The 127,072-nt window shown below is 43.9% G+C and overlaps 3 protein-coding genes and 2 pseudogenes across 7 annotated transcripts in view; all 5 read left to right on the top strand.

The window, feature by feature from the left end:
• Positions 1 to 14,683: 14,683 nt before the first annotated feature.
• On the top strand, positions 14,684 to 29,122 carry LOC121540007 (tripartite motif-containing protein 16-like). The gene is made up of 6 exons (XM_041848656.2): positions 14,684 to 15,280; positions 15,702 to 15,797; positions 27,680 to 27,913; positions 28,030 to 28,189; positions 28,315 to 28,374; positions 28,611 to 29,122. The coding sequence occupies exons 1-6, from the start codon at positions 14,684 to 14,686 to the stop codon at positions 29,120 to 29,122; spliced, it is 1,659 nt and encodes a 552-aa protein (XP_041704590.1).
• A 15,035-nt stretch (positions 29,123 to 44,157) lies between these two features.
• On the top strand, positions 44,158 to 78,327 carry LOC121540784 (ubiquitin-conjugating enzyme E2 Q2). 4 transcript variants are annotated; one of them, XM_041849877.2, is made up of 14 exons: positions 44,158 to 44,378; positions 47,282 to 47,386; positions 59,040 to 59,162; positions 59,430 to 59,486; positions 63,076 to 63,162; positions 66,016 to 66,072; positions 66,398 to 66,482; positions 71,711 to 71,771; positions 71,869 to 71,959; positions 72,058 to 72,116; positions 73,404 to 73,452; positions 73,658 to 73,753; positions 73,933 to 73,999; positions 74,110 to 78,327. In XM_041849877.2, the coding sequence occupies exons 1-14, from the start codon at positions 44,220 to 44,222 to the stop codon at positions 74,139 to 74,141; spliced, it is 1,128 nt and encodes a 375-aa protein (XP_041705811.1). In that variant the 5' UTR covers positions 44,158 to 44,219; the 3' UTR covers positions 74,142 to 78,327. The 4 variants fall into 4 exon arrangements, with proteins under 4 accessions (XP_041705811.1, XP_041705812.1, XP_041705810.1 ...); XM_041849878.2 differs by having other exon boundaries at positions 44,159 to 44,378; positions 63,079 to 63,162; XM_041849876.2 differs by having other exon boundaries at positions 44,159 to 44,378; positions 63,079 to 63,162; positions 66,016 to 66,087.
• Positions 78,328 to 80,099: 1,772 nt separating this feature from the next.
• Positions 80,100 to 94,925, top strand: LOC121540008 (annotated as a pseudogene).
• An 8,329-nt stretch (positions 94,926 to 103,254) lies between these two features.
• Positions 103,255 to 105,616, top strand: LOC121540104 (annotated as a pseudogene).
• Positions 105,617 to 111,898: 6,282 nt separating this feature from the next.
• The window catches only part of LOC121540786 (neuroplastin), a 50,628-nt gene continuing 35,454 nt past the window's right edge, over positions 111,899 to 127,072 (top strand). For both annotated transcript variants that reach the window (XM_045207880.1, XM_045207879.1), the window contains exon 1: positions 111,899 to 112,270. In XM_045207880.1, coding sequence (XP_045063815.1) covers positions 112,180 to 112,270 — 91 coding nt within the window. In that variant the 5' untranslated portion in view covers positions 111,899 to 112,179. The remainder of the gene's footprint in view (positions 112,271 to 127,072) is intronic.

Below are 127,072 nucleotides of genomic sequence, written 5' to 3'. Positions count from 1 at the left end.
CCCCTGAGGTGGCTGCAAACCCAGACAGCTATGGCTCCATCTGCTGGTATGGTCGGGAACTCCACCCCTCTATGGCCAATCTTCCCACGCAGCTGAAACAAATGAGGAGCTGATGAGCTGAAGGTTTGGGAAGGGAAGAGACACAGTCTCCAACCTGGGCTCTCTGGAGGACAAGAGTGCTGCACGTCCACTTCCATGAGGAATCTAAGGATTTGGAGATACTTACCTTTGGGAAATACTCACCTTTGGATATATGCACCTGTGGAAATACGTGAGAGACATTTGGAAGGACTTTTTGCTGGGTTGGCCACTAGCTGCAACGTGGACTACAGTAAGGCTGGGGAAAAGTTATCTGAGCGAGTGAGAGTTATGACTTTGGATGTGGAAGAGACATCCCTGAACTGTTAACCCTTAAAGAGCCACAAGAGAACAGCATTTTGTTATATTTTCGTTAATTTCCCAAGACCTATAATAAAATCCTTGTTTTGTTTGAACCTTGTCTCCTTGCACTACTTGAGCAATCCCGCTGAAAGCTGTGTAGCCTCTCGTGACGTCACAACATATAAAAATGAACATAGAATATCCACACCCTGACTCAACATACAAGAGTCCCATGAGTCAGGGCGTGACACCCAGGCATGGCCTGGCACGGGCACCACCTCAACACCCACAGCCACTCCTCCACTGCAGCTTCCTCATGCCTCTGCCTCTCCACCTAGACCAGCACCCAGAGACCAGCACCACCTCACAGCCAGGACACTGGGGAAATAAGAACAGAAGACAACATGGTCAATACAACAATAACAACAACAGGCCACTACAGAGACGGACAGAGAAGAAGTCAAAGACCAGTTGTCCCTCCGTTTTTTCCAACACAGACAAACAGTAACACTGAACAAAACGCACAAACCAACACAAAACATAAAACACAAATCCTACTTCGAAGTTTCTTATCTTCACTTATTCTAATCTGCAGATTTATAGTTATTTTCTTATCCATTACAAATCATCTCTATACAATTATAACGTCCTCCCAGGGGGCTCATAGTTTTTAACATTTATGGAAACGTTCTCTCAAATAGAGACTCATAAGGTTTTAACCGTAAGTCCTCCCGAGGGGCTCATGTATTTTTAACAATGTTTTTAAAAACGTTCTCTCAAATAGAGACTCATAAGGTTTAACCTTAACTAACATATTTCCTTACAAAAACTAAAACCCCTGTTCTCAACCAAAACATATATATGTATATATCTCTAACATAAATGTTATCATAGCATGAGTCGACACACAGCTGGAACACAACAGAGACCTCTTTAATTTTGCGCACACACATAGGCTCTCTCTCTCACACACACAATTCAACAAGAATGCATCCGTTCATACAATGCTCTAAAGCATGCTTACGTCGCTCCTTTTTTCCTTTATATTCCTTCCTAAATTTCTGCTACCTTGAGTTGCAGATGTTCAATGAGAGGCTACATCGGACATATACCTCATCAACTATATTCCGAGAGGTAACATGCAATTGAATGTATATTCTATAATCTCACAGTTCCCAGAACTGACCCGAAATCAACCTAGTGAATTGACAGGATTTGTGGCCCATCTTAATGATCGCCTCTTTGAGGGCTTCCGTAGATCAGCGACGTCCTAACAGTATACTTTTTTCCTTATTTCCTCGTCTGATTCCTTCATTCTATTCCTGGACACTCCTTTAAATTTATTCAAGCCAATTATCCCTGTGCCCAGTGTTATCAATTCCTATAGACACTCCCCCCTGTTTGCGTTGTTTTCAACGCAAACAAAGGTAGAAATTTAGAACGGAAATCTATTACACAGCAAACAGCACGGCACACACAGGTCCGTCACGGTGCGTTCCCCCAACGCACACACACAGCCACACGAACTGACCAGCTGTCACGGTTTCGGCCGAGGCTGCCTCTCTCCCTTGTTCGGGCAGGCTTCGGCGTTCGTTGTCTCCGGAATACTAGCTGCCACCGTTGTATGTTTCATGTTCGTTTGCTTTTGTCTGATTGTTGTCACACCTGTTTTCATTTAGTGTCATTAGTGTCCTATTTAGTTCTCGTTGTGTTTGTCAGGTGTTGTGTGTTATTGATGTTTGTCAGACGTGTATTTCGCTTGGTTGAGCTTCTCTCCACTGCGCTGGAGTTATTACGCACCTCTTTTGTGCGCTGTTGTTTCATTTTCGCCTTCGTGCGTATTTCGCCTTCGGGCAAGTGTTGCCCGTTTGCCGTGTTTTGGCATTAATACAAGTCTGTTGGATTATCCGTCTGCGTCCTGCGTTTGATTCCACCACTGCACCTACAGCACGCGCTGACAGAATAACACACCACAATGGAATCAGCAGGAGCCGCAGCAGCCCAGGCGACTCTGGAGGACAGGGTCCGGGAACAAGGTGACCAGATCCTGCAGATGGGGACCGCACTGCAGGAGGTGATCACCACCATCCGAGGCTGGGGGACGCCTCCACCGCCACCCTCCGTGCCAGCACCATCGGCCAGTCAGCCTATTCCCGCACCAGAACCCCGAGGAGTCCGACTCTCGCTCCCGAGGGCTTACGATGGGACCGCGGCCGGGTGCCAGGGTTTCCTTCTCCAGGTGGAGCTGTACCTGGCCACCGTGCACCCGGCGCCCGGGACATGAGAGCGTGTCCGCCCTGATCTCCTGCCTGTCCGGGAAGGCGTTGGAATGGGCCAACGCGGAGTGGAGGAGGATCGACGCGGACACCATAACTTACAACGAGTTCTCCCGCCGCTTCAAGGCGGTGTTTGACCATCCCCCGGAGGGGAAAGCGGCGGGGGAGCGTCTGGTCTTCCTCCGGCAGGGGAAGAGGAGTGCTCAGGAGTTCGCCCTCGAATTCCATACTCTAGCGGCAGATGCAGGGTGGAATGATCGGGCCCTCGTCGATCACTACAGGTGTAGTCTACGAGAGGACGTCCGTCGGGAGCTGGCCTGTAGGGACACCAGCCTCACGTTCGACCAGTTGGTCGACATGTCCATCAGGCTGGATAACCTGCTAGCTACCCGCGGACGTTCCGAGGGGGGTCCGCCCATTTCACCCTCCAGCGCTTCCGAGCCGTGCCCCATGGAGCTGGCGCTAGAGAGAGGAGGGGTCGGCTTACTAGGGGGTCCATCCCCTGCACCAACTGTGGTCGGGGAGGACACACCGCGGCTAGGTGCTGGGGATGGCCTCCTAGGGGAGAGGACGACAGGTCCCGCACTGGGGATTCCCTCCAGGTGAGTAGGCGCCCCACTCACCCAGAGCTCTCTGTTGCACATTTTTGTATGCCTGTGCGTTTTCCACAGGTAGCACCTCATTCCCAGCATAAGGCGCTGGTAGATTCAGGCGCGGCTGGGAATTTTATTGATAAGAAGATTTGTTTAGCTTTAGGGATTCCCCTTCTTCCTGTTGATGTTCCTTTCCCGTTCATGCCCTAGATAGCCGTCCGTTGGGTGCGGGCTTGATCAGGGAGGTCACTGCGCCACTTAGGATGTGTGCGCAGGGGGGGTCATCAGGAGATGATTCAGCTATTTCTGATTGACTCTCCTGCGTATCCGGTGGTGCTGGGCATGCCCTGGTTGAGTACCCATAACCCATCCATTTCGTGGCAGGAGAGGGCTCTGATGGAGTGGTCTGCCCAGTGTGTGGGTAGATGTTTAGGCGTTTCCGTAGGGGCTACCTCGGTGGAGAGTCCAAACCAGGTGCCCGCATTGCACGTTCCCCCTGAGTATGGGGGATTTGGCTATTGCGTTTAGTAAGTCGAGGGCGACGCAGTTGCCGCCCATAGGCAGGGAGATTGTGCGATAGACCTCCAGGCAGGAGCTGCGCTCCCACGGAGCCATGTGTATCCTCTGTCTCAAGAGGAGAAGAAAGCTATGGAGACTTACATAGACGAATCTCTGAGACAAGGATACATACGGCCTTCCACTTCCCCTGCGTCCTCGAGTTTCTTTTTTGTGAAGAAAAAGGATGGTGGTTTGCGCCCGTGCATCGATTACCGTGGTCTCAATCAGATTACGGTGAAGTACAGTTATCCACTCCCGCTGATTGCGACCATGACTGAGTCGTTGCATGGGGCGCGTTTCTTCACTAAATTAGATCTCAGGAGCGCGTACAACTTGGTGCGCATCAGGGATGGCGATGAATGGAAGACAGCCTTTAGTACCACCTCGGGCCATTACGAGTATCTGGTCATGCCATACGGGTTGATGAACGCTCCGTCAGTTTTCCAATCATTCGTGGATGAGATCTTCAGGGACATGCAGGGGCAGGGGGTGGTTGTGTACATAGATGACATTCTCGTGTACTCGCCTACCCGTGTCGAGCATGTGGCCCTGGTGCGTAGAGTGTTGCGGAGGCTGGTGGAGCACGACCTGTATGTGAAGGCAGAGAAGTGTCTGTTTTTCCAGGAGTCGGTCTCCTTTTTTGGGGTATCAGTTGTCTGCGTCAGGGGTGAAGATGGAGGTAGACCGGGTGTCGGCCGTGCGTAATTGGCAAACACCAACCACTGTGAAGGAGGTGCAGCAGTTTTTGGGGTTTGCGAATTACTACCGGAGGTTTATCCGGGGTTTTGGACAGGTGGCAGCTCCCATCACGTCTCTTTTGAAGGGGGTCCGGTGCGTCTGCAGTGGTCGGCCGAGGCGGACAGGGCGTTTGGGAGGCTGAAGGACCTGTTTACCTCGGCCCCGGTGCTGGCGCATCCGGATCCCTCTTTGCCGCTCCAGGTAGAGGTGGACGCGTCAGAGGCCGGTCTAGGAGCCGTGCTTTCACAACGGTGTGGCGCGCCACCTAAACTCCGCCCCTGTGCCTTTTATTCTAAGAAGCTCAGTCCGGCGGAGCGGAACTATGACGTAGGGGACAGGGAGCTGTTAGCCGTGGTACAGGCCCTAAAGGTGTGGAGGCACTGGCTTGAGGGGGCTCAACACCCTTTCCTCATTTTGACGGACCACCGTAACCTGGAGTACATCCGGGCAGCGAGGAGGCTGAACCCTCGCCAGGCAAGATGGAATATGTTCTTGACCAGGTTTACTTTTAAGATCACGTACATCCCTGGGTCACAGAACGGTAAGGCAGATGCGCTGTCTCGGCGGTATGACACGGAGGAGAGGTCCGTGGAGCCCACTCCCATACTGCCGGAGTCGTGTCTGGTGGCACCGGTAGTGTGGGAGGTCGATGCTGAACTCGAGCGGGCGCATGCACCGACCCTAGTCCACCACAGTGCCCGGAGGGTCGGAAGTACGTTCCGCTCGAGGTTCGGGATCGATTGATCTATTGGGCTCACACGTCACCCTCCTCTGGACATCCGGGTATCGGCCGGACAGTGCACTGTCTTAGTGCCAAGTACTGGTGGCCCACGTTGGCAAGGGATGTGAGGGTTTATGTTTCCTCCTGCTCGGTGTGCGCCCAGTGTAAGGCGCCTAGACATCTGCCTAGGGGTAAGTTACTACCCCTGCCCGTGCCACAACGACTCATGGTCCCACCTCTCGGTGGATTTCCTTACTGACCTTCCTCCTTCACAGGGGAATACCACTATACTGGTCGTTGTGGACCGGTTTTCTAAGGCCTGTCGTTTTGCTCCCCATGCCGGGCCTTCCTACCGCCTCTGCAAACTGCCGAAGCCCTATTCACCCATGTGTTCCGGCACTACGGGGTACCCGAGGATATTGTGTCTGATCGGGGTCCCCAATTTACCTCCAGAGTCTGGAGGGCCTTTATGGAGCGGTTGGGGGTCTCGGTGAGCCTCACCTCGGGTTACCACCCGGAGAGTAATGGGCAGGTGGAACGTGTAAACCAGGATGTGGGCAGGTTTCTTAGAACATACTGCCAGGACCGGCCGGAGGAGTGGGCAAGATCGTTCCCTGGGCCGAAATGGCCCAGAATTCCCTACGCCATTCCTCCACTAACCTAACCCCTTTCCAATGTGTGTTAGGTTACCAGCCGGTTCTGGCACCCTGGCAGCAGAGCCAGATCGAGGCTCCTGCGGTGGATGAGTGGGCGAGGCGCTCGGAGGAGACATGGAACGCTGCACGCGTCCACCTGCAGCGGGCCCTCCGACGTCATAAGGCGAGCGCCGATCTCCACCGCAGTGAGGGACCGGTGTACGCACCTGGTGATCGAGTCTGGCTCTCTACCAGAAACCTGCCCCTCCGCCTGCCCTGTCGGAAACTGGGTCGGCGGTTTGTAGGGCCATTTAAAGTCCTGGGAAGGTTGAACGAGGTGTGTTATAAATTACAGCTACCTGTTGAATATAAAAGTATTAACCCCTCGTTCCATGTGTCCCTTCTCAGGCCGGGTGGTAGCTGGCCCACTCCAAGAAAGTGAGATCAGGGAGACTCCTCCGCCCCCATTGGACATCGAGGGGCACCGGCGTACTCCGTGAGGTCCATCTTGGATTCGAGACGTCGGATGGGGGTCTCCAGTATCTAGTGGAGTGGGAGGGGTACGGTCCGGAGGAGCGGTGCTGGGTGCCGAGGAGAGACATTTTGGACCCGTCTCTCCTGACGGAATTCCATCGTGGGCACCCGACGCACCCTGCTCCGCGTCCTCCGGGTCGTCCCCGAGGCCGGGAGTCGGCGCACGTCTGGAGCCGCGCGTCAAGGGGGGGTACTGTCACGGTTTCGGCCGAGGCTGCCTCTCTCCCTTGTTCGGGCAGGCTTCGCGTTCGTTGTCTCCGGAATACTAGCTGCCACCGTTGTATGTTTCATGTTCGTTTGCTTTTGTCTGATTGTTGTCACACCTGTTTTCATTTAGTGTCATTAGTGTCCTATTTAGTTCTCGTTGTGTTTGTCAGGTGTTGTGTGTTATTGATGTTTGTCAGACGTGTATTTCGCTCGGTTGAGCTTCTCTCCACTGCGCTGGAGTTATTACGCACCTGTTTTGTGCGCTGTTGTTTCATTTTCGCCTTCGTGCGTATTTCGCCTTCGGGCAAGTGTTGCCCGTTTGCCGTGTTTTGGCATTAATACAAGTCTGTTGGATTATCCGTCTGCGTCCTGCATTTGATTCCACCACTGCACCTACAGCACGCGCTGACACCAGCGCCCAAAGTTGTGAGAAAGCTCACCTTATCTGCCGGCGTCTTGAGCGGGAGTCACTTCGTAGCCCATGAATGGAACGCTGAAGAGACGCAACACGTCCCAAAAATCCTCGTCGCCATTTAATGTGGTGTCAAGACAACGATGCTGACATGCTGTGTTGACAAGAAATCCGCTGACACTGTCCTTGATTATAATGGTTTATTACATCAAAGATTACAGTATCAATTTACAGACTCCTGCAGAAATCCGGAGAACAACTGACCCAATCTCTAATATGTTATTCTCCCCGTCCTTTGTTCAAAACATGGTATTTATATCCTATGTAACATAATATGGCGTGATTTTAATAGACCAATCCCTGGCCTCTACATAGCAGACTCTCCTCTGTTTTAGGGGGCCCCTATAGTAATGTTTTCCAGATGTTTCCGCAAGCAGAGCCAAGTTCCTCTAACACACCATTTGCAAACGTCAGCAAAATCATAGACTTTCAGATACTACAACACATTGAAGATAGTAGTAGGGTTCATGTAATGAGTAGAGATGATATGATTAATTGCTAGACCTACTTGGCAGAGAGACACATAAGAGAATATCTAGACAATTAATTTATATCTGAACTTTCGACAATTGTTGTTCTCTACTGAACACAGCCTGGGCGCACACACACACACACACACACACACACACACACACACACACACACACACACACACACACACACACACACACACACACACACACACACACACACTTTACAATGACAGACAGGTGAGCAACTACACTACATAGAACAAGAGATAACCAAACCAGGTTATATCAATATTTTGGTGTGTGTGTGTGTGTGTGTGTGTGTTTGTGTGGATGTATGGACAGTGGAGGAGGTTTATATAAAATCATTTCTAACAACATTACCCCTGTTTAACACCTTCAATATGGGCCATTACCCACCTATCGAGCTATCTGTAGCTAGCTAAACATAGCTAACTAGTAGCTAGCTAACGTTAGCTAACCAAGCTAGCTAGCTAGCTGATCGTTTTGTGAACAGAACTCGTGAACATCGCATTCAGATTTGCTTTTTTATTTTATTTTATTTATAAAATATATTATTTGTTGCAAACTGACTAAGTTGATATCTATTCAGCTATCTATCTAAACCCATTTCTGATGATCCATTGATATCATCAATGATGTCTTGAGGGCTGTGTCACAAGCTAAATGCAAAAAACCTAAACAAATCGTTAGGACCAATGAGAGTAGAGCTACTGAGTTCGGATGTAACACACACATGTCCATATATGGCATTGCGTTGGCAGCCATATTGGGATTTTCTATCCGGTGATGTCCCTGGAACTGGGACCACATTATACCTCAAATTTATTTTTTATTGCAAACTTATTTTGAGAATGAATGCAACAACACTGTATTTATTCACACATCACATTACCTGCTTGCTAGTGTTGTTGCACTCATTCTCAAAATAACAAATAATTGAACTACAAAACTGATTATACAGGCACAAATCATACTTTACATGCTTGTACACTTATGACATTAATTTACCTTCATAGTCCTGGACTTCCTGACGGGCTGCCCCAAGGTGGTGAAGGTAGGCAACAACACCTCTGTGGCATTTTGTATCGGAGGCCACGTGACCACTTAGGGGACACGCAGCCCGCGCATAGGATTGGGAGAGCGGGAGATCCTGAATGTGCGATACTTGTACGGCTCCGGTTAACTTGAATAAAGAAGGACTTATGTTTTAAAGAACAGTTGTTTTCTTTAGTATTTCTTAGACAAGATTCAACATGGTACCAGGAGTGAAATAACTCGCCTTTGACTCATCCATCATCGAGTTTGGTCGAAAATGCTGAACGGCGCTAAGAGGCTTCACGTCAACTAGCAAACTTGACTAACGTTAGCTAACTAACCACTGGGCTAACGAGACTGAGGTAAAAATAACCACGCCAGAGCTAACGGAGCATGCAGTGCATGTAGCTAGTCGTTTTGCAGTGCTAGCTGGCTAACGACATGGAGCAGCTAAAGCCTCCAACAGAACTGAAACTGAACGTCAACGTTGAAGAGCAATGGAAGCGGTTCAAGCAGCGTTTCACCCTCTATCTGACGGCGATAGGAGCGGCTGGAAAAGACGACGCACAGAAGGTCACACTGTTTCTCACAGTCTAGGACACCATTGATGTCTACAACAGCTTTCAGCTAATGGATGAAGAGAAAGCAGATTATGAACTGGTCTTAGCCAAATTTCTGTCTTTTTGTACTCCCAGAAGAAACGAGGTATGTTTTCAACAGTAGATGGCAGAATGAAACAGATGAGGAATTTATTATGGACTTGAAATTTCGGTCAAATTGCAGACTTGTTGATAAGAGAGAATTGTCATGGGGTGAGAGACAATGGGCTGAGATAAAAGTTACTTGGTGTCAAACAAATGTGTCAAGCTAGAGAGGTGACTCAGAGTCGCATACGGCCAATGGACAGCGGTGTTCTTAGTGACACCGTATGCAAAGTGGAGTACGTTAGCGAAGGAAGAGCTACAGCTAAACGGCTAACTTCAAAGGACAGCATCACACTTCAGGGAACCAGCGCTCCTGCAGCAACTGTGGAGGAGAGCACAGACCTTGCCAGTGCCCAGCATATAGAAAAGAGTGTTATAACTATGGCATGAAGAACCCCTTCTCACTCAAATGCAGGCAGCGGAGACAACAAAATACAGTACACTGTGTCAACGAGGACCAGGACAACAGCGGTGACAATGAGTACAGTGAGGGGTCTTTGGGTGACCTCTTTGTGGGATTAGTCGCACTTGCAGGACCAGACGAGGACTGGACTGCTACCTACAAGACTAATGGAACTGATATTTTGTTCAAACTTGACACTGGAGCACAGGTCAACATCATTCCAGAGACTGAATTGTTACGGTTACAGGTAAAACCAGTGGTCTTCAGGGACATGCACATTGGTGCTGGAGGTAGGTGGCAGATCTACTGAGGATAGAGTCCTTAGATATCCTAGACAAAGTAGAAGAGCCTATTGAATGGGTCCACTAACTAGTAATAGTTGAGAAGGAAGACGGCTCGCTCAAACTGTGTATGGATCCAAAAGAGCTAAACAAGCATGTAAAAAGGGAACACTTTCAGCTGCCTACCAGAGGGGAGATATTCAGGGACATAGCAGGGGCTAAATACTTCTCAAAGCTAGACGCTTCTTCAGGGTTTTGGCAGATCAGTCTAGACAAGGAGAGTACAAGGCTTTATACTTTCAATCCTCCTTTTGGTAGGTAGTCATTTAAAAGGCTCCCGTTTGGTCTCACTTCAGCACCAGAAGTCTTTCACAGGACAGTCCAACAGATATCTGAGAGTGTGTCAGGCACCACAGTGTCCATTGATGATGTGCTAATATGGGCTCAGACTCTTGAAGAGCACAACACCAGGTTGAAAGCAGCACTTGATCTAGCCAGAGATAATGGGCTAAAGCTAAACGCAGACAAATGGGAATTCAGAAAGACAGAAATAACCTTCTTGGGTGAAAAACTAACATGTGAAGGTGTTCAGACAGACCAGAGCAAAGTGACCGCCATCAAGAACATGCCACTGCCTACAGATCAAGAGGACGTACAAAGGTTCTTAGGGATGGTTAACTATGTGGATATCTAAGGACTCTCCTGAGTGGCGCAGTGGTCTAAGGCACTGCATCGCAATGCTAACTGTGCCACTAGAGATCCTGGTTCGAATTCAGGCTCTGTCGCAGCCGGCCGAGACCGGGAGACTAATGGGCGGCGCACAATTGGCCAGGGTAGGGGAGGGAATGGCCGGCAGGGATGTAGCTCAGTTGATAGAGCATGGCGTTTGCAACGCCAGGGTTGTGGGTTCGATTCCCACGGGGGGCCAGTATAAAAATATATATGTATTCACTAACTATATGTCGCTCTGGATAAGAGCGTCTGCTAAATGGCTAAAATGTATGCGGGCTAATTTGTTTCTTATCTGGCAACTCACACTAGTCAGATGAGAAGTCTACTGTGTAAAACTACAGATTGGTGTTGGAACAGTAATCATCAGAAAGAGTTTTGAGGAGCTCAAGGCATTGATCATTGTGAGGACAACAATGACTAGATGATGTTCTAATACTGTTATTGCATCAAATGGTTGTTTTCTGCAGTAGAAAAGGGTTCTTAGAACTCTCATGTGTCTGTTAACACTGACAGTATATTAACGATGCCTTTGGTGATAAAACCTACAGAACGCATTCCATAGAATTAGTTGGTGTAATGAGGTACCAGGGAGAGATGGCTTGGCTATGGATAATGATGAGAGGAAGCTTGTTTTGGGGGCTAAACTCTGATTTCCATACAGTAAGAAGTCTTCATAGCAAATGCTTTCTGGCTGGGGGATACTCCTTTCTCATATATCAAGTCTCACCTTTTGACTCATTCCATACATCTGTTATTTGTCATGTAGACTAAGAGGGTGTATCTTTGCTATAAAAGATCTTTAGTATTCTTTGTGTCAAGACTGTTGGGTCGACCAGCCTCACTTATTAACTTATTGATAAGTTTTGAATAAAGTAATATCCTGATTGGTGATTGACCCTGTCTCTCCTCATTATTGATTAGAATGTCCACTACATCATGCATGCTCCACTACTGAGGTTCTATGATAAAAAGCTCAAAACCTCAATCTCAGCAGATGCCTCTAAAGCAGGTTTAGGTGCAGTGTTGTTACAGCAGTATGGCACTAGATGGCGCCCAGTTGCATATGCCTCCAGGGCTCTGACAACTTCTGAGTGTAACTATGCTCAGATTGAGAAAGAGGCATTGGCACTGTCATATGCATGTGAGAAATTCAGTGTGTTAATCTGTGGTAAAACAGTGTGGGCTGAAACAGATCATCAACCTTAAGTTACTATTGTAAAGAAGGGTCTAACACACACACCACCAAGGGAACAGAGACTGTTTCTAAAACTTCAGAAATATGACTTGCAACTCGAGTACAGGCCAGGGAAAGAATTGTTAGTGGCAGACACATTGTCCAGAGCTTTTGACAGCTCAGAACCAAACTAGATATAGGAGCAGGATGTAAACCTTATCAGAAAGAGTTGCCCAGTCTCAGATGAAATGTGGACAGTTATTTCACGTGCTGCTGCAGAAGATGAGTGTTTGCAAAAGGTGATTCAAGCCATAACATGCAGGTAGTCTGTATAAGCTACACCATACCCTTATGGTCAATACAGGGATGAGCTATCTGGACTTGATGGAATTCTGTTTAAGGGTTCAAGAATTGTGATACCAAGTGTGTGATACAGAAAAACATTCTGATCAAAATACACAAGGACCATCTAGGGATGGAAAAGTCAAAACGAGGTGCTAAAGCAGTGTTATTCTGGCCCAAGATGAATGCTGATATAGAGCAGACAGTCAGAGCCTGTATACAGTACCAGTCAAAAGTTTGGATACCTTCACTACTGGTCAAAAGTTTTATAACACCTACTCATTCAAGGGTTTTCCTTTATTTGACTATTTTCTACATTGTAGAATAATAGTGAAGACATCTAAACTATGAAATAACACATGGAATCATGTAGTATCCAAAAAAGTGTTCAATCAAATCAAAATATATTTTAGATTTTAGATTCTTCAAAGTAGCCACCCTTTGCCTTGACAGCTTTGCACACTCTTGGCATTCTCTCAAACCGCTTCATGAGGAATGTTTTTCCAACAGTCTTGAAGGAGTTCCCACATATGCTGAGCACTTGTTGGCTGCTTTTCCTTCACTCTGCGGTCCAACTCATCACAAACCATCTCAATTGGGTTGAGGTCGGGTGATTGTGGAGGCCAGGTCATCTGATGCAGCACTCAATCACTCTCCTTCTTGGTCAAATAGCCCTTACACAGCCTAGAGGTGTGTTGGGTCATTGTCCTGTTGAAAAACGAATGATAGTCCTACTAACCCAAACCAGATGGGATGGCATATCACTGCAGAATGCTGTGGTAGCCATGCTGGTTAAGTGTGCCTTGAATTCTAAAGAAATCACAGACAGTGTCATAAGTAAAATACCCTCACACCATCACACCATCTACTCCATGCTTCACGGTGGGAACCACACATGTGGAGATCATCCGTTCACCTACTCTGTGTCTCACAAAGACACTGCGGTTGGAACCCAAAATATCAAATTTGGACTCATCAGACCAAAGGACATATTTCCACCGGTCTAATGTCCATTGCTTGTGTTTCTTGGCCCAAGCAAGTCTCTTCTTCTTATTGGTGTCCGTTAGTAGTGGTTTCTTTGCAGCAATTTGACCATGAAGGCCTGATTCTCCACTGAACAGTTGATGTTGGGATGTGTCTGTTACTTGAACTCTGTGAAGCATTTATTTGGGCTGCAATCTGAGGTGCAGTTAACTCTAATGAACTTATCCTCTGCAGCAGAGGTAACTCTGGGTCTTCCTTTCCTGTGGCGGTCCTCATGAGAGCCAGTTTCATCATAGCGCTTGATGGTTTTTGCGACTGCACTTGAAGAAACTTTCAAAGTTCTTGAAATGTTCCATATTGACTGACCATGTCTTAAAGTAATGATGGACTGTCGTTGCTCTTTGCTTATTTGAGCTCTTCTTGCCATAATATGGACTTGGTCTTTTACCAAATAGGGCTATCTTCTGTATACCACCCCTCCCTTGTCACAACACAACTGATTGGCTCAAACGCATTAAGAAGGAAAGAAATTCCACAAATTAACTTTTAAGAAGGAACACCTGTTAATTGAAATGCATTCCAGGTGACTACCTCATGAAGCTGGTTGAGAGAATGCCAAGAGTGTGCAAATCTGTCATCAAGGCAAAGGGTGGCTATTTGAAGAATCTCAAATATAAAATATATTTTGATTTGTTTAACACTTTTTTGGTTACTACATGATTCCATATGTGTTATTTCATAGTTTTGATGGCTTCACTGTTATTCTACAATGTAGAAAATAGTACAAATAAAGAAAAATCCTTGAATGAGTAGGTGTTCTAAAACTGCCTTATTGCTATTAACGTACCAACGTAATTAACTGTTGGAGCCAGGAACACAAGCATTTCGCTACACCTGCAATAACATCTGCTAAATATGTGTATGCGACCAATAATTTGATTTGATTTTTGAAAGTGTTACATCATTCTCAATCCACGTTGCGTTGTGCCTAAGAACAGCCCTTAGCTGTGGTAGTGTATACTGGCCATATACCACACCTCCTCAGGCTTTATTGCTTAATTAGAACACATAAGTGTATTAAAAGGCAATATAAAGGTCATTCAAATAATTATACATATGTTCTTCATAGAAGCTGTTATCCTTTATATATTCTAACAACTCACATTTTAAGATTCTTTATTTCATTTGTTCCATGTTAAGGACTCTAACCTAGGAACCAAACTATTTGTCTCCCTCTTCCTGTTGCATGCAGTTCCTCTCTCTCTTCCTCCATTCCTCTAACCCCTCCCTCCCTCATTTTAACCCCACCCCTCTGGCAGAACCAGGCTGTCCCTCCCCTCCACAAACTCTCTTCTGAGGAAACAAAACTGATCTGAGTCTCTGTGTCGTCTGTCTGTGTGAGAGTGAACAACCATCCAAATGGCTCAGCAGGGAGTTCTGCTGGATCAGGACCAGTTCTGTTGTTCTGTCTGTCTGGATCTACTGAAGGAGCCGGTCACCATCCCCTGTGGACACAGTTACTGTAGGAGCTGTATTGAGGACTGCTGGGATCAGGATGTTCTGAAAGGGGTCTATAGCTGTCCTCAGTGCAGACAGACCTTCACTCCAAGGCCTAATCTGAGGATAAATAACATGTTGGCTGAAGTGGTGGAGAAACTGAAGAAGGCAGGACTCCAGGCTGCTCCCCCTCCTGCTCTGTGCTATGCTGGACCTGGAGATGTGGTGTGTGATGTCTGCACTGGGACCAGAAAGCGGAAAGCCCTCATGTCCTGTCTGACGTGTTTGGCTTCTTACTGTGAGACTCACCACCAATCTCACTATGAATCTCCTGCTTTGAAGAAGCACAAGCTGGTTAAAGCCACCGCACAACTACAGGAGAAGATCTGCTCTCATCATGACAAACTGCTGGAGGTTTACTGTCGTACCGATCAGCAGTGTATCTGTTATCAGTGTGTGATGGATGAACATAAAGGCCATGATACAGTGTCAGCTGCAGCAGAGAGGACTGAGAAACAGGTAAGACCAGAACTACTTGTTGATGACTGTCTGATAAACAAATAATAATTACAGTAGGAACTAAGGCTGTTTGAATATGAGATCATTTAAATGAAATCGATCCACGGCAGAACAAATATGAACACAAACCTTGAGTATATTGGGTTTGCTCCCAATGTATCACCATTTTCTGAACTCAAACACTATTATCATTCCGAATGCCCTTTTATGAGTCCAAAGTTCAGTCTCAACCCCTTGATACATGTACACCTACCATAAAAACTATAATCATTAACATAGCAACATAGAAAATGTCATATGGTAAAGGGACTTCCTCAAGATTTTAGACCTTCCTCTCTATTGGCCCTATGTCACATTACTATACTATTGATCTACTGGACAAATAAAGCTTGATATATCATTGAAGAGTGATTCTCCACAGAGGCAGCTGGGGATGAGTCAGCAGAAGGTCCAGCAGAGATTCCAGGAGAGAGAGAAGGAGCTGAAGGAGCTCCAACAGGCTGTGGAGTCTCTCAAGGTGAGTACTGTTGACCAGAGGAGACACACCATTTCACTTCTCTCTTCCAGTCAGAGAGAGAGAGGGAGAGGGGCCCCTCTCCAATCCCACTGACCTCACTGTTGGGAACATGCTGTCTGGACTCTGTTCAGAGAATAGACTGCTTAATGTAACCGACGGGATATGAACCAGGTCTACCGCGGGAGAAAGCAACAGCTTGACCGTTACACCAAGAGGACATCCCCTATTGTGCTGAGGGCCGACAATGATTTTGAAATCGCAGGCGGGGCTACTTCATCACATAACCATGAGTAACCATGACTGACTCATGTCCCCTATACATTAACATGGAGCCCTCTCTCTCTCTCTCTCTCTCTCTCAATTCAAATCAATTCAAAGGGCTTTATTGGCATGGGAAACATATGTTTACATTGCCAAAGCAAGTGAAATAGATAATAAACAAAAGTGAAATAAACAATCAGAAATGAACAGTAAACATTGCACTCACAAAATGTTCAAAGGAATAGAGACATTTCACATGTTATAATTCAATTGCAAACAGAGTGAGCCATTCGCCAGACTGAGTTCTGGAGGTGAAATGGAAATTAATGAGGGAAAGTTAAGTGAGGTAGAAGGTGTGGTGATGAGCTCAGAACCAGAGCCTGGCATCAATGGACATGATAAAGAAGAATCTGGTGCAGTAGGAGTTACATTGTTGTAGAAAGTGGATCCATACCTTTTGGCAGATCCATTTGTGGTTTTAGGGTGGGTGGGAAAGGAGTTGGGTGCAGTTTAATCAGTGAAGGTAACCTGTAGTGGACTTGTGATATTTGTTTGTGTTTCTTCTGACCAGAGGGAGTGGGCGCTCCGTGTCACACAACTTGGGTCAAGATCTGTTTCTTGCTTTGCTCTTAGGAACAGGGCACCATTGAAAGGAGTGATTTCTAGGGTAGCGTTAAGTGTAGAAGTGGAGCAATTAAGGTTGAAGACTGCTGCTGTTTGTGATGCCCGCCGTTTGGTGGGACGCAGACCCGGTGGTGAGCGTGGTGAAACAGAGGAGTCACTGTCAGTCCTTTTGAGTTTTGAGTTTTTACCCGATAAAGTCATGTTAGGATATATCAGTTATCCTGTTAGAACTTTGTGCCGAATCCACTGTGCTGTTTCAGGTGCAACGTTTATGGTCATGTTGCAGCAGTTTGTAGGAGGGAGATTCCAAGATGTGGGAAGTGTGCAGGAGGGCATGGGATAGAGGATTGTGTAGTTTCGGTGGATAAAGTTGTGTGTGTCAACTGATGGGATGCCCATGTTGCTGGGGATTGGAAGTGTCCGGTGCGAGAGAGGCAGGTTGAGGTGGCTAGAGTCAGAGTAGTGCAGAAGGTGTCGTATGCTGAGGCAGTGAAGAAAGTAGAGGAGGATGGGTCAAGGGTGAGAGATCCTGAGAGGATCCCTGTGAGTAGTAGATCTGTGCCAGCACAGAGGGATAGGCCAACGAGTGATATATGCTTTAGTAAAGTTAGCTTCTTAGCGTTCATAGCAATGGTTATCAACTGTACCGCACAAATGGAACGTAAATCACAGAAAATAGATGTTGTGGTGGCAGCTGCAGAGAAGTATTTGGGCATACAAGATTAGACTTCAGAAGAGTTACAGGGTGCGTTGAGTGGTGGTGTCCCGTCCTCCCAGGCCGTTGGCATGGTGCAGGAGCAGATAGGGTCAAAGTAGTGGAATGAGGTAGTGGGTATTTAATGAGTGTAGGGTTAGTTGGAATGGTGTTTTTTTGTATTATTATAATTTCCCCTTTTCCCATTTTGTATCACAAAGTATAATGGATTTATATTATAGTCCAGTTGGGGGCGGTAATGCAACATATTGGATGCCAACCGCCGTTAAACTCCAAAGAAGAAGAACCGTTATATTATGGCTATGTACAGTGTTGTAACGATGTCTCTGTCTCTCTCATTCATTAACTTTTGCGGTAGTTGGTTGTATGGGTCTCTGGTTATGAATAGGGTGCTGACAGACAATTGTTGATCGCTATTTATAGAGCTCTGATCAGGACGGCAATTGATTACTGGTGTACAGTTTATGGAACAGAGGTAAAGACTTGGCTTCAGAAGCTGGACAGAGTCCAGTATATAGCTTTAAGGATATGTATTGGTGCATTTAAATCAACATCTGTTTGTGCCTTACTGGTGGAGGCAGGTGAGATGCCTTTGTATGTACGGCGTAAAAAATGGTCATTATCTTATTGGGTTAGGTTGAAAGGCTGTGAGGTTGAGCATCCCACTGCTACTGTTCTAGATGACTGTTGGGAATATACTAGTAGACAAGGCAGTGGTTTTGGTTGGACAGTTGGAAAGCTTGCTGATGAGAGTGGTTTGAGGGAGTTGGAGGTTGGCCCTTCTGTGGTCATAGGGGATGTTCCTCCATGGTTACTCCCAGACCCTATTGTTGATCTAACCTTGGTAGAGAAAAGGAAAGATTGGTCAGAAGTCAGTGATATAGTGAAACTGGTTGACAATTACATTGGTAGAAGTTTTTATGCCCTTTTACCGCTTTTCACAGATGGATCCAAGGACCCAGATAGTGGGCTCACAGGAGCAGGCGTTTACGTTCCTGAATTTGATGTGCAGATATGTAGAAGACTAACAGATGGACTATCAGTATACTCAGTTGAACTGTTGGCGATAATAGTTGCCCTCCAGTGGGTGGAGGACGTACAACCTGTTAGAATTATAGTATACTCAGATTCTCTGTCTGTATTGAATAGTTTATCATCTGGTAAATCTAATAGGAGTGACCTGCTATTGGAGGTATTAATGTTATTATGGAGAATTGAGAGAATGGGTGTAGTAGTGAGATTCTGCTGGGTCCCAGCACATTCGGGTGTGGAAGGGATTGAAATTGTAGACCAGTTAGCTAAAAGAGCTTTGAAACGTGATATAATTTATATTAATGTTCCACTGGGTAGAGGTGAGGCCAAATGTAAGATCAGAGCCATTTTGATAGATGTGTGGCAGAAGAGATGGTACGCTGAGCACAAGGGCCAGCATTTATATGCCCTCCAAATAAATTTAGTTGGACCAAGATTCAAAGGTCATATTAGGAAGGAAGAGGTGGTGTTTACTCGATTGCGCTTAGGACATTGTACATTGAACTCGTCATTACATCTGGTTGGCAAGCATGTGAATGATTTGTGTCTGGAGGGTACGGTCGATGAAACGGTGGAGCATGTGTTGTTATATTGTTGTAAGTATGTTGAAGAGAGGGAAAGATTGAAGTGTAGGGTCATTGAGGTTGCAAGGGGTTGGGGGGGTTTGGAAGGGATTTTGGGGATGGGGGAGGGTCTATTAGAAGTTAGTAGGGCTCTTCTATATTTTCTCAGAAGTACTGAGTTAGGTAGGAGGATTTAGAAATGTTGGAAACCGTGATTGACCACACACTCCAGCACAGTAGGTGGCGGCATGCACCTTTAACGTTGGTTTGTGGACCGCCATTATATCATAGAAGAAGAAGTTGCTTGTGTGAGAGTTTTGTGGTTCGTGAGGAGGGCTACTATTCTTTTGGTTCTTGCGTATTTTTGAATTTATTTTCTCATGGTGGAGGGTTTGTTTATTGGTTTCCACTGTTTATCGTTTAGAGTTGAGGGGGGAGTAGGGGTAGTTTGTTAGGGCGGCGTGATGGCCTCAACCGAGTGGAGAAGAAACGCTGTCGCTTCGGGTACTTTCCGGAGAAAGGTGTGGAGGAAGTTTTGCTCATGGTCGGCGAACAGGTTGGAGCGGAAAATCTGCACTCTGCATCCAGAATGAACAAGATGGTGGTTGTGTTAATGAAAAAGGTTTGTCTTGTTGTGAGTGGGATTTTTGTGAGGGGTGTGTTGGTGCAGATTTCGCCTCTTTCGATAAGAGTTGTGGTGGCTTATCTGCCTCCGTTTATTACTCACGAACAGACCGCAAGTAGTTGGTTAGTTTTGGTAAATTTGCAAGTGGTTTTCGTGTGCTCTCGGCTGGGTGCCAAGTGGAATCCGTTAAACATGTTGTCTCTTTTCGTAGACAAGTGTTTGTTTCTTAACAAACTTCAAGGTTACACAGGGGAGGGGTTTGCTAGCACAGATAGTTTTGGGTGTTTCTAGTGTGGGGATGTAGGACATAATGCTAGTGCAGACAAGCGCGACCAGCCGGCAGCGGGGGCTAGGAATAGGCTGGACACAATACATTTTTAACGCCTTTTTCTGATAAACTACTTAATTACATCCGCCATGGAGCCCAGTTTCATAATATTACCATATGTCCCAGATGCTTGCCGTAGTTTAGAAATAATAGGGCATGTTTCACCCTGCCAGCTCCTATTAGTTGTTTTGAGGTCTGTGGCACCAACTCGCCTAATGAAAGTTATATTCCCAGCCCATTGTTTCTGATTCACAATGCCAGCATCACCATTGTTGGTAATGAGACCAGCCCGTATTAACGTTGTAGCTTTACCTCAGGTAACTTATTATTAACAAGGTTATGACTACTTGGTGAGCAAACTCACTGTTCACCTGGGTACACGTTGTGGTGACCCACAGTGCTACGTATGGTTGACGCATAGCAATCAAACATTAAACATTTTCTGGTCACAGTTAATCATATTTTTTTTCACAAAAAGGTGTATAACCTAAACAAAACGCATGTCCATCCTCTTTTTCAAGATGTGGCCGATTTAAACAGCCAGAATAATTTTTTTCAATTCAGAAATAACCTTTTTTTTTTTCAATTTATTGTTTCTATATTACTGCTGGGTAATTTGATATGCGTCGAAATCTGTAAGTTTGTAGGCATTGAATTTAGCGAATGCTGCGCAGGTTCACTGAGTTGTAAACTAAATGGATAGGTGTAGCTCATTGATTTATAGATCTGACACAGTTGCTACGTCAGATAATGAGCCTAGCAAGTGTCGTGAATGAGGTATGTAGTACCCACAGAAGGCCACAGGGAGGAGCAAGAGAGCTATAAACCTATTCATTTTGTTTTGCTTTAAATACCCTTAACCTAACAATCAATCAATCAAATGTGTTTATAAAGTCCTTTTTACATCAGCAGATGTCACAAAGTGCTATACAGAAACTCTAACCCTACTTATAACCTATTTTAGCCTTAACTCTAACCCCTAACCCTAATTCTAGGGGAGGGTAGACTAGAACACGTTTAGAAACTATTTTAGTAATAATTTTATGTTAGTAAATACCATTATAGTAGTAAAAAGCATTTATTGTTATTTTTTAAATAAAACCTATGTAACCTTTATTAGTCATTTTATTATATGTATTATTGCAAGGCAGAACACTTGATAAACAACACATTTGTTTTATTTTTTAAATGTGGTTTGAACTGGGTGTGACCTAGTAACCTCTATGTGAAAGTCCAGCAATTGGCATGTCATAGGTGGGGCAGGTTTGAGACTGATCTCCAGAATTAATAAGAAAAATACACTTTATTTCTCAGCTGCCTCACCAATGTCTTTACGTGAATTAATAACTTTTAATTGCTAAATATTTCCAATAGATGGCTGCATAAAACCACAAAGCATCAGTTATAAGCTACAAGCATAAAATAGCATGCAACCAAAGACTATGTCCTATGATTTACTAAAAAGGTCACTCATTACTTTACAGTTAGCTATATACAGTGGGGAAAAAAAGTATTTAGTCAGCCACCAATTGTGCAAGTTCTCCCACTTAAAAAGATAAGAAAGGCCTGTAATTTTCATCATAGGTGCACGTCAACTATGACAGACAAATTGAGATTTTTTTTCTCCAGAAAATCACATTGTAGGATTTTTAATGAATTTTTTTGCAAATTATGGTGGAAAATAAGTATTTGGTCACCTACAAACAAGCAAGATTTCTGGCTCTCACAGACCTGTAACTTCTTCTTTAAGAGGCTCCTCTGTCCTCCACTCGTTACCTGTATTAATGGCACCTGTTTGAACTTGTTATCAGTATAAAAGACACCTGTCCACAACCTCAAACAGTCACACTCCAAACTCCACTATGGCCAAGACCAAAGAGCTGTCAAAGGACACCAGAAACAACATTGTAGACCTGCACCAGGCTGGGAAGACTGAATCTGCAATAGGTAAGCAGCTTGGTTTGAAGAAATCAACTGTGGGAGCAATTATTAGGAAATGGAAGACATACAAGACCACTGATAATCTCCCCTCGATCTGGGGCTCCACGCAAGATCTCACCCCATGGGGTCAAAATGATCACAAGAACGGTGAGCAAAAATCCCAGAACCACACGGGGGGACCTAGTGAATGACCTGCAGAGAGCTGGGACCAAAGTAACAAAGCCTACCATCAGTGACACACTACGCCGCCAGGGACTCAAATCCTGCAGTGCCAGACGTATCCCCCTGCTTAAGCCAGTACATGTCCAGGCCCGTCTGAAGTTTGCTAGAGTGCATTTGGATGATCCAGAAGAGGATTGGGAGAATGTCATATGGTCAGATGAAACCAAAATATAAATTTTTGGTAAAAACTCAACTCGTCGTGTTTGGAGGACAAAGAATGCTGAGTTGCATCCAAAGAACACCATACCTACTGTGAAGCATGGGGGTGGAAACATCATGCTTTGGGGCTGTTTTTCTGCAAAGGGACCAGGACTACTGATCCGTGTAAAGGAAAGAATGAATGGGGCCATGTATCGTGAGATTTTGAGTGAAAACCTCCTTCCATCAGCAAGGGCATTGAAGATGAAATGTGGCTGGGTCTTTCACCATGACAATGATCCCAAACACACCGCCCGGGCAACGAAGGAGTGGCTTCGTAAGAAGCATTTCAAGGTCCTGGAGTGGCCTAGCCAGTCTCCAGATCTCAACCCCATAGAAAATCTTTGGAGGGAGTTGAAAGTCTGTGTTGCCCAGTGACAGCCCCAAAACATCACTGCTCTAGAGGAGATCTGCATGGAGGAATGGGCCAAAATACCAGCAACAGTGTGTGAAAACCTGGTGAAGACTTACAGAAAACGTTTGACCTGTGTCATTGCCAACAAAGGGTATATAACAAAGTATTCAGGAACTTTTGTTATTGACCAAATACTTATTTTCCTCCATAATTTGCAAATAAATTCATTACAAATCCTACAATGTGATTTTCTGGATTTTTTTCCCTCATTTTGTCTGTCATAGTTGACATGTACCTATGATGAAAATTACAGGCCTCTCTCATCTTTTTAAGTGGGAGAACTTGCACAATTGGTGGCTGACTAAATACTTTTTTTCCCCACTGTACCTCGTATTAGGCCTGTGTTGCTTTTGGGAGAGCAACAAAATATTAACTCTAGCAGGTATTGAACACAGGCCAAATAATCACTAGTCAGATGCGCTAACCTCAACCCTAGTAAACATGCATTATATAAAAACGTTCTTAATATCTGATATTGGGAGTAAACAGTCTCGGAATAGAAAAGACAAAACACTGCATCTTCCAGCCAATCAATTACGTCATGCAACCCTCGTGGTTAGCAAATCTACCTCAATATACCGCTCGAAAGCAGAAGGCTTATTGATAATCGTTATAGTACAGAGTGCTCGCTGTCGCTGACGGCTCAAGCTTTTGTCGGGGCTTGTTGATTTGGCTACTTGTTCGAGAAGGCAGAGTGGCTCGATGCTGGTTGATGAATTTGACAATGAATGTACTAGAAAAAATTTTTTGTCAAGCAGAGGTGACTGAATTAATGTTCAGGCTTATTGATAATCGTTATAGTAATGAAGTATAATTTAAAAACATGAGCATAAAAACAGGTAATAATAAACATGAATCATCATTATATTACTTCACAGTAATGTGTTTTCAGTCCTTCCTCTTGCGTTAGCAGTGTGGAAAGGGACAGTAAAAAGCTCAGGCAGGAGTTTTCCTGTGAGGGGGAGTGGTGGTGTATCCAGGGAGAGAACTAAACTAATCTTCTGAAATGTCATTCATGGTCTTATGCTGCCATCTATTAGAATGATTAAGCAACTGCAGTAGTAATAAAGTGTATATCCTTACTAAGTGTATATCCTTACTAAATTAGTAATTACTTAGAGTTGCAGAATATATGGAGGGGGTACCAGGAAGGAGGAGAGTAGAGCAGGGTCAAGTGGTGGTGCTACCAGGAAGGAGGAGAGTAGAGCAGGGTCAAGTGGTGGTGGTACCAGGAGGGAGGAGAGTAGAGCAGGGTCAAGTGGTGGTGTGCAGGCCGTGGAGAAAGTGGTGGTGGGGAGGGTTGCAGCTGGGCTACATGAGCTGAGGCAGGTTTCTGTAAGAACAGAGACTCCGGTGGGCGAAGGCTTGGTGGGCTCATCCCAGAAAATATTGCCTGTCATTGGGGAAGAGGCACTGATCATGGGGGAAGTGCAGGGGGGCAGAGACTGGGGAGGAGGAGGACGGTTCAGTGCCAATGGTGGAGGAAGAGGAAGAGGGGGGAGGTGAGTCTGCGGGAGCAGAGGACAAGATGGTCTCGTTTTCAGACGGCTCATTGGATCCAGAGCTGACAGCCAGTCAGGCTGAGGGTCCAGTATATACGGTGAGAGAACTTTCTAGGTTCCTGATGGAGACTAAAGGGGAAAAAGAAGGTTCTGCTGGAGTCTTATTTGATTGATCCTGGAAGGTTTGTAAGGTCAGTACAACACGTGATGAAGAATGAGGGGTTTAGTGTCCTCTCACCCAGGAAGCGGTATAGGCTGAGAAAATGGGTCATGGGTTCTTAAGGGCATGTCTTCAGAATCTGCTTAAATTGATGTTTTTTTCTGGCATGGTGGCTTTATGGGCTTCTCTACTGGTTTCTGATTGTGGTGATTTTCGGCAGAGACTGGGGGAATATGTAAACCAAAAACATTTCAACGTGATTTTTTTGCAAGAGACACACAGTGATGTGATTAATGAAGTGTATTGGGGGTCTGGTGGAAAGGGGGCGCAGGTGCTGAGCCATGGCAGAAATCTTAGTGCAGGGGTAGCAAAAGAGGTGTGTAAGGGTAGGTTGTTAGTGGTTAGAGCCAAAATCAATGACCTTGTCTTTGCTTTCCAAAATGTGTCTGCACCTAGTACAGGGCTCAGTTCTCTGTTTCACCAGGGCCCAGGCAGGTGTCCTATTGGAAATTCAATGTAAAGCTCTTACAAGATGTCACTTTTTGCTCAAGCTTCCAAGGCTTTTGGGAGAGGTGGGGACAGCAGAAGGGGGAGTAACTTCTGTTGTGGGGGAGAGGAGGGAGCCTGATGGGTGGGTAATTTCTGTTGTGGGGAGATGAGGCAGCGGGCTGTGGAGTTGTACTCTGATTTATAGAGGACATAACTCTGTGATCCTGGGTGTTCTCAGGTTCTGCTCACAGACCTTTCCAAACTCTCTGTCACAGAGAATTGACATTTCGCTAAGCTGTAGACGGGAGGCTTTGACTCTCCTGCCCAAAAAAGGGGATTTGAGCGACTTAAAGAACTGGAGGCCTGTGGCATTGCTCTGTGTGGACTATAAGATGGACGGGTAACTGTGTATCAGGACACCTAATCACAGACAATGTGTTCATAATCAGGAGAAAGCCTTTGATAGGGTGGACCATGAATATCTGTTCAATGTGTTGTTTTGGTTGTGGGGAGAATTTTGTGGCCTGTGTTCAAATGTTGTACGCTGGGGCTTCATGTATGGTCAAGGTGTGGGGAGGGCTCAGTAGGCCAGTCTGGGTAGGGAGGGGCATTCACCAGGGACAGTTCCATCGTTCTGACTCAAAGCGGTGCAGAGGCTACTGTACCCTACGGAGGTGGGCTGGAGGGAACCAGCATGTGCTCTGTTGAGGAGGGCTGGTGGTTTGGGGCTGGATCAGCAGCTCTTCATTAACATTTAACATTTAAGTCATTTAGCAGACGCTCTTATCCAGAGCGACTTACAAATTTGTGCATTCAACTTAGGATAGCCAGTGGGACAAATACATCTCGATCACAATAAGTACATTTCTTTAAACAAGTCAGTGCTAGCAGGTGAAATAAGTTAGGTGTTAGTTTAGACAAAAGACAGTGGTAGTAAAGGGGGGGGGGGGTAGAAGGATAACTATTATACTATTGCAGGTATTCCTTAAAGAGGTGGGGTTTCAAGTGTCTCCGGAAGGTGGTCAGTGACTCCGCTGTCCTGGCGTCGTGGGGGAGCTTGTTCCACCATTGGGGTGCCAGAGCAGCGAATAGCTTTGACTGGGCTGAGCGGGAACTGTGCTTCCGTAGAGGTAGGGGGGCTAGCAGGCCAGAGGTGGATGAACGTAGTGCCCTCGTTTGGGTGTAGGGTCTGATCAGAGCCTGAAGGTAAGGAGGTGCCGTTCCCCTCACAGCTCCGTTGGCAAGCACCATGGTTTTGTAATAGATGCGATCTTCAACTGGAAGCCTGTGGAGTGTGCGGAGGAGCGGGGTGACATGAGAGAACTTGGGAAGGTTGAACACCAGACGGGCTGCAGCGTTCTGGATAACTTGCAGGTGTTTAATGGCACAGGCAGGGAGCCCAGCCAACAGCGAGTTGCAGTAATCCAGGCGGGAGATGACAAGTGCCTGGATTAGGACCTGTGCCGCTTTCTGTGTAAGGTAGGGTCGTACTCTGACTGGCAGACCTGCGGCTGCCGGGGGGTAGGTAGGGTCGTAGTCTGTGAATGTTGTAGAGCATGAACCTGCAGGATCACAAGCGGTGGTGTCGAGGCTGACGAAGTGGAGGTGGCTCATCTCCCAAGTGGCATACAGAGGGACGGTGCTGATCATCAACAACTTGGTGGCATCCTCTCTATGGCTTAAATTGGCCATTCTCAACGCCCCCGGTGGTCTGCTTGTGGACCTGCAGCGCAAGTTAGTGAATTTTTTCTGGTCAGGGTGGCAGCGTTCTGACTCAGCAGCACAGAGGCTACTGTACCGTACGGAGGTGGGCTGGAGGAAACCAGCATGTGCTCTGTTGAGGAGGGCTGGTGGTTTGGGGCTGGATCAGCAGCTCTTCATCATGCGGCAGGAGAGACTCAATACAGCAGGGGTCTCTGATTTCTATGCTGCAGTACTTAGGGCTGGAGCAGCCTGAGGAGGGGCCACCACCGTTTCCACCACTGCAAGTGACAGCAGAGACTGGGGACTGGCAGGAGAGTCCGGAGGACTTACTCAATCAATCAATCAATCAATTTTATTTTATATAGCCCTTCTTACATCAGCTAATATCTCGAAGTGCTGTACAGAAACCCAGCCTAAAACCCCAAACAGCTAGTAATGCAGGTGTAGAAGCACTTACTGACTTTTAACACTCTGAGCCTGGGGGAGTTTGAGGAGGTGGGGGGTAAGGTGCTGTACACCCTCAGTGTCAAGGTTAGACACATCAGGAGCTTAGCGGGAGTGAAGGGGCATCAGTGGCAGGGGGTTGTGGGGGCTGAGAGCATGGCAGGGTATAGGTGGAGGGTGCTCTATAAGCTCCCAGTGCTGGAAAGGTCAGGGGTCCTCCAGTGGAGGGTATTACATGGAGCCCTGGATACCAATAGCTGGTTGGCTCGGATTGACCTGGGAGTTGGGGAGGGGTGTCCGTTTTCTGCAATGACAGACTGTTCATCATGTTTTTTCTGTGTTGCCAGGGTAATGCCATTACTGTTGTCGCCTTAGGGTTGAGTTTGAGTTGTACAAAATGATCAACAGTGTGGAGATGTTTCAGGAGGTATGGGGGCTCAGGGGGGCTGTCTGTACGGCTGGAGAGGAGGGGTTGGATGGACGGTTGGAATGTGGTGCTGGATGGTGTATTGTACTGTGGTGTTGGGTACTGGATAATGTGATTGTGTGGAGGTTGTGGTGTCACGCAATGTGCTTTTAGGGGTGGGGGTGTTAGTGTAATGAGGATGCCTCATTAAAGTAAGACAAGTCTCTCTCTCTCTCTCTCTCTCTCTTAACAGAGCTCTGCACAGGCAGCAGTGGTGGACAGTGATAAGATCTTTACTGAGCTGATCCGCTCCATTGAGAGAAGGCGCTCTGAGGTGAAGGAGCTGATCAGAGCCCAAGAGAAGGCTCAAGTGAGTCAAGCTGAAGGACTCCTGGAGCAACTGGAGCAGGAGATAGCTGAGCTGAGGAAGAGAAGCACTGAGCTGGAGCAGCTCTCACACACAGAGGATCACATCCATTTCCTCCAGGTAACTCAACTGCCTTGATACATGTGATATGAAATTAAAACTCTCAATCATTTTGTTCTGCTCCCTCTCACTCTCTCTCTCTCTCTCTCTCTCTCCCTCTCTCTCTCTCTCTCCAGAGTTATCAGTCTCTCTCCGGTACCAGTGTATCTTCAGACTTACCCAGCATCGTTGTCCGTCCTCTTCAGTACTTTGGAGATGTGAGTAAGACTGTGTCTGAACTGAGAGAGAAACTAGAAGACTTCCTTAAAGGAGAATGGACCAAGATCTCCACTACAGGTGTGTTGAAAATAATAAGAACATCAACTTTAGACCATTGAAAGTTCCCTACTAGTCATATACATGTGGAATATGGTGTGATGATAACATTCCCTCTCTCTGTGAATGTGTTTGTGTGTCTGTAGTGAATATAGTGGATGTTGTACTGCCTCCAGAGCCCAAGACCAGAGAACAGTTCTTACAATGTGAGTCTCTTTATTCTGAAGTAACTAACAGTCTCTTTTTACTGACACTCCTAACAATCCCTTTAGAAATATATAGCAATAGTAGATCTAATCAAAGACTGGGTATCTATTTGTGTCCTCATATTTCTCTGATTTGATCTCTGCTGTGCTCTAATCAAAGACAGGGTAGATACAGTATCTGACTTAACTTATTGTTCTAACTCCCCTCATTGGTCTCTGCTCTGCTCTTCTCCCAGATTCCTGTCAGCTCACACTGGACCCAAACACAGCACACAAACGCCTCTCTCTATCTGAAGGGAACAGAAAGGTGACACGTACAGGCCAAGTCCAACCATATCCTGACCATCCAGACAGATTCACAAACTACAGTATGGTTCTGTGTAGAGAGGTTCTGTCTGGACGCTGTTACTGGGAGGTGGAGTGGAGTGGGGAGTGGGTTTATACAGCAGTCTCATATAAAGACATCAGCAGAACAGGGACAGGTGGTGGATTTGGATACAATGACAAGTCCTGGAGTTTACAGTGTTATAGTGGTGATTATTTGTTCATACACAATAATGTTGAGACTGAAGTATCAGGCCCTCAGTCCTCCAGAGTAGGAGTGTACCTGGATCACAAGGCAGGTACTCTGTCCTTCTACAGTGTCTCTGATACAATGACCCTCCTCCACAGAGTCCAGACCACATTCACTCAGCCCCTCTATCCTGGGTTTTGGCTCTCTGGTACTGCTGAGCTGGTTAAACTGTAGTAGGGTCCACATAGATACTAGTCATGCTGGTGTAGTCTATAGCTGAGCTGGTTAAACTGTAGTAGGGTCCACATAGATACTAGTCATGCTGGTGTAGTCTATAGCTGAGCTGGTTAAACTGTAGTAGGGTCCACATAGATACTAGTCATGCTGGTGTAGTCTATAGCTGAGCTGGTTAAACTGTAGTAGGGTCCACATAGATACTAGTCATGCTGGTGTAGTCTATAGCTGAGCTGGTTAAACTGTAGTAGGGTCCACATAGATACTAGTCATGCTGGTGTAGTCTATAGCTGAGCTGGTTAAACTGTAGTAGGGTCCACATAGATACTAGTCATGCTGGTGGTGATGGTCCCCAGATGTGATGATTCATTCTGCTCTGTTTTTATGTACAATGATTTGATTGATTTGATCTTCAGAAGATGTTATGAATTACAATTCAATGCATTCATATTTTTTTAAGTGCAATGTTTTAATCTTATACATTTACATTAATCATGATGTATGTTGTTAATGTATGTTGGTTGTCATTCAGAACCATTGAAATGTTTTCTCAATTGGTTCTCTGTCTCAGTGTAATTTTCCTCAGTATCATGGAACAGGTAGTGTTACTTACTTGCTAATTGAACTATATGGGCCAGTTTCCCGGACACAGATGAAGCCTAGTCCTAGACTAAAAAGCATGTTCAATGGAGATGTCCGGGAAACCGACCCTAAATTTGGCATCTTTTATTCTCCCATACTGCTCAGTCAAGCAACATTAAACCTGTCCAGCAGGTGGTGCTATTAACCAAACAATAAAAACATCAGCTATCTTGACTTGTCACTCAGTATATCAGTAATGTTCAGAATTGTACTTTAATATCATTGGAGATTGATGGTCTTTTTAATCCACTACCCAGAGTCAGGAACAGATGAAGTTAGGTCTGCTACTGTTCAGTTATTAAATATGATTCATGGTGATGGGAAATAAAAAATACATCTAGTAGTAGTTTTCCTTTGCTATTTATTCCAAGGTGTGTCTTTAACTTGTAAATGGATTGTGTTGAAGCTGGCATGTGGTGTGGATGATAGAATAGAGTGAATAGAGGAGAGAAGAGAGGAGGAGAGGAGAACATTATATAGAAGACAGATAAGATAGAGAGAATTCATACCCAGGGGAGTTACTGACTCTGGCCCAAATGACACCCTGTTCCCTACGTAGTGCACTAGGCTACTTCTGACCAGATCTAAAGTAGTGCACTACATAGGGAATAGGGTGGAGATTGGAGATTTGCTCACTGGCATTAGAATATTAGACTATCATACTGCAATGATAGTGGTTGCCTCATTAGAATATCATAATGTAATGTTAGTGGTTGCCTCATTAGAATGAATTTACTGTATTGTTAGTGGTTGCCTCATTAGAATATTAGAATATCATACTGTAATGTTAGTGGTTGCCTCATGCCACGAGTGCTGTATGTGGATGTGGTGCAGGAATCAGGCGCAGGACACAGAAGCTTCGTCCAACAGACTTTAGTACACCAAACACAACACGAGTCAAAAAGAGCCCGGAGACGAGCGATTACGCACACAGGCGTAAACTAACAACGAAATAACTAACGCGCACACACGTGCGAAAACCTCTCCTAAAACACAGGAGAAAAACCAAGCACAGTCTCAGTAGACAGGTAGCGCAATCACACACAACACATGACTAACAAAACGAGAGCTTATAGGACACATAATCAACGCTAAACGATAACAGGTGTACAACATTAAGACAAAACCAAACGAACATCGAAACATACAACGGTGGTAGCTAGTACTCCGGGGACGACGACCGCCGAAGCCTGCCCGAGCAAGGAGGAGAAGCAGCCTCGGCCGAAACCGTGACACCTCATTAGAATATCATAATGTAATGTTAGTGGTTGCCTCGTTAGAATGTTATAAAATCATACTGTAATGTTAGTGGTTGCCTCATTAGAATAGCATACTGTAATGTTAGTGGTTGCCTCATTAGAATATCATAATGTAATGTTAGTGGTTGCCTCGTTAGAATATTAGAAAATCATACTGTAATGTTAGTGGTTGCCTCATTAGAATATTAGAATATCATACTATAATGTTAGTGGTTGCCTCATTAGAATATTAGAACATCATACTGTAATGTTAGTGGTTGCCTCATTGGAATATCATACTGTAATGTTAGTGGTTGCCTCATTAGAATATTAGAATATCATAATGTAATGTTAGTGGTTGCCTCATTAGAATATCATACTGTAATGTTAGTGGTTGCCTCATTAGAATATCATAATGTAATGTTAGTGGTTGCCTCATTAGAATATTAGAAAATCATACTGTAATGTTAGTGGTTGCCTCATTAGAATATTAGAATATCCTAATGTAATGTTAGTGGTTGCCTCATTAGAATATTAGAAAATCATACTGTAATGTTAGTGGTTGCCTCATTAGAATATCATAATGTAATGTTAGTGGTTGCCTCGTTAGAATATTATACTGTAATGTTAGTGGTTGCCTCATAAGAATATCAAACTGTAATGTTAGTGGTTGCCTCATTAGAATATCATACTGTAATGTTAGTGGTTGCCTCATTAGAATATCATAATGTAATGTTAGTGGTTGCCTAGTTAGAATATTATACTGTAATGTTAGTGGTTGCCTCATTAGAATATCATAATGTAATGTTAGTGGTTGCCTCGTTAGAATATTAGAAAATCATACTGTAATGTTAGTGGTTGCCTCATTAGAATATTAGAACATCATACTGTAATGTTAGTGGTTGCCTCATTGGAATATCATACTGTAATGTTAGTGGTTGCCTCATTAGAATATTAGAATACCATACTGTAATGTTAGTGGTTGCCTCATTAGAATACCATACTGTAATGTTAGTGGTTGCCTCATTAGAATATCATAATGTAATGTTAGTGGTTGCCTCATTAGAATATTAGAAAATCATACTGTAATGTTAGTGGTTGCCTCATTAGAATATTAGAATATCATACTGTAATGTTATTGGTTGCCTCATTAGAATATCATAATGTAATATTAGTGGTTGCCTCGTTAGAATATTAGAAAATCATACTGTAATGTTAGTGGTTGCCTCATTAGAATATTAGAACATCATACTGTAATGTTAGTGGTTGCCTCATTGGAATATCATACTGTAATGTTAGTGGTTGCCTCATTAGAATATTAGAATACCATACTGTAATGTTAGTGGTTGCCTCATTAGAATACCATACTGTAATGTTAGTGGTTGCCTCATTAGAATATCATAATGTAATGTTAGTGGTTGCCTCATTAGAATATTAGAATATCCTAATGTAATGTTAGTGGTTGCCTCATTAGAATATTAGAATATCATACTGTAATGTTAGTGGTTGCCTCATTAGAATATCATAATGTAATGTTAGTGGTTGCCTCGTTAGAATATTATACTGTAATGTTAGTGGTTGCCTCATAAGAATATCATACTGTAATGTTAGTGGTTGCCTCGTTAGAATATTATACTGTAATATTAGTGGTTGTCTCATTAGAATATCATACTGTAATGTTAGTGGTTGCCTCATTAGAATATCATACTGTAATGTTAGTGGTTGCCTCATTAGAATATCATACTGTAATGTTAGTGGTTGCCTCATTAGAATATCATACTGTAATGTTAGTGGTTGCCTCATTAGAATATCATAATGTAATGTTAGTGGTTGCCTCGTTAGAATATTATACTGTAATGTTAGTGGTTGCCTCATTAGAATATCATACTGTAATGTTAGTGGTTGCCTCATTAGAATATCATACTGTAATGTTAGTGGTTGCCTCATTAGAATTTCATACTGTAATGTTAGTGGTTGCCTCATTAGAATATCATACTGTAATGTTAGTGGTTGCCTCATTAGAATATCATACTGTAATGTTAGTGGTTGCCTCATTAGAATATCATACTGTAATGTTAGTGGTTACATCATTAGAAAATCATACTGTAATGTTACAGTAAGGGAAAAAAGTATTTGATCCCCTGCTGATTTTGTACGTTTGCAAACTGACAAAGAAATGATCAGTCTATAATTTTAATGGTAGGTTTATTTGAACAGTGAGAGACAGAGTAACAAAAAAAATCCAGAAAAACGGATTTCAAAAATGTTATGAATTGATTTGCATTTTAATGAGGGAAATAAATGTTTGACCCCTCTGCAAACATGACTTAGTACTTGGTGGCTAAACCCTTGTTGGCAATCACAGAGGTCAGACGTTTCTTGTAGTTGGCCACCAGGTTTGCACACATCTCAGGAGGGATTTTGTCCCACTCCTCTTTACAGATCTTCTCCAAGTCATTAAGGTTTCGAGGCTGACGTTTGGCAACTCGAACCTTCAGCTCCCTCCACAGATTTTCTATGGGATTAAGGTCTGGAGACTGGGTAGGCCACTCCAGGACCTTAATGTGCCACCTTATTATATTGACAGCTTATTATATGGACACCTTATTATAGTGACACCTTATTTTATTGACACCTTATTATATTGACACCTTATTATATTGACACCTTATTATATTGACAGCTTATTATATGGACACCTTATTATAGTGACACCTTATTTTATGGACACCTTATTATATTGACACCTTATTATATTGACACCTTATTATATTGACACCTTATTATATTGACACCTTATTATATTGACACCTTATTATATTGACACCTTATTATATTGACACCTTATTATATGGACACCTTATTATATTGACACCTTATTATATTGACACCTTATTATATTGACAGCTTATTATATGGACACCTTATTATAGTGACACCTTATTTTATGGACACCTTATTATATTGACACCTTATTATATTGACACCTTATTATATTGACACCTTATTATATTGATTTATTATAGTGACACCTTATTATAGTGACACCTTATTATATTGACACCTTATTATAGTGACACCTTATTATATTGACACCTTATTATATTGATTTATTATAGTGACACCTTATTATAGTGACACCTTATTATATTGACACCTTATTATATTGATTTATTATAGTGACACCTTATTATAGTGACACCTTATTATATTGTAATAAAGGGGTATAGTGACATCTGGTGATGAGACTGAAAAAGTGCATTGTACGACAACTTACATTTAGAATAGCAGACAATCACTGACACTTACTCCTTTTAGCAGCTGGTTAAGGTTTTATGCTAGCTCTATACTAGCTTTGATTTGATGGCAGACTAATAGGTCTGCACCATAGATTTGGGCATAGTCTTGTAGTCGTGTCCTCCTCATACACAAACTATCTCCCTATATCTACCAACATGTGTGTCATGAAAGCATATGTGAGCCCAAAGGTTCCCAGTCTTACTGTAGTTGAGGGGGTCGTGTGAACAGACTTGATTTATCTCCCATTCATTTATGTATTATTTGGTTGGCGACTATGATCATTTGTCAAACTCACCACTCTAGTGAAACAACACGTGAGACTGATTGGAAGGAAAAGTTATAATATAATATAATGAAGACATAAGAGGAAGACATGGCCTACACTGACTCCTTTAGAATGAATGCACAATTGGTAAAATAAGAATACACAATTTCCCTTTATATTCCAGCTTATGGACCAAGAAGGCTGTTTTCTAGTGTTGAATTGTACCTTACATGGTGAAAAATACACATTGATTTAATTGTATATCCCACTAGGGGCTAATCTGGTGTTTTTAGATAGAATTCAAGCGATATTAGATCACATCCAGACAGGTACTATTATTATAGCAGGTGGCCTAAATCATACATTTTACATTTTTAGTCATTTAGCAGACGCTCTTATCCAGAGCGACTTACAGTTAGTGAGTGCATACATTATTTATTTTTCATACTGGCCCCCTGTGGGAATCAAACCCACAACCCTGGCGTTGCAAACGCCATGCTCTACCAACTGAGCTACATGCCGGCCATTCCCTCCCCTATCCTGGACCAATTGTGCACCGCCCCATGGGTCTCCCGATCACGGCAGAGCCTGGATTCGAACCAGGTTCTCTAGTGGCACAGCTGCGATGCAGTGCCTTAGACCACTGCGCCACTCGGGACACTAATATGTAAAATGCACACTTCCACCCATAAGAGTCATCAGCCGCTTGGGAGCCACTCATACATTTGATAAGATTGACAGACGTATTAACAAAACATGCAAATTTAGGAAGCCTACAAAGAGGCTGAAAATGTTAATCTCTACAAATACTTTACTGGACACCTGGAGATCACTATTCCCAACTACAAAATACTATTCATTTTTTTCTCAAATTAAGAAAAGCTTTTCAAGAATTGACTACATTTTTATTTCCAAAAATGTATTGAACAATTTACTGGATTAAACAATGAATGATGTAGTGGTATCGGATCATTCTCCGGTATCATGCTTAATTACACCAATAGAAAATACATATAGTGACAGAATTTGGAGAATGAACAGAGCGCATCTTTTGGACCCGAATTTTACTAAAACGAAAAAATGTTAAACCTTTACCATTACAAATGTAAACATAGAGAACAGCTGACCCCAATATAATTTCGGATGCCTTTAAGGCGCGCATTAGGGGAATGATCATCTCATACTCAGCTAAAGTTACATCTGATTTAGAAATTAAAATTAAATTAAAATGAAAATAAATCACTATCTTAGAAAAAGCCAATAGAAAATCTTTACAAGGTAAAGAAGGAACAAACATTTGGGAACTTAAGCAGACATACAATATTTTACTTTTGAAGAGAGCCAAAAACTACAGGTTAAATTCAAATAAAGCATACTACTTAATGGCAAATAATCCTGGTAAATATCTCGCAGCTCTCAAAAAACTAATACATACTAAACCAGTTATCATTTTTAAAGATACAAACGTGGTAATTAGAAACAACAATGTGATTAATGACAATTTAAAAAGTTTCTATCAGTTGCGGTTTTAGCATGTAAATCTTGGTGGGGCAAACAAAAAAATGTAGATGCATGTCAGCAAAGCCACTACACAACACAACAAAACACTAAACAATACATTAATTGCACTATAACGCTGACAAACGTTTTTAAAAAAAACATGTCTGACTTGCGTAAACAAATGTGGTTTCTACTGACAATCGAGATGTACAAACTATGGCATAAGTGGACGACGAGCGGATAAGAGGCAATCCATAATTTCGATGAAGACATTAATGAGCGAGCTATGACGGACGTAGTCAATATACAGTGGGGAAAATAAGTATTTAGTCAGCCACCAATTGTGCAAGTTCTCCCACTTAAAAGATGAGAGAGGCCTGTAATTTTCATCATAGGTCCACGTCAACTATGACAGACAAATTGAGAAATTTTTTTTCCAGAAAATCACATTGTAGGATTTTTAATGACTTTATTTGCAAATTATGGTGGAAAATAATTATTTGGTCACCTACAAACAAGCAAGATTTCTGGCTCTCACAGACCTGTAACTTCCTTTTTAAGAGGCTCCTCTGTCCTCCACTCGTTACCTGTATTAATGGCACCTGTTTGAACTTGTTATCAGTATAAAAGACACCTGTCCACAACCTCAAACAGTCACACTCCAAACTCCACTATGGCCAAGACCAAAGAGCTGTCAAAGGACACCAGAAACAAAATTGTAGACCTGCACCAGGCTGGGAAGACTGAATCTGCAATAGGTAAGCAGCTTGGTTTGAAGAAATCAACTGTGGGAGCAATTATTAGGAAATGGAAGACATACAAGACCACTGATAATCTCCCTCGATCTGGGGCTCCACGCAAGATCTCACCCCGTGGTGTCAAAATGATCACAAGAACGGTGAGCAAAAATCCCAGAACCACACGGGGGCACCTAGTGAATGACCTGCAGAGAGCTGGGACCAAAGTAACAAAGCCTACCATCAGTAACACACTACACCGCCAGGGACTCAAATCCTGCAGTGCCAGACGTGTCCCCCTGCTTAAGCCAGTACATGTCCAGGCCCGTCTGAAGTTTGCTAGAGTGCATTTGGATGATCCAGAAGAGGATTGGGAGAATGTCCTATGGTCAGATGAAACCAAAATATAACTTTTTGGTAAAAACTCAACTCGTCGTGTTTGGAGGACAAAGAATGCTGAGTTGCATCCAAAGAACACCATACCTACTGTGAAGCATGGGGGTGGAAACATCATGCTTTGGGGCTGTTTTTCTGCAAAGGGACCAGGACGACTGATCCGTGTAAAGGAAAGAATGAATGGGGCCATGTATCGTGAGATTTTGAGTGAAAACCTCCTTCCATCAGCAAGGGCATTGAAGATGAAACGTGGCTGGGTCTTTCAGCATGACAATGATCCCAAACACACCGCCCGGGCAACGAAGGAGTGGCTTCGTAAGAAGCATTTCAAGGTCCTGGAGTGGCCTAGCCAATCTCCAGATCTCAACCCCATAGAAAATCTTTGGAGGGAGTTGAAAGTCTGTGTTTCCCAGCGACAGCCCCAAAACATCACTGCTCTAGAGGAGATCTGCATGGAGGAATGGGCCAAAATACCAGCAACAGTGTGTGAAAACCTTGTGAAGACTTACAGAAAACGTTTGACCTGTGTCATTGCCAACAAAGGGTATATAACAAAGTATTGAGAAACTTTTGTTATTGACCAAATACTTATTTTCCACCATAATTTGCAAATAAATTCATTAAAAATCCTACAATGTGATTTTCTGGAGAAAAAAAATCTCATTTTGTCTGTCATAGTTGATGTGTACCTATGATGGAAATTACAGCGCTCTCTCATCTTTTTAAGTGGGAGAACTTGCACAATTGGTGGCTGACTAAATACTTTTCCCCCCCACTGTATATGGAAGAAAATTAAGCGTATTTTACAAGAACCAATATCCCTCCCTAGAAACACAACAATCCTTGGATAGCTTTTCAGAATTCATTAATAAATTGGCCCACTTGTAAAACTAAAGGCATAGAAACCATAAATGACTTGGTAACAGGAAATACATTTATTTCCATGACAGAATTCAAAAGCAATTTTGGACTGATAGTTTCAAATACAGTACCATTCAAAAGTTTGGACACACCTACTCATTCAAGGGTTTTTCTTCATTTTAACTATTTTTTACATTGTAGAATAATAGTGAAGACATTAAAACTATGAAATAACACATATGGAATCATGTAGTAACCAAAAAAGTTTTAAATAAATCAAAATATATTTTATATTTGAGATTCTTCAAATAGCCACCCTTTGCCTTGATGACAGCTTTGCACACTATTGGCATTCTCTCAACCAGCTTCATGAGGTAGTCAACTGGAATGCATTTCAATTAACAGGTGTGCCTTCTTAAAAGTGAATTAGTGGAATTTCTGTGTGTCCAAACGTTTGACTGGTAGTGTACATGCAACTTAAAAGTTACATATCACAAAATTTCGATTTGAAATCTTTTGGACATCAGAGTAAACTTGAGAGAATCTTATTTGAGTCAGAAAATGATGTTTATATGATAGGGAAAATATACAACAATATGCAGAGAGCATATCAAACGTACAATCTCTTAGAAAAATATACTGCTCAAAAAAATGAAGGGAACACTTAAACAACACAATGTAACTCCAAGTCAATCACACTTCTGTGAAATCAAACTGTTCACTTAGGAAGCAACACTGATTGACAATACATTTCACATGCTGTTGTGCAAATGAAATAGACAACAGGTGGAAATTATAGGCAATTAGCAAGACACCCCCAATAAAGGAATGGTTATGCAGGTGGTGACCACAGACCACTTCTCAGTTCCTATGCTTCCTGGCTGATGTTTTGGTTACTTTTGAATGCTGGCGGTGCTTTCACTCTAGTGGTAGCATGAGACGGAGTCTACAACCCACACACGTGGCTCAGGTAGTGCAGCTCATCCAGGATGGCACATCAATGCGAGCTGTGGCAAGAAGGTTTGCTGTGTCTGTCAGCGTAGTGTCCAGAGCATGGAGGCGCTACCAGGAGACAGGCCAGTACATCAGGAGACGTGGAGGAGGCCGTAGGAGGGCAACAACCCAGCAGCAGGACCGCTACCTCCGCCTTCGTGCAAGGAGGAGCAGGAGGAGCACTGCCAGAGCCCTGCAAAATGACCTCCAGCAGGCCACAAATGTGCATGTGTCTGCTCAAACGGTCAGAAACAGACTCCATGAGGATGGTATGAGGGCCCGACGTCCACAGGTGGGGGTTGTGCTTACAGCCCAACACCGTGCAGGACGTTTGGCATTTGCCAGAGAACACCAAGATTGGCAAATTCGCCACTGGCGCCCTGTGCTCTTCACAGATGAAAGCAGGTTCACACTGAGCACATGTGACAGACGTGACAGTCTGGAGACGCCGTGGAGAACGTTCTGCTTCCTGCAACATCCTCCAGCATGACCGGTTTGGCGGTGGGTCAGTCATGGTGTGGGGTGGCATTTATTTGGGGGGCCGCACAGCCCTCCATGTGCTCGCCAGAGGTAGCCTGACTGCCATTAGGTACCGAGATGAGATCCTCAGACCCCTTGTGAGACGATATGCTGGTGCGGTTGGCCCTGGGTTCCTCCTAATGCAAGACAATGCTAGACCTCATGTGGCTGGAGTGTGTCAGCAGTTCCTGCAAGAGGAAGGCATTGATGCTATGGCCCGCCCGTTCCCCAGATCTGAATCCAATTGAGCACATCTGGGACATCATGTCTCGCTCCAGCCACCAACGTCACGTTGCACCACAGACTGTCCAGGAGTTGGTGGATGCTTTAGTCCAGGTCTGGGAGGAGATTCCTCAGGAGACCATCCGCCACTTAATCCGGAGCATGCCCAGGCATTGTAGGGAGGTCATACAGGCACGTGGAGGCCACACACACTACTGAGCCTCATTTTGACTTGTTTTAAGGACATTACATCAAAGTTGGATCAGCCTGTAGTGTGGTTTTCCACTTTAATTTTGAGGGTGACTCCAAATCCAGACCTCCATGGGTTGAAAAATTTGATTTCCATTGATAATTTTTGTGTGATTTTGTTGTCAGCACATTCAACTATGTAAAGAAAAAAGTATTTAATAAGATTATTTCATTCATTGAGATCTAGGATGTGTTATTTTAGTGTTCCCTTTATGTTTTTTGAGCAGTGTATATAAACTATTGGAACCAAGATTTAAAAATAACTGATGTTGGCACAAGATGGAGGGAAAGATGGAGTATAAGTAACGAAATTACAGTTAACGAAAATGTACGCTTAATCCAGTATAAACTAATGTATAGAATTTATGATACAAGAGAAAAATTCACAAATTTTACAGCACAACTGCAGAGTCATGTCTCAAGTGCAAAACAAATAATTACTCAATAATCCATGCTTTCTGTGAACGCTATAATGTCCGGAAGTTGTGGGCGGAGCTAGAAAGTTGACTGTCAGAAGTATTACAATGTAAACCTACATTTAATCCGTCTGTCTGCATATTACAAGACATGACATATGGGGGTGTAGTGAGATACCCGATGGGATGGACGATACTTTTCTCATCACTCGTCTTGAAAAAACGTACAGGGCATTCGGAAAGTATTCAGACCCCTTCCCTTTTTCCACATTTTGTTACGTTACAGCCTTATTCTAAAATGGATTAAATTAAATTGTTTCCTCATCAACCTTCACATAATACCCCATAATGACAAAGTGAAAACAGGTTTTTAGACATTTTTGCTAATTTATTACAAATAACAAACAGAAATATCTTATTTACATAAGTATTCAGACCCTTTGCTATGAGACTCGAAATTAAACTCTTGATTGGCGTCCCCCTGTGGTAAATTCAAATGATTGGAAATGATTTGGAAAGGCACACACCTATCTATATAAGGTCCAACAGTTGACAGTGCATGTCAGAGCAAAAATACAAGCCCATCGAAGGAATTGTCCGCAGAGCTCCGAGACAGGATTGTGTCGAGGCACAGACCTGGTGAAGGGTACCAAAAAATGTCTGCAGCATTGAAGGTCCCCAAGAACACAGTGGCCTCCATCTTTCTTAAATGGAAGAAGTTTGGAACCACCAAGACTCTTCCTAAAGCTGGCCGCTCGGCCAAACTGAGCTATCGGGGGAGAAGGGCCTTTGTCAGGGAGGAGATCAAGAACCCGATGGTCACTCTGACAGAGCTCCAGAGGTCCTCTGTGGAGATGGGAGAACCTTCCAGAAGGACAACCACCTCTGCAGCACTCTACCAATCAGGCCTTTATGGTAGTGGCCAGACGGAAGCCACTCCTCAGTAAAAGGAGTTTGCCAAAGTCACCTAAACGACTCTCTGACCATGAGAAACAAGATTCTCTGGTCTGATGAAACCAAGATTAAACTCTTTGGCCTGAATGCCAAGCGTCACTTCTAGAGGAAACCTGGCACCATCCCTACTGTGAAGCATGGTGGTGGCAGCATCATGCTGTGGGGATGCTTTTCAGGGGCAGGGACTGGGAGACTAGTCAGGATCAAGGGAAAGATGAACGGAGCAATGTACAGAGAGATCCTTGATGAAAACCTGCTCCAGAGCACTCAGGACCTCAGACTGGGGTGGAAATTCACCTTCCAACAGGACAACAATCCTAAGCACACAGCCAAGACAACGCAGGAGTGGCTTCGGGACAAGTCTCTGAATGTCCTTGAGAGGCCGGACTTGAACCGATCGAACATCTCTGGAGACCTGAAAATAGCTGCGCAGCTGTGCAGCGACGCTCCCCATCCAACCTGACAGAGAATAGTGTCATACCCAAGAAGACTGGAGGCTGTAATCGCTGCCAAAGGTGCTTCAACAAAGTACTGAGTAAAGGGTCTGAATACTTATGTAAATGTGCTATTTCCGTTTTTTATTTGTAATACATTTGAAAAAAATTATTTAAAAAAATTAAGGCTGTAATGTAACAAAATGTGGAAAATGTCAAGGGGTCTGAATACTTTCCGAATGCACTGTATACTAAAAACTTCGAAGTCAATCACTCCGCCATCGTTGACACGGAAAAATCTAATGATTAAAATATTGAAATAGCATGGGCGACCGAGAAAAACAAATTAGTACAATTTAAGGCCATGTAGCAAACAATAATGCAGGCAGTGGGGATGGGAGTGTGAGCATGTGGGTCTGGGCAGAGGAGATGTAGCCATTATTTGTGTGTCTGTAAGTTGTTGTTCAAATGTATATGTTTGTTTTTGTAATGTAAAAATAAAAAAACAAATATAGAAAGTTTTATGAAAATAATTAATGCACAGTCGGCACTTGAATGGGAATTGTTCATAGAATTATAATTAACTAATTCATCATATTTGTATCATTCAGGTGTTTGGAAGTAAATAAATAAATAAGGAAAAATAATGTTCAAATCTTTATTGTCCATTAAAAATAATGACAAAAATTCTCCATCATGAGAATTACTGTAGGCCTAGCGGCATTCTGCCTTCTCCCTACAGTTTTCAGCCATTAGCTTCGCCCATGACTGGCTTATGTGAACTGTTTTAAGGTTTAGAAATGTCAATAATTTTTATTTTTTTATTTTTTTTATTATTTTATTTCACCTTTATTTAACCAGGTAAGCCAGTTGAGAACAAGTTCTCATTTACAACTGCGACCTGGCCAAGATAAAGCAAAGCAGTGCGATAAAAACAACAAAACAGAGTTACATATGGGGTAAAACAAAACATAAAGTCAAAAATACAACAGAAAAAATATATATACAGTGTGTGCAAATGTAGCAAGTTATGGAGGTAAGGCAATAAATAGGCCATAGTGCAAAAATAATTACAATTAGTATTAACACTGGAATGATATATGTGCAAGAGATGATGTGCAAATAATCATCGCTTGCAATATGGCTTTCGAAAGACAGCCCTTCTTCGGTCTTTCATCCGCGAGAAAGAATCCTTCAAATAAAAAAAGACAGACACTTGCTGTAGTTTTTATGCACAGATCCAAAACAGCTATTGTGCCTCCATCTGACCAACTACACTTCCTGAGTTACGCTTACACACAGGTGTTTTTATTATTATTTGTATTTATTTAAACTTTATTTAACTAGGCAAGTCAGTTAAGAATAAATTAGTATTTACAATGACGGCTTACCAAAAGGCAAAAGGCCTCCTGCGGGGACGGGGGTTAAAAAATAAAATAAAAATATAGGACAAAACACACATCATGACAAGAGAGACACCACAACACTACATAAAGAGAGACCTAAGACAACAACATAGCATGGCAGCAACACATGACACTAAAGCATGGTAGCAACACAACATGGTAGCAGCAAAAAACATGGTACGAACATCATTGGGCACAATAATTGGGCGTTTGGAGCATGCTAGATAGCTTATTAGCACCTCTTGTCTTCCCTCTGTTTTCCGTAAACAAGCGCTGTAACATCAAGATATGGCCATGTGGGAACACTAACCCTAACCCTTATTATATTTGTTGCTGATATGAAAGATATGGTCTTTATGCTTCCAAAACCATATCGCAAATAATGCGTGTTAATGTTCAGATTGAGCGTCATGCCTCTTACCAAATCTCCCCTGTACAAAAGATGTGTAAGGTAATGGAACTGAGAGTCATGATCAAGGGCTACTGTAGGCCTATACTGATAATTCTACATAGGTAGCCTATATTTCTGATTCTGTCTAGGTTCTGCCTTGCTGAATAATCACAATACTGGTATGATGACAATACCTAGCAGAGGAATGTGGTTTATCTGATCGGACTGTGAATCTGATGCCCTTTCAGGATGGGGCTGAGATGCCTTCTCAATCTGTTTGCGTCCTGCACTGGCTCAGCATTGTGCAAAAAAATACATTTGACACATTTTTTGTATATATTTTTTATTTTACATAATTTTATATCTATAATCAATATTAACCATACATGTATCTATTTGACCTGCTATGTATTCAGAAACATAGGACTTCATGATATTGAATTTTCCACCCAGCACTGCACTCTTTTGTTGTACTCTCACGCTACCGTGCGAGATCCAGCCCCGACTGCGCGGTCGCAATATGCCTCAACTTGTCCCCTCCCCCGCGGACTGCCTGGCTTGAGATGAGTGGAAGATGTCGGTTTCGGGTCTGAAGGCCGAATTGAAGTTTTTGGAGTCAATTTTTGACCCAAACCACGAACGTTTCAGAATTATTGATTGGAAGCCTGATGAGCTTAGTTGTCAGTTTAATGTAACCGGTGAAAAACTCCTGATTATACATTGCAACATCACGGTAAGAAAGAAGCTAACGTTAGCTAGCTAACTAGCCAGTTAGCACAGGACAAGCGATAAACATGACGAATTTGGAATTTTCAACGCGAACACATAATTTGTGTTACAAATCAGCTAGCTAACTAGATAAATAAAATATAAATGTGTTCAGACTTCAGTTTGTTAATACTTTATTATCGGGCCATATGTCCAGCTATAGTTAGCTATGCTAGTTAGCAAACAAGAAACAAGCTCATATATGTGTAAGTTAAACGTTAGTTGGTTGTTATAGGCTAGCTAGCTAATGCGTCTAAAAAAAAACTCCAGAAAATACATTTGACCCCCAGCCAACCTATAAAAGGTAGCTAGCTAGCTGTTAATTGTAGCTTATTTTGCTTATACAATAACACAAGGTAACGTGACCTGTGAACACAATTGCTGTCTAACGCAGAATAGTCCTGTGTGAAAATGGTTGTTAGTATTAGCTAGGTAGCTAATTGATGTCGTAACAACTCGGATGAGCTGGGCATAAGCTACCCGCCAACAAATAAAACATCACCACATAATATTACAAGTCGGCACGTGACGTCGTGATTAGATGGTTAGTACGTGGTGTATAGCTGTGGATGTTTCTAAATGTGATCTATCATTCCTTTATTCTGAAGTAGTTCCAACTACTAAGCTAGCTACCTGGCTAATCAAATCAAATAGTATTGGCCGTGTGTACTTATTTTGCAGATGTTATCGCAGGTGCAGCGAAAATGTTTGTTTCTTTTCTTGTATTTATTTATTTAACCTTTATTTAACCAGGTAAGCCAGTTGAGAACAAGTTCTCATTTACAACTGCGACCTGGCCAAGATAAAGCAAAGCAGTGCGATAAAAACAACAACACAGTTACATATGGGGTAAAAAAAACATAGTCAAAATAAATAAATAAATAATTGTTTCTACCAAACAATACAAACAAATCCAAAGAATAACAATAAATAAATGTAAGAAATATCAGTTAACTAGTTATTTCTGATTTAGCTACACTGAACAAAAAATATAGATGCAACATGTAAAGTGTTGGTCCCATGTTTCATGAGCTGAAATAAAAAATCCCAGACGCACAAAAAGGCTGATTCACTCAAATGTTATGCACAAATTTGTTTACATCCCTTTTAGTGAGCATTTCTCCTTTGCCAAGATAATACAGCCAACTAACAAGTGTTGCATATCAAGAAGCTGATTAAACAGCATGATCATTACACAGGTGCACCTTGTGCTGGGGACAATAAATGGCCACTCTAAAATGTGCAGTTTTGTCACACCACCCAATGCCACCGATGTCTCAAGTTTTGAGGGAGCGTGCAATTTGCATGCTGACTGCAGGAATGTTCACCAGAGCTGTTGCCAGATAATTTAATGTTAATTTCTCTACCGTAAGCCGCCTCCAACATCATTTTAGAGATTTTGACAGTATGTCTAACTGGCCTCACAAACACAGACCACGTGTAACCATGCTAGCCCAGGACATCCACATCCGGCTTCTTCACCTGCGGGATCGTCTGAGACCAGCCACCCGGACAGCTGATGAAACTGTGGGTTTGCACAACCAATTAATTTCTGCACAAATTGTCTCAGGGAAGCTCATCTGCCTGCTCATCGTCCTCACCAGGGTCTTAACCTGACGGCAGTTCGGTGTCGTAACCGACTAAAGTGGGCAAATGCCCACCTTCGATGGCCAATGGCACGCTGGAGAAGTGTGCTATTCGCAGATAGCAGACAGCGTCGTGTATGGCATTGTGTGGGTGAGCGGTTAGCTGATGTCAACGTTGTGAACAGTGCCCCGCGGTGTGGTTATGGTATGGGCAGGTACAAGCTACAGACAACGAACACAATTGCATTTTATTGATGGCAATTTGAATGCACATAGCTACCGTGACGAGATCCTGAGGCCCATTGTTGTGCCATTCATCCATCGCCATCACCTCATGATTCAGCATGATAATGCACGGCCTCATGTTTCAAGGATCTGTACACAGTTCCTGGAAGCTGAAAAGGTCACGTTTCTTCCATGGCCTGCATACTCACCAGACGTGACCCCGTTGATCATGTGTGGGATGCTCTGGATAGACGTGTACGACAGCGTATTCCAGTTCCCGCCAACATCCATCGACTTCACACAGCCATTAAAGAGTGGGACAACATTCAACAGGCCACAATCAACAGCCTGATCAACTCTATGCGAAAGAGTTGTCGTGCTGCATGAGGCAAATGGTGGTCACACCAGATACTGACTGGTTTTCTGAACCAAGCCTACTTTTGTTTATAAAGGTATTTGTAACCAACAGATTCATATCTGTGTTTCCAGTCATGTGAAATCCATAGATTAGGGCCTAATTCATTCATTTCAATTGACTGATTTCCTTATATGAACTGTAACTCAATAAAATCTTTTAAATTGTTGCGTTTTATATTTTGGTTCAGTGTAGATAGCTAGCTAGATCGCGTGTCAGTTCAGCGCTGTTCCGTTAGAGCTTTTCCTAGTAATTAGTGTACTCCTGAGTGGCGCAGTGGTCTAAGGCACTGCATCGCAGTGCTAACTGTGCCACTAGAGATCCTGGTTCGAATCCAGGCTCTGTCGCAGCCGGCCGCGACCGGGAGACTCATGGGCAGCGCACAATTGGCCCAGCGTCGTCCAGGGTAGGGGAGGGAATGGCCGGCAGGGATGTAGCTCAGTTGATAGAGCATGGCGTTTGCAACGCCAGGGTTGTGGGTTCGTTTCCCATGGGGGGCCAGTATAAAAAAATATGTATTCACTAACTGTAAGTCGCTCTGGATAAGAGCGTCTGCTAAATGACTAAAATGTAAATGTAATGATGTAATCAACTGATCACCCCCCCCTCTCTCCCCCCCCCCCCCCCCTTTCTGTCTCCCAGGAGTCATACCCCTCTATACCCCCTATCTGGTTTGTTGACTCTGACGACCCAAGTCTGACAGAGGTGTTGGAGCGCCTGGAAGATGTCAGAAAGGGCACCTCTTTGGTAAGTCACTCACCTGTGTGTGTGTATAGACTGGACTTTTCTTCCTTATTTACACCAACACAATGTGCTGCACAGGATGTAGTTACCAGCTCTCATGGAAGGCAAATGCCCTAATACCACCTACAAAATTGGTTGCTAAGAAAGTATTCACACCCCCTTGACTTTTTCCACATTTTGTGTTACAGCCTGACTATAAAATGAATTAAATTGAGATTTTGTGCCAGTGATCTACACACAATGTCCGACAATGTCGAAGTTGAATTTTGTTAGTAGAAAGTTTTACAAATTATTAAATGTATTAGTATTCAACCCCTTTGTTATGGCAAGCCTAAATAAGTTTGGGAGTAAAAAATGTGCTTTAAGTTGCGTGGAGTCACTCTGTGTGCAATAATAGTGGTTAACCCTTTAGACCCAAATAGAATTCTAGAATGCTGCTGTAGATTACTGAGAATTCAAGAAAAAACTAATTTTTCTCACACATTTCAAACAAACAGACATAGCTCAAAAACAAAGAACAAATTAAAATTACAAGTCAATTTACTTTTAAAGAGCACAACCTCTTCTTTAATATGACACCACATTCATGTCAATAGGAATAACCCTCATTTTGTCTTACGTTGTGTAAAGACACTATCAAAAAGCGATTAACACTCAACAAAAAAACCCTAGCGTATTTAAATTGTAGTAAATTTGACTAAATTACTCACTCAGAATGTACCAAGTATAATATATTATTTACATATAAATAAATACAATTATCCAAAATGTGACCATATTCAGGAAGTATTTCAAAACCCGCACATAGTAGGCTATTTGATTGACGGCGACTCTTACTAATTTACAAATTCAGAGACTATTTCAAAATGTAGGCAACCTCTCTCAATAAGATTTTAGTACCAGGCCTGACACAAAATGTAGAAATAGTAGCCTACTTTGACAACAACTCAGTGAATGCAACAAGTATTAGATAGAATCAAAGACAAGATACAAAACAACTGTTCAGAGACAATCAAAGATTTGTAGGACAGATTCCTATTTCACACTGTCACTTCAGTATTTGGAATTAGCCTACAACATTGCATGGAACTTTCTGGAAACATTGCCCAATCGTGCAAAGTGGCACGGAACACGTAGAGCACCCAAGGGAGGTTTCTACACATCTCCCACTTTTTTTTCCCCCTGTGTCCACTCCGGATGCACACCACACAACCCTCTCTTGCGCCCTTCAAACTTCACCTGCTTTCAAATGAGTTACAACTCGCTCCACATGCACTGGTGCCACACTCTTGGCTCCCCTCTTCCTGCCACTGTAGCCATATCACAAAGTGAATGCACAAGCTGCATTTTGAATGCCTTCAGGGACCAGCGCCTGCAGTTTCTGGGAAGGGGCCTTTGCAGGGTCCCCCACACGATGTATGCATTTATGATGGAAATGTTGAGCATCCCCGAAAACACACACATTTCTAAATTTTCTGCCTGTGTGTCCAACATTGTAATAGCTCCTCAGTTGGTCAAGATGGTCAATCCCGCCCATTTTCTTGTTGTAATCCATTACAAGCTCTGGAACAGATAAGTTCCGACCACTTTTAAAAACAACTCCAAAGCCACTGTCGCTTTAGGCCCAGGCTGTGTGGCACAATGGTGAATGGTGGGACTTGGGGCAGACACACTCCATGGAAACGTAGCCCCCCCATCTCGTGTGTGCTCACCCGCTTCCCCTCCCTCTGGTTCCTCCCCTCCCTCTGGTTCCTCCCCTCCCTCTGGTTCCTCCCCTCCCTCTGGTTCTTCCCCTCTCTCTGCCTCCTCCCCTCCCTCTGCTTCCTCCCCTATCTCTGCTTCCTCCCCTCTCTCTGCTTCCTCCCCTCTCTCTGGTTCCTCCCCTCCCTCTGGTTCCTCCCCTCCCTCTGGTTCCTCCCCTCCCTCTGGTTCCTCCCCTCCCTCTGGTTCTTCCCCTCTCTCTGCCTCCTCCCCTCCCTCTGCTTCCTCCCCTATCTCTGCTTCCTCCCCTCTCTCTGGTTCCTCCCCTCCCTCTGGTTCCTCCCCTCCCTCTGGTTCCTCCCCTCCCTCTGGTTCCTCCCCTCCCTCTGGTTCCTCCCCTCCCTCTGGTTCCTCCCCTCCCTCTGGTTCCTCCCCTCCCTCTGCTTCCTCCTCTCCCTCTGCTTCCTCCCTTCCCTCTGCTTCCTCCCCTCCCTCTAGTTCCTCCCCTCTCTCTGGTTCCTCCCCTCCCTCTGGTTCCTCCCCTCTCTCTGCTTCCTCCCCTCCCTCTGCTTCCTCCCCTCCCTCTGCTTCCTCCCCTCTCTCTGGTTCCTCCCCTCTCTCTGGTTCCTCCCCTCTCTCTGGTTCCTCCCCTCTCTCTGGTTCCTCCCCTCCCTCTGGTTCCTCCCCTCCCTCTGGTTCCTCTCCTCCCTCTGGTTCCTCTCCTCCCTCTGGTTCCTCTCCTCCCCTCCCTCTGGTTCCTCTCCTCCCTCTGGTTCCTCCCCTCTCTCTGGTTCCTCCGCTCTCTCTGGTTCCTCCCCTCTCTCTGGTTCCTCCCCTCTCTCTGCTTCCTCCCCTCCCTCTGCTTCCTCCCTTCCCTCTGCTTCCTCCCCTCCCTCTAGTTCCTCCCCTCTCTCTGGTTCCTCCCCTCCCTCTGGTTCCCCCCCTCTCTCTGCTTCCTCCCCTCCCTCTGGTTCCTCCCCTCTCTCTGGTTCCTCCCCTCCCTCTGGTTCCTCCCCTCTCTCTGCTTCCTCCCCTCCCTCTGCTTCCTCCCTTCCCTCTGCTTCCTCCCCTCTCTCTGGTTCCTCCCCTCCCTCTGCTTCCTCCCCTCCCTCTGGTTCCTACCCTCCCTCTGGTTCCTCCCCTCTCTCTGGTTCCTCCCCTCTCTCTGCTTCCTCCCCTCTCTCTGCTTCCTCCCCTCTCTCTGGTTCCTCCCCTCCCTCTGGTTCCTCCCCTCCCTCTGGTTCCTCCCCTCCCTCTGGTTCTTCCCCTCTCTCTGCCTCCTCCCCTCTCTCTGGTTCCTCCCCTCTCTCTGGTTCCTCCCCTCCCTCTGGTTCCTCCCCTCCCTCTGGTTCCTCCCCTCTCTCTGGTTCCTCCCCTCTCTCTGGTTCCTCCCCTCTCTCTGGTTCCTCCCCTCCCTCTGGTTCCTCCCCTCCCTCTGGTTCCTCCCCTCCCTCTGGTTCCTCCCCTCCCTCTGGTTCTTCCCCTCTCTCTGCCTCCTCCCCTCCCTCTGCTTCCTCCCCTCCCTCTGCTTCCTCCCTTCCCTCTGCTTCCTCCCCTCTCTCTGGTTCCTCCCCTCCCTCTGCTTCCTCCCCTCTCTCTGCTTCCTCCCCTCCCTCTGCTTCCTCCCCTCCCTCTGGTTCTTCCCCTCTCTCTGCCTCCTCCCCTCCCTCTGCTTCCTCCCTTCCCTCTGCTTCCTCCCCTCTCTCTGGTTCCTCCCCTCCCTCTGGTTCCCCCCCTCTCTGCTTCCTCCCCTCCCTCTGGTCCTCCCCTCTCTCTGGTTCCTCCCCTCCCTCTGGTTCCTCCCCTCCCTCTGGTTCCTCCCCTCTCTCTGCTTCCTCCCCTCCCTCTGCTTCCTCCCTTCCCTCTGCTTCCTCCCCTCTCTCTGGTTCCTCCCCTCCCTCTGCTTCCTCCCCTCCCTCTGCTTCCTCCCCTCCCTCTGGTTCCTACCCTCCCTCTGGTTCCTCCCCTTGGTCCCTCTCTCTGGTTCCTCCCCTCTCTCTGCTTCCTCCCCTCTCTCTGGTTCCTCCCCTCCCTCTGGTTCCTCCCCTCCCTCTGGTTCCTCCCCTCCCTCTGGTTCTTCCCCTCTCTCTGCCTCCTCCCCTCTCTCTGGTTCCTCCCCTCTCTCTGGTTCCTCCCCTCCCTCTGGTTCCTCCCCTCTCTCTGGTTCCTCCCCTCTCTCTGGTTCCTCCCCTCCCTCTGGTTCCTCCCCTCCCTCTGGTTCTTCCCCTCTCTCTGCCTCTTCCCCTCTCTCTGCCTCTTCCCCTCTCTCTGCCTCCTCCCCTCTCTCTGGTTCCTCCCCTCTCTCTGGTTCCTCCCCTCTCTCTGGTTCCTCCCCCTCCCTCTGGTTCCTCCCCTCTCTCTGGTTCCTCCCCTCTCTCTGGTTCCTCCCCTCTCTCTGGTTCCTCCCCTCTCTCTGCTTCCTCCCCTCCCTCTGCTTCCTCCCCTCTCTCTGCTTCCTCCCCTCCCTCTGCTTCCTCCCCTCCCTCTGCTTCCTCCCTTCCCTCTGCTTCCTCCCTTCCCTCTGCTTCCTCCCCTCCCTCTAGATCCTCCCCTCTCTCTGGTTCCTCCCCTCTCTCTGGTTCCTCCCCTCCCTCTGGTTCCTCCCCTCCCTCTGGTTCTTCCCCTCTCTCTGCCTCCTCTCCTCTCTCTGCTTCCTCCCTTCCCTCTGCTTCCTCCCCTCCCTCTAGTTCCTCCCCTCTCTCTGGTTCCTCCCCTCCCTCTGGTTCCTCCCCTCTCTCTGCTTCCTCCCCTCCCTCTGGTTCCTCCCCTCCCTCTGGTTCCTCCCCTCTCTCTGGTTCCTCCCCTCTCTCTGGTTCCTCCCCTCCCTCTGGTTCTTCCCCTATCTCTGCCTCCTCCCCTCTCTCTGCTTCCTCCCCTCCCTCTGCTTCCTCCCCTCCCTCTGCTTCCTCCCCTCCCTCTGGTTCCTCCCCTCCCTCTGGTTCCTCCCCTCCCTCTGGTTCCTCCCCTCTCTCTGGTTCCTCCCCTCTCTCTGGTTCCTCCCCTCTCTCTGGTTCCTCCCCTCTCTCTGGTTCCTCCCCTCCCTCTACTTCCTCCCCTCCCTCTGGTTCCTCCCCTCCCTCTGGTTCCTCCCCTCTCTCTGGTTCCTCCCCTCTCTCTGGTTCCTCCCCTCTCTCTGGTTCCTCCCCTCCTCTGGTTCCTCCCCTCTCTCTGCTTCCTCCCCTCCATGTTCCTCTCCCTCTTTACTCCTCTTCCTCTCTCCCGCCATTCTCCCCTCGCTCCACATCTCTATTCCTCTAATCATCTCTAACTCCTCTTCCTCCCTGCACTTTGGTGACTCTCCACATCACTTCCCTCACTTTCACTGACCTAGAGGAACAGAGTAACAGGGGAGAGGAGAGGAGCAACAAATAGGATACAATTGTGGTGAGGAACATAATCTCTCTTCCTCTGTTTGTAATGCATGGATGAATCCTTTGATATGTCAGACAATGTTTAGGAGCTGAGCTGCTGTAGTAAGAGTGGTTGAATTCAGCATTTTTGCCCGACACAATGGCTTTAGTGTTTTGGCTGTACAGATATAAATAAATGTTTTGTGAATTACACCTGATGGTATTTTCCTGTAGCTTGGAGAATGAAGAGGGAGAGGGACACATTCAAACTGCCGACTCTGGGCCTGGCTCTCACTCAGTTAAACAGATTGAGTGAGTTTGGCATTGAATTATGGGTAAAAAAAAGCACTATTAGATGTTATCCAAGTGCCTGGGTCATCTGGCTACTGGGACCAGACTGGACACAGCCTCTGTACTAGGACCAGATGGACCAGTCTAGGCACTAATTGCGATATTCGGTACATGGTTTCTGCGTCAGTGTTGACAGAGATTTGGACAAACTTTCTGGCGATGTGGTTAATTCTCTCTTCCTTCCTCATTCTTTTTTCTCATCCAAACACATACTCTCTTCCTAAAAAGGGGTTTCCATAATAAATTGTGATACAGTCACACGCCTCCCATTCCCCACACACTCTCTCTCTCTCCTCCAATCAACTCTTGTTTTCTTGACTGACAGACTAACTACAGAGTTCGCCAATGTTAGCCGATTAGTTACGAATCTGGGACAGTCTCCAAATGAATTGCGTCGGTAGAAACTGGACAAAACAAGCAACTTGTTAGCTGGCTATGTAAGCACATATCCAACTCATCATATGAAATCCACTGCGCGGGCATCTACTACCCAAACACGCCAGCCAAGCTGTCAAATAATAGGAAAACAAAGCAATGTACAGCGAGGGAAAAAACGTATTTGATCCCCTGCTGATTTTGTACGTTTGCCCACTGACAAAGACATGATCAGTCTATAATTTTAATGGTAGGTTTATTTGAACAATGAGAGACAGAATAACAACAACAAAATCCAGAAAAATGCATGTCAAAAATGTTATAAATTGATTTGCATTTTAATGAGGGAAATAAAAATAATAATAATAAGTATTTGACCCCTCTGCAAAACATGACTTAGTACTTGGTGGCAAAACCCTTGTTGGCAATCACAGAGGTCAGACGTTTCTTGTAGTTGGCCACCAGGTTTGAACACATCTCAGGAAAATTTTTGTCCCACTCCTCTTTGCAGATCTTCTCCAAGTCATTAAGGTTTCGAGGCTGACGTTTGGCAACTCGAACCTTCAGCTCCCTCCACAGATTTTCTATGGGATTAAGGTCTGGAGACTGGCTAGGCCACTCCAGGACCTTAATGTGCTTCTTCTTGAGCCACTCCTTTGTTGCCTTGGCCGTGTGTTTTGGGTCATTGTCATGCTGGAATACCCATCCACGACCCATTTTCAATGCCCTGGCTGAGGGAAGGAGGTTCTCACCCAAGATTTGACGGTACATGGCCCCGTCCATCGTCCCTTTGATGCGGTGAAGTTGTCCTGTCCCCTTAGCAGAAAAACACCCCCAAAGCATAATGTTTCCACCTCCATGTTTGACGTGGGGATGGTGTTCTTGGGGTCATAGGCAGCATTTCTCCTCCTCCAAACACGGCGAGTTGAGTTGATGCCAAAGAGCTCAATTTTGGTCTCATCTGACCACAACACTTTCACCCAGTTCTCCTCTGAATCATTCAGATGTTCATTGGCAAACTTCAGACGGGTCTCTATATATGCTTTCTTGAGCAGGGGGACCTTGCAGGCGCTGCAGGATTTCAGTCATTCACGGCGTAGTGTGTTACCAATTGTTTTCTTGGTGACTGTGGTCCCAGCTGCTTTGAGATCATTGACAAGATCCTCCCGTGTAGTTCTGGGCTGATTCCTCACCGTTCTCATGATCATTGCAACTCCACGAGGTGAGATCTTGCATGGAGCCCCAGGCCAAGGGAGATTGACAGTTATTTTGTGTTTCTTCCATTTGCGAATAATTGCACCAACTGTTGTCACCTTCTCACCAAGCTAATTGGCGATGGTCTTGTAGCCCATTCCAGCCTTGTGTAGGTCTACAATCTTGTCCCTGACATCCTTGGAGAGCTCTTTAGTCTTGGCCATGGTGGAGAGTTTGGAATCTGTTTGATTGATTGCTTCTGTGGACAGGTGTCTTTTATACAGGTAACAACATGAGATTAGGAGCACTCCCTTTAAGAATGTGCTCCTAATATCAGCTCGTTACCTGTATAAAAGACACCTGGGAGCCAGAAATCTTTCTGATTGAGAGGGGGTCAAATACTTATTTCCCTCATTAAAATGCAAATCAATTTATAAAATTTTTGACAAGCGTTTTTCTGGATTTTTTTTAGTTGAATTTTTGTCTCTCACTGTTCAAATAAACCTACCATTAAAATTATAGACTGATCATTTCTTTGTCAGTGGGCAAACGTACAAAATCAGCAGGGGATCAAATACTTTTTTCCCTCACTGTATATACAGTGGGGAGAACAAGTATTTGATACACTGCCGATTTTGCAGGTTTTCCTACTTACAAAGCATGTAGAGGTCTGTAATTTTTATCATAGGTACACTTCAACTGTGAGAGACGGAATTTAAAAAATCCAGAAAATCACATTGTATGATTTTTAAGTAATTCATTTGGATTTTATTGCATGACATAAGTACAGTGGGGAAAAAAAGTATTTAGTCAGCCACCAATTGTGCAAGTTCTCCCACTTAAAAAGATGAGAGAGACCTGTAATTTTCATCATAGGTACACGTCAACTATGACAGACAAATTGAGATTTTTTTTCTCCTGAAAATCACATTGTAGGATTTTTAATGAATTTATTTACAAATTATGGTGGAAAATAAGTATTTGGTCACCTACAAACAAGCAAGATTTCTGGCTCTCACAGACCTGTAACTTCTTCTTTAAGAGGCTCCTCTGTCCTCCACTCGTTACCTGTATTAATGGCACCTGTTTGAACTTGTTATCAGTATAAAAGACACCTGTCCACAACCTCAAACAGTCACACTCCAAACTCCACTATGGCCAAGACCAAAGAGCTGTCAAAGGACACCAGAAACAAAATTGTAGACCTGCACCAGGCTGGGAAGGCTGAATCTGCAATAGGTAAGCAGCTTGGTTTGAAGAAATCAACTGTGGGAGCAATTATTAGGAAATGGAAGACATACAAGACCACTGATAATCTCCCTCGATCTGGGGCTCCACGCAAGATCTCACACCGTGGGGTCAAAATGATCACAAGAACGGTGAGCAAAAATCCCAGAACCACATGGGGGACCTAGTGAATGACCTGCAGAGAGCTGGGACCAAAGTAACAAAGCCTACCATCAGTAACACACTACGCCGCCAGGGACTCAAATCCTGCAGTGCAGGACGTGTCCCCCCTGCTTAAGCCAGTACATGTCCAGGCCCGTCTGAAGTTTGCTAGAGTGCATTTGGATGATCCAGAAGAGAATTGGGAGAATGTCATATGGTCAGATGAAACCAAAATAGAACTTTTTGGTAAAAACTCAACTCGTCGTGTTTGGAGGACAAAGAATGCTGAGTTGCATCCAAAGAACACCATACCTACTGTGAAGCATGGGGGTGGAAACATCATGCTTTGGGGCTGTTTTTCTGCAAAGGGACCAGGACGACTGATCCGTGTAAAGGAAAGAATGAATGGGGCCATGTATCTTGAGATTTTGAGTGAAAACCTCCTTCCATCAGCAAGGGCATTGAAGATGAAACGTGGCTGGGTCCTTCAGCATGACCATGATCCCAAACGAGCTGATATTAGGAGCACACTCTTAAAGGGAGTGTGCTCCTAATATCAGCTCGTTACCTGTATAAAAGACACCTGGGAGCCAGAAATCTTTCTGATTGAGAGGGGGTCAAATACTTATTTCCCTCATTAAAATGCAAATCAATTTATAACATTTTTGACATGCGTTTTTCTGGATTTTTTAGTTGAATTTTTGTCTCACTGTTCAAATAAACCTACCATTAAAATTATAGACTGATAATTTCTTTGTCAGTGGGCAAACGTACAAAATCAGCAGGGGATCAAATACTTTTTTCCCTCACTGTATATACAGTGGGGAGAACAAGTATTTGATACACTGCCGATTTTGCAGGTTTTCCTACTTACAAAGCATGTAGAGGTCTGTAATTCTTATCATAGGTACACTTCAACTCTAAGAGACGGAATAAAAAAAATCCAGAAAATCACATTGTATGATTTTTAAGTAATTCATTTGGATTTTATTGCATGACATAAGTACAGTGGGGAAAAAAGTATTTAGTCAGCCACCAATTGTGCACGTTCTCCCACTTAAAAAGATGAGAGAGACCTGTAATTTTCATCATAGGTACACGTCAACTATGGCAAACAAAATGAGAAATGTTTTTCTCCAGAAAATCACATTGGGCCAAAATACCAGCAACAGTGTGTGAAAACCTTGTGAAGACTTACAGAAAACGTTTGACCTGTGTCATTGCCAACAAAGGGGATATAACAAAGTATTGAGAAACTTTTGTTATTGACCAAATACTTATTTTCCACCATAATTTGCAAATAAATGCATAAAAAATCCTACAATGTGATTTTCTGGAGAGAAGAAAATTCTCATTTTGTCTGCCATAGTTGACGTGTACCTATGATGAAAATTACAGGCCTCTCTCATCTTTTTAAGTGGGAGAACTTGCACAATTGGTGGCTGACTAAATACTTTTTTCCCCCACTGTATTTGATACATCAGAAAAGCAGAACTAAATATTTGGTACAGAAACCTTTGTTTGCAATTACAGAGATCATACGTTTCCTGTAGGTCTTGTTTGCACACACTGCAGCAGGGATTTTGGCCCACTCCTCCATACAGACCTTCTCCCGATCCTTCAGGTTTCGGGGCTGTCGCTGGGCAATACAGACTTTCAGCTCCCTCCAAAGATTTTCTATTGGGTTCAGGTCTGGAGACTGGCTAGGCCACTCCAGGACCTTGAGATGCTTCTTACGGAGCCACTCCTTAGTTGCCCTGGCTGTGTGTTTCGGGTTGTTGTCATGCTGGAAGACCCAGCCACGACCCATCTTCAATGCTCTTACTGAGGGAAGGAGGTTGTTGGCCAAGATCTCGCGATACATGGCCCCATCCATCCTCCCCTCAATACGGTGCAGTCGTCCTGTCCTCTTTGCAGAAAAGCATCCCCAAAGAATGATGTTTCCACCTCCATGCTTCACGGTTGGGATGGTGTTCTTGGGGTTGTACTCATCCTTCTTCTTCCTCCAAACACGGCGAGTGGAGTTTAGACCAAAAAGCTATATTTTTGTCTCATCAGACCACATGACCTTCTCCCATTCCTCCTCTGGATCATCCAGATGGTCATTGGCAAACTTCAGACGGGCCTGGACATGCGCTGGCTTGAGCAGGGGGACCTTGCGTGCGCTGCAGGATTTTAATCCATGACGGCGTAGTGTGTTACTAATGGTTTTCTTTGAGACTGTGGTCCCAGCTCTCTTCAGGTCATTGACCAGGTCCTGCCGTATAGTTCTGGGCTGATCCCTCACCTTCCTCATGATCATTGATGCCCCACGAGGTGAGATCTTGCTTGGAGCCCCAGACCGAGGGTGATTGACCGTCATCTTGAACTTCTTCCATTTTCTAATAATTGCGCCAACAGTTGTTGCCTTCTCACCAAGCTGCTTGCCTATTGTCCTGTAGCCCATCCCAGCCTTGTTGTGAGTTGTTAGATACTACTGCGCTGTTGGAGCTAGGGAAGGGAATGGGGGATACCAAGTCAGTTGTACAACTAAATGCATTCAACTAAAATGTCTTCTGCATTTAACCCAACCCCTCTGAATCAGCGAGGTGTGGAGGGCTGCCTTAATCAGAAACACAAGCATTTCGCTACATCCACAATAACATCAGCTAAATATGTGTATGCGACCAATAAAATTTGATTTGATCAACAACTAACTTGACAGAGCTTGAGGAGTTTCAAAAAGAATGTGCGAATATTGTACAGTTCAGGTGTACAAAGCTCTTAGAGAATTTACCCAGAAAAACTCACAGCTGTAATCGCTGCCAAAGGTGATTCTAACATGTATTGACTCGGTTTAATTCTTATCTAATGAAGATATATTAGTTATTCTTTTTCATTAATCTTTAAATAATGTTTTTTTTAGCTCATTAAAAAAAGACAACTAAATCCAGTATAATCCCAATTTGTTACACAACAAAATGTGGAAAAAGTCGAGGGGTGTGTATACTTTCTGAAGGCACCGTATATGCCATTTTAGCAGATGCTTCTATCCAAAGCGACTTAGTCATGCGTGTATACATTTTATTCGTATGGGTGACCCCAGCGGGAATGGAACCCATTACCCTTTGCGTTGTAAGTGCTCCACAGACTGAGCCACATAGAACTCTGGCTCTCATGGAAATCATAGTACCTCCTTCGAAATTGGTTGATAAGTTACAGTAAAGAGATGGTGGTATTGTATTATTGTAAAAAAAAAAAGGTTCAGAGATACTGTAGAATGACAGTTGACCTGTTTTTTTTGTTTGTTTCCCCAGCTCCTACAGCAGCTGAAGCGTCTCATCTGTGACCTGTGTCGGCTGTACAACCTGCCCCAGCACCCAGATGTAGAGATGCTAGATCAGCCACTCCCTGCTGGGCCCATCAACCCAGAGCGCAAGGTAGGGCTCATTCTAACACACACACATTTATATATGGTGGACCCCACAGTTTGAAATCAGTAAATATTCAGTTGGTTTGAATAACATTTTTAGATGCGAATAAGGTTATCTAGAAATATGTATTAGATTTAAATCTAAATATAGTGATTCACGGATGGGGACAGCCCTAACGCAAGGCAAGCCTCGTATTCTGGGCCTATGTAACATTCCATACCCCATTGATACAATCAGAAAGGCATAAAACAATGAATCCACTCTCCCTTATAGCATGGACCAGCGGATGAAGTGACATCCGAGGAGGAGGAGGAAGAAGAAATGGGCGAGGTGTGTGCGTCTACGTTTACCTTCCTATGTACTAGAGTTGGCCGATTTTACGATTGCATCATCTATCGTCGATGGTGACGACATCGTGATGTCACAAACATGGTTTAGCATATTTGAATTTGACTGCTCCTCCGGTGTCTCGCAGCACAGCGCAGTTCTGCACACAGCAGGGTGACGTGCCAAATGGCCTATTTGCCATAGCCTACATTTTCAATACATACACTGCCTTCAGAAAGTGTTCATAAGCCTTGACTTATTCCACATTTTGTTGTTACAGCCTGAATTCTAAATGAATACAATCAAAATATTTCTGACCCATCTACACACTACCCCATAAGAGTGTTTTTAGACATTTTTGCAAATTTATTGAAAATGAAATACAGAAATATCTCATTTACGTAAGTATTCACACCCCTGAGTCAATACTTTGTAGGAGCACCATTGGCAGCGATTACAGCTGTGAGTCTTTCTGGGTAAATTCTCTAAGCGCTTTGCACACATGGATTGTACAATATTTGCACATTATTCTTTAAATAATTATTCTAGCTCTGTCAAGTTGGTTGTTGATCATTGCTAGACAGCCATTTTCAAGTCTTGCCGTACATTTAAGCCGATTGTCCTGCTAAAAAGGTGATTTTGTCTCCCGTTGTCTGTTGGAAAGCAGACTGAACCAGGTTTTCCTCTAGGATTGTGCCTGTGCTTAGCTCTATTCTGTTTCTTTTTATCCTAAGAACTCCCTAGTCCTTGCCAATAGCAAGCATACCCATAACATGATGCAGCCACCACCATGCTTGAAAATATGAAGTGGTACTCAGTGATGTGTTGTTGGATTTGCCCCAAACATAATGCTTTGTATTCAGGACAAAAAGTTAATTTCTTTGCCACATTCTTTTTGCAGTTTTACTTTAGTGCCTTATTGCAAACAGGATGCATGCTTTGGAATATTTTTATTCTGTACAGGCTTCCTTCTTTTCACTCTGTCAATTAGGTTTGTATTGTGGAGTACCTACAATGTTGTTGATCCATCCTCAGTTTTCTCCTATCACAGCCATTAAACTCTTAAATGTTTTAAAATCACCATTGGCCTCATGATGAAATCCCTGAGCGGTTTCCTTCCTCTCCGGCAACTGAGTTAGGAAGGACGTCTATATCTGATTTTGTAGTGACTGGGTGTATTGATACACCATCCAAAGTGTAATTAATAACTTAACCATGCTCAAATGGATATTCAGTGTCTGCTTTTTTTTCTCCTTTTTACCCATGTGTCGGATGTAGAGATGAGGTAGTCATTCAGAAATCATGTTAAGATCTATTATTGCACAGTTATCCCATGCAATTTATGTGACTTGTTAAGTGTATTTTTACCCCTGAGCTTATTTAAGCTTGCCATAACAAAGGGGTTGAATACTTATTGACTCAGCTTTTTATTTGTATTTAAGTTCTAAAAATGTTGAAAAACATAATTCCACTTTGACATTATGGGGTATTGTGTGTAGGCCAGTGACACAATCTCAATTTAATGAATTTCATATTCTGGCTGTAACACAACAAAATGTGGAAAAGTCAAGGGATGTGAATACTTTCTGAATGCACTGTATATGGTAGACTTTTAATAACATAATGCAAGAGAACAATATAGATTGTAGAAAGAGCGGAGAGCATCAAAATATGTGAAAAGGGTCCGATTTTCCTTCTCTCCAACGTCTGATTATCACAGACCTTTTGCAGCGGACACTCCGCGTTCTGGCTTACTGTTTTAAAATCTTCATTTCCCTTTTTCTCCCTAATCCTCATTCGATTTGAATGTGACTTGTTGGCCTAGACATATCCTACTCTTTCATAATCAACCATCGAATGAATCTATGGGCCTAACGAAGTTCCGTCTCAGAAAGTTGTTTGCGAATAGCCGAAATAAAAACATAGTATAGTTGTAATGGGAGAGAACAAACGGTTCCAAGACGGACTAATCAAATAGGAAGTTTAAACAAACTTGGTACGTTTTTGCTTTACGTGACCAAAGTGCAGGCAAAATAAATTGTGCCGTCGGAAAATCCCTCCTTGCAAACCAAACAGCCAATAATATATATATATATATATATATATAAAATATAATAGGAAGTTTAAACAAATATATATATTTATATATAGGCCTGCACATAGGCTATTGTCAAAAGTTGCAGTAAATGTTACTTTGACAAGTTAAACTTATAAACTAATATAAAAAATATTGTTGAAATGTTTATTAATGTCCTTGAATTGCGCAACCCGCAGCAGCACGTTCAATAAGCCGAGCTATAAATAAATGAGTGATGAGTCGGTATCGGAGTTGTCTCAAACAACTTTATTTTGAATAGCTGTGTATTTATATAAAACTCAACAACGATCTGATAAAACAAAATATTTATCCTATAGCATTCTTTATAACACTTTAATTAACATTGGCTTGTGCTAAAAATGAAAGGCCTATTGGGATATGCCTTTTGCCTATCGAACTGTACAAATCCTAAATATAGGCCTACAAGTTACAAAACAAAGTAGCCCAAACTAAATAAGTATGAAAATAATATAAATTAGTGCAAAAAACAAACATGTCTTAAGGTTTGACATAATATTTTAGCATATCCTATAGGCTTTTTCTTTCATTTACATTTTAGTCATTTAGCAGACGCTCTTATCCAGAGCGACTTACATTTAGTGAGTGCATACATATATATATATATTTTTTTTTCATACTTTCGAATAAGATGTGTCTGTATTTGCAATTAGGAACCATTTAGGTCTAGTGCTTTTTTTTTTGTACCATGTCTTAAGCCTACCTAAAGGTTTCTGGCAAGGAACACCAGCATGTTCACCTTTTTTGCCCCAGAGTAGAAAACTCTGCAGGATGATGGCCTTGTAAATGTTGGAGGTTTGTAGTCTGTCCATCCTGATGATCTGTTTTCCATATCCTGCAAGTGACTTGGGTCAAGGTCTGCTGGCTCACCTTCATCATTCGGCCTGAAACCGAAGAACTGCCAAACAGGCGAAGACGTGCTTTTCTTTCCCACCAAGTCAGCCATGTTTGTTTTCCCCTGATTTTTTATTTATTTTCACAATCTGAAACTGTCGGAAAGTCGCCTAATGGAAGAATGTCACAAATGCGCATATCCAGATGATCATGATGAAATAACAATAGCCTACACTTGTTATTGTTATTATATATTATATACACTTGATATTGCTATAATATTCGTTTTTTAAAGGTAGGCTAATATAACTGTTATCTAAGTGTTTTTCATGGACAAGAGAAACATAGCCCTACCAATTTGTAAATCATTCTGTAGCCTAGATTAGACCAAATAATAACTAGGTCTAAACACTGTTTAGGCAATGTGTCCTTTTAATATTGTGTTCGCCAATTGACCCCTGTCGTCTATTCCCGTCATGTTTTTATTGGAAGATCTGTCATTTAAGACATCACCCTACTATGTACAACGATAATATCAACATTCATCTTAAACTTCTTGTGTGTGTGCTGTATGTCACCTCTTGTGTTTTCTATAATATATTAATATATAATATATGCATTAAAACGGTATATTGTGTTCAGCAGGACATTGAAGACCTGGACCACTATGAGATGAAAGAGGAGGAGCCAGTGGATGGGAAGAAGTCTGAGGACGATGGCATAGAGAAGGTAATTAACGTGTATACACCTCTCGCTCTCTCGCTCTCTCTCCTGAGTGTACAAAACATTAAGAACACCTGCTCTTTCCGTGACATAGACTGACCAGGTGAAAGGTATGATCCCTTATTGATGTCACTTGTTAAATCCACAGAAGTGTAGATGAAGGGGAGGAGACAGGTGAAAGAAGGATTTTTAAGCCTTGAGACATGGAGTGTGTGTCTGCCATTCAGAGGGTGAATGGGCAAGACAAAATATTGAAGTGCCTTTTGAATGGGGTATGGTAGTAAGTGCCAGGCGCACCGGTTTGTGTCAAGAACCACAACGCTGCTGGGTTATTCACGCTCAACAGTTTCCTGTGTGTATCAAGAATGGTCCACCACCCAAAGGACATCTAGCCAACTTGACCCAACTGTGGGAAGCATTGGAGTCAACATGGGCCAGTATCCCTGTGGAATGCTTTCGACACTTTGGGCAAAAGGGGTTGGGGGGTGCAACTCAATATTAGGAAGGTGTTCCTAATGTTTGGTATGCTCAGTGTATATACTTGACTTTTATTTTTACCATCTTCCCTAGCCTGGTTGTTTCTGTTCAGCTATTACATTCCACTCCTTGTACTCCGTGTAATTTACCAAAGAGGCCAATAGGGTCTGGCTCCAGCAGATGCTTTCTCAGGACACAGACGCTGTGAGACAGACAAGACGAATGGTGCCAGAGAGGACTGGCTAGCTAGTGTTGGCAGAACTGAGCAATTTATCCTTAGCTATATTGTAAAACTTAATGAAAATGAACATTACTTTTTGGTTAAGGTTAGGCTTAGGCATTAGGGATAGCAGTGGGGTTAGTGTTAGAATCAGATTTAATGACTTTGCCAGCTAATGAGAGATCGTTAGACCGACACATTCCTCTCTCGCTAGATGCGCAATTAAAGGGGAAATACACTCAAATCTAAATGTGTTTTTTCCCCCCAGATCTTAAAAATTGTCTTCTGATGTGATTTACATGGACTCAGAACATCAATTTTTGTTGTTTCGCTATAAATAATTGTAATATTGAGAGTAAAAAACGAAACGATAAATCCCAAACCAGGAAAAGTAAAACAGAATTCAGGAAATACAAAATATAATTTTATGGGGCCCCGTTAGTTACTAATAATAATAATAATATGCCATTTACTTAGTCATGCGTGCATACATTTTTTGTGTATGGGTGGTCCCGGGGATCGAACCCACTACCTTGGCGTTACTAGCGCCGTGCTCTACCAGCTGAGCTACAGAGGACCCAGTTGTTTATTAAGCATTATTTGACCAGGTATATTTACAGAACACACATCTCTTTTACACCAAGAAACCAGTGAAGAGTTGCAGGGTAGAGGAGAAGAATGTGCTTATTTGAAAGCTATAAAAAAATAAAAATAAATTAAGTAGTTGATTTCGTCCGGTCCAGACGAAACCAGTCTGTCAAAAGTTGCTAGCTCATGTCTAAATCCGCTACCTAAATACATACTGCAATTGACCCTTTGCTATCCTGCGCCCCCCTTGGTTACTGTTGCAACCTCGGACAACATTTTCCTGGGAAGTCCAGTTTCCCATTCAACCACTGGCAAAGTCCCCTCACAATGATCTCACTGTTTTTAATACATAATGAAAATAAACTCTGACTACCCCTTGCTAATCAGGGAACTATTTGGTATGTTGCGGTGGACTGTCGTTACAATTGCTTCACGGGAACCTGGACAAATTAAGTTTGTAGTGTAGCTAGCCACTGGATGGCTCTGAATCCACTATCTCTATCTCTCTACCTCTATCTCTGCCTCTCTCTCTACCTCTCTCTCTCTCTACCTCTCTATCTATATCTATCTCTATCTCTCTACCTCTCTCTCTCTCTCCCTCTATATCAAATCAAAAAAAATTATTGGTCACATGCGCCGAATACAACAGGTGCAGACATTACAGTGAAATGCTTACTTACAGCCCTTATATCTACCTCTATCTACCTCTATCTCTATCTACCTCTATCTCTCTCTCTACCTCTATCTCTGTCTATCTCTGTCCGTCTCTCTCTCTCTCTACCTCTATATCTGAATCCACTGTCAGCATGCAGTTAAAGCTATAACCACTTTTGGAGCTAACTAGTGCGCTCATCGTATCCTGATGTTGACAGCAGATGGGAGTTGTATTCATAACATTGCTAACTTAGCTAGCTAACGTACAAGTTATATTAAGTGGCTAGCTAGCATTAGCAACGTTTGGTGGTCAATGAGACTGAGAGCTAGCTAACCAGCTGAGCTAGCAAACAATGTAACAAAAGTGTAATCTCGTATTCGAAAAAGACTCCCAACAGGCTCTGCATTTTAGGAATCACAGTAGCAAGTACTCCTGGTGCACTGTTTAATTATTTAGCTATTTATACATTATTTTTGTTGTTGAAGAAAACTCTTTTTGTTTTTGACTTTGTTCTAATTCTATTTTCGAGGCTCCACATGATGTCATGGAAAATATTAATGTTATTTCCAACAACCAATAACCAACTCCGCCATAAATCCAGCTGCGTATTGAATGTTGAGATTGACGAAAGGCCTGTCTCTCTTTTGCAAATGACATGTAGTGGAGTGTTAGACTGGTACCCAGACTACATCTTCCCTGCATGTTTTTTTTTTTTAATGCTTCTTTAAAAAAAATCAGAATACCTTATATACTTTTATTCGCTAAAGTAATTCATAGGAGAAATGTGCAAGTAAGCATTTCATTATGCTGTGTACACTTTTACTATTGTTTTACTATCTTAATTTATCTATTTGTAAAAATTATTCAATTATTATTTAATGAAACACTTCCTACTGCATTTTTGTTTTTTCATGTGAAGGAGAACCTGGCCATCCTAGAGAAGATCCGTAAGAACCAGAGGCAGGACCACTTGAACGTAAGTGCTCATTCGGTAAGGTTTCTTTCTTATTTTTCAGGGGGGTAACGGGAACATTTCTGCAGTTTTTTTTATAGTCTCTACGTCTGTTTTTCTCAACCTAGTCCTTAGGGGACCACCAGCCATATTTAATCAATTCCAAAACTAGCTCACCTGATTCAACAAGTTAACCAATCATAAAGCCCATGATTGGCTAAATCAGGTGTGCGAGTGTTTGAATAGATAAAATATGTGGAAGTACGTGTGGTCCTGGAGGACTGGATTGAGAAACAGTGCTCTGTTAGCCTGGTTCTGATCCCTGTGGTGTTACGATGCCTGTTTTCAGGGTGCCGTCTCTGGTTCCGTTCAGGCCTCTGATCGTCTCATGAAAGAACTCAGGGAGATCTACAGATCACAGAGTTACAAGACAGGTCAGTCCTGGCCTGGCTCAGCTTAGGGCTGGGCCATATATCAAATTAATTCAAATTAATGTTTTTGTACGATTTTACCTCTCACGCCAACAAAGTTGAGAGATCACATCTTCCTCTCTGACAAACGGTTTCAACTCGCTATTTGCATTTGAGGTTTGGTCCAACAGAATCGGTCATATGGACACCAAAACACATTGAGACATTATTTTACTGTAATAGAGGAGAAGTTAACTTTTCTAACAATACAAATTTTTATGTCTCAACTACTCAATTTGCGCACATAGTAGACATTAATAAAAAACAAAAGCGTATCAATGAACGATATGATGATATTAATGAACATTGATTCTAGAAAATGAATGCTCAGTTTGTAACGCGCAGCATTGGGGTACCACGTAGCGCTAGCAGCATTTTAGCCAAAGACTGTTATACTAGATCTAGTCTGTGTTCTTATAAATGTGCAATAAGTATGGTTCTAGTTAAATTTGTAACAAAAAAGGGCATTTTCATAGACTTGAAAGCCAGGTCAGTGAATATTGCAAAAAAAAAAGCAGGTTAAACTATTTTGATAAAATAAATAGATTATTAGTGGGTCCTATGGTTGTGGAAGTCTTATGTTTAGCCTGGGTATAACTTCACAAGCCCTGAATTCATTAGATTATTTCTAACTGTTTGAAATGTAGTGTATTTGACCTTTAATTGTACAACAACACTTATTGTGAGAACTTTAAAAAAATATATATATATACAGTCGTGAAAAAGTAAGTACACCCCCTGGAAAGTGGCTTTTTTATTTTTTTTGACGTATTTGGACACATGGATATTTCCACCACATTCATTGATAAAGGTAACCCAATTTTAACAAATCACACACACAAAATTAAACTTAGAAAATGTTATGCAATTAAAATAAACAGAAATGCCTTTTCCTTATGTACACAGCTACCTTTACCATCATATAACATGGGAAAAATTAGAATCAGGTGCACCAAAACAGGTGCAAATGATTAGAAAATCATTAGAGAAACTTAGGAGGGTCCAGCCTTCCATAAAGATTAGAAACTTGGTCTGGTTTGGTCTTAACCATATTGATGTGTGGTAACACATCGTGCCAAGATCAAAATATCTACCCGAGGCCCTCAGAAGAAAGATTATTGATGCCCATGAGTCTGGGAGACGTTACAAATCTATTTCCAAGCAATTCGAAGTACATCATTCCATTGTCCAACGGCACATCTACAAATGGAGAAAATTCCAGACCACTGGCAATCTACCTAGGACAGGTCATCGCACCAAATTCAGTCCGAGAGCTGACTGAAAGATGCTCATAGAAGTGTCTAAAAACCCCGGGGTAACATCAAGGGATCTACAGGCCTTTCTTGCCATAATCAATGTCGAAGTGCATGAGTCAACTGTCAGAAAGGGACTGCACAAACTTGGCCTGGTCAGGAAGGAAGAAGCCTCTGCTCTCAAAAAAGAATATCAAGACACGACTGACGTTTGCCAGACAACACCTGGGAAAATACCAAATTTACTGAAACAATGTGCTCTGGACAGATGAGTCAAAGGTGGAGTTGTTTGGCCTCAATGTCAGACGCCATGTTTGTCAAAAAGGAAAAACACTGCCTTTGAACAGAAGAACCTCATACCAATTGTAAAGCATGGAGGTGGTGGCATTGTGGTCCTCTGTAGCTCAATTGGTAGAGCATGGCGCTTGTAACGCCAGGGTAGTGGGTTCGATCCCCGGGACCACCCATACGTAAAAATGTATGCACACATGACTGTAAGAAAAAAAATCTTCATCCAATACGAGGTGAGTAATCGCTGTCCTGATATCCAGAAGCTCTTTTTGGTTATAAGAGACGATGGCAGAAACATTATGTACAGAATAAATTACAAATAACGCGAAAAAACACACATAATAGTACAATTGGTTAGAGGGCTGTAAAACGGCAGCCATCTTCTTGAGGAGAATGTGAGGCCATCTGTCAAAAAGCTGAACCAAACATGGATCTTGCAACAGGACAATGATCCAAAACACAAAAGCAAAGCAACAGAATGGCTCAAAAAGAAGAAACGGAGGGTTATGGAATGGCAGAGTGAAAGCCCAGATCTCAATCCTATCGAAATTCTGTGGGGGGACTTGAAGCTGGGTGTGCATGCAAGAAAGCCCTCAAACATGACACAGTTGAAGCAGTACTGTAAAGAAGACTGGGCAAAAATGTATCCCAGTTGATGTAAGAGACTGATAGACAGTTACAAGAAACATCTACATGAAGTTATTTCAGCCAAAGGGGGCAGCGCAAGCTATTGAAGCTAGGGGTGTACTTATTTTTCCCGCACTATGGAATTGCAATTGATTTTTTTAAATGAATAAATGATTGCAAAGTATAACCTTTTAGTGTCATTTGTTAAATTAGGTTACCTTTATCTGTCAATAGTGTTGAAGTGAAGATTACATCCAAATATGTATAAATAAATAAAGACTCCTTTCCAGGGGGAAAGTTACTTACTTTTTCACGTCTGTATATACAGTTGAAGTCGGAAGTTTACATACACTTAGGTTGGAGTCATTAGAACTCGTTTTTCAACCACTCCACACATGTCTTGTTAACGAACTATAGTTTTGGCAAGTCGGTTAGGACATCTACTTTGTGCATGATACAAGTAATTTTTAAATTTTTACAGCAATTGTTTACAGACAGATTATTTCACTTATAATTCACTGTATCACAATTCCAGGTGGTCAGAAGTTTACATACACTAAGTTGACTGTGCCTTTTTAAACAGCTTGGAAAATTCCAGAAAATGATGTCATGACTTTAGAAGCTTCTGATAGTCTAATTGACATAATTTGAGTCAATTGGAGGTGTACCTGTTGATGTATTTAAAGGCCTACCTTCAAACTCAGTGCCTCTTTGCTTGACTTCATGGGAAAATCAAAAGAAATCAGCCAAGCCCTCAGAAAAAAGTCTGGTTCATCATTGGGAGCAATTTCCAAACGCCTGAAGGTACTACGTTCATCTGTACAAACAATAGTACGCAAGTATAAACACCATGGGACCACGCAGCCGTCATACCGCTCAGGAAGGAGACACGTTCTGTACTTTTTGGAGAAATGTCCTTTGGTCTGCTTAAAAAAAATTTGAACTGTCTGGCCATAATGACAATCGTTATGTTTGGAGGAAAAATGGGGAGGCTTGCAAGCCGAAGAACACCATCCCAACCGTGAAGCATGGTGGTGGCAGCATCATGCTGTGGGGGTGCTTTGCTGCAGGAGGGATTGGTGCACTTCACAAAATAGATGGCATCATGAGGAAGGAAAATGATGTGGATATATTGAAGCAACATCTCAAGACATCAGTCAGGAAGTTAAAGCTTGGTCGCAAATGGGTCTTCCAAACGGACAATGACCCCAAGCATACTTCCAAAGTTGTGGCAAAATGGCTTAAGGACAACAAAGTCTAGGTATTGGAGTGGCCATCACAAAGCCCTGATCTCAATCCTATAGAACATTTGTGGGCAGAACTGAAAAGGCGTGTGCGAGCAAGGAGGCCTACAAACCTGACTCAGTTACACCAGCTCTGCCAGGAGGAAAGGGCCAAAATTCACCCAACTTATTGTGGGAAGCTTGTGGAAGGCTACCCAAAACGTTTGACCCAAGTTAAACCATTTAAAGGCAATGCTACCAAATGTTAATTGAGTGTATGTAAACTTCTGACCCACTGGGAATGTGATGAAAGAAATAAAAGCTGAAATAAATCATTCTTTCTACTATTATTCTGACATTTCACATTCTTAATATAAAGTGGTGATCCTAACTGACCTAAGACAGGGAATTTTTAATAGAATTAAATGTCAGGAATTGTGAAAAACTGAGTTTAAATGTATTTGGCTAAGGTGTATGTAAACTTCCGACTTCAACTGTATGGCCTCCAGAGTGGTACAGCGGTGTAAAGGCTGTAACCTGGAGTCCCAGAGGGCGGCACACAATTGGCCCAGCGTCGTCCAGGTTAGGGGAGAGTTTGGCCGGGGGGGGGCTTTACTTGGCTCATCATGCTCTAGCAACTCCTTGTGGCGGGTGCAGGCCGACTTCGGTCGTCAGTTGAACGGCGTTTCCTCTGATACATTGGTGCAACTGGCTTCCGGGTTAAGCGAGCGGGTGTTAAGAAGCGCGGCTTGGCGGGTCATGTTTCGGAGGACGCGTGACTCGACCTTCGCCCCTCCCGAGCCCGTTGGGGAGTTGCAGTGATGAGACAAGATCGTAATCACGAAAAGGGGGGGAGGAAATACATTAATTTATGTATCGTGAATCGCCCATAAATTTGAAAAAGGAGATTATTTTTAGGCCATATCACCCAGCCCTAGATCAGCTCAGCTTGTTTTGTCACAGCTGCTCCCAAATGGTTTCCTACCCCTCCCCATTGGCTCTAACCCTTCAGTGTCTACCCCTCCCCATTGGCTCTAACCCTTCAGTGTCTACCCCTCCCCATTGGCTCTAACCCTTCAGTGTCTACCCCTCCCCCATTGGCTCTAACCCTTCAGTGTCTACCCCTCCCCATTGGCTCTAACCCTTCAGTGCCTACCCCCTCCCCATTGGCTCTAACCCTTCAGTGTCTACCCCTCCCCATTGGCTCTAACCCTTCAGTGTCTACCCCTCCCCATTGGCTCTAACCCTTCAGTGTCTACCCCTCCCCATTGGCTCTAACCCTTCAGTGCCTACCCCTCCCCATTGGCTCTAACCCTTCAGTGTCTACCCCTCCCCATTGGCTCTAACCCTTCAGTGTCTACCCCTCCCCATTGGCTCTAACCCTTCAGTGTCTACCCCTCCCCATTGGCTCTAACCCTTCAGTGTCTACCCCTCCCCATTGGCTCTAACCCTTCAGTGTCTACCCCTCCCCATTGGCTCTAACCCTTCAGTGCCTACCCCTCCCCATTGGCTCTAACCCTTCAGTGTCTACCCCTCCCCATTGGCTCTAACCCTTCAGTGTCTACCCCTCCCCATTGGCTCTAACCCTTCAGTGTCTACCCCTCCCCATTGGCTCTAACCCTTCAGTGCTTGTAGATCTGGACTGATAATGGTAACGTTGATACCAATCATGAATATGTTTATTAACTCCCTAGAGTCGATGTCCACGCCCCGTGAAAAATGTAATTGGCATAGTAAAATAAATCAAAATCTGTCTGTTTAACAGTGATGTTCACCTACATATCTTATTCATTTCCAGGTATATATTCAGTGGAGCTAGTCAATGACAGCCTTTATGAATGGCACGTCAAAATAAGGACGTAAGTATTCAGATCCAGTTATTATTTAATAGAGATAGTAGTTTCCTAGTTGTCCAAGTCTGGATAATCTAGTCTAATCATTCTCTTTATTTTACAGGGTAGACCCAGATAGTCCGTTACATAGTGACTTGCAGGTTCTGAAAGAAAAGGAAGGGGTGGACTACATTCTGCTCAGTTTCTCATATAAAGTGAGTTTCATTCGTTGATCGATTTTATAAATTCTATGGATTTTATGGGCCGTGAAAGCGGTTTTGTGATAAAGGTGTTTCTTGTTTGACTCTTGCAGGATAACTTTCCTTTTGATCCACCGTTCGTACGGGTAGTCTCCCCTGTGCTGTCTGGAGGGTGAGTGCTGCTCAGTGAAGTCTGGATGGACTTATCTCCTATACTTCTGTTTCTACCCAAATAGGATAGTCTCTGTCAGTTCATCAATCCTATTCATTATGTCATTGGAGCGATCGTTTCATTAGGTCCTTGGAGCGATCGTTTCATTAGGTCCTTGGAGTGATCGTTTCATTAGGTCCTTGGAGTGATCGTTTCATTAGGTCCTTGGAGTGATCGTTTCATTAGGTCCTTGGAGTGATCGTTTCATTAGGTCCTTGGAGTGATCGTTTCATTAGGTCCTTGGAGTGATCGTTTCATTAGGTCCTTGGAGTGATCGTTTCATTAGGTCCTTGGAGTGATCGTTTCATTAGGTCCTTGGAGTGATCGGTCATTGGAGTGATCGTTTCATTAGATCCTTGGAGTGATCGTTTCATTAGGTCCTTGGAGTGATCGTTTCATTAGGTCCTTGGAGTGATCGTTTCATTAGGTCCTTGGAGTGATCGTTTCATTAGGTCATTGGAGTGATCGTTTCATTAGGTCATTGGAGTGATCGTTTCATTAGGTCCTTGGAGTGATCGGTCATTGGAGTGATCGTTTCATTAGATCCTTGGAGTGATCGTTTCATTAGATCCTTGGAGTGATCGTTTCATTAGATCCTTGGAGTGATCGGTCATTGGAGTGATCGTTTCATTAGATCCTTGGAGTGATCGTTTCATTAGGTCCTTGGAGTGATCGGTCATTGGAGTGATCGTTTCATTAGGTCATTGGAGTGATCGTTTCATTAGGTCATTGGAGTGATCGTTTCATTAGGTCCTTGGAGTGATCGTTTCATTAGGTCCTTGGAGTGATCGGTCATTGGAGTGATCGTTTCATTAGATCCTTGGAGTGATCGTTTCATTAGATCCTTGGAGTGATCGGTCATTGGAGTGATCGTTTCATTAGATCCTTGGAGTGATCGTTTCATTAGGTCCTTGGAGTGATCGGTCATTGGAGTGATCGTTTCATTAGGTCATTGGAGTGATCGTTTCATTAGGTCCTTGGAGTGATCGTTTCATTAGGTCCTTGGAGTGGTCATTATCCATCACTAATGTAAATCATTCTGAACAACTGTTTTAACCATTGAGACTAGTTTGATGATAAAAGGAACATTACTGACTGTGGTATGTGGTTGTCGTACATAGCTACTTTATGCTGAATGCACTGGTACGCTAAGTGTCTGCTAAATAACTAAAATGAGATGGGCCTAATCCTTGTCTGGTACGTGGAGCGGTCCTGGTACTGAGCTGGTACTTATCCTTTCTATTTCAGTTACGTTCTTGGCGGAGGGGCCTTGTGCATGGAACTTCTCACGAAACAGGTCTGGATCTTAATACCATTCACACAATGTTCTTCCCTAATCCAAGTTGCTGAAGAAGTTGGCTCTTTCTCTTTGGTCAATTGTTTTGATAAAAAAAAAAAAAAAAGTCTGTCATCTCCTCACCTCCTCTCCTTCATTGCCCTCTTCTGACAGAAGTGACCAGGTGAAAGCCAGCCTAATTATGTATTTCTTTGCGTTGTTCCAGGGCTGGAGCAGTGCCTATTCCATAGAGTCTGTGATCATGCAGATCAACGCTACCCTAGTCAAAGGAAAAGCCAGGGTGCAGTTTGGAGCCAATAAGGTAGGCTAATGCTTATACCCTGATGGAGACAGCTTGTCTGTCCAAACGTTGGTTATCAGGTTATTAAATGATTGCATCTGAGCTCCTAGAGTGAGTTTTTTTAAGGCTAATGCGTTAAACATCCTGGTATTGGTATGAGGTTGTTGAAGATGAGTCTGATCTGTGTTTTTTCCTTTCAGAACCAGTACAATCTTGCCAGAGCACAACAGTCATACAAATCCCTCGTGCAGATTCACGAAAAGAATGGTAAGTCCAACTATCAATCCACATAAGCTTGAATGCAACCTTGAATGATTTAATATTGATAATATACACACCAGTGGTTGTTATGGCATCCTCCTGTGTTGTTATTTCAGGCTGGTACACACCTCCCAAAGAGGACGGGTAAAGAAGTCGCTCCTCACTGGGAACAGAATAATGTCTTTGGGTCTTTTTTTTAGTTTTTTTTTGAACTATTTTCTCCCTTCTGACTTATCAGGAGTAAGTATATCATCTTTCTCCTGGAAACCAACTGGCAAATTCTTCCATCTCGCCTGTTGTCGGCTCAGTTGACCAGTATCTCTCCTCTCTGCCTGGTCCAACAATGGGCTAGACTGTCCTCCTCCTCCCCCATCGCTCTCACGTCACTCCACTTCCTCCCTAGCACTTTCTCTGAGGAGCGTGTTTGTGGTGACAAAGAGGGATCGTGCTCATCATCTTTGGACTTTTAAAATCTACACAGAAAGGTTTTTTGTTTTCCCTCCTCTCAAAATGTGGAGAATGGCTTTTTTCTTCCTGTACGTACGCTGGTGTGACAACGTGGGCTCGACTTACAATCCCCATCACTTCCTCCTGGGGGAGAGAACCTACCTGACGAGACGAGAGCTGGTTGGTTTGCTTGTAGCCATGTCCTTCTCCTCTGTTTTTAAGTGTGACGCTGCCAGCTCTTACCTTACGGCCTCGGCACGGTCTGTGGGATTTAACTGAAAGCTCTGTGGTGACAGTTGGAATTTAAAACGAAGAAGAAGAAGATGGAGGATGACGTTTTAGTGATGTCACCTTTCGTGACACTGCTCCTTTTTTCTCCTCTTTTGTGTAATATTTACAAATTGCAGACGTCGTTGTTAAGATATTATACGCTTAAAATTGTAATTGTACTTGCTGGCTTGTTTTAATGTCCCATGAGCCGGATTGGTGACAAAATGGTGTGTGACTAGGATGCAGGAGGGGCTTTGAACTGAGGCGGAGGTTCTATCTCGAATGGCATCCTATTCCCTATATAGTGCGCTACTTTAGACCCAGAGTCCTATGGGAATTAACAACGCAGGATGTTGACAACGCTCTTAGAAAAAGCAAAGCATCGCTGCTGTGGGTTTCAGATAAATGGATGGTCAAAAGTTGTACACTGTAAGGAACAGGGTGCCACTCCATGCCATCTCCTTGCTGTCCTGTAGCATGCAGCTATTGATCCTCAGTTACCACACCAAGTCTGAATATTATTCATGTATTATAGTTGAACTGAGCTCCACCTGTCATTTTGTAAATCCATGTACCTGTCTTAAATATAACATTAGTCGGGGGGTGGGGACAGAACAGGTGTGGCCACAGACTGATGTCTCAGAATGTAGGAGGACGACTCCGGTGTGATGTGCTGAAGGTTGTTTATGCGTCCCGAACAGCAACCCCCCATTCCCTATACAGTGCACTACTTTTGACAAGAGCTCTATGGTCACTGGTCAAAAATAGTGCGCTATATAGTGAACGGGGTGCCATTTGGGACTGGGCCTTTTGTCTTTAGTTGGAGGAGGAGGAGTAAGGCCGGGCTATAACCCGCTTGTGAGTCATTGCTGTGTCTCAAAAGGTACGTTAGTCCCTATTATAGTGCACTGTATAGGGACTGAGGTGCCATTTTGGACCGAGTCGTTGTGTAAGCATTATGACCCTCTTATTTTAATCAAAAGGAACGTAAACTTTAAAGACAGTTTTGTTCCTCCCAACCTGACGATGAGGTTAAATATGCCTTCTCTTTCTCATCAACAACAACACTGGTCTTCAACTTGCGCCGTTAAAGGTAGAGCAGTCTGAAGTTAGCGTTAGCAGAGCGGGGCTTACCGTTGACGTAGCCCTGTTAGCGCAATGCTAACATTAAAGAGACCTTAATATGTAAGTAGATAACAACCGGTCTTTTTTATTTGGTGGTTGGTGGGCCCGGAGCGTGACATGATGACCACTGTTGTATTGCATTTAAGACGCCGACAGCCTGTTTGTGGGTTCTTTCCAAAATACCATAGGACTTGGCAAGACCGCACAAACATACCCAGGACCAACCAGGCTAGAGCATAGTGTACAAGGCTTCCATGGCGCGCCACATAAGACGTAGTGATGAAAGATGCTGTGGCTATGTACCGTTCACTCTATCCGTTCCTGCACCAAACTTGTAAAGTAAAGCTGTGATTATTTTACCTCCCTCAAACACCTCACTTGTTACATTACCAGTTAGTAGCCAGTTTACATTAGTCAGCTTTCATTGGAGGTTGAAGCATTGTGAGCCTTACACAATTGTATGTTTTCAATAGATCCTATTAGAAGTATTAGTATTATTATTGGACAGAGTTTTCATTGGGCTATAGTAAACAACCTGACTGTAATAGGATGTTTTATTGGGTGATATATTCTAAATTCTATAGCTACCTAAGTTGAAACACAGTTAACTATTTGGAGGGGAGCTTCCTTGGCCTGGTAAAGAAATAACATCTTATCTGCGTCCCAAATGGTACCCTTTTCCCCTGTATAGTGCACTACTTTTGACAAGCGCCCATAGGGCTCTGGTCAATCAAAAGTAGTTGACTATGTTAGGAAATAGGGTACCATTTGGGACGCACATAAGATAATGTTACTGCTATTTGGGACGCTACCATAAAATACCAGGCCTGGTTGAGCATATACACCGTGCATGGAGAGGTTCTGTGTTTTTCACCTTGTATATCAAGACTGTTTGGCTAAATATCTCTTTTTGATGTGTACTAATACGAAGGATTACTGTATTATACTATGTAAGTATAAATTGCTCTTATGAACTGATGTGGAAGTTTTGGAATGCTGTTACTTACCCCTTTTTGTTTAGCCTTTCACATGCAATGTGACACAACTGCAGTCCTACTATAAGATGTCTCCCAAATAGCACCCTATTCCCTAATTAGTGCACTACTTTTGACCAGGGCCCATAGTGAATATGGTGCCATTTGGGATACACTCTGTGTTTATCCCATGGGGTCTTTCTGCACAACATTTGCTATCACAACCTTTCTGCAAAAGCAGTTTTGAACTGAACAAAACTCAGGTAAACAAACTGTTTACTTTTGGAAGGGATATTCCTGCGTCCCAAATAGCACCGTATTCCCTATATAGTGCACTACCCGTATAGGGTACGTGGGGACACCCAGGGTCCTATTGTCTGGAATCAAAAACATTATGGGCATCTGCTGTACATTTTAGTCTTTAGCCTCTTAACTAATACATATATGCAGGCTAAGCTACAATGGGTTTTTTATAGTGCAAGAGGTCTTTTAAATATCTCGTCTGTAATGGTAAATATATATTTGCACAAAAATAGCAAGGATGTGCCTCAGTGGTCAATATACCTAAAATAACAAATCAAGTCCTTCAAGAACCTCACCTTTTCTGAATCAGGGGAAACATTTTCTTTCTAGATCAACTCTTCTATCCCTTATTGTTCAAATGATGTTACCAGTCTGAATCATACATGCTGAATCTCCCTTCTCCACCCTCCTCCCAAAGTGTACAACTCGCGCACTCCCGATCATGGATTTACTAGCTGGAGGGTGTTTCCACCGTTGTTAAATCTATGATGGGGAACGTGCAGGTGCCCACTTCGGGAGAAAGGTGGAGAATGGAGACGCAGCCACAGGTTCTTGTATTTCTAGGGGTCGACAGGGAGAGAAGGAGGGGTGGTTTAATTCTCGTCACCAACAGTTGTACTAAATCTACTTGGCTCCAAATGACCAAGACTGCGTCCCAAATGGCACCATTTTATTCCCTACACACCGCACTGCTTTTGACCAGGGCCCATGCGGAGCCCCACAGGGCTCTGGTCTAAACTAGTGCACTACATAGGGAATAGGGTGCCATTTAGAGATAAGCCAAAGCCTTGTCCCGTTACCTCTACACAGAATTGATGGTTTAGTGTAAGATTGACTTCACTTCACTTGGTGAATCCATTTGGATTTGGTGGGGTGTTTCTGGACAGGGCCCGGATCTCTGGTCAGGGTTTAGGAGCTCAATCACTTCGGGTCGTCAGTCAGTTCAGTCGTTCATTCTGTGATTAATAAGTTTGCACGCTTCTCTGTAACTGGACATTTGTTTTTGATAAAAGGTTCATCTATCTTCTCTATCTAGACTAATTGTGAATTCATTTTCTGCTCGCCAACAAATGTTGGACAGATTGTCAAGTTTTGCACCGTTGGCATGCTTTGGTTTGTGTTCATATTATTTGTTTCCATTTCAAGAGAAATTTTGACCATGTACAGTAATTTATAAACTTGCATCAAGTTTATGAATAAAGAATTTAAAGATTATTTGTTGGTGATTTGTTACTTTTTTATTTGTTATTTTCATTTCTTCTGTTGGGGTGGAGTGGGGGGGGACAACCTTGTCACATCAATTAAATAAACTCGTTTTGGTGTTGGCTGTGCATGTTGTTGTTTTGTGAAGGTTAGGCTACCAATGCAAAAAACCTTTTAAATCCTTACTGAAATACGTTATGTTTCACTCTACATGAGGATAAGCAGCCAATGGCTTCAGTCAGGGTTTGAGATTGGGATTTGTATTCATACTTTTTTTATTTTTTTTATTGCTTCTAGTATTCCTTCACAGTTGCAGGTCTTGTGCTCTTGTCGCATAAAGCAGTGGCTGCCGATACTACAGAATGTACTTAGTAAATTAGGGCTAATGATTAACACACAGATGCCATTGTTTCCTAATCACCTTTTCCCTTTAAAACAATAAATGTACACCCCTTTGGGTCCCCAGGATTGGGAAACACTGATATAGACTAACGTCCATCCATAATGAGGGTTGGGGAAGAGAGATGACAATAAGTACATCTATTAAGGAAAATAAATGGTCAAAAAAAGAACAAGGGATGGATTTGCTAGTTGTCAGTTCATCGGTTCTGAGTGTTTATCGTAGTCAGATCTATGGGAGTGCCAGTCTGAGATATCATGCCAACTCCGATTTATGGGAGTCTGATATCAAGCCAACTCCTTGTCATGCCAAACTGACTTAGTTGGCAAGAGCACAAACAGATCTGGGACCAGGCTATTGAAGGAGTCAACAGATCTGGGACCAGGCTATTGAAGGAGTCAGCAGATCTGGGACCAGGCTATTGAAGGAGACAACAGATCTGGGCCCAGGCTATTGAAGGAGACAACCGATCTTGGACCAGGCTATTGAACGAGACAACAGATCTGGGACCAGGCTATTGGAGGCAACAGATCTGGGACCAGGCTATTGTGGGAGAATCTCAGTGGAGACAGCCTGTATTGTGCATAAAACATTGAACTATTTATATAGGAAAGTAGGAGCAGATCATTTGGTTTGGTTGCAAATTTCTTTTTTGCATCATAATAAAGGCTGCCTTTGTAATTTATACTACAAAGACTTCACTCCATTGTTGGTTGCATGATGGCTCATCATTGTTGAGTCTTTTCCATATTCCTTTAGCCTGAGTACAAGTCTGTTTGTGCCATCTTGCTAAATCCTGGTCACTCATTGAGCCAAACAATGAGCAATGATTGGAGTTGGCAAGAGCACAACCAGATCTGAGACCAAGCTAACATTCCTTGTCATTATGGGCACACTGCTGATGGCCATGTCGTGACAACAGAAAGGGTATGGTTTAGTCCCCCAAAAATCTGGAGCGTTGGGGGCGGTTTCATGACACATTGTTTATTGAATGCATATGCAATTGAACACTTATTATTTAAAATGGTCTATTATCAAGTTGGTTTGTATAATATTGTACTGTAACCGATTATGGGATAAGTCTATGCTGAATGTGGACGTCTAATTCTCACATTAATATGCAACCCAGAACTGTCAGGTCAGTGAATGTGGAACGGCTAATAGAGCCCATCTCTTTAACTGTGTCTGATCACTTGTAAGGTTTTTTTTAGGTCTGTAATGCAGATTGGGTTTAGTTATCGTTAATACTAAACTTTTTAATACATGTTCACCTGAAACTGTAAGTCTATCCTTATTCTTTAGAATAGAAGTTGTTTCAGTCGATTTTGATTTGGTTGATTTCTATGGTCCATTGAACGTTCCAGTACTTCACAGTCCACATCATTTGTGTGGGGATTGCCTGTCTATGCCGTCGCAATGACGAGGACTGTCTGCCTTTGCTTTTGTGTCCTGATCCAAGGTAAGTTTACAGATGTCATTTCTTCTATTTTATGTTTGTGTTGTTTAACTTAACACCTCATAGTTGATCTAGTCTGGTCCCAGATCACTTAACACCTCATAGTTGATCTAGTCTGGTCCCAGATCACTTAACACCTCATAGTTGATCTAGCCTGGTCCCAGATCTGTTTGCCTCTGTGGTTGTTACCATAGGAGTTGGCAAGATGGCACAAACAGAAACACATCTGGAACCAGGCTTGAATTGATCCACACTGAATATTGGTTATTGTCACGTGGGAAGTGTCTGGTTGAATATAATCTTCTCTGCTGGTCTAGGTGCAGACTCAGAGGAGAGGTTGGGATTTTAGATTGTTCTGGATACATTAGGGAATATGGATACAACAGACTATTTGTTTATTTACTGGTTGGAAATAGGATTTTAGATTGTTCTGGAATATGGATACAAGCAGTAGAATCAGATTGAAAAAACATAAAAATACCCCTTATGGAACAGCGGGGACTGTGAAGAGACACACAAAGGCTAGCGCACTACATGCACGTACGTTGAAATAACGTATGGTGGTATTATACATTTTGTATTGTAATAATGTTATATGATGTACTGTTTTATGTGTAATGTAAGTGCCTGAATGTGTTTGGACCCCAGGAAGAGTAGCTGCTGCCTTGTCAGGAGCTAATGGGGATCCCTAATAAATACAAACAGATTATTGGTTTATTTACTGGGTATAGGATGCGTTTCCCTGCCTTTGATACTTTCTATAATATATCTCCTTCCTATATTTACCAGACGCTCTTATCCAGAGCAACTTACAGTTAGTGCACACATTATTTTTTTTATTTTTTTTCATACTGGCCCCCCGTGGGAATCAAACCCACAACCCTGGCGTTGCAAACGCCATGCTCTACCAACTGAGCTACATCCCTGCCGGCCATTCCCTCCCCTACCCTGGACGAATTGTGCGCCGCCCCATGGGTCTCCCGGTCGCGGCCGGCTACGACAGAACCTGGATCTCTAGTGGCACAGCTAGCACTGCGATGCAGTGCCTTAGACCACTGCGCCACCTACTACAGCGGCTTGCGAAAGTATTCACCCACCTTGGCATTTTTCCTATTTTGTTGCCTTACAACCTGGTATTAAAATGTATTTTTGGGGGGTTTGTATCATTTGATTTACACAACATGTTTACCACTTTGAAGATGCAAAATATTTGTTATTGTGAAACAAACAAGAAATAAGACAAAAAAAACAGAACTTGAGCGTGCATAACTATTCACCCCCCCAAAGTCAATACTTTGTAGCGCCACCTTTTCAAATCAAATCAAATTTCATTTGTCACATGCGCCGAATACAACAGGTGTAGACCTTACAGTGAAATGCTTACTTACAAGCCCTTAACCAACAATGCCGTTTTAAGAAAGAATATCAAAAATACCTTTTGCAGCAATTACAGCTGCAAGTCCAATTTGTAAGTCGCTCTGGATAAGAGCGTCTGCTAAATGACGTAAATGTAAATGTAAGTCTCTTGGGGTATGTCTCTATAAGCTTGGCACATCTAGCAAAATTGGCACATCTAGCAAAACACAAGGCAAAATTGCTGCAGCTCCTTCAAGTTGGATGGGTTCCACTGGTGTACAGCAATCTTTAAGTCATACCACAGATTCTCAATTGGATTGAGGTCTGGGCTTTGACTAGGCCATTCCAAGACATTTAAATGTTTCCCCTTACATTTCTTGAGTGTTGCTTTAGCAGTATGCTTAGGGTCATTGTCCTGCTGGAAGGTGAACCTTCGTCCCAGTCTCAAACCTCTGGAAGACTGAAACAGGTTTCCCTCAATAATTTCCCTGTATTTAGCGCCATCCATCATTCCTTCAATACTGACCAGTTTCCCAGTCCCTGCCGATGAAAAACATCATCTGACCAGAGTACCTTCTTCCATATGTTTGGGGAGTCTCCCACATGCCTTTTGGCGAACACCAAACGTGTTTGCTTATTTTTGTCTTTAAGCAATGGCTTTTTTCTGGCCACTTTTCCATAAAGCCCAGCTCTGTGGAGTGTACGACTTAAAGTGGTCCTATGGACAGATACTCTAATCTCCGCTGTGGAGCTTTGCAGCTCCTTCAGGGTTATCTTTGGTCTCTTTGTTGCCTCTCTGATTAATGCCCTCCTTGCCTGTGCCGTGAGTTTTGGGGGGTGGCCCTCTCTTGGCAGGTTTGTTGTGGTGCCATATTCTTTCCATTTTTTAATGATGGATTTAATGGTGCTCCGCGGGATGTTCAAAGTTTCTGATATTTTTTTGTCCCTGACCTGTTTGGAGAGCTCCTTGGTCTGCATGGTGCTTCTTGCTTGGTGGTGCCCCTTGCTTAATGGTGTTGCAGACTCTGGGGCCTTTCAGAACAAGTGTATATGCTGAGATGTACAGATCATGTGACACTTAGATTGCACACAGGTGGACTTTATTTAACTAATTATGTGACTTCTGAAGGAAAGTGGTTGCACCAGATCTTATTTAGGGGCTTCATAGCAAAGGGGGTGAATACATACCCACGCACCACTTTTCCGTTATTTTTTTTTCATACTTTTTTGAAACAAGTAATTTTTTTCATTTCAGTTCACCAATTTGGACTATTTTGTGAATGCCCATTACATTAAATAAAAATAAAAATCCATTTAAATTACAGGTTGTAATGCAACGAAAAACGCCAAGGGGGATGAATACTTTTGCAAGGTACTGTGTATATAGTATATAAGGGCGGCAGGAAGCTGAGTGTTGGACCAGTAACCGAAATGTTGCTAGTTCTATTCCAATTTTGCAATGCGCAAAAAAATATGCCGAAACATTTTTGACTACCGGTCAAAAGTTTGTCACGCCTACTCATTCAAGGGTTTTTCTTTTCTTTTTAAAAATGTGTACATTTTAGAATAATAGTGAAGACATCAAAACTATGAAATACAACACATGGAATCATGTAGTAACCATAAAAGTGTTAAACAAATCAAAATGTTTAATTTTTGAGATTCTTCAAATAGCCACCCTTTGCCTTGATGACAGCTTTGCACACTCTTGGCATAGTGGGACAAGGTGGATATTTGAAGAATCTCAAATATAAAATATATTTTGATTTGTTGAACACTTTTTTTGGTTACTACATGATTCCATATGTGTTATTTCATAGTTTTGATGTCTTCACTATTATTCTAAAATGTAGAAAATAGTAAAAAATAAAGAAAAACCCTTGAATGAGTAGGTGTCCAAACCTTTGACTGGTAGTGTACATCCTCACACCTCGCCTTTCACGGTACCTCTGTTTTACATTAAAACACATTCAGTCAATTCAGGAAGGAAACTGACACTCCAATTCCTCATTGCTTTAGAATATTGTCTTTTATTTCCAGGTGGTCTATGTGCAGACTCCGAGGAGAGGTTGCTGAAGTGGCTACTGAGTAGAGAACACTACAACAAGCTGATACGACCAGCCAGTAACCGGTTTGAACCGGTCACCATCACACTCCAGGTCTCCCTGGCACAACTGATCAGTGTGGTGGGTTTGTTGTATTCGATTGTATTGGATTGGATTCTATTGTACTTTACTGTTTTGTTTTGTAATTGTGTTGTATCAGTGTGGTGAGAGTTCAGTTCTTTCATTTTTGTTGTTTACAGTATATTCAAATTACAAAATGTAATGGAATTCGTAAAAGTTGGATACATATTAAACAATATGTCTTATTTTGTAGCATGAAAGGGAACAAATCATGATCACCAATGTCTGGTTAACACAGGTGAGATTATAGAGGAAAAGAACGATCGTCTGTCCAGAATACATATAGTATATAGTGTAGTGTCATTATTGAACACAACATTATGGTGAAGGTGAGTGATTTACCTCTTGGTACTACTAATAACCATCCTTCTCGCCGTAGAACTGGGTTGATTACAGGCTGTCATGGGAGCCCTCAGACTTTGATGGGATTGACAAGCTCCGCATTCCCTCCCGACATATATGGCTCCCAGATATTGTACTGTACAACAAGTTAGTATCAAACCCTCCAGGAAAAGTATGTGCTTTAAACATGATTGTGTAGTCAATGTTATGATGCTGCTGGGAATACACAGACAGCGAAAGATATTCAACGCTGTTATTCTGAGAGCCTAAAATCTCACTGACGTGTCCTCCCTCCCCTGTAGTGCTGATGGTATCTATGAGGTGACACTCTTCACCAACGCCATCGTCCTGTTCAACGGCACCATCTTCTGGCTCCCTCCAGCTATCTATAAGAGTGCCTGCAAGATCAAGGTCAAACACTTCCCCTTCGACCAGCAGAACTGCACCCTGAAGTTCCGCTCGTGAACCTACGACCACACTGAGGTAATAAATGGAAACGTATTTTTATCCTTGTTATTGTGGTCTTCTGTAGCTCAGTTGGTAGAGCATGGCGCTTGCAACGCCTGGATATTGGGTTCCGATTCCTGGTACCACCCGTACTTAAAATGTACGCTTTGGATAAAAATGTCTGCTAAATGGAATATGTCTATTGAGGCTTATAAATGGTATATCATGCACTGTGGTTGGAGGAAACATGGGAAAGTCATGCTGCTTTAAACGTTGATACACTTGTAGGAGAAAATGCCCTTTGAAAGAATTTGCTGAGATTTATACACTTCCTAGAGAGCTCTTCTTTGATTACACCCATTCAGCATCATTCACACCTGCTTAAGCCTTTACATGCTGACTAGACCCGTGCGCCATCGCGCGCATGTTGATTTTGTCCACCAACACCAGATGCAATCAGGACACGCAGGTTGAAATATAAAAACAAACTCTGAACCAACTATATTCATTTGGGGACAGGTCGAAAAGCATTAAATATTTGTCAATTTAGCTAGCTAGCTTGCTAATTTGTCCTGGGATATAAACATTGGGTTGTTATTTTACCTGAAATGCACAAGGTCCACTACTCCGACAATTAATCCACAGATAAAAGGGTAAACCGAGTTTGTTTCTAGTAATCTCCTCCTTCAGGCTTCTTCTTCTTCTTCTTTGGATTTTATATGGCGGTTGGCTACCAACTTTAAGGTGCATTACCCCCACCAACTGGACTGGAGTGTGTACCTCAGTTCATCTTTCAGTCACGGGTGTCGAATATGCTCCTAAAATATGCTCCTAAAAACCAATGAGGAGATGGGAGAGGCGGGACTTGCAGCGCGTAGAGCGTCACAAATAGAACCAAGTTCTATTTTAGGGCCAGGTGACGCAAACGCGCGCAAGCAGTGTGGGTGCAATGATTGAATAACAGGTGTACATTTATTTTGCGGCGAGCGGTGTGGTCAGCATGTTTTTAGCCCCACCCCACCCACACATCAAATCAAAATAGATTTATTACATACACAGATTAGCAGATGTTAAAGCAGGTGCAGCGAAATGCTTGTGTTTTTACCTCCAGCAGTGCGGTAAATGTCTAACAGTACAATACTAATACACAAATACTACCCCCAAAACAAAAATAAAAAATAAATGAAGAAGAAGAAATTAAGAAATGTCAGAAGGAACAATGTCAGAGGCCGGAATGTAAATACGTGGTGTGTATAGACAGTATGGACAATATGTAAATAGGAAAGGTATGTACAGCTGTAGTTATATAGGATGAGCTACAGTGGGGGAAAAAAGTATTTAGTCAGCCACCAATTGTGCAAGTTCTCCCACTTAAAAAGATGAGAGAGGCCTGTAATTTTCATCATAGGTACACGTCAACTATGAGAGACAAATTGAGAAAAAAAAATCCAGAAAATCACATTGTAGGATTTTTAATGAATTTATTTGCAAATTATGGTGGAAAATAAGTATTTGGTCACCTACAAACAAGCAAGATTTCTGGCTCTCACAGACCTGTAACTTCTTCTTTAAGAGGCTCCTCTGTCCTCCACTCGTTACCGGTATTAATGGCACCTGTTTGAGCTTGTTATCAGTATAAAAGACACCTGTCCACAACCTCAAACAGTCACACTCCAAACTCCACTATGGCCAAGACCAAAGAGCTGTCAAAGGGCACCAGAAACAAAATTGTAGACCTGCACCAGGCTGGGAAGACTGAATCTGCAATAGGTAAGCAGCTTGGTTTGAAGAAATCAACTGTGGGAGCAATTATTAGGAAATGGAAGACATACAAGACCACTGATAATCTCCCTCGATCTGGGGCTCCACGCAAGATCTCACCCCGTGGGGTCAAAATGATCACAAGAACGGTGAGCAAATATCCCAGAACCACACGGGGGGACCTAGTGAATGACCTGCAGAGAGCTGGGACCAAAGTAACAAAGCCTACAATCAGTAACACACTACGCCGCTAGGGACTCAAATCCTGCAGTGCAAGACATTTCCCCCTGCTTAAGCCAGTACATGTCCAGGCCCGTCTGAAGTTTGCTAGAGTGCATTTGGATGATCCAGAAGATCATTGGGAGAATGTCATATGGTCAGATGAAACCAAAATATAACTTTTTGGTAAAAACTCAACTCATCGTGTTTGGAGGACAAAGAATGCTGAGTTGCATCCAAAGAACACCATACCTACTGTGAAGCATGGGGGTGGAAACATCATGCTTTGGGGCTGTTTTTCTGCAAAGGGACCAGGACGACTGATCCGTGTAAAGGAAAGAATGAATGGGGCCATGTATCGTGAGATTTTGAGTGAAAATCTCCTTCCATCAGCAAGGGCATTGAAGATGAAACGTGGCTGGGTCTTTCAGCATGACAATGATCCCAAACACACCGCCTGGGCAACGAAGGAGTGGCTTCGTAAGAAGCATTTCAAGGTCCTGGAGTGGCCTAGCTAGTCTCCAGATCTCAACCCCATAGAAAATCTTTGGAGGGAGTTGAAAGTCCGTGTTGCCCAGCGACAGCCCCAAAACATCACTACTCTAGAGGAGATCTGCATGGAGGAATGGGCCAAAATACCAGCAACAGTGTGTGAAAACCTTGTGAAGACTTACAGAAAACGTTTGACCTGTGTCATTACCAACAAAGGGTATATAACAAAGTATTGAGAAACTTTTGTTATTGACCAAATACTTATTTTCCACCATAATTTGCAAATAAATTCAAAAAAAATCCTACAATGTGATTTTCTGGATTTTTTTTCCTCATTTTGTCTGTCATAGTTGACGTGTACCTATGATGAAAATTACAGGCCTCTCTCATCTTTTTAAGTGGGAGAACATGCACGATTGGTGGCTGACTAAATACTTTTTTTCCCCACTGTATATAGGATGGGTCTGAAATTATTGACACCCTTGATAAAGATGAGCAATAATGACTGTATATAATAAATAGTGTATAAATATATGATTTAAATCTATTATATGCTTCAAAAAATGGGGAAATTATATTATTTTATACTAATACAATTGCTCAGAGAAAGTGATTTTGTTTAACAAGTAATACTTTTTTTCAAAAAAATGTAGGGGTCACAACAGACACCCCTAAAGATTCTTATAAATAAAGTAGTCAAAAGTTTAGTATTTGGTTCCATATTCTTAGCACTCAATGACTACATCAAGCTTCTGACTACAAACTTGTTGGATGCATTTGCTGTTAGTTTTTGGTTGTGTTTCAGATTATTTTGTACCCAGTATAAAGAATGGTAAATAATAATAATAATAATAATGTATTTTTCTATATTTTTTGTTGTTGTATTTTGCCCCCAATGGGCTCGGGAGAGGCGAAGGCGGAGTCATGCGTCCTCCGAAACATGACCCGCCTAACCGCGCTCCTTAACACCCGCCAGTTTAACCCGGAAGCCAGTCGCACCAATGTGTTGGAGGAATCACTGTTCAACTGGCAACCGGGGTCAGCCTGCAGGCACCCGGCTCGACACAAGGAGATGCTAAAGCCAGGTAAAGCCTCCCCCCCGGCCAAACCCTTCCCTCAATCTTGGTTTCGTCAGACCAGAGAATCTTGTTTCTCATGGTCTGAGAGCCTTCAGGTGCCTTTTGGCAAACTCCAAGCAGGCTGTCATGTGCCTTTTACTGAGGAGTGGCTTCCGTCTGGCCAATCTACCATAAAGGCCTGATTGGTGGAGTGCTGCAGAGATGGTTGTCCTTCTGGAAGGTTCTCCCATCTCCACAGAGGAACTCTGGAGCTCTGTCAGAGTGACCATCGGGTTCTTGGTCACCTCCCTGACCAAGGCCCTTCTCCCCAGATTGCTCAGTTTGGCCGGGCAGCCAGCTCTAGGAAGAGTCTTGGTGGTTCCATACTTTTTCCATTTAAGAATGATGGAGGCCACTGTGTTCTTGGGGACCTTCAATGCAGCAGACGTCTCTTATGACTGAAAAGAGCTTCTGGATATCAGAACAGCAATTACTCACTTCGAACTGGATGAAGATGTTTTCTTTAATGAGTCCGACGCGAAGGATAAATAATAATAATAATATGCCATTTAGCAGACGCTTTTATCCAAAGCGACTTACAGTCATGCGTGCATACATTTTTTTTTTTTGTGTATGGGTGGTCCCGGGGATCGAACCCACTACCTTGGCGTTACAAGCGCCGTGCTCTACCAGCTGAGCTACAGGATATACTGCTTCTCCGAGACCCTGTCAATCGCGTGAAGAAAATACGGAAATACAGGGGGCGGAGATCGGGGTGCCTTGTGAGAATTCGTTGGCGAGTGGGTAACCTGCCTCTACCATCCGTTCTATTGGCCAACATGCAATCACTGGAAAATAAACTGGAAGATCTCGCTCGAGACTATCATACCAAAGGGACATTAAAAACTGAGTCGTGGCTGAATGATGACATGGATAATATACAGTTGGCTGGGTTTTCCGTGCATCAGCAGGACAGAACAGCTACGTCTGGTAAGACGAGGGGTGGGGGGTGTGTGTGTCTATTTGTCAATAACAGCTGTTGCGCGATGTCTAATATTAAAGAGGTCTCGAGGTATTGCTCGCCTGAGGTAGAGTACCTCATGATAAACTGTAGACCACGCTATCTACCAAGAGAGTTTTCATCTATATTTTTCATAGCCATCTATTTCCCACCACAAACCGATGCTGGCACTAAGACCGCACTCAACAAGCTGTATAAGGCAATAAGCAAACAAGAAAATGCTCATCCAGAAGCGGTGCTCCTAGTGGCCGGGGACTTTAATGCAGGCAAACTGTTTTACCTCATTTCTTCCAGCATGTCACATGTGCAACCAGAGGAGAAAAGAAACTAGACCACCTTTACTCCACACACAGAGACACATACAAAGCTCTCCCTCGCCCTCCATTTGGCAAATCAGACCATAATTCTATCCTCCTGATTCCTGCTTACAAGCAAAAACTACAGCAGGAAGTACCAGTGACTCGCTCAATACAGAAGTGGTCAGATGACGCTGATGCTACACTACAGGACTATTTTGCTAGCACAGACTGGAATATGTTCCGGGATTCATTCAATGGCATTGAGGAGTATGCCACCTCAGTCACCAGCTTCATCAATAAGTGCATCGACGACGTTGTCTCCACAGTGACCGTACGTACCCCAACCAGAGGCCATGGATTACAGGCAACATCTGCACCGAGCTAAAGGCTAGAGCTGCCGCTTTCAAGGACCGGGAAACTAATCCGGACGCTTATAAGAAATCCCGCTATGCCCTCAGACGAACCATCAAACAGGCAAAGGGTCAATACAGGACTAAGATTGAATCCTACTACACCGGCTCTGATGCTCGTCGGATGTGGCAGTGCTTGCAAACTATTACGGAATACAAAGGGAAACCCAGCCGCGAGCTGCCCAGTGACACAAGCCTACAAGACGGGCTAAATGTGTGATCACACTCTCCGTAACCGATGTGACCTTTAAACAGGTCAACATTCGCAAGGCCGCAGGGCCAGATGGATTGCCAGGACGTGTACTCAGAGCATGTGCGGACCAACTGACAAGTGTCTTCACTGACATTTTCAACCTCTCCCTGAGCGAGTCTGTAATACCTACATGTTTCAAGCAGACCACCATAGTCCCTGTGCCCAAGAAAGCGAAGGAAACCTGCCTAAATGACTACCGCCCCGTAGCACTCTCGTCGGTAGCCATGAAGTGCTTTGAAAGGCTGGTCATGGCTCACATCAACACCATCATCCCGGAAACCGTAGACCAACTCCAATTCGCATACCGCCCCAACAGATCCACAGACGACGCAATCTCAATCGCACTCCACACTGCCCTTTCCCACCTGGACAAAAGGAACACCTATGTGAGAATGCTATTCATTGACTACAGCTCAGCGTTCAACACCATAGTGCCCATAAAGCTCATCACTAAGCTAAGTACCCTGGGACTAAACACCTCCCTCCGCAACTGGATCCTGGACTTCCTGACGGTCCGCCCCTAGGTGGTAAGGGTAGGCAACAACACATCGGGGGCCCTCAGTCATGCATGCTTAGTCCCCTCCTGTACTCCCTGTTCACCCACGACTGCATGGCCAAGCACGACTCCAACACCATCATTAAGTTTGCTGACGACACAACAGTGGTAGGTCAGAGTCAACAACCTCTCCCTCAACGTGAGCAAGACAAAGGAGATGATCGTGAACTACAGGAAAAGGAGGCCCTCAGGAGACTGAAAAGATTTGGCAATGGGTCCCCAGATCCTCAAAAAGTTATACAGCTGCACCCCATCGATAGCATCCTGACCGGTTGCATCACTGCCTGGTATGGCAACTGCTCGGCATCCGACCGTAAGTCACTACAGAGGGTAGTGCGTACGGCCCAGTACATCACTGGGGCCAAGCTTCCTGCCATCCAGGACCTATATACTAGGCGGTGTCAGAGGAAGGCCCAGAGAATTGTCAAGTCATAGACTGTTCTCTCTGCTACCGCACGGCAAGCGGTAACAGAGGGCCAAGTCTAGGTCCAAAAGGCTCCTTAACAGCTTCTACCCTCAAGCCATAAGACTGCTGAACAATTAATCAAATGGCCACCCGCTGTTTATTATCAATGCATAGTCACTTTACCCCTACCTACATGTACAAATTACCTCGACTAACCTGTACCCCCGCACATTGACTCGGTACCGTTACCCCCTGTATATAGCCTCGGTATTGTTATTTTATTGTGTTACTTTTTATTTTATTTTATATTTTATTTAGTAAATATTTTCTTAACTCTATTTCTTGAACTGCATTGCTGGTTAAGGGCTTGTAATTAAGCATTTCACTGTAAGGTCTACACCTGTTGTATTCGGCGCATGTGACAAATACAATTTGATTTGATCCCATACAAATTTGTAATTAAGGCGCACGAATGTTCACATGTTCAAGAAGCCATTTCTGCCCCAAATGTTTTATAATAATTGTTTATAATAATAGCTTTTTCAGACGGCTCTACTGTGAAATAGGAACTGTCGTCAAACGCCTTAGATCCTGTAACCGGTTCCGTGTGTGTGTGTATGCATTGTTGTTTCAGACTCGATCAGATTTATATGTATTTTAATTGTCAAATCTAAATCCAATCAAATCAGGTGGATCTGGTCCTCAGGACAGGTGTGGCCAGTATGGATGACTTCACACCCAGTGGAGAGTGGGACATCTTGGCTTTACCCGGGCGGCGTACTATCTCCGGCTCAGAGCCCATCTACGTGGATGTGACCTACGACTTCCTGATCAAGAGGAATGAATATACAGTGCCATTTTATCTTATTCTTCAAATGTTTGCAATATCTTTGTTTTGTAACTTTGTCTTTTAGCATAAGATGTTATTCATTTTACGATCAAGGACCACTTTGGAAATGCTTGTTTTCATTCATGCTTTCATGTGCTATCATCTGGGATCATAGGCTACACATCTTGTTGATGTATTATTTGTTACCCAAAATAAGATTCAATTAAATTCTGCTCAATTCAATGTATTCCCAGGAAGCCGTTGTTCTACACAATCAACCTGATCATCCCCTGTGTCCTCATCACGTCTCTGGCTGTGTTGGTCTTCTACCTGCCCAGTGACTGTGGAGAGAAGATCAGTCTGTGTGTCTCTGTACTGTTGGCCCTCACTGTCTTCCTGCTGCTGATATCTAAGATAGTACCACCAACCTCGCTGGACGTGCCCCTGATCGGTGAGCTCTGTACCAGGGCCAGTATTAACAAAGAGTACTGATCGAGTAGGAGTGCTGATCTGGAATCAGTTTGACCTTTTAGATCATAATGAATAAGATTATATTGCCAGGGGGGGACCTGATCCTAGATCAGCACTCCTACTTTGAGACGCTTTGTGCACACAGGCCCTGATATTCACCATGGTGCTGGTGACTGTGTGTGAAAGCTGATCCAAGTTAAACAATTTAAAAGGCAATGCTACCAAATACTAATTGAGTGTATGTAAACTTCTGACCCACTGGGAATGCGATGAAATAAATAAAAGCTGAAATAAATCATTCTCTCTACTATTATTCTGACATTTCACATTCTTAAAATAAAGTGGTGATCCTAACAGACCTATGACAGGGAATCTTTACTAGGATTAAATGTCAGGAATTGTGAAAAACTGAGTTTAACTGTAGCTAAGGTGTATGTAAACTTCCGACTTCAACTGTATAAGCTTAGTGTTAAGTAGGGGTTAAAGTTCAACATTTTTTTATTAGAAAAACAACATCGTATAACAACATTATTAAATGAGATGCTTCTTCACTCTCCCCTCTCTCTGATCTGATCAGGTAAATACCTGATGTTCACCATGGTTCTCGTTACCTTCTCTATCATCACCAGTGTGTGTGTTCTGAACGTCCATCACCGTTCCCCCAGCACACACGCCATGCTCCCCTGGGTTAAAGTTATGTTCCTGGTCTGGCTTCCTGCCCTGCTGTGCATGAGGCACCCCCAGAACCACTCAGCCAGCCAGCGGCTCCGTCAGAGGAGGCAGCAGTCCCGGGGGACCCAGAAGACCGAGGAGGCTAGCCCAGGGATGGATAACCCTGAGGGGGTTTTACCCGACACTGGCATGGTCTCCTCCACCTCTCCTTCCTCCAGCTCCAGCATCTCCTCATCGCCATTCTTCCCATCTACTGGGTACCACAACCTCAGAAAAAGGTAATAATATACTATTTATATAATGTACCATTGTTTTTATTTAATTCTTTCATATTATTGTGGTTAGGTGATCACCAGAAGATGTAATCAACAGACTATGAATTTACTGTAATGTACATACATTTTCTTGAAAATGTGTCAAACCCGTAACGGATGGTTCACTAAGGGTACCTTGACATGTAAGGAAAAAATTGTATAACTCACTAATTTATTTTATTTATTCACTCATTCAGGAGTGTGGGGACACCAGAGGGGTTGCTGCCCATGGAGCAGCTGTACGCTCAGCCGCGGCGTGGCAGCTCCAGCTCTGACATCAGTCACAGTCCCGACCTACAGGAAGCTGTGGACGGCGTGCGATACGTCGCTAACTACATGGCTGGAGACGACGACAACGAGACTGTGAGTCTTATTTGAATTGTTGTTTTTGTTTGCTGCAACCAAAAAAAATGGGGTTACCACGTCGTAAATGCAAAAAAATCTGAACACAATAAGATTTGATGGTCAGAATGTAAAAAAAATGGTAAGAGAGAAAAGGCTACTTTTCTGTCCAACATAACTACTGAAATCTGTCTCTTTCTGTTGCGTTCTTCTGTCCAGCTGGAGATTGACCTTCAATGCTCTTCAGCCCAGTCTTTTGTTTGATGTGTAATGTAAATGCCTTAATGTGTTTGGACCCCAGGAAGAGTAGCTGCTGCCTTGGCAGGAACTAATGGGGATCCATAATAAACCCCAGGAAGAGTAGCTGCTGCCTTGGCAGCACCTAATGGGGATCCATAATAAATACAAATACCTGTGGGCGGAGCTACAGCTCTGATATTGATGAACTAATATTATTAAACTTTCTGCTGCAGCATTTTGTACAGTTGATCATTCTCTCTCTTTTTCACATGATGTGTTATGGATGGTTGGATGGATGAATGGATGAGTGGATGGATGAGTGGATGGATGAGTGTCTAACCATGCTTCTTTACTCCCCAACATTTTAGCCTCTCTTTCTAGACTGTTCTCTCTCCTTTTCTGACCCTGTGTTCTCCAGGTGATTGAGGACTGGAAGTACGTGGCGATGGTATTGGATCGGATGTTCCTGTGGATCTTTGCAATAGGCTGTATAGCCGGTACTGTGGGACTCTTCCTCCAACCCTTCTTCCAGCACCAGGCCATTCCCATTCAGCAGCTCAGCAGCCCCACCGCACCAAGGGACCTCATCTGAAGGATTCAACCACTTTACAAAACAAAATACAAAAGTTATTTTATTCCATTGTTTGAAAAATAATTATCCATGTAAACAAATAATGTATAGCTTTAAAAATATGGTTCAAAAGACGGGATCTTCCTCCAACCTGTCTTTCAATATCAGGCGGTTCCTCTTCAGCGACCCAGCCGTCCCACCTCGCCTCGTGAAATGATCTGAAGGACTTTACTGAATGAAACAGACGATCCGGGATTTCTGACAACATTATATGGGGGGAGTCAATAGCTCAAGGAAGAGTGTGTGTGGTTCAGTTGTGATAGAGCAGTGTCTGACTGCTGTAGGCTGAGGAAGAATGCTTTGAATTGACCGTGTTCGGTAAAGAGATATTTTGTGATGGACAAACTTTGAATTAACAACATGTAACATTATGCATGTTCCCTAAACTAGAATTGACAACATCTAACATTATGCATGTCCCTAAACTGAATGTCACATTAAACTGAGAAAATCTGTGAAGTGTGCTGCCACCCTCTACCAATGGTATGAATCTAAAGTGAGGTAGTAAAGTATGCTACTAAACAAAAGAACCGTTAGCGGGTTGTGATCTCTCTCTCTCCATTTATCCTCTGTGCTCAATTGCCTTGTGGTGAAAACAAAACATTACATCACCACAGGTCCAATTAATTACATTTACATTTTAGTCATTTAGCAGACGCTCTTATCCAGAGCGACTTACAGTTAGTGAGTGCATACATGATTTATTTATTTTTCATACTGGCCCCCCGTGGGAAACGAACCCACAACCCTGGCGTTGCAAACGCCATGCTCTACCAACTGAGCTACATCCCTGCCGGCCTCTATTGCACTCCACACTGCCCTTTCCCACCTGGACAAGAGGAACACCTACGTGAGAATGCTATTCATTAACTACAGCTCAGCGTTCAACACCATAGTGCCCTCAAAGCTCATCACTAAGCTAAGGACCCTGGGACTAAACACCTCCCTCTGCAACTGGATCCTGGACTTCCTGACGGACCGCCCCCAGGTGGTAAGGGTAGGTAACAACACATCTGCCACGCTGATCCTCAACACGGGGGCCCCTCAGGGGTGCGTGCTCAGTCCCCTCCTGGACTCCCTGTTCACCCATGACTGCATGGCCAGGCATGACTCCAACACCATCATTAAGTTTGCCGACGACACAACAGTGGTAGGCCTGATCACCGACAACGATGAGACAGCCTATAGGGAGGAGGTCAGAGACCTAGCTGTAAGGTGCCAGGATAACAACCTCTCCCTCAATGTGATCAAGACAAAGGAGATGATTGTGGACTGAGCACGCCCCCATTCTCATCAACAGGGCTGTAGTGGAACAGGTTGAGAGCTTCAAGTTCCTTGGGGTCCACATCACCAACAAACTATCATGGTCCAAACACACCAAGACAGTCTTGAAGAGGGCATGACAAAGCCTATTCCCCATCAGGAGACTGAAAAGATTTGGCATGGGTCCTCAGATCCTCAAAAAGTTCTACAGCTGCACCTTTGAGAGCATCCTGACCAGTTGCATCACCGCCTGGTATGGCAACTGCTCGGCCTCCGACCACAAGGCACTACAGAGGGTAGTGCGTACGGCCCAGAACATCACTGGGGCCAAGCTTCCTGCCATCCAGGACCTCTATACCAGGCGGTGTCAGAGGAAGGCCCTAAAAATGATCAGACTCCAGCCACACTAGTCATAGACTGTTCTCTGTACATATTACCAAGCTACCTAGGTGCAAGCCATCATCGTTGCATGAACTCAGATCAATACATGCATATTTTATTTTTATTTTATGTGAACCTTGACTCTGTACCGGTACCCCCTGTATATAGCCTCCCCAGTGGCGGCTCCTGAAAAAATTCTCAGGAGGGGCAATTTTTCTGATGATTTAGGTGACCTACACACATTTTAAAAAAGATATGTCCAGCAACAACATGAAGACAGGGGCAGCATATAAGTCAATACCAGAAGCATTTATTGACTGATCTGGGGAGATGGATTCCAGTTTCTGTGATAGATTATAAATAATCTCTGATGCCTTTGTTATATTAGCTTTTGGTTGAATGTACTGTCGTAGTAAATATATAATGTTATAGCTTGGTCTGACTAAAATCTTGTGCATGACCCATTTTGTGTTGGGCGTTTGTTTTCAATCAATGCTGTTCCTATCCTATAACAATGGACAAAAGAGTCCTATCTTGTCAGCCTTGTCAGCAGGTGGCCAAGGACAACACCCACGCCATAGGTCTCTCAGTTCTTCCAACTCACGAGTTCTTGCTCTGAGGACACACACACACACACACACACACACACATCATCACTGATAACACACACACACACACACATCATCACTGTTAAACACACACACACACACACACATCATCACTGTTAAACACACACACACACACACACAAAAATCCCCTCTCTTTAGGCTGAACATTTGAAGACAGAGAACCCGACTCAGAGCCAATGCAACAGTGGAGGGGACCTCGCCCAACTCATCAGGACCAATCAGAAGATCAGAACTACTAGATTCAACCTACATCATTTATTGTATAAAATGTCAGCACACAATGTTTTCGGGGCTCTCTTCAGATAGCTCCCTAAGAGTTTGACGAACGAGTCCGTGCACGCGATTCCAGATATCTTTACCTCTGAATAAACTGCCTTTATTATACCATATCCACCCTGTCCAAAGTCTCTACTTGGTCTCAGTTCTCCAGTAAACTTGTGATTATCAACAGTACACAACGGTAACAAACAATTGGGGGAACTCACGGGGCAGATAGTAAGGTCGCAGTGACACAGAAAGCAGTTCAATGTCGGGGCTCGGGGGTACAGAGTCGCTCTCTTACCAGGATCGATTTTCCCTGTGACTGTCAGATCGAGGTCCGCTCCGACCAGGGTGAAGCCGGCCGGCTCCACTTCTCTGTCCGGGACTCTGTCATCCAGCCAAGTCTCCCAGCTGTATTGGATTCCGCTGCCAGCAACGTTTTCATTATTTAGTCCGTTCGTAGCGGGTATGTACACGATCAACAAGATCAGTCCAAAACCCACCACTGGAAATCCATGGTTGGCAGAATGTTTGTAAACTAAGTGTACAAATTAAAAACATAAAATAACGCCACTAAGTGTACAAATTAAAAACATAAAATAACGCCACACACTGCAGGTCGCAACAGAGACGCTGCTAGCCGCTATTTGCTTAGTTACGTTCATGGTTACGTCACGTATGACGAAAGCGCGTAAGTGCAAGCCCACAGACACCCATAGAGAATGTATTGAAAGCTTTGAAATTTGAAAAAAAATAGATTTTACATGACAGGCTATGAGAGACTTCTGGGCGATTTTCAACCTGACTGAAATCGCCCAAAAACGGGCGGGGCCATTTGAAGCACGACTTTAGCCTGATTTGACATTTAGTGGCAGTCAGATCAGATTACAACACTGATAACTACTGTTGCCGTGATATAATTGATTAGAAAAAAAATCCCTTCCTTTTCCCGTTTGGCAGTGCGTCGCCCATATCGCCCTATTGAACAGGCCGTCCCTGAGCCTCCCTACTGTTATTTTATTTTACTGCTGCTCTTTAATTATTATTATTTTTAATTTTTTACTTAGTGAGGGAAAAAAGTATTTGATCCCCTGCTGATTTTGTACGTTTGCCCACTGACAAAGAAATGATCAGTCTATAATTTTAATGGTAGGTTTATTTGAACAGTGAGAGACAGAATAACAACAAAAAAATCCTGAAAAACGCATGTCAAAAATGTTATAAATTGATTTGCATTTTAATGAGGGAAATAAGTATTTGACCCCTCTGCAAAACATGACTTAGTACTTGGTGGCAAAACCCTTGTTGGCAATCACAGAGATCAGACGTTTATTGTAGTTGGCCACCAGGTTTGCACACATCTCAGGAGGGATTTTGTCCCACTCCTCTTTGCAGATATTCTCCAAGTCATTAAGGTTTCGAGGCTGACGTTTGGCAACTCGAACCTTCAGCTCCCTCCACAGATTTTCTATGGGATTAAGGTCTGGAGACTGGCTAGGCCACTCCAGGACCTTAATGTGCTTCTTCTTGAGCCGCTCCTTTGTTGCCTTGGCCGTGTGTTTTGGGTCATTGTCATGCTGGAATACCCATCCACGACCTATTTTCAATGCCCTGGCTGAGGGAAGGCGGTTCTCACCCAAGATTTGACGGTACATGGCCCTGTCCATCGTTCCTTTGATGCAGTGAAGTTGTCCTGTTCCCTTAGCAGAAAAACACCCCCAAAGCATAATGTTTCCACCTCCATGTTTGACGGTGGGGATGGTGTTCTTGGGGTCATAGGCAGCATTCCTCCTCCTCCAAACACAGTGAGATGAGTTGATGCCAAAGAGCTCGATTTTGGTCTCATCTGACCACAACACTTTCACCCAGTTCTCCTCTGAATCATTCAGATCTTCATTGGCAAACTTCAGACGGGCATGTACAGTGGGGAAAAAAAGTATTTAGTCATTTTCATCATAGGTACATGTCAACTATGACAGACAAAATGAGAAAAAAAATCCAGAAAATCACATTGTAGGATTTTTAATGAATTTATTTGCAAATTATGGTGGAAAATAAGTATTTGGTCAATAACAAAAGTTTCTCAATACTTTGTTATATACCCTTTGTTGGCAATGACACAGGTCAAACGTGTTCTGTAAGTCTTCACAAGGTTTTCACACACTGTTGCTGGTATTTTGGCCCATTCCTCCATGCAGATCTCCTCTAGAGCAGTGATGTTTTGGGGCTGTCGCTGGGCAACACGGACTTTCAACTCCCTCCAAAGATTTTCTATGGGGTTGAGATCTGGAAACTGGCTAGGCCACTCCAGGACCTTGAAATGCTTCTTACGAAGCCACTCCTTCGTTGCCCGGGCGGTGTGTTTGGGATCATTGTCATGCTGAAAGACCCAGCCACGTTTCATCTTCAATGCCCTTGCTGATGGAAGGAGGTTTTCACTCAAACTCTCACGATACATGGCCCCATTCATTCTTTCCTTTACACGGATCAGTCGTCCTGGTCCCTCTGCAGAAAAACAGCCCCAAAGCATGATGTTTCCACCCCCCATGCTTCACAGTAGGTATGGTGTTCTTTGGATGCAACTCAGCATTCTTTGTCCTCCAAACACGACGAGTTGAGTTTTTACCAAAAAGTTATATTTTGGTTTCATCTGACCATATGACATTCTCCCAATCCTCTTCTGGATCATCCAAATGCACTCTAGCAAACTTCAGACGGGCCTGGACATGTACTGGCTTAAGCAGGGGGACACGTCTGGCACTGCAGGATTTGAGTCCCTGGCGGCGTAGTGTGTTACTGATGGTAGGCTTTGTTACTTTGGTCCCAGCTCTCTGCAGGTCATTCACTAGGTCACCCCGTGTGGTTCTGGGATTTTTGCTCACCGTTCTTGTGATCATTTTGACCCCACGGGGTGAGATCTTGCGTGGAGCCCCAGATCGAGGGAGATTATCAGTGGTCTTGTATGTCTTCCATTTCCTAATAATTGCTCCCACAGTTGATTTCTTCAAACCAAGCTGCTTACCTATTGCAGATTCAGTCTTCCCAGCCTGGTGCAGGTCTACAATTTTGTTTCTGGTGTCCTTTGACAGCTCTTTGGTCTTGGCCATAGTGGAGTTTGGAGTGTGACTGTTTGAGGTTGTGGACAGGTGTATTTTATACTGATAACAAGTTCAAACAGGTGCCATTAATACAGGTAACGAGTGGAGGACAGAGGAGCCTCTTAAAGAATAAGTTACAGGTCTGTGAGAGCCAGAAATCTTGCTTGTTTGTAGGTGACCAAATACTTATTTTCCACCATAATTTGCAAATAAATTCATTAAAAATCCTACAATGTGATTTTCTGGATTTTAAATGATAAAATTTTAAATGATGTGGTCCCAGCTGCCTTGAGATCATTGACAAGATCCTCCTATGTAGTTCTGGGCTGATTCCTCACCGTTCTCATGATCATTGCAACTCCACGAGGTGAGATCTTGCATGGAGCCCCAGGCCGAGGGAGATTGACAGATCTTTTGTGTTTCTTCCATTTGCGAATAATCGCACCAACTGTTGTCACCTTCTCACCAAGCTGCTTGGCAATGGTAATGAGAGAGTGCTCCTAATCTCAGCTCATTACCTGTATAAAAGACACCTGGGAGCCAGAAATCTTTCTGATTGAGAGGGGGTCAAATACTTATTTCCCTCATTAAAATGCAAATCAATTTATAACATTTTTGACATGTGTTTTTCTGGATTTTTTTTGTTATTATTCGGTCTCTCACTGTTCTAATAAACCTACCATTAAAATTATAGACTGATCATTTCTTTGTCAGTGGGCAGAAATACAAAATCAGCAGGGGATCAAATACTTTTTTCTCTCACTGTATCAACCAACCCTGATCTCATTGGCTGTACTGCTCGTCACCCTGTCCAATAGCGTCTATAGGGGTAAAATCCTGGTGTACCTATTGGACGGAAGCCACTGGGTCACCATGAGAGAGCATCATGGAAGAGCTGCATTCCAATCACATGCGAGCGTCAAACCACTGGTACATCAAGGAGAATACCCCCCCACTACACCTCCACCACCATCCCTAACACTGGTGGCTTCCATGAAAACTTATTTGGTGAATTTATATTAAGTAAACATCTGAAAATCATGCTTCAGTCGAGGACACTTTTTTCGGGTTCCACAAGAACATGGCTGAAATGATGATTGCTCGGGTCCTTGAAGACCACGAGTTGATCCATTCTTTCCTTGGTTCTGATGGATCCTGGGATCGGTGGAGGGACGATCTTCCTCCGGTATACAATGTCAGATGGACCATCCAAGGTGAAGCTCATTTGGTCATCACCCCGTTGCCTCTCTCCTACATCCCATTCACACCCACAGAGTTGACAGACAAGATGACATTCCCCCAGAGTCACCAACGTCATAGCTTACATTCTTGGGACATACGGTGCCTTCAGAAAGTATTCACACCCCTTGACTTTTTCCAAATTTTGTTGTGTTACAAAGTGGTATCAAAATGGATTTAATTGTACTTTTTTTTGTCAATCATCTACACAAAATACTTCATTGTCAAAGTGAAAGAAAATAAGAAATAGAAAACACTAATAGATCTTGATTAAATAAGTATTCACACCCCTGAGTCAATTCATGTTAGAATCACCTTTGGCAGTCTGGGTAAGTCTCTAAGAGCTTTCCACATCTGGATTATCCAACATTTGCCCATTATTCTTTTCAAAATTCTTCAAGCTCTGTCAAATTAGTTGTTGATCATTGCTAGACAACCATTTTCAGGTCTTGCCATAGATTGTCAAGTCAAAACTGTAACTCGGCCACTCAGGAACACTCACTGTCTTCTTGGTAAGCAACTCCAGTGTAGATTTGGCCTTGTGTTTTAGGTTATTGTCCTGCTGACAGATGAATACCTCTCCCAGTGTCTAGTGGAAAGCAGACTGAACCAGGTTTTCCTCTAGGATTTTGCCTGTGCTTAGCTCCATTCCGTTTCTTTTTCATCCTGATAAACTCCCCAGTCCTTAACGATTAAAAGCATACCCATAACATGATGCAGCCACCACTATGCTTGAAAATATGGAGAGTGGTACTCAATAATGTGTTGTATTAGATTTGCCCCAAACATAACACATTGGATTCAGGAGAAAAATTTAATTGCTTTGCCACATATTTTGCAGTACAGTATTACTTTACATTTACATTTTAGTCATTTAGCAGACGCTCTTATCCAGAGTGACTTACAGTTAGTGAGTGCATACATTTTTCATACTGGCCCCCCGTGGGAAATGAACCCACAACCCTGGCATTGCAAGCGCCATGCTCTACCAACTGAGCTACAGGGGACCTATTAGTGCCTTATTGTAAACAGGATGCATGTTTTGGAATATTTTTCATTCTGTACAGGCGTTCTTCTTTTCATTCTGTCAATTAGGTTAGTATTGTGGAGGAACTACAATGTTGTTGATCCATCCTCATTTTTCTCCTATTATATTTATTAAACTCTGTAAGTCACCATAGGCCTCATGGTGAAATCCCTGAGTGGTTTCCTTCCTCTCCGGCAACTGAGTTAGGAAGGACGCCTGTATTTCTGTAGTGACTGAGTGTATTGATACACCATCCAAAGTGTAATTAATAACTTCACCATGCTCAAAGGGACTTTCAATGTCTGCTTTTTTAATAGGTGCCCTTCTTTGCGAGGCATTGGAAATCCTCCCTGGTCTTTGTGGGTGAATCTGTGCTTGAAATTCACTGCTCGACTGAGGGACCTTACAGATAACTGTATGTGTGGGGTACAGAGATGAGGTAGTTATTCAAAATTCATATTAAACACTATTATTGCACACAGAGTTAGTCCATGCAACTTATTATGTGACTTGTTAAGCACATTTTTACTTCTGAACATATTTAGGCTTGCCATAACAAAGGGGTTGAATACTTATTGACTCAAGACATTTCAGCTTTTCATTTGTAATTAATTTGTAAAAGTTTCAAAAAACACTGTTCCACTTTTACATTATGGGGTATTGTGTGTGGGCCAGTGATAAAAAATCTAAATGTAATCAATTTTAAATTCAGGCTGTAACACAACAAAATGTTGAAAAAGGCAAGGGAGTGTGAATACTTTCTGAAGGCAATGTACACCATGGCAAATATCACAGAACCCGGTACAAACCGATAGTCCAGCTTTACATCAGCCCTGACGTCGATTACAACGCCTTCCTCCAGGAAGCCAATATCTGGCTCATGCCGAATATGGTCTACATGGGTGGGTTCCAGTGCCTCTTCCACAGGACCTGGAGGAGTTTGTTCAGAGTTTCAGAGAGCATGGGGTTGTCATAATGACTGTAGGGACTTTAGTGGCAGAGCTCCCTGAAGACATCGCAGACGAGATCGCTGCTGCGTTCGCCCGGCTGCCTCAGGAGATAATCTGGAGGTATGGATGAATGGATAGATCCTTGAATTAATTAATTAATTAATTGGATAAAATGACCAAACACAGATTATGCCTGGTCCTGGACTAAGAAGTAAAAAAAAAAATTAAATGATTATTCTCCATTCAGATTTTTGGTTCAGGACTAGGCTTTATCTGTGTCTGGGCCCATAGGCTTAAAAAAAAAAGTCTACAGACTTATATTTTCACACACTTGTATTCTCATTGTGATTCTCTTGTGATCCTCATGTACACCGGACAGCGACCCTCCACCTTGGTTAACGACATCCTACTGGTGAACTGACTCCCCCAGAAGGACCTTTTGGGACACCCCAAGGCCTGCGCCTTTCGTAGCCCACGGAGGAACCAACGGAGTCCAGGAGGCCATCTACCACTGTGTCCTCCCTCTCGCCTTCGACCCGCCCGACAACCTCTCCAAGGTAAAGGGGAGCAGCTAAAATGGTTGTGTTCCAGGAGGCTGTGCTGCTCCAGACTGCACAGAGACCAACCCATTAAACCGCTGGACAAGGCAGTGTTCTGGATCGAATTCGTTAAGAGACATAAAGGAGCTCGTCACCTGAGGACAGAGTCCTATAAAATGTTCTGGATTATGTGCCACTCGGTTGATGTGATAGCGACTCTGCTGATGTGTGTGTTGCTCGTAACCCTGGTTTGCCTGGCAGACGTAAGATGTGTTTCGCGTAAGGTGTTTTGTAGGAGTAAAGTGAAAAGTGATAAAGTCATGTTTTGAGATATGAATATATTATCTTCATTGATCAATCAGCAAATGATCAATACCATTCATATTGTATCCATAAAATTAATATTTTATCAATATAAAAACAATTTTAATAAAAAAAAATATATGTCATTCTGAATTTTCTCGAACGTATGGATTTTTGAAAATCCTAATGCAGTATACTCAAGAGACAGTGACAAAAGATCATGATGACCTTATTCATTGTATCCATTACGATCGGCAGACATTCTGTCACTAAAAGGGAAGTAATCTTCTGCTGTGAGGATCATTGTAACCATATGGCTGCTTCAGAGGTCATGGGCAATCCATTTATTTTACCTAACACTATACAAACTAATACCGTGGTGGACAGTTATTGTGATGTAAGATAGCATAGTGGTAACTGTAATATCTCTGAGATTTATTACAGAGCAACTTGAAGTGTTGTCATTTCTCCAGTCATTTAAGCGGTCAACATTATTTCCAATCAAAATACTTTCTCAACAATGAGGGAGTGGATATAAAACATTGAGCGCTTTCTGGGGAAGTGTTGTCACATTTGGACGATGCTCAGATGTTCTCGAAGAAGACCCAGCTTTTTTGCCCGGAGGGGTGGAACGCCTGGTGTACTCTGCAAAGCCATCTTCCTTTGTAAGTTACTTTGTTATTATGTTGATGTTAACTCAAAAAAGACCACACTGTTGACTTTGAACTTTCACATTTTTAGAATAGTACGTAGCCTGGTCCCAGATCTGTTTGTGCTGTCTTGCCAGCTTCTATGGTCTTTAAGAGTTGGCAAGACAGCACAAACAGATCTGGGACAAGGTTGGTTGCATTCACTACCCTTATGTTTCTATGAATATTTGAACCCTAACAATTCTATCCTTACTGGGGGCAGGTTGATAACAAACTGCCCCAGTAGACAATAGCCAGGATGCAGTGTCTATCACTCCAGACATCAGTCCCTGGACAACCTTGTCAAGGAGGTCTGAACCTACCCTTCACAGCAGTGACAGAGTCCATTAAGCAAGTCTGAGCCAATCAGAAACTGCGTAACGAGGTACTCCCTGACCTTTGACTCCCACAGTATCAGGTCTGTTCCATGCCGGATGTTCTGTGCTGGGACCAACGATGACCTGTTAAATCGTCATAATCCCCTGAGCACACAGACTAACTCACCCAAGGGAAATGGCCTTCGTTACTCTGTACCCTTGTCCCGGCCTGAGGATGTCCACAATGTGGCCAAGCTCAAGACAAGAGGTGACACATAGACAGCCCAGTAACCAGGGTTGGGGTCAAAACTGCGAGTCGATATTTCTGTCCGCTATCTGTCTGTGTCCACAGCCCCTGCTGGGTCTCAGAAGGTGTGCCAGATAGTGTGTGAGTCCCATCTGCTGTTTGGCAAAGAGAGGTACAGACATCACTTACTGGAATAAACACATCATCTCTACCGATGTTTGTAAAAGTTCCTATTTGATCTTTTAGTTTAGTGTAAATGATAGCTGGGCAATTGATGTCAACACAACCTGACCAGATCTATCAAAAATGAGGAAAAATGAATTTATTAGTTTCTATAGCTACCTTACATACAAACGTGACCATACCTTAACACATTTTAATATTTAAAAAAAGTGGATACATTTTGACACCTACAGAGAACATTTCTAATGTGCAGCTAGACCAACAGAAATCCCACCCCCCTCTCGCTACTTTAAAAAACTGTTCATCAGAAAAGTATAATTTCCAAAGTATAACGTCCATGACTGTAAGTCGCTTTGGATAAAAGCGTCTGCTAAATGGCATATTATTATATTATTATGTACAGTTTGCAGGAAAGGTAAAAGTCACTGGACCCTGAAGAAGGCTACAGGCCAAAACGTGTTGGTTTTAACAAGAACAAGCATTTCTATCACCTTTGACTGTCCACCAAGAGTTGGTGAATTTCCTCCTCTCCTCTGTTTGCACCTTGGTTGGAGAGGGAGGTTCCGGCAGTGTTCCCTTCCTTTGGAGAGACAATAAGGTATTGCAGTCTTGAGGCATTTGGAGAGAAAACATTAAGCAATGCACTTTCTCCTTGGAGAGGTAACATTATGCATTCTCTCCCATAGCTTCAAAAAACAGGTGTTGGCGTAATTATGTTGTCAAAGTCATGTCATCTCATACATCTCGTAAGTGTTGTTGACTTCCTGGAGTTCCTCTTCCTGCTGGCAGCTCTCTCTGATCACGTACACTATGAGTCCCACACAGATGAAGATCAACAGAGCAATACCAATAACCTAGAAGAAGAAGACTTCATTAGAAGAAAATACATCTTGTGGACGTAGTGGACATGAGTCGGTCATGGTCACGTGATGAGGTAACTCTGCCTGTGAACTTCAAAACGAGTGTGCCCAGTGCCCAATAGGCAGACCCGTCGCCAGACCTCAGTCTTAAGGGGGGCATATGAAATGCATGGGAGGGCAGGGCACAATTATTATTAGCCTACAGTACGTATATTTAATTATAAATTCCCTCAAGTGGGGGGGGGGGGGCACCAGCATTTTTGGGGGCGGGCCCGGCCCCCTATGGCCTGCCCATAGCGACGGGTGTGCCAATAGGGAATTTCCTCTTAGTCTAAGATGTTGGTTGCTCCCGTGGGAGACCAGGGTTCGTATCCCGTGTATTACATGGAAAACAGAAATGTGTTTTCTTGCTTACAAGTCAACGCCCCCCCCTCCCCAGGAAAACCAAGGCACACACCCAGATGGCATGAAAGCACAGGGTCAAGCACGGTTGGACCTGGGATTTGAACCGGCGAATCTCCAGTTGTCTGGCCCACCCCTCTATGCTACCTGCCACCGCACATGTACAAGGTTCAAGGGTCATGGAAGAATAAGCAGGTTCAGTATATACACACAATACACAAAAAACAAGAGCTATTCATCATGAACACTTATTTTGAGTTTATGACATTATTTTTTTCTGTTTTACCAGTACTTTACTTTGCTTAATGGCACAGACACCAACAATAATTATCAGGGGCCGGTTTCCCAGACCCAGATTAAGCACAGTCCTTGATTAAAAATCATTCTCATTGGAAAATCTCCATTGAAAGTGTGTTTTAGTCCAGGACAAGGCATAATCTTCATCTGGGAAACTGATCCCAGTGTGTTTTCCTCACCTGAGACTCCACAAATAATTCCTGAGAGTGCACCATGAGATCCTGCAGCGTGCCGTCGTCATGCGGCGGCTCACACCACTTCTGAGGAGCCGCTTTGTCAACAATCACAAACCTGCCGCTCCAGTCCGTTAGCGCGCACGCAAAGTACTGTCCGTCCAGGAAGAGCAGGATCAGCCAGACGATGGGGGGGACCAGGCTGGAGATGGACACCGTCCTGGGGCAGCCGCTCAGATCGTACCTGCAGTCCTGGATGATCAGCATCAGCATAAAGGCCATGATGGCAGGAATGACGAAGAAGGCGGAGGAAAACAGCCCGTTCCATTTGGGGTCGCAGGGACACTCGAACTCCAGCTCAACCAGCTTCTCCAAGCCCATCAGGATGAAGCCGAAAGCCACGTTGGAGACCAGGGGGCTGTTGCCGAATTCACTCTTCAGTCGGGAGAGCCATTGTTGCCTCCTTTCCATACTAGATGACACTACATAAAGTGTGAACAGAGACTGAGAAGTCTGAGAGAGGAGAGAGGTTGTGGAATATTTAGACATGCAGGAGCTCCAGTGATGCATGGTTAACACTGGTTTTGTGGGAAGGCTTTGCCCCTCAAGGCACAGAGTACACATTTCTGGTCTCATTGGTTGACATCAAAGGAAGGCGTAGCAGCTGTGTCTGGGTTTATACAACCCATTGGCCCTGTGGGGCTGACAGACACGGTGTCCAGGGAGATGAACCCTCCCTGAGACCCCAAGAGAGGGAGGGTGCTATAGAGTGGAGGGAAAGTTTATGTCACGGGAATGTGATGTCTCTACAGGTGTAGGATCTTAATTTGCCTAGTTTCTCACAGCAGGAAAATAATCCTGCAGCAACAGGAAATGTGAATTATTGTGTGGATTATAATTATTGGATATTTTTGTATCGGCTGATACATTTTTAGTTAGGGCAAATCAAGTCTGACATTGAATTTCCTGCTGAGCACGACATCTCCTGCAACAACAGGGTGATCAAATTAAGATCCTACACCTGTATACTGTATGCGGATGTGAATCTGGAATGTTGTATGCATACTGTATTATATATGTGGAGGGTTGACATTTAAAATATGTAATATATATTGTGGATGGAAGCATACAGTGCTTAGTGAAAGTCTACACACCTCTTGCACAGTCTTCACATTTTGCTGCCTTAAAAGAAAATCTAAACATTTTGTTAAATTCGATTTTTTTCCTACTGATTCCACATTTCTAAAGTGAAGGAGAAACTATAAGGTTATCCGAGTGGCGCAGTGGTCTAAGGCACTGCATCGCAGTGCTAGCTGTGCCACTAGAGATCCTGGTTCGAATCCAGGCTCTGTCGTAGCCGGCCGCGACCGGGAGACCCATGGGGCAGCGCACAATTGGCCCAGCGTCGTCCAGGGTAGGGGAGGGAATGGCCGGCAGGGATTTGGCTCAGTTGGTAGAGCATGGCGTTTGCAACGCCAAGGTTGTGGGTTTGTTTCCCATGGGGGGCCAGTATAAAAAAAATAATGTATGCACTCACTAACTGTAAGTCGCTCTGGATAAGAGCGTCTGCTAAATGACTAAAATGTTATCTGGGCTTTGCTCCTTTCATATTTAATGTGATCCTGACAAACTCCCCAGTCCCTGCCAGTGACAAGCAGACCCATAACATGATGCTGCCACCACAATACTTGTTAATACAGAGGATCAACAACATTACTTTCACTCCGCATTACTGGCCTATATGACAAAGTGAAAAGAAGGAAGCCTGTGTTGGAAAAATCCACTCCAAATCATTCATTCTGTTTGCAAAAAGGCAGTCAAGTAATACTGCAAGACAACATGGTAAAGGAAAATGTAAAACTACATGTTTTATTTGTTTTAAACTAGAGGGTTGGGTCAAATCCAATACAACACAATACAGAGTGAAACCTTCTGTATTGTCAAGTTTTGTGGTGGCAGCATCATGTTATGGGTATGCTTGTCACCGGCAGGGACTAGGGAGTTTGTCAGGATCAAAATAAATATGAAAGGAGCAAAGCCCAGGTAAAAAGTTAGAGGAAACCCTGCCTCAGTCTTCTGAATACCTAACCCTGGGAAAGAGTTGTATTTTTTCAGTGGGACAATAACAAAAAATGTTAATGCCAAAGACAATGTGTAATAGGTTGTATAGTAGGGTGTGTAGTAGGTTGCGTAGATCAGTAGGGGGAAAAAACGTAAGCATTTGAGATTTAATTTTAAGGCAGCAAAATGTGAAGACTGTGCAAGGGGTGTGTAGACTTTCACTCGCTACTGTAAGTCCCATAGCATATGGTGTGGTCCTCTGTAGCTCAATTGGTAGAGCACGGCGCTTGTAACGCCAGGGTAGTGGGTTCGATCCCCGGGACCACCCATATGTAAAAATGTATGCACACATGACTGTAAGTCGCTTTGGATAAAAGCGTCTGCTAAATGGCATATTATTATTATTATTATGTGGATCTTGTTGATCTAACTAGTTAGTCAAGGAACGCTAACTGAAAATATGCTTTAAAATGTTAAAACAAAGGCAAATGTGGTTTAAATGAAACTCTATAGTAGACCACCTAACAGTCATATAGAAATGTAATATATTTTATACAATGTGGATACATTAGTAATGACCATAACATTAAAATACGTTTTTATTAGATCCATTAAACAAATACATACAACTATATCTGGACATGTATATGCAGTAGTATTGTATTTGTATTGATTATGGATCCCCATTAGCTGCTGCCAAGGCAGACCGTGACATGCCAAGGCAGCAGCTACTCTTCGTTGTGTTGTGTTTATCACTGATTGTCTAATATAGCGTCCATGATTGGTATCATCGATTGGACAGTCAATTTATTCTTTTTTTAATCGAAAATGATTAGGTGATTTGGTGTATTTGGTATTTCCGTTGTATTTTTATTTTTTTTAGATGCTTCTCGTTGAGATAAACGTCAGCTTCAATTGAGAAAAATAGTTTTTTTTGTGGTAAATAACAAACATAAGTAGTATTATGTATCATATACTGTCATCAGTGCCGGGGTCATCTACAGTATCTGTACATTAGGGGGCAGCAGAACTGTACTGTATTAGGAACGCTCCGACAACTTTCAGATAGACTACAAATTGGTTATTTATTTTTTGCTGGATTACCTGAATTATGGCAGCAATGAATCGATTCATGCTTGTACTGTATACATATGGCCACATTTGTGTTGAAAGCTTTCTGTCATGCCTTTCAACCTAGGCTTTCAATTTGACCTTCTTGTGATCTTGAAATTGTAGGCCTAATTATTTCAGGGATGGTCAAAAAGCAATGGAAGGTCATGTAAAGTTAACATGGAGGGTTTACAGTAGGCCTAGTGTTTATCATTTAGCCTAGGAGAGAGAGAATTTTTGGGTAATTCAGTCACGAAATAAGATCAATCATTTGCTTGACTGACTGCCACCATGTCCTAATGCTGTTGTATGGCTGAGTTGACAGTGAAATAGGATTAAAAGTCCCAGTAAAGCCTGGCTGCAAACTGAGGTCAGGGCTTAGCCAGGTGTCTGTGTGTCTGTTAAATGTGGCAAATCCTCTCTTGCTGCGAAAATTCTTTTGGGCCAGTTTTCAGGCCTTGTGGGCGGGTTTTGAGTGGTTAGGCTAGACATCTTTGAACTGGCAACACTGCCGGCATGACATGAGCAGTTAGCACCGACCGAACGACTTGGGGAACCCAGCTTCAGCTTGATCACCAAATGAATTGGGAAATAAATTAAACCCTCACCAGCTAGCTAACAATCTATTTTAGTTTCACTGTCCGATCATTCAAAAAAGTAATTGTTATTTTTACCTTTCCACAAACGGTCTGGTATTGGCTACTGCATGGCCAGTATGAGCTTGCATGCTAGCTGGCCAGCCAGCTAACTAGAGTTCAGTCAGTTTATATCCTTCTAAATGCGGTGGTCACTAAATAAACTAGCTATGAGTTAAACATATATAGTTGAAAACGAACTAGTAACTCGTTGTTGTTGTTGTTGTTGCCCATGGTGGAATAATAACTAGTTAACCCGCTGGCTCCTGAAGCCTATCTATGTCCCGAGTCTAGCTTAGTTGAGCTGTTTCATAAGAAAATGGCTGATATGAATCAAACAGGGTAGCTAGCTAGCATGCTCTCCTCGGCGACAATGTTAGATTCGTATTTCAATTGTATGTTAATAATAACTATGATTGGAGTTGGTGGTTAATACTGGCTTCAGATCCAAGGGGAGAGAAATTGTCCGCCATGTTTTATGTTCTGGTAAGGGCTGCACTCAAAGAAGGCTAAACCAATCACCCGACGGGTTCTATGTCAAGACTCATGGATATTCATGACATTTTCCCCTTTGAAATTTGGCACATGTAGACGGCAAATATTTCTGTATGAGTTGTGTGGGCAGCCTACAAGAAATGATCTCCGGGGATTTGTCATCGTGGATGAGAAAGGTGGTTGCTTGGAATGATTTCATCACGGTCTGTGCTATCCGGGATCCTTGGGACGTCTCAACCCCCCCATTGCAGTTGAAATGTCAAATGGGAAGAGTTATGGGTAAGGTTAAGGTAAGGGTAAGAGCAGGTGTTAAGGTTTAGGGTAGGGACGTCCCAAGGATACCGGATAGCACTGACCATTTCATCACCGCGCACCGGCACTGCACAGGTGGCGTCAGCACCCTTCTGGTGAGCGAGCGCGCCGCTGTTTTTGCGTGACCTGATTGGAGAATATCTACCCGGTAACCCGATACCCTCACACCATCATTCAGGCCACATCACCCACTTTCCCCGCCACGGGCATCTACCATCTTCCACACGAGTCGATGCTAGCTGGAAAAAGAAGAGTAGAAATGATGTCGGTCTCGGTGGCGTTCATTGGCGTACTGATTCTACGTTTGGTCTCCTCACAGAACGGTAAGAATGTGAAGTGCACGCCTGCCTGCGGCTCGATAGAAATACCGGGACATCATGGCTTCATGCGGGTTTTTGACTGGAGACACAATGATCTAGCTTCAAATTCATAAATCATATTGTTGCTCAGGATTGGAATTTTGTGCGTCAAATCATTGCAGTGAATATTGACTTATATTATCCACATGATTTTCAGTGAATAGTAGAAAATGGAGGCTAATCACGACATATTGTGACCCTCATATTTAATTTAATTATTTCTGTTCATACCCAATCAATGCAATGAATAGAATGACAGAATAAAGGCTTTAAATTGAATGAAATTCGAACGGAATAATATATCACCCATGCGAGCGATTTGTTATAAACGGTCAGTAAACCATATCTGGCCATCACTGTCAATTGGATTGATGGTTTCCGTTATTAATATAGACCCTACTACTTTAAAATTAAACGTCCCGAGAAACATATAGACTAGTTAATCTGTGTCCACAAAATACATTTTTCAGTTGATCTTTAAATCTTTATGACCGTTACATCTTCATTAGAATGTGAAGCGGACTTGAATGTGATCGGAGGGGCGGTTGGTTGATTAATAACAAGGACAAATATGTGCAGAAGGTTAAAGGAGAGGGGCAGGATTCAGAAATCATCATGTACAGTAAGTAAGCTGTGATATCATCGACCATCGATAGTCTATGTCCTACAAGACTAGTGCCCCCCTCAGAAATGAAAAAAAAAAAAACCGTTCTCCCTCCTTGTCCTTTCAAATAACAAGTAGGCTACATTAATAGGACATTCACCTGTTACTGGTCCAGTCATGGTACATCACTAGTGGCGGTTGGTGCCGTTTAAGATAAGGGAGGATGATAATTTTTTAATGAGCATGGCCTTATTTCTTTTACAGTATATTGGATGACTGTCATTCATATTTCATTCACTCAGCTCAATGTAACATCATAGGTTTAGGCTACTACACCAGACTCAAATTGTCCCAATACCCATCATGAGGTTGCTACAACCTAGTCTATGACAGTTTAGAAAGTATGTGCACAGGTCAAGATCATTTTCAGTAGTCAAGGTGACAGACAGTGACACATTCAATACCGCTTTGCACACTCTTGCCTGCATCTAGCTGATCTAGGGTGTAATCATTAGTCCAACAGTTACAAACGAGAGTTTCTATTGGACAAATTCAGGTTTGTTTATCCCCATTTCATTCCATTTGTTTCTGTTTAAAAAACTTTTTTCAGCAGAATTGGCTAAATGAACACACCCCTGATCACGCGCAAACACAGTTCACTTTCATAGCAGCCACATACAGACAGCATGATCACTTTGCTTGTTGTATAATTCCTTCTTACATCTACGTGTTCTCCTCCTCTCACCTTTTCCCTTCGCTTGTGGACTTCAGTGCACAACACATCAGCTGTCTGTGACCAGGCAAAAAAACCTTTCCATGCCAAACCTTCATATCTACACACAGCCTACATCGTTGTCACCACATTAGCTAATGTGATGGAACATTTTATGTTGGTGCTTTTCTAATAACCAATTTATGTGTTCATGCAAGTGACTGATTGAATGAATCCTCACTATCAGTATCTGCAATTTGGCAGTACGCCCAGACCCTTGTTTTGAGAACGAAAGATATCTCAGTTTCAAGGTCTCAGCTTAGAGAGAAGAAGCCTCGTGAGGTATTGGTCTGTCACATGCATGACCCAGTATTGGTCGGTCACATGAATGAAGCAAATGTTAATGATGAATTAATTATGAATGATGAATAAGCTAAATCATGCAAGTATAACTTGTCTGCAGTATATAAGAGAGCTAACGGGACTGCCGTGGTAGAGCTCCTGATCGACATGTGTACTTGGTGCATTGAGTTGGTTGGAAACTCTCCAGCGCGCTGATAATAAATAATTATTCATTTCAGATTGACTTCGAGTGTCCCTGTGTAAAATTTCCACGACACCAACATCATAGTCAACATAGCATATAGAGCTAACGCGTTAGTAAACCCGCTACAATCATGCAGTACAGTGTACAGTCAGCAAGCAGTTTAGCAGTTACACCGACGGGCCCCGGTGGCAATATATTTATAAAACCAAAAGCTTACCTTGACTTGGAAGAGTTCCAGTGTTGGATAGCCATAGCCAGCTAGCTAACATAACATCCCTCTCTGTTTGAGCCGGGTGTTTGAGTAGGCCGGACCCGGAGCCGGGTGTTTGAGTAGGCCGGACCCGGAGCCGGGTGTTTGAGTAGGCCGGACCTGGCGCCAGAACAAATCAGTTGGACGGCCCCATAGACTGGTGTTATAGTAAAGACCACAGGCAGCTCGTGAGTTTCAAGTTTGGGGAAGCTTACAATTTATCCTACCATTTCTACCGATCTGCGTGCCAGTTATGATTATTTTTATATGCACATTTTCGTGGAACAGTTTCATTTCAATAATAACGTTTTTGTTTCTCAAAATCATTGTCATGTGGTTAATCCAAAAAATCTGAAGTAAAATTATACAAATCTAAAAGTTAAAATTCAACTATGGCGAGAGCAGCAGCCTCTGCCATATGGACACATTGATACACTGTGATCCATTGGCGGCTAAAGAAATGAGAGCATAGAACTCAGACATAGGCTTATAGGCCAATGCAGCAGTAGGCCTATAGCTTCCATCATCAAGTAAGTAAAGTATGCCAAAAGCAGAGAAATAAAAACAGTATAAAATATCCTGATGAAAATTCTGGTTCTTTCAATCACATTCATCTCTCTTCTCCGCCTGTCTGCATCCCTTTCTATCTGTCTTGCCTTGAGCTATCGCTAGTGATGTTCAACATTGTATGAACTAGCCTATTCCGGGCCCTAAACGTTTCCTGCTCCAGTGAGCTCGGGACAGAAAGCTGTTTTTTATGACGTTTCCACTGGATATATATGGGATCATCAGATCATGGTATTTTGCTCTTTCACACTGAGGCTTGGTGATTATCGAGGCCAAGGGGGGTTGGAAAGATTTTCTAAATACTGAGGAACTATCATTCGCAATGGATGTTAAAAAAACGGACTTTGTGACTTGTGTGAGGCGAAGAAAAAATGAGTGGTGTACGTGGAGAGTTAAAGACGGATCAGAAATAAGACATTGCCAAAATGGGCCCTTTCCTACACATGCATTCTGGAGAGAGACGCACCTTCTTCTTGATGCAACATATTCAAATTATACTCGAGACACATTATCTTCACACATAGTTTAGACGCTTTTCACTGACAGCCGCAACTCAATCAGCTAGACCTATCCCCACGCACTACCCAAACTGCTGGCTTCCCAAACACATTTAGATTTGAAACAATCCACAGCAATTTTTTTTTAAAGAAGCTAATGATCCTCTGTGGCTAAGTCATGCTCCCTAGACAGGAGTAATTATATAATTTTGGCGAAACATCAATTTACTTTAGGGCAATCCAGCATCCTAACAGTGCACTGTGCACCCGCCAACTTTCCTTTCCAATTCGCAAGAGGCTGAAACCAGAGATCTTTATATAATGATGAGATGTTCATCTCTTCGCCCTAAAAATGGGAGTCTTTGTCCCAAAGGTGGGAAGGCAGGCGAGCTTAGGTCTGCTAATTATTCCCATAGAACCGCATTGGGCTTACACTGGACAGATTTGGCTAGAGTGAGTCATCTCGCTTCACCTCTTCCTCTCTGCTGAAACTACAGTGCATTCGGAAAGTATTCAGACCCCTTGAGTTTTTCCACATTTTGTTACATTACAGCCTTATTCTAAAATTGATTAAATAGTTTTTTTCCCTCATCAATCTACACACAATACCCCATAATGACAAAGCAAAAACAGGTCTCGGCATTCACTGTCAACTGTGGGACCTTATATAGACAGGTGTGTTCCTTTCCAAATCATTTCCAATCAATTGAATTTAGCACAGGTGGACTTGAATCAAGTTGTAGAAACATCTCAAGGATGATCAATGGAAACAGGATGCACCTGAGCTCAATTTCGAGTCTCATAGCAAAGGGTCTGAATACTTATGTAAATAAGGTATTTCTGTTTTTAATTTTAACACATTTGCAAAAATTTCAAAAAACCTGTTTTCGCTTTGTCATTATAGGGTGTTGTGTGTAGGAGGATATTTTTTTTATTTAATCAATTTTAGGATAAGGCTGTAACGTAACAAAATGTGGAAAAAGTGAAGGGGTCTGAATACTTTCCGAATGCACTGTATACCACCGGAGAAAAGCATCTGAGCGAGTGGAACAGCTCCCCTCGATATGGAGCCATGTATCTGATGCTGTCTGGCCAGAAATAGCATGACGTGCCTTACTCTTTTGGACCAGACAGAATCAGATACATGGGTCTACACATCCTGAGACAGAGGGGCGCTGTTTCGCTCGCTGGGATGCTTTAACTGATATTGATGCGTCTTTCTGTCAGTGCGCGTCTCGGTCAAATAAATGATCAATGTTTCAATATTTTATTTGGAGGGGCAATGAGGTACGGTAGGGCGGGCCAGGCCCCTAAGGGCCCGCCCATAACGCCGGCCCTGGAGTAGGCTAAACTAGCTAGCTGCATTCGCTAGCTAAGAAAGTGAAAGTGAGAAGAAAATACAGGCAGTCAGAAGCAGGGAAGTAGAGAGGCAGGGAAGCAGAGAGGCAGGGAAGCAGAGAGGCAGGGAAGCAGAGAGGCAGGGAAGCAGAGAGATAGGCAGTCAGAAGCAGGGAAGCAGCGAGGCAGGCAGTCAGAAGCAGGGAAGCAGAGAAGCAGGCAGTCAGAAGCAGGGAAGCAGAGAGGCAGGCAGTCAGAAGCAGGGAAGCAGCGAGGCAGGCAGTCAGAAGCAGGGAAGCAGCGAGGCAGGCAGTCAGAAGCAGGGAAGCAGAGAGGCAGGCAGTCAGAAGCAGGGAAGCAGAGAGGCAGGCAGTCAGAAGCAGGGAAGCAGCGAGGCAGGCAGTCAGAAGCAGGGAAGCAGCGATGCAGGCAGTCAGAAGCAGGGAAGCAGCGAGGTAGGCAGTCAGAAGCAGGGAAGCAGAGAGGCAGGCAGTCAGAAGCAGGGAAGCAGCGAGGCAGGCAGTCAGAAGCAGGGAAGCAGAGAGGCAGGCAGTCAGAAGCAGAGAAGCAGAGAGGCAGGCAGTCAGAAGCAGGGAAGCAGAGAGGCAGGCAGTCAGAAGCAGGGAAGCAGAGAGGCAGGCAGTCAGAAGCAGGGAAGCAGCGAGGCAGGCAGTCAGAAGCAGGGAAGCAGCGAGGCAGGCAGTCAGAAGCAGGGAAGCAGAGAGGCAGGCAGTCAGAAGCAGGGAAGCAGAGAGGCAGGCAGTCAGAAGCAGGGAAGCAGAGAGGCAGGCAGTCAGAGGCAGGCAGTCAGAGTAGCTCCACCAGTCCATTTTGCTGCATGTTTCTATTTATAGACTTGAGATACAGCAGTACAGCACTGGGAATCATAGCGTTAATGTGTCCTCTCTTCTCCTGGAAGACACACACACACACACACACACACACACACACACACACACACACACACCACTATGGCTTTAATGTCGTCCCCTATCCTTGAAGAGAAGAGTGGATTGGTTAACTCTTCACAGAGAGAGAGAGAGACACACAACAAGGCACTGTAGAATGGGAATTTATTTAATTCTCAATGGAGTAGTACTTTACTCTGAAAAGCCCACCCACTTCAAGTAAATCCAGTCCCTGTAGCGCTGAGCTGAGATGTATTTCACCTCTCCTAAGTCTTTAGAGAAAAGGTTTAGAATGGACCCCTACAGCATAGTGGGATGGGAGCTTCTATTCTATTCTACTCTATTCTATTCTGTTGATACGTTTAGAATGGACCACTACAGCCTATTGATATGGGAGCTTCTATTCTGTTGATACGTTTAGAATGGACCACTACAGCCTATTGATATGGGAGCTTCTATTCTGTTGATACGTTTAGAATGGACCACTACAGCCTATTGATATGGGAGCTTCTATTCTGTAGTGATATGGGAGCATCCATAGTAGGCCTATTATATCATACTGGCTCATTATTGAATGATGGCTAATAATCCCATTCTTTGGATTCAAGGCTTTAGAATGACACATTATTTGTAAGCGATACAGAGACATGTTGTTCTCAAAAGGCAATATACTGTTACTGTATCAGTTACTGTTTAAGCAACATCTTTCCCTGAAGTATCAGTGTGCTAGTTAGCCTACCACCGTACTTACACCTGTCTGTCTAGAAGCAGGTGAAACACACCAGCATTGTGCTCCTTAGATACAGCTCTGCTCTGCTCTGTTCTTCTTTTCACCCCTCCTTAGATACAGGTACAGTTTCCTTCTTTCATTATGTCATGCCATTTTGTCATTAATCATGATGCGGTCACTAAGATGAATCATAGAGGTCAAATGCCCCAGAATTCTATTCTGTTCTATCACTCTTTGACAAATGCCCTCTCTAGTTTAGGTCCAGGTTTATAAGCGTCTGCTAAATGACGTAAATGTAAATGTAAATGTAAATGATCGATAGTCTTCGATTATCTTTGGCCTCTTTTTAATTTGCTGACAGACACTTACCTCCCACACATTTGAGTCAGACTGTCACGTCAGTAGCATGGTGTTCTGTCTCTGTCTCTTTATCCAATCATCTTCCTCCTCTCTCCGTGCCTCCTTCTCAAAACCATTGGAAGAAAATGCCTTAGGGAAGGAAGGAGACGAGGAGAGAGGAAAGGATGCGAGGAATGGAGGACAGAGGAGCCTCTGTGTTGGTAGCCTGGTTAAACTAGATGGAAACCGGTGCTATTGTTTTACTTCACTTAGTGAGCGAAGCTTTCAATCTGGTTTAACCAGGCTGTGTTGGGGCAATTATTTTAACAATGACTCCCCATGGTGTGTGGACTGTGTGTGTGTATGTCTATGTGCGCTTGCTTGTGTGTGTGTGTGTGTGTACTGTGTGTGTGCAAGTGTGTGTGTGTGTGTGTGTGTGTACTGTGTGTGTGCAAGTGTATGTGTGTGTGTGTACTGTGTGTGTGCAAGTGTATGTGTGTGTGTGTGTGTGTACAGTATGTGTGTGTGTGTACAGTGTGTGTGTGTGTGTGTGTGTGTACTGTCTGTTTGCAACTGTATGTGTCTGTGTGTACTGTGTGTGTGCAAGTGTATGTGTGTGTGTGTGTACTGTGTGTGTGGGAAAGTGTATGTGTGTGTGTACAGTATGTGTGTGTGTGTATACTGTGTATGTGTGTGTGTGTGTGTACTGTGTGCGTGCAAGTGTATGTGTGTGTGTGTGTACTGTGTGTGTGCTCGTGATCCACTTGGCCTCAATGCCAGTTAAGTTATTGGGTGATTCCAAACCAGCGTGGAAAATGTTTTGGGGGGGTATATCAGATTGTTCTGGCAATTCTCACATATAAACTTCATTAGGAGGAAGGATGTTTGATATGATTTGTACATTTGTATCACGAGCACATTTGTATAATTTATTTGGAAAATCATGATGAAAGTGGCCGTTTTAAGCTCCTTTTAGACCTAGAGTATACAGTTGAAGTCGGAAGTTTACATACACTTAGGTTGGAGTCATTAAAACTCGTTTTTCAACCACTCCACAAATTTCTTGTTAACAAACTATAGTTTTGGCAAGTCGGTTAGGACATCTACTTTGTGCATGACACAAGTAATTTTTCCAACAATTGTTTACAGACAGATTATTTCACTTATAATTCACTGTATCACAATTCCAGTGGGCCAGAAGTTTACACACACTAAGTTAACTGTGCCTTTAAACAGCTTGGAAAATTCCAGAAAATGATGACATGGCTTTAGAAGCTTCTGATAGGCTAATTGACATCATTTGAGTCAATTGGAGGTGTACCTGTGGATTTATTTCAAGGCCTACCTTCAAACTCAGTGCCTCTTTGCTTGACATCATGGGAAAATCAAAAGAAATCAGCCAAGACCTCAGAAAAAACATTGTAGACCTCCACAAGTCTGGTTCATCCTTGGGAGCAATTTCCAAACGCCTGAAGGTACCACGTTCATCTGTAAAAACAATAGTACGCAAGTATAAACACCATGGGACCCCGCAGCCGTCATACTGCTCAGGAAGGAGACACGTTCTGTCTCCTAGAGATTAACGTACTTTGGTGCAAAAAGTGCAAATCAATCCCACAACAACAGCAAAGGACCTTGTGAAGATGCTGGAGGAAACAGGTACAAAGGTATCTATATCCACAGTAAAATGAGTCCTATATTGACATAAACTGAAAGGCCGCTCAGCAAGGAAGAAGCCACTGCTCCAAAACCGCCATAAAAAAAGACAGACTACGGTTTGCAACTGCACATGGGGACAAAGATCGTACTTTTTGGAGAAATGTCCTCTGGTCTGATGAAACAAAAATAGAACTGTTTTGCCATAATGACCATCGTTATGCTTGGAGGGAAAGGGGGCGGCTTGCAAGCCGAAGAACACCATCCCAACCGTGAAGCACAGGGGTGGCAGCATCATGCTGTGGGGGTGCTTTGCTGCAGGAGGGACTGGTGCACTTGACAAAATAGATGGCATCATGAGGAAGGAAAATGATGTGGATATATTGAAGCAACATCTCAAGACATCAGTCAGGAAGTTAAAGCTTGGTCGCAAATGGGTCTTCCAAATGGACAATGACCCCAAGCATACTTCCAAAGTTGTGACAAAATGGCTTAAGGACAACAAAGTCAAGGTATTGGAGTGGCCATCACAAAGCCCTGACCTCAATCCTATAGAAAATGTGTGGGCAGAACTGAAAAAGCGTGTGCGAACAAGGAGGCCTACAAACCTGACTCAGTTACACCAGCTCTGTCAGGAGGAATGGGTTGTGTGGGAAGCTTGTGGAAGGCTACCCGAAACATTTGACCCAAGTTAAACAATTTAAAGGCAATGCTACCAAATACTAATTGAGTGTATGTAAACTTCTGACCCACTGGGAATGTGATGAAAGAAATAAAAGCTGAAATAAATAATTCTAAATAATTTTCACATTCTTATAGCGGGTGTAGCGAAATGCTTGTGCTTCTAGCTCTGACAGTGCAGTAATATCTAACAAGTAATATCTAACAATTTCACAACATATACCCAATACACACAAAACTAGTAAGGAATGGAATTTAAGAATATGTCACGGTTCCCTCAGACAGAACCCAGAAGCAGACCAGGACAAGGAGAGTTGAACGAAGGTGAGGGTTTATTCAGATTCAAAAAAGGTGCAGAATAATCCAGGGACAGAGCGGGCGGCGTGGATGAGTTGTTGAGGGTGCAGTTATTGGTCCAGTGATGGCTCGGCAGCCGCCGACCATCAGGCAGAGGTAGGGTGAAGGTTCCGGACGAGTGACTGCAGATGGGACAAAAACGGAGGTAAGTAAACAATAACCCAACAAGGTACAAAACAACAAAACTAACGCTAGATACTCTAGGACTGATACTCTGATACACCTACTGTTCATGGCTAACGATCCGGCAGGAACTGGATGTTCGGCCAGAGCCTAAGAAGGGTGATGATCAGGACCAGGTGTGCAGATTGCTGATGGGATGCAGGTGCGGAAAACCAGAGCGCTCCCCGGAGCGTTCCCGAACCCTCGGGAAACTGGAGAATACGAACAGGAACACTAGTCACCAGACAGGACCCGACTCAGACAGCCGGGATCGTTACAGTACCCCCCCTCCGACGAACGCCACCGGGCGGACTCCCCGGAGCGCCAGGATGGAGGCGGTAGAAGTCACTGATGAGGTCCGCATCTAGGACCTGTCGCCGCGGAATCCAACTCCTCTCCTCAGGGCCATACCCCTCCCAGTCCACGAGATACTGGAAACCCCGGCCCCGCCGTCTGGAATCCATGATGCGCCGCACCGTGTAGGCAGGACCACCTCCGATCATCCGAGGAGGAGGAGGAGGAGGCGGAGGAGGCAACAGAGGACTGAGGAAGACAGGCTTGAGGCAGGAGACATGAAAGGTGGGATGGACTCTGAGCGTCCTCGGTAGTTTGAGTCGAACTGCCACTGGATTGATCACCTTCTCCACCACAAACGGACCAATGAACTTCGGTAACAACTTCCTAGACTCAGTCCGTAACGGAAGATCCCGTGTGGCCAACCAAACCCCTATCTCCGATGGTATAGGTGGGAGCGGGGATCCGGGCACGATTCGCCTGGAGCTGATACCGGTCCGAAACTCTAAGGAGTGCCTTTCTGGCCCGATGCCAGGTCCGGTGGCAACAGCGAATATGGGCCTGAACAGAAGGCACTGAGAGCTCCTTCTCCTGAGAAGGAAACAGGGGAGGTTGGTAGCCATAAAGGCACTGGAAGGGAGACATCCCAGTGGCAGATGTAGGAAAGAGTATTGTGGGCATACTCAACCCAAGGCAACTGAGAGACCCAGGAGGTGGGGTTGGAAGAGACCAGACAGCGTAGCGTGGATTCCATCTTCTGGTTGGCTCTCTCCGCCTGACCATTGGATTGGGGGTGAAAACCAGATGTGAGACTGACTGTCGCTCCAATGGCCAAACAGAAGGACTTCCAGACAGCAGAGGTAAACTGAGGGCCACGGTCGGAAACGATATCACTGGGCAAACCGTGGACCCTGAAAACCTCCCTAACCAGGATCTCGGACGTCTCCGAGGCAGAGGGAAGCTTGGCAATAGGCACAAAGTGGGCGAACTTGCTGAATCTATCCACGATAGTCAGAACGACCGTGTTCCCCTCAGAAGCGGGCAACCCAGTGACGAAGTCCAGGGCCAGATGCGACCATGGTCGCCGGGGAATAGGAAGGGGGTGAAGTAGTCCAGAGCTGGGCCGATTGGTACTCTTATTCTGCGCACACACTGGACAGGCAGCAACAAAACCCCGAGTATCCTCGGCCATGGCGAGGCCACCAAAAACGTCTGCGAAGAAACGCCATTGTCCGAGCCACGCCAGGGTGACAAGCCATCTTGCTGGCGTGGGACCATTTGAGGACAGCCGGACGAACCGACTCAGGCACAAACAACCGACCCGGGTGGACCGTTACCGGGACCGGGCTGAGTCCGAAGGGCCGCCAGCACCTCCTCCTCAATCTTCCACATAACTGCTCCCACGACGCAGTTCCGGGGAGGATTGTCTCGGTCTTGGACCCACTCTCCTCCGTCTTGGAGAACATCCGGGACAAGGCGTCCGCCTTGCCGTTCTTAGATCCAGGTCGGAACGTCAGGGCAAACTTGAATCGTCCGAAAAACAACGCCCACCTGGCCTGGCCGGGGAGTTGAGACGTTTAGCCGATTGCACGTAGCAAGATTCTTGTGGTCAGTCCAGACAATAAACGGTTGCTCCGCCCCCTCCAACCAGTGGCGCCACTCCTCCAAGGCAAGTTTCACCGCGAGAAGCTCCCGGTTACCCACATCGTAATTCCTCTCCGCAGGCGAAAGGCGACGAGAGTAGTAGGCGCAGGGATGGAGTTTACTGTCCGTGGAGCATCGCTGCGACAGGATGGCGCCAACTCCCACATCAGACGCGTCCACTTCAACGACGAACTGACGGCCCGTGTCTGGTTGAGAGAGAATCGGTGCGTTGGTGAATCGCCTCTTCAAATCCAGAAACGCACGATCCGCCTCCGGATTCCACTTGAAGGTCCTGATACTGGAAGTCAAGGCAGTTAAAGGAGCGGCCACACGGCTGTAATCCCGGATGAATCTGCGGTAGAAATTCGCAAACCCCAAAAATCTCTGGAGCTGCAATCTCGTACCGGGCTGGGCCCATTCCAGAACCGCTCTAACCTTCTCCTGGTCCATCCTAATCTCTCCCCTGGAGATGATGTACCCGAGAAAGGATGTCGTGTGGGCGTGAAACTCGCACTTCTCGGCCTTCACGAACAGGCGATTCTCCAACAATCGCTGCAGAACCTGCCGGACATGCTGGACGTGGTCGGGAAGGTTCCTTCGAGAAGATCAGAATGTCATCCAGGTAAACAAACACGAAGAGACCGATCATATCTCTCAGGACGTCGTTCACCATACTCTGGAATACCGCTGGAGCATTGGTCAGTCCAAACGGCATCACCTGATACTCGAGTGACCCATCGGTGTATTGAAACCCGTCAACCACTCGTCCCCCCTCTCTGATCCGGACCAGGTGATACGCATTGCGTAGGTCTAGCTTGGTGAACACCGTAGCACCCTGTAAGGAGTCGAAGGCAGAACTCATCAAGGGCAGGGGATACTTGTTCTTGACCGTGATGTCATTCAACCCCCGATAATCAATACACGGTCGAAGGGAGCCATCCTTCTTACCCACAAAGAAGAATCCTGCCCCCAGGGGTGATGACGAGGGACGAACGAGACCAGCAGCTAGGGACTCCTTGATGTAGGTCTCCAACGCCTCACGTTCAGGTCGGGAGATACTGTATAACCTTCCCTTGGGGTAGACAGCTCCAGGAACCAGGTTGATGGCACAATCATATGGTCGGTGGGGAGGGAGTGACAGAGCCTTCTGCTTACTGAAAACTTCCCCCAAATCGTGATATGTCTCGGGAACCAGGGACAAATCTGGGGGTTTAGCCTCAATCACCTGACTGGGAACCGAATGGGGGCAGGCAGTCTTGAGACAGTTAGCATGACAATCAAGGCTCCAACTCGTTACCCTGCCCGTCACCCAATCGAACGTGGGATTGTGTTCCTTCAGCCAGGGGTATCCAAGGACCAGAGGAACATGGGAAGACGGCAGAATGAAAAATGAAATCATCTCAGAATGATTCCCCCGACAACCGCATCTTAACCGGTTCAGTCCTCATCGTGATACGTGCCAGACTACTGCCGTTCAGAGTGGTCGCTTCAATGGCTTCCGGCAATTGCTCCTTGGAAAGCCCCAGCTGTTCCACCAACTCGGCATCAAGAAAGCTTCCATCGGCACCTGAATCGATAAAAGCGTTAAGCGCTAAGCTCTGATTCCTGTTCACAAGGGTAGCCGAAGCGGGGTCTGACAGAGGTACTGAGAGGTTGAAACTGGCTCGCTAAAAGTCCTCCCAACTTTAGCGAGCCGGGCAGTTTGACGACCGCCGGGAACAAGTGGAGATGTAATGTCCCGAGCGACCACAGTAGAGGCAGCAGTTGGTCTTACGTCTATGTTGACGCTCCTCCTTGGTTAACCCGTGCCGCCCCACTTGCATGGGTTCAGAATCGGGAGAGAGGTCCTCTCCACTAATCCTTTGTGGTGGAGAATGATCGACGTGTTCAGGTCCACCACCCGACCCGACTGGGAACTGAGAAGCTGATCGATTGGACGGACCCCATTGCTTCTCCCTCCTTCGCTCTCGGACTCGATTATCCACCCGAATAGACAAGGCTACCAAGCTGTCCAGGTCACTAGGCTCCGGATAGGAGATCAACTCATCCTTGAGCTGCTCCGACAGACCCTGGTAAAAGGCCGCTTGCAAAGACTCCTCGTTCCACCCACTCTCCACAGCCAACGTCTTGAACTCGATCACGAAGTCGGCCCACGCTGCGAGTTCCTTGGTGAAGAGAAAACAGGCGCCTAGCTGCGTCCCTCCCTCGGACGGAATGGTCGAAGAGCTTCCTCATCTCGGCCGTGAACCCCTGGTATGAAGCCATGCAGGGATCCTGTCGTTCCCAAACGGCTGAAGCCCACTCCAGCGCTCGACCACGCAGCAACTCAATCACAAAGGCTATCCTAGCCTTGTCTGTGGCATAAGAGTAGGGCTGTAGATCGAACACTAATCCACACTGCATAAGGAAGGAACGGCATCTTCCCAGCTCCCCCTCATATTTATCCGGCGTCGGAACCTTGGGCTCACGGAGGGACACAACCTCAGAAGCGGCAGGCGAGATGGGTGAAACCGGTAGTGGGTCCTCCACCGGACACTGGCGTTGGTTCTGGACCTCCGTCAGACCGGTAGAAAGGTTCCGAACTGACAACGCGATCTCCTGTAGTACCGTGCTATGATGGCCCAACATCTTCTCCTGCTGGGTAATGGCATGGCGAACAGAGTCCAGGTCCGCTGGGTTCATTACTGGCCGGATCGTTCTGTCACGGTTCCCTCAGACAGAACCCAGAAGCAGACCAGGACAAGGAGAGTTGAACGAAGGTGAGGGTTTATTCAGATTCAAAAAAGGTGCAGAATAATCCAGGGACAGAGCGGGCGGCGTGGATGAGTTGTTGAGGGTGCAGTTATTGGTCCAGTGATGGCTCGGCAGCCGCCGACCATCAGGCAGAGGTAGGGTGAAGGTTCCGGACGAGTGACTGCAGATGGGACAAAAACGGAGGTAAGTAAACAATAACCCAACAAGGTACAAAACAACAAAACTAACGCTAGATACTCTAGGACTGATACTCTGATACACCTACTGTTCATGGCTAACGATCCGGCAGGAACTGGATGTTCGGCCAGAGCCTAAGAAGGGTGATGATCAGGACCAGGTGTGCAGATTGCTGATGGGATGCAGGTGCGGAAAACCAGAGCGCTCCCCGGAGCGTTCCCGAACCCTCGGGAAACTGGAGAATACGAACAGGAACACTAGTCACCAGACAGGACCCGACTCAGACAGCCGGGATCGTTACAGAATATATACATATATGGACAAGCAATGACAGAGCGGCATGGACTAAGATACAGTAGAATGTTATAGAATAGAATACAGTATATACATATGAGATGAGTAGTGCAAGATATGTAAACATTATTAAAGTGACTAGTGTTCCATTTCTTAAAGTGGCCAGTGATTTCAATAGGCAGCAGCAGCCTCTAATGTGCTAGTGATGGCTATTTAACAGTCTGATGGCCTTGAGATAGAAGCAGTTTTTCATTC

Source organism: Coregonus clupeaformis, chromosome 26, assembly GCF_020615455.1.
Source record: "Coregonus clupeaformis isolate EN_2021a chromosome 26, ASM2061545v1, whole genome shotgun sequence".
Lineage (NCBI taxonomy): Eukaryota > Metazoa > Chordata > Actinopteri > Salmoniformes > Salmonidae > Coregonus > Coregonus clupeaformis.
The sequence above is the reverse complement of the archived record's forward strand: the minus strand, read 5'-3'. Positions and strand labels throughout refer to the sequence as shown.

Bases quoted from the DNA above. Each gene is read 5' to 3' on its own strand.
- LOC121540007 (XM_041848656.2), top strand. From the start codon at position 14,684: ATGGCTCAGCAGGGAGTTCTGCTGGATCAGGACCAGTTCTGTTGTTCT. The intron at 15,798-27,679 runs GTGAGTACTGTT...CTCTCTTAACAG, and splicing joins AGGCTGTGGAGTCTCTCAAG to AGCTCTGCACAGGCAGCAGT. The intron at 28,190-28,314 runs GTGTGTTGAAAA...GTGTGTCTGTAG, and splicing joins GACCAAGATCTCCACTACAG to TGAATATAGTGGATGTTGTA.
- LOC121540784 (XM_041849875.2), top strand. From the start codon at position 44,220: ATGTCGGTTTCGGGTCTGAAGGCCGAATTGAAGTTTTTGGAGTCAATT. The intron at 59,487-63,075 runs GTGTGTGCGTCT...TATTGTGTTCAG, and splicing joins AGGAAGAAGAAATGGGCGAG to CAGGACATTGAAGACCTGGA. The intron at 71,960-72,057 runs GTGAGTTTCATT...TGACTCTTGCAG, and splicing joins TGCTCAGTTTCTCATATAAA to GATAACTTTCCTTTTGATCC.